This window comes from Bos indicus, chromosome 8, assembly GCF_029378745.1.
Source record: "Bos indicus isolate NIAB-ARS_2022 breed Sahiwal x Tharparkar chromosome 8, NIAB-ARS_B.indTharparkar_mat_pri_1.0, whole genome shotgun sequence".
Lineage (NCBI taxonomy): Eukaryota > Metazoa > Chordata > Mammalia > Artiodactyla > Bovidae > Bos > Bos indicus.
Genome location: NC_091767.1, coordinates 76112284 through 76238131, shown reverse-complemented (window position 1 = coordinate 76238131; position 125848 = coordinate 76112284). Strand labels below are relative to the sequence as shown.

At 40.8% G+C, this 125848-nt stretch overlaps 1 protein-coding gene across 2 annotated transcripts; it reads left to right on the top strand.

Annotated features, from left to right (window-relative positions):
- Nucleotides 1-24404: 24404 nt before the first annotated feature.
- On the top strand, nucleotides 24405-113106 carry RASEF (RAS and EF-hand domain containing). 2 transcript variants are annotated; one of them, XM_070795030.1, is made up of 17 exons: nucleotides 24405-25104; nucleotides 58777-58923; nucleotides 61913-62003; nucleotides 66967-67062; nucleotides 72358-72435; nucleotides 74531-74646; nucleotides 77593-77661; nucleotides 80609-80693; nucleotides 81788-81876; nucleotides 92066-92300; nucleotides 92626-92763; nucleotides 92880-93027; nucleotides 94655-94736; nucleotides 96186-96300; nucleotides 99913-100032; nucleotides 103681-103757; nucleotides 109498-113106. In XM_070795030.1, the coding sequence occupies exons 1-17, from the start codon at nucleotides 24674-24676 to the stop codon at nucleotides 109601-109603; spliced, it is 2223 nt and encodes a 740-aa protein (XP_070651131.1). In that variant the 5' UTR covers nucleotides 24405-24673; the 3' UTR covers nucleotides 109604-113106. The 2 variants fall into 2 exon arrangements, with proteins under 2 accessions (XP_070651131.1, XP_070651132.1); XM_070795031.1 differs by lacking the exon at nucleotides 77593-77661.
- Nucleotides 113107-125848: the final 12742 nt, after the last annotated feature.

Genomic DNA, 125848 nt, shown 5'->3' with positions numbered 1-125848 from the left:
CTTTCTATTTTCTCATTGTTAGTGTATAGGAATGCAAGGGATTTCTGTGTGTTGATTTTATATCCTGCAACTTTACTATATTCATTGATTAGCTCTAGTAATTTTCTGGTGGAGTCTTTAGGGTTTTTATGTAGAGGATCATGTCATCTGCAAACAGTGAGAGTTTTACTTCTTCTTTTCCAATTTGGATTCCTTTTATTTCTTTTTCTGCTCTGATTGCTGTGGCAAAAACTTCCAAAACTATGTTGAATAGTAGTGACGAGAGTGGGCACCCTTGTCTTGTTCTTGACTTTAGGGGAAATGCTTTCAATTTTTCATCATTGAGGATAATGTTTGCTGTGGGTTTGTCATATATAGCTTTTATTATGTTGAGGTATGTTCCTTCTATGTCTGCTTTCTGGAGGGTTTTTATCATAAATGGATGTTGAATTTTGTCAAAGGCTTTCTCTGCATCTATTGAGATAATCATATGGTTTTTATTTTTCAATTTGTTAATGTGGTGTATTACATTGATTTGTGGATATTTAAGAATCCTTGCATCCCTGGGATAAAACCCACTTGGTCATGATGTATGATCTTTTTAATGTGTTGTTGGATTCTGTTTGCTAGAATTTTGTTAAGGATTTTTGCATCTATGTTCATCAGTGATACTGGCCTGTAGTTTTCTTTTTTTGTGGCATCTTTGTCAGGTTTTGGTATTAGGGTGATGGTGGCCTCATAGAATGATTTTTTTGAAGAGCCAATTTAGGATATGAATTCTAAAACAGAACTGTAAGGATTCTGAACTCTGAACTCTACTGCTTTCTTTTACCATCAAACATAAGCAAGAGCTGGGACAGTGGGAAGAGGTAAGAGAAGGCAGAGTGGTCAATGAGGAAATGCACTCCATGACAGAAGCCCACTTACCCATGAGCATTCACCAGAGAAAGATGTGGCATGCAAGGATCTGAGCCATGGCACTATTTGCTTAATTAATTCCCATCTCATGACACTTTGTCCCCAAATTGCAGAGCTTTTAATCCCAAATAACAGAGCTTCAAAATACAATGGGGAAATTTTTGTATCTTTATGCAATATGGTATTGTTAAGAGTATGTTTCCATTGCTGTTGCTGCATAAAAACCATCCTGGAATTCAATAGTGTGAAATAACCATTTCGTTAGAGTCTGTGGTTTTTTAATGTGGAAAGTGCATAGGAAAGATAGCTTGTCTCTCTTCCACCATGTCTATGGCCTCAGCTGGGAAGACTGAAAGGCTGAGGTAACTTAATATTTATTTATTTATTCACCTATTATTTTTGGCCGTAATGGGTCCCAGTTGCTGTGCATGGGCTTTCTCCAGTTGTGTTGAGTGGGGGCCACTCTCTAGTTGTGGTGAACAGGCTTCTCATTGTGCTGGCTTCTCTTGTTACAGAACACAGACTCTAGGGCACATGGGCTTCAGTAGCTGTTGCTACCAAGGCATGTGGGATCCCAGTTCCCAGACCAGGCCCCAAACTCATGTCCCCTGCATTGGCAGGCAGATGCCCAACCACTGAACCACCAGGGAAGTATCAGGCCATGGTGACTTAATGACTGGGTCTAGAATCATCTGGCAGCTCCTTAACTCATGTCTGGCATCTGGACAGGGATGACTTGAACTCTGGACTCAGCTGATAACATCAACTGAAGAACCTATACATGGCCTTTCCTTACGGCTTAGGCTTCCTCACAACATGGGAGACCTCAGGATAGTAAAACTTCTTACATGGTAGCTCAGGGCTCCAGCATGAGTGTCCCATTAAAAAAAAGAAAAGGGCCATCCTATAGGTGAGGCACCTAAAAGAAAGTATCAATAACTTGTCATATATCTAAATTAATGATAGACTTAGAATTTCTGAGCTGAAAAAATCCTTAAACATCCCCTAATCCAAACACTTGCTTAAATAATGAGGATGTTATCAGGACCCAGAGAGATGTCATGACTTTCCCAAGCTCACACAGATGGGCAGTGGCAGAGCTGGGATTGGATCCCAGTCATCTGATTAACAAGTGCTCTCCCCACCATTGAGTACTAGTGCCCAGACAACATTCACTGCAAACAAGTGTCTCTCATGGAAGAGCACTTTGAAAATGCAAAGACACCAGCAGTAGCATCAAAGACTGCAGAAAACAGTGACCACACCACTCCTGAAAACATAGGGGATAGAAGAGCAACTAGGAAATCCACAATATGCTACCTGTCAAATAACGTTGCCTTCTATTTGATTAGCACTTTCACAGAGAAATGTATTTATTCACAGTAATAACTCTTTAAGTGTTAAGCAGTTCTCCCCATTTTTTCCCCAAGGGAAACTGGGGTTCAAAGGAATTAAGTAACATGTCCAAATTTGCCTAATCAGTAAGTGGCCGTGTAGGCTTCCCCATCAAGTCATCTGGTTGCACATCCTATGCTATTTTTCCTAAATAAGAAAACTGTTTTCATCTTTAATGAGCAACATACATAGTTAGGGGTATCCTGGTTTTATGTGTTCTAAGAGAGTTGGGTTGAATGTCATGGAAGAATCATAGAACAGGGACACAAAGTCAGCACTTTTGACTCCAGCATCTGAACTCATCTAGTGAATTTTCCACTTCCCAAGAATGTCCTCTTTTGTTTAGAAGAAGGGAAAAGGAGTAAAAGGCAACCAATGTTATTCCTGCTACCAGCAGTGCACCTTGTTACAAGCTGTTACCCATGGCTCCCAGTCAAGCCAAGCAGAGGCTTCAGAGATGGGTATTTGCTTCCCTGGAGAAGCAAGGCAGGTAGGGTGTGGTGGTTTCTAGAAATAAGAGAAGACGAAGGAGGTGATGTTTGAAGGATTATAAACTGACTCCACAAGGTGATTTTAGAAATGGAAGAAGAAAGGGGAATAATAATATAAATAACAGGAACAATTCAAAGTTAATAATATGGTTGTTATTATTATTGTATCTGTGTAAATGTTTATGTAGAAGTTCTCTATTCTGAAAGCTAAAGCTATTTTTGCCCTTGCAAAAATTTGACAATGATTTCTCAAATAGTTTTTCATTTAGAACAGTCTTTTCTATTTCTTGATTTTGATACTTAAATTATTTAAACAAAGCAGCAGAAATATTTGAGCTTTATTTGAACTCTGATCATGGAAATATAGTTTATATTATCTCTAACACCTTTTTTAAAATAATTCTTCTGATCAGAACATTTTATGAAAATCTAGATAAGGCTAAACTTGTTAGTTGCTCAGAGCTCATGGTACTTAACCAAATAGATGTGTGGAACATAGAAGACAGAGCCTTTTCTCTATTTAGGAAACTGAGACTTGGGGCAATGCACCATGTGATTTGAAGCATATGTGTCTTCTTTATAGCAGCAAATTCTATAGAAATGGCCTTTTCTCTCAGCTAGTTAAATATGAAGCTAGTGTTTCTCCTCATAGAGACGCACCAATTCTTGTCCTGCTAGCTAAGAGAGGAGAAAGTGAGTGTGCCAATTTGTGGAAAGTCCCTACTAAATCATTTTAAATTAAACTCTACAGTTATCTTGATGTGAGTGAATGCCAACAGGTAACCAATGCAGGCATCCATGCATTGGCAAGAAGCTGCCACCAGCTCAAGTATCTGGATCTAGGTTCTATAGGGATAAGCAAAAGAAGATAGGAATTTTCAGATCATCCTTTTTTATCTAGTTTAAGAACATGAATCATGAGTTTATCCATTTCAGTTTATCACTTTATAATGTCAATTATGATATGCTGGGCCAAAAGGAAGCTATAGATGCTAAATGAAAATATGAATGGAGATTTATCCAATCAACGGAGGGGAGGTTGTTTGCCAAGAAGGATATATACAAATGATATATTGTATATAGCCTAGTATGAACCACTACACAAATAAGGAATTAAAATATGGTAGTACTTATTTACTTTTCTAAGTAATTGTTCATTTAAGCAATTTCTGCCTTATTTATAGGAAATCTATTTTCTTTCTCTTTGGTCTGCCTCTTCACTAAATTATACAGGGGCCTTAGAGGTTTACAGTCAAAAAAGGAGGGAGGGTCATAGTGAAGAGAAGAAGCTCATGAGTCCACTACTGTCTTTGCTTCCTGCTGCCATAAGGGGAGATGTTAAAGACTCATCCTTCATGGTTCAGTAGATTTAGGGTCCCCTGTTCCAGTGATGCTTATGGAACTAGATCTCCAGTGAAGCCAACTGGGTTCTTCGAGGGAGAAATGTTCTCAATACCTCAGTTTACTGCAGCATGTCCCAAGACTGGAATCTCAGTTCCCTTACACAGGTACCTCACAGGGTATTGGCTGACTGATTCCAGCTGCTTTTGAAACCTGTCAACTCATGCTTCCTGAACCATCATCGATTTTTTCCCCCAGAGTAGCATTTCCTTCTAAATTCTCAAATCATAATCTCCCTTCCCCATGGTATTGGAAATAATAGACCACTCCTCCAGTGATGCTGCTTCAGTCATTTCAAAGGGCCCTACATTTACCCATAAGAGGAAGAGTCTCACTTAAGCTTGGGCATGGGACTACCTCCACTAAAACATTCATGGAGCTATCAACATGAAGATGTGCTTTCAAAATGCCATCTCATGTTAGTAACATCTTATTATCTGGCATTTTGAGGGAAATAGTTTTTTCCACATTTGAAGATTTTCATAACTTAAGTTTCCAAGATGTATGAGTGAAAATGACAGAGTAAAGACCTTCAAATGTGCCCCTCCATCAAGGCAATGAAAAAAACTGGCAACAATTGTCAGAATCAAACTTTTCCAGAACTGTAACTTGAAGCAACCCTGGACACATTTATACAAAACAAAACAGCTGTATCTCTATAGGAACAGTGAACTTTGTAGTGTTTTTTTAATTTCAGTTCAGTTCAGTTGCTTAGTCGTGTCCAACTCTTTGCGACCCCATGAATCACAGCACGCCAGGCCTCCCTGTCCATCACCAACACCTGGTGTTCACTCAGACTCACGTCCATCGAGTCAGTGATGCCATCCAGCCATCTCATCCTCTGCCGTCCTTTTCTCCTCCTGCCCCCAATCCCTCCCAGCATCAGACTCTTTTCCAATGAGTCAACTCTTCACATAAGGTAGCCAAAGTACTGGAGTCTCAGCTTTAGCATCATTCCTTCCAAAGAAATCCCAGGGCTGATCTCCTTCAGAATGGACTGGTTGGATCTCCTTGCAGTCCAAGGGACTCTCAAGAGTCTTCAACACCACAGTTTAAAAGCATCAGTTCTTCGGTGCTCAGCCTTCTTCACAGTCCAACTCTCACATCCATACATGACCACAGGAAAAACCATAGCCTTGACTAGATGAACCTTTGTTGGCAAAGTAATGTCTCTGCTTTTGAATATGCTATCTAGGTTGGACATAACTTTCCTTCCAAGGAGTAAGCATCTTTTAATATCATGGCTGCAGTCACCATCTGCAGTGATTTTGGAGCCCCCAAAAATAAAGTCTGACACTGTTTCCCCATCTATTTCCCATGAAGTGATGGGACCGGATGCCATGATCTTTGTTTTCTGAATGTTGAGCTTTAAGCCAACTTTTTCACTCTCCACTTTCACTTTCATCAAGAGGCTTTTTAGTTCCTCTTCACTTTCTGCCATAAGGATGGTGTCATCTGCATATCTGAGGTTATTGATATTTCTCCCAGCAATCTTGATTCCAGCTTGTGTTTCTTCCAGTCCAGCGTTTCTCATGATGTACTCTGCATATAAGTTAAATAGGCAGGGTGACAATATACAGCCTTGACGTACTCCTTTTCCTATTTGAAACCAGTCTGTTGTTCCATGTCCAGTTCTGTCGCTTCCTGACCTGCAAACAGGTTTCTCAAGAGGCAGGTCAGGTGGTCTGGTATTCCCATCTCTTTCAGAATTTCCCACAGTTTATTGTGATCCACACAAAGGCTTTGGCATAGTCAATAAAGCAAAAATAGATGTTTTTCTGGAACTCTCTTGCTTTTTCCATGATCCAGCAGATGTTGGCAATTTGTTCTCTGGTTCCTTTGCCTTTTCTAAAACCAGCTTGAACATCAGGAAGTTCACAGTTCACATATTGCTGAAGCCTGGCTTGGAGAATTTTGAGCATTACTTTACTAGCATGTGAGATGAGTGCAATTGTGCGGTAGTTTGAGCATTCTTTGGCATTGCCTTTCTTTGGGATTGGAATGAAAACTGACCTTTTCCAGTCCTGTGGCCACTGCTGAGTTTTCCAAATTTGCTGGCATATTGAGTGCAGCACTTTCACAGCATCATCATCTTTCAGGATTTGGAATAGCTCAACTGGAATTCCATCACCTCCACTAGCTTTTTTCGTAGTGACTTCACATTCCAGGATGTCTGGCTCTAGGTCAGTGATCACACCATCGTGATTATCTGGGACATGAAGATCTTTTTGTACAGTTCTGTGTATTCTTGCCACCTCTTCTTGATATCTTCTGCTTCTGTTAGGTCCATACCATTTCTGTCCTTCATCGAGCCCATCTTTGCATGAAATGTTCCCTTGGTATTCCTAATTTTCTTGAAGAGATCTCTAGTCTTTCCCATTCTGTTGTTTTCCTCTATTTCTTTGCATTGATCGCTGAGGAAGGCTTTCTTATCTCTTCTTGCTATTCTTTGGAACTCTACATTCAGATGCTTATATCTTTCCTTTTCTCCTTTGCTTTTTGCTTCTCTTCTTTTCACAGCTATTTGTAAGCCCTCCCCAGACAGCCATTTTGCTTTTTTGCATTTCTTTTCCATGGGGATGGTCTTGATACCTGTCTCCTATACAATTTCACAAACCTCATTCCATAGTTCATCAGGCACTCTATCAGATCTAGGCCCTTAAATCTATTTCTCACTTCCAATTCCCCACCCCCAGCTTAGTGATCACCCAGAAAATAACAGTCCACATTCCTGATACTAGAAAGAGCAGACAGGAGTTCATTCCCAAAGAATTATTATTTCACCTATCCAGTGATTCCCTGTAAGACCTCAATCAAAAGTTTTGTTTTTATTTGGCCTCATTCAAACTTGGGTACCAAAAGCATCTCCTGAGAGAGCATTTGGTAAATATTTTTACAGTACAGCTGCTTGAGGCAGTGGAGAACAGCTGACACAAATAATACACTAACCAAAAAGCTCAAAAGGAAAGAGATGTACATGTGCAAAGCTATGTTAATACTCAAGAAATACCTGAGAAGGCCCACAATACTCACAGACCTTGAGGCTCTGTGAAAATATGAAGTAAAAACTAAGGCAGAGTTACCTACCTAACTGAATATTGACAGTACGCTTCAACTCACACAGGGAGTCCCCTGGAGAATGTAATGGTTCCAGACGTTTAGGAAACATTCTGTGAAGTCATTGGCTAAGCACTAAACTAACTCAGCAGAGATTTCAGCAGCTGCAAATGATAAAGAAGACAGAATTCAAAAAATTATTTCATAGAAGTACTAAACAATAAATGCCAACAAGAATTATAAATAGCATCAACAACAGACTCTGGAGAGGGGGAGAATCTGAATTTTAAAGTTGCCTTATTATATTATTTTAAATGTCCAGTTGTTAACCAAAATTATTTGACATGTGAAGAAACAAAAAAGTAAAACCCATACAAAGGGAATTAAATCAACTAGTAACAACTGTCCTGGTGGAATCTCAGCCATTGGGTTTCCTAGATAAAGACTTTAAATCAGCTATTTTAAATATACTCAAAGACCATGTCTAAAGAATTAAAGGGAAAGTCTGATGACAATGTGTATATCAATAGAAAATATTCATGTCAATTAGAAAATACCAATAAAAGGAAGTAAAAAGAAACCAAATAGAAACTATGCAATAGATAAGTATAATAACTGAAATGCAAAATTAACAGCATACTTGACCAGGCAGAAGAAAGGATCAATGAACATGAAGATACATTAACTAAGAGTATCTAGTCTGAGGAAAACAGTGAAAAGAGAATGAAGGAAAATGAACAGAGCCTGAGAAACCTGCCGGGAATCTTAAAGCAGATCAACATACACATAATGGGGGTTACAGAAGGAAAGGAACAGAAAGTATATTTGAAGAACTAACGTCCCATAATTTCTAAAATATGATGAAAAACATTAATCTGTACATCCAAGAAACTCAATAAATTCCAGGCAGTATAAACTCAAACAGATCCATATGTGGATAAATCATCATTCAGTTCTTTAAAGACTAGGACAAAGAGAAATGCTTGAAACCAAAAAGACAGAAACTCATCATCTATAAATGATGTTCATTAAGATTAAATGAGCATCAGAGCTGATTTTGCACCAAAAACTCTGAAGGCCAGAAGTTAGTAGGGTGACATATTCAAAGTACTGACACACACAAAACTCAACCAAAAATTCTAAATCCAGTAAGAACTATCCTTTAAAAATGAAGGTAAAATTAGAAATTATTACTTTACAAGAAACAATAAGAGTCCTGTGAGCTAAATGAAAAGACAATAAAGAGTCAGTCAGTTCAGTTGCTCAGTCGTGTCCGACTCTTTGCGACCGCATGAATTGCAGCACGCCAGGCCTCCCTGTCCATCGCCAACTCCTGGAGTTCACTCAGACTCACGTCCATCGAGTCAGCGATGCAATCCAGCCATCTCATCCTCTGTCGTCCCCTTCTCCTCCTGCCCCCAATCCCTCCCAGCATCAGAGTCTTTTCGCATGAGGTGGCCAAAGTACTGGAGTTTCAGTTTTAGCATCAGTCCTTCCAAAGAACACCCAGGGGTGATCGCCTTTAGAATGGACTGGTTGGATCTCCTTGCAGTCCAAGGGACTCTCAAGAGTCTTCTCCAACACCACAGTTCAAAAGCATCAATTCTTCGGTGCTCAGCTTTCTTCCCAGTCCAACTCTCACATCCATTCATGACTACTGGAAAAACCATAGCCTTGACTAGATGGACCTTTGTTGGCAAAGTAATGTCTCTGCTTTTCAATGTGCTATCTAGGAGTAAGGTGAATCAATAGAAACAAACAAAGAGCACTGGTAGTTAAGTAAATATTTACTACTAGGTAAATTTAATGGGGCTTCCATGGTGGCTCAGAAGGCCAATGGGTACATGAAAAGGAGTTCAGCACACTAATCATTAGAGAAATGCAAATCAAAACTACAATGAGATATATCTCACACCTGTCAGAATGGCTATCATCAAAACACCATAAATAACAAAATGTTGGCGAGGATGTGGAGAAAAGGGAACCCTCATACACTGTTGGTGGGAAAGTAAACTGCTGCAGCCACTTTTGAAAACAGTATGGAGGTTCCCCAAAACCTAAAAACAGAGCTATCATATGATCTAGCAATTCCACTCCTGGATATACATCCAGAAAAAATGAAAACACTAATTCAGAAAGATACATGCACTTCAGTGTTCACAGCACTGTCATTTACAATAGCCAAGATACAGAAGCAACATAATTGTTCATCAACTCATGGATGGGTGGTTGAGGCCTTGCAGGATATAAAGGTGCATAGGGTTCTTTAGCCCTTTATAAAATGACATAGCTGTGCATTTAAACTTGGTTTTCTGGAGTTTTTTTGTATCTTCTTGGTAAACTATCATTTCTTATCACAGAGGAATGCCTCCTCTACAAACCTGATGTTTTTATTCGTACAGTGACTGGTAAAAGTGAAAGTGCCTCAGTCGTGTCCGACTCCTTGCGACCCCATGGACTATACAGTCCATGGAATTCTCCAGGCCAGAATGCTGCAGCAGATAGCCTTTCCTTCTCCAGTGGATCTTCCCAACCCAGGGATCACACACAGGTCTCCCGCATTGCAGGCAGATTCTTTACCAGCTGAGCCACAGGGGAAGCCCAAGAATACTGGAGTAGGTAGACTTTCCCTTCTCCAGTGGATCTTCCCCATGAAGTAAAATCTTAATGGGCCCAACATTCTGTTACCTCATGTCTCCTGGGGAAGTTTCCTTTAACTGACTGCCCCTAAATCTGCCAGATTTGTAATTCCCACTAGCCAAGTGGCTGCACTCCCATTCTTCTATAGTTTGTGTCTCTCAAAGAAGACCCAGTGATGTGTCCATCTGTCTGCAGAGTCCAGCAGCTGCCCTTGTCTCTGCTGTCTCTTTGCTCTGGCTGCTTATGCCATTCCTCCACTTTTTTCTCCTAGTTTCCACCTGCCATGGTGATGGGGCCACCACTCTTTCTCTTTGGACACCCAAACTGCCAAGTTGAACTATTCCTGATTTCAGCCACTCTGCTATTCCCTGATATTATCTTTGGGGCCTCGGTCACTTACTTCTTTCTCTAGGAGTTAGGGAAAGCCTTCTATTTCTTGGGCATAGCTTTTAAAAAGTCATTCCATTTGGTTTCTTGAACTTCTAATGATATAGCTCTTTCAATTTTACCATCTCTTGGAGTTTCTAGAAATATCTTCTTTTTGTTTTATTTCAAACCCTTCTCACCTCCAGAGCCCAGAATCGGTATATCCAGAACCAGTGCTCCCTGGCCTTATAACATAGAATGTGAATACTCTGCTCAGGCTGCTATAGCAAAATAGACTCAGTACAAGAAAACAATGAAATGTACTTCTCACAGTTTTAGAACCTGGGAAGTTCAAGATCAGGGTGTCAGCAGTGTTGTGTTCCAGTGAGGGCTCTCTTTCTGGCCTGCAGATTGCTGCCTTTGTGCTGTATTCTTAAAGGGGGTGTGGGAGGATGGGGGTACTGCAATGCTCTGGTGTCTCTTTTTATAAGGGCACCAATCCTATCATGATGGTCCCACATTCATGACCTCATCTAATGTTTACTACCCAAAGATCCCATCTTCAAATACTGTCCCATTGGGAGTTAGGGCTTCAACATAGTAATTTTCAGTTCAGTTCAGTCACTCAGTCATTTCCGATTCTCTGCGACCCCATGGACTGCAGCACACCAGGCTTCCCTGTTCATCACCAACTCCCAGAGCTTGCTCAAACTCATGTCCATCGAGTCAGTGATGCCATCCAACCATCTCATCCTCTGTTGTCCCCTTCTCCTCCTGCCTTCAACCTTTCCTAGCATCAGGGTCTTTTCCAATGAGTCAGCTCTTTGCATCAGGTGGCCAAAGTATGGATGCTTCAGCATCAGTCCTTCTAATGAAAATTTAGGACTGATTTCCTTTAGGATGGACTGGTTGGATCTCCTTGCAGTCCAGGGGACTCTCAACAGTCTTCTCCAACACCAGAGTTCAAAAGCATCAACTCTTCAGTGCTCAGCTTTCTTTATAATCCAACTCTCACATCCATACATGACTACTGTAAAAACCATGGCTTTGATTAGACAGACCTTTGCCAGCAAAGGTCTTTTTAATATGCTGTTTAGGTTGGTCATAACTTTTCTTCCAAGGAGCAAGCATCTTTTAATTTCATGGCTGCAGTCACCACCGACAGTGATTTCGGAGCCCAAGAAAAGTCTGTCACTGTTTCCATTGTTTCCTCATCTATTTGCCATGAAGTGATGGGACCAGATGCCATGATCTTAGTTTTTTGAATGCTGAGTTTTAAGCGAGCTTTTTCACTCTCCTCTTTCACTTTCATCAAGAGGCTCTTTAGTTCTTCTTCACTTTCTGCCATAAGGGTGGTGTCTTCTGCATATCTGAGATTATTGATATTTCTCCAGGCAATCTTGATTCCAACTTGTGCTTCATCCAGCCCAGCATTTTGCATGATGTACTCTGCATATAAATTAAGTAAGCAGCGTGACAATATACAGGCTTGACATACTCCTTTCCCAATTTTGAACCAGTCCATTGTTCCATGTTTGGTTCTAACTGTTGCTTCTTGACCACATACAAGTTTCGCAGGAGGCAGGTAAGGTGGTCGGTTTGTTGTGATCCACACAATCAAAGGCTTTAGCATAGTCAGTGAAGCAGAAATCTGTCTAATAATGTCTAGTAACTAAATAAGAAACATAGAAGAGGTGTCCGTTTGGAATGTGTGCAGTTTGAAGCATCTCGTGCACATTATTAATTACTGTTTGAAGTTTTGCAGCTTCTTTTTAATGGTGCTTCAGTGATTTCATCTTGTGAAAATGGAGATTTTATATCTGTAAATGATACTAGTTTAGAATAGCTAAATATAGACAATCAACTCCCTATAATTAAAAGAAGTCCATGGACTCCCTAGATGCCATGTATTATCACCATTACTACTTTTTAGTTTTCAGTGAAGTAGGAGGGCATGGTGGTAGCTGTGAGTTACTGGAGACAATTTTGCTGTCCTGGAAAGTTAAATGATGTTCTTATACCTATTTGTTGTTACAATTTTTAAAATTTCAAATAAAAGACTGCATTGTTGTTGTCTTCTTTGTGGAACCACAAAGCTGAGTATGCTGAAACAGATGCAATAGTACAATTCCTGTCATTTCATTTAACTGATGTGTTTTAAATATATAATAAATTCAAAATAATTACAATGAGCTATTTGTAGTGAGGGATAGAAAACAATATCCAAGACAAGTCTTTCCCTCAAGGTACTTGTCATCTAATTTGAGAAAAAAGAAAATCACACACACATACAGAAATCTAAATGGCATGCACATCCTTTGAAGGAAAAAAGAGATTGTTAGAGCTTTAGGAGTGGAGGTGGCTTTTTGGGAAAGGGTTTAACCTTGAAGGACTGGTAGGATTTAGGCAGGCAGAAAAAAGGAAAAGAAACTCCAGAAGACAGAAAATTCTTCTACACTGTGAGAGAGAGATATATATATATAAAGTGTGTATTAGAGTTTACATTTGACAAAAGCTTCCCTACACATCAGATTCTTGGCACAGTCCTGCGAAGTGCATCAGGCAAGTATTAATATTCCCACCTACTGAATAGGACATTTTAAACCAGAAAGCAACTTGAGAGCTTACCAAGTTAGTTACTAATGTGGGGATAGGAATGGAAAATTGTAGTCAGCTGCCTGTTATTTAACATGGCCTCCGGGAGTTGGTGATGGACAGGGAGGCCTGGCGTGCTGCGATTCACGGGGTCACAAAGAGTCAGACACGACTGATCGACTGAACTGAACTGAACAAGCTAAAAACGGTTTTTACAACTTTGCTGCTGCTGCTAAGTCACTTCAGTCGTGTCCGATTCTGTGCGACCCCATAGACAGCAGCCCACCAGGCTCCCCCACCCCTGGGATTCTCCAGGCAAGAACACTGGAGTGGGTTGCCATTTCCTTCTCCAATGCATGAAAGTGAAAAGTCTAAGTGAAGTCGCTCATTCACGTCCGACTCTTCGCGACCCCATGGACTGCAGCCTACCAGGCTCCTCCATCCATGGGATTTGCCAGGCAAGAGTACTGGAGTGGGGTGCCATTGCCTTCTCCGTTTTAAAACTTTAAATGGTTATAATTTAAATGGTTGTATAAAAGTATAAAAACCTGTATTATACCTTTGCTATTTTTCCTCTTAGCCTGTGATCAAATACAAATTAAATCTCACAAAGCCTAAACTATTTACAATGTGGCCTTTTAAGAAAGTGTGTTGACCACTGATTTAGGATTTTCATAATCAAATAAAACATTTTTAGGTTATTGTAATGAAATTAAGATATGGAATTATTACGATATACTTAAGTATGTGTCATGCTGTAAATATAGTTTTGTATCTCTCTCTTTCCATCTGAACTTGTACCATGTTCTTATTCATTATTTTTTCAAGAACATTGTTTTGATGCTTGCTATTCCATTATAGAAATTTGATATTATTTATTTCAATATTATTCTATTGTTGAACATAGAGAACATACAGATTGCTTCTGATTTCACTCATGAAAAATATAACAGTAAAAAATACCCTTGCATGTTTATATTTTATTATTTAATTTGTATAAAGCCCTAGAAACAAAATTTCTAGTTCAAAAGTTACAAAATGAACAGCTTAAAGGATCTCAAGTGAATATTACTATGTTGCCCTCAGAAAGGCTATACATTTTATTCTTCTAATAGTGATATATGAAGGTCCTGAGTTTGCCGCACCTTTGGACTCCAGTGCTCTCAAATATTTAGCCAACATTATGTCAAGAGTGTCTTATTTTAATTTGTTTTGCTGATGATTCTTGGCATTAATTTTTTAATACTGTTACTGGCCCTTTGTATTTCTTGATTTGTTTTTATTTTGTGTGTGTATATGTATGGATTTTTTTGGCCCCTTTAACTATTCAAACATACACCTATTTCACAGATTTGCATTTTTCAAAAAATGTTAGGCAAACTAGTATATATAATAGAGTGGACAAACAATAAGGTCCTACTGAATAGCACAGGGAACTAGATTCAATATCCTGTGATAAACTATTTATGGAAAAGAATATGGAAAAGAATAAGTCACTTTGCTATACACTAGAGATTAACACATTGTAAATCAACTGTACTTCAATAAAATATTTTTTTTAATGTTAGGGTATTAATGCTTGTTCTTTAAAATATTTTGTAGGTATTTGTCCAAGTATATCATTTATGAAAAGTTTTTCAGTTAATTCTCTTGGGTTTTCTTCATATATTGAGTATATTTTAAGGTAGAATATATGAGGATATTGGAGAAGGCAATGGCACCCCACTCCAGTACTCCTGCCTAGAAAATCCCGTGGATGGAGGAGCCTAGTAGGCTGCAGTCCATGGGTCGCTAAGAGTTGGACACGACTGAGCAACTTCACTTTCACTTTTCACTTTCATGCATTGGAGAAGGAAATGGCAACCCACTCCAGTGTTCTTGCCTGGAGAATCCCAGGGACGGGGGAGCCTGGTGGGCTGCTGTCTATGGGGTCGCACAGAGTCGGACACGACTGAAGCGACTTAGCATAGCATAGCATATGAGGATATATAAAGTATACATGGTTTTAGATATGTCAAAATGATAAAAACATAAATCTCTTAAACTTGAAAATCTCTAATTAAAGATAATATGTGAGATAATCATTTATCAATTCAAGAGTCACAGACAAAGCTCTTACAGAACTCACATGCTCTAAGGGGGCATTTAAGTTGTGATCCACTGATATTCCAGAACAAAGAAAATGATTGTACTTAGTTTCTGCCTGTGGAACTGTGTGTTTAATTAGATATAGGGTCCAGGAATGGATCTCAATGGGGAAAAAAACTGGGCCATACTGGAGAGACATGAAATCAAACTACTCAGGTATTTTTCACTCATTTACCATAGAGGTATTTACTGCACACACATAGCCCTGTGCTTGCACATTAGTATGCTCACAACACCCTGGTGGGTTTACAAAATTGGTATGCTGCCCCTGCTGTTTACCATGCTCATGCTAGTGTTAGTCACTCAGTCATGTCCCACCCTTTGTGACTCCATGGACTGCAGCCCGCCAGGCTCCTCTGTCCATGGAATTCTCCAGGCAAGAATACTGGAGTGGGTAGCCATTCCCTTCTCCAGGGGATCTTTGTGAACCAGGGATTGAAACCCAGCCTCCTGCACTGTGGGCAGATTCTTTATTCTCTGAGCCACCAGGGAAGCCCTTCTTTCTAGTTATACTTCCATCCATGGTCTCCATCATTTATGCAGCAAGTGGTAGGTGGAGTAAACTTCTGAGTCCTGCAAACTCTTATATGAGAAAAATCAAAGTAAATAGAAAGAAAGATATAATAAATTTACAGTGGTTCTGTGGGTAAAGAATCCGCCTGCAATGCAGAAGATGCAGAAGATATGGGTTCAATTCCTGGGTCGGGAAGATCCCCTGGAGGATAGCATGGCAACTTGCTCCAGTATTCTTGCTTGGAGAATCCCATGGAGAGAGGAGCCTGATGGGCTTTAGTCCATAGGGTCACAAAGAGTTGGACATGACTGAAGTGACTGAGTATGCATGCACACAATTATAGCTCTGAAGCCTCATTTTAATTTAGGCCCAACTTGTTATTTATGTTTAAGCCCTATTACAGATGGAAATTCTCTTTCTCCATTTCTTGTCTTTCATCTGTGAATATCTGGATAAAGATTGCAGTTATGATCCCTTTGATATATACATTCTTGAATTTCACTTATAACTATCTTAGTAACATATAATGAAGAAAAAAGTGAATATGGGGTATGCTGGGGCTAACGATAAGCCACTGTTAGATTTTTACTACTGATTTTGTCTCTGGGATAAAGTAGCTTCCTTGGGTGATGGAGAACTAACAAAAGGGTGATTCAGCTAGAACCACAGTTTCCTTGGGTTACGGACAGTGCTGAGCTTTGAAGCTCCCATCAATTCCCTAATTAGGAAATCATCTTCATTTTAGACAGAGGTTGTGTCTCTCATTACCCAGCAGAAGCTCCAAAGAGCTTCATAAGGATAGAACGTTGCCAACAGGCAGAATTGAAGACACTTTTTTTTTTTCATTGTGGCTTGTCTCCAAAGGCCAAGATCACACTAATTAAAGCACAGAGGAGAGAATAACCCCTGACTCTAGAGCTTATTATGCTGCATTTTCAGTTTCCTTCTGATACTGAGATTTTAGGCAGTGTGTGTTTCCTGGAAACTATGGCAACATCCCCATTTTTGTTGGCTTTCCAGGAACTCTCAAAGTATTTCAGGCCTCCTTGTTATCTTGCATTTATATTGGCTTGGACAGAAAGTTCATTCAGGTTTTTCTGTAAGATGCAATGGAAAAATCCAAACCAACTTTCTGGCCAACCCAATATTTTACTCCCATCCTGTTGATTCAAATGTTCATTCAAAACAAGTACACTGTATTGTTTATTGCACCCAAGCCAGTACTTCAGTAGTTTAATTTACAGAGCGGTGACTGAGTAGATAAATGTATGTCAGGCACTCAGGAACATCAGTGCCTCATTGTTTTACTACAACTCTTGGAGCCATGATACCTCTTGAGCAGAGCCTGGCTAATTTTAGCAGGATTTACTCAATGATGAGAGAAAAGAATGTTTTGTTCTAAAAGTGATAGTGATGGGAACTTCCAGTGGCCATTAAATAATGTGAGAGAAAAGTGTTACAGCAGTATAAAACCTGTCCTTTCATTGCATTTCTCACATTAGCGAATTTGTTTTCCTAGAAGCACCAGTCTTGTGCTCATGAAAACCCTCAGCAGAAATCTGTCTGCACTCTCTGGGGGCAATAATGAGGTTTTTATGTTGACATCTAGGTTAGGCCCAGAAATGAATAAGAACAGTTATACGAAAACAGAATCATGTCTATTCATTCACTAATAGACTATCGGGAATGAGAGGCAGATTCAGTTCAGTTCAGTTCAGTTGCTCAGTTGTGTCCGACTCTTTGCAACCCCATGAACCGCAGCACGCCAGGCTTCCCTGTCCATCACCAACTCCCGGAGTTTACCCACATTCATGTCCATTGAGTCGGTCATGCCATCCAACCATTTCATCCTGTCGTCCCCTTCTCCTCCTGCCTTCAATCTTTCACAGTATCAGGGTCTTTTCAAATGAGTCAGCTCTTCACATCAGCTGGCCAAAGTATTAGAGTTTCAGCTTCAACATCAGTCCTACCAATGAACACCCAGGACTGATCTCCTTTAGGATGGACTGGGTGGATCTCCTTGCAGTCCAAGGGACTCTCAAGAGTCTTCTCCAACACCACAGTTCAAAAGGATTAATTCTTCGGCGCTCAGCTTTCTTTATAGTCCAACTCTCACATCCATACATGACTACTGGAAAAACCATAGCCTTGACTAGATGGACCTTTGTTGGCAAAGTAATGTCTCTGCTTTTTAATATGCTATCTAGGTTGGTCATAACTTTCCTTCCAAGGAGTAAGCGTCTTTTAATTTCATGGCTGCAGTCACCAAATGCAGTGATTTTGGAGCCCAGAAAAATAAAGTTTGACACTGTTTCCACTGTTTCCCCATCTATTTGCCATGAAGTGATGGGACCGGATGCCATGATCTTAGTTTTCTGAATGTTGAGCTTTAAGCCAACTTTTTCACTCTCCTCTTTCACTTTCATCAACAGGCTCTTTAGTTCTTCTTCACTTTCTGCCATAAGGGTGGTGTCATAGAAAATGAAAAATCTTTATTTCTAGAAAAAAAAAAACCAGAAGGAATATCTTTGCAACTCTGGGTAGACAGAGACTTCCTAGGCGGGTCACAAAAATATAAACCATAAAATAAAACATTAAGTTGGATTTAATCAAAACTAAAACCATGGGCTCTTCAAAAGACACCATTAAGAAAAGGAAAAGGCAAAGCATAGCATGGGAGAAAATTTCAAAGTATATAGATGACAGAAGACCTGTTTCTAGAATATATGAGGAATGCTTACAACTTATTAGGATGGCAGCTCAATAAAAAATGGGCACATAATTTGAACAGACATTCCCTTCAAGAAGATACAAGAATAGGCTAAGCATATGAAAAGTGTACATCAGCAGCCATCAGGGAAATGTAAATTAAGATCACAGTGGGATATGAGTACACACTTATTCTTTACACTTTGAGCAAATTTGAGTAAATCACTGTGATGTAAACTTGCTGACACAGTCTTCTTTGTAAACTTTTCAAAATTTCCTTATGACTTCCTTAGGAATAAGAAGCCTTGAGTAAATACTCATGTGAAAACTCAGAAGTTCTTGCAGGGCTGTGTTTGTTTAGGAGAGTTCCTAAACCTACTAATTGGTCCCTCAGTGGTATGCCATTACTTGGATATCCAGTTCCATCTTAATAGGCTTATCAGATCTTTCTGGGGCAGAGTAACTTCAGAGTTAAGTCAAGCTCTGAGGAAGGGTCTTGTACCTGCAAGGAGAGTCCTTGCAGGTCGATTACAACAGGCTTCCAACAAAAGCCTCTCCCATTTACTGGATGAAAAAGATAAGGGGTAGTGCTCATTCCCTGTTATAGGAAGTTGGGTCTATTTAGGATGTAGTGGCAAAGGATAATTTCTCATTACTCATTATGCTTGTCATTGTCTATCACAAGATTTCCCAAAGTATGTTCCCAAGAGCACTAATTCTGTGGATAGCCCACAGAAATTGAAAAAAAAAAAAACAAAACCCAAACCTAAAAGCTTCCATAGTCAAATACATTTAGGAAATATTAAACAAGTATAAACGGCATTCTTTATCTTAGAAGGGATATGGTAGGACTCTTTTCCAAATGTATTTGTATTTTAGAAACATATTTCATCACAATAGTATCTTTCACTCTTTTGAGAAACATGCTCTAACAAGATTATCTCTGATTTTTAAAATCCTTGAGCAGCCACAAAGCAAGCTGATCTTTCTAAAAAGTCGTGCTGATAGCTATAAGCAAGCTCTCCTTACCTACCAATTCACTGGCTCTCAAAGGCTGCTCTGTTATCTCCAGTTCCTCATTAGCTGTTTCTGGACACTAAAACTGAAAAGAAATGCCTCCTATTTCTTTCTGCTCCTCTCTTTCCCCTAATTCTTCAAAAAAAAAAAAAATTAGAGACAGATTATATAACCTTTGCCTTCCCCTGAGTATATTGCTAGAAATATTCAAAAGCATTCCTAAGTACTTTGTGAGGTACTTTAAACACTTGAAAATACAAAAGGCAACTCAATAGGGCTCCTTTAGTAATCTTTTTATAAGCTTAAGATGAGAATGATTTCTCAACAAACAGACTATAAAGTCCAGAAATAAACTCCAATATGTACAGGAATTTAGTATATGCTAAAGGTGGTATTTAAATCCATGAATAACAGTGTAGAAATAAACTAGGTAGAAAGTCAGAAAACAATAAAGTTGAACCTTCAGTTCACATCGGACACAAAATAAATTCCAGATGAACCCATTTTAATATGAAAAATAAAACTGTGAAAAAGACTAAAAAAGTAAGCATTTCTGTGGCCTGAGCTGACGTAATATATGCTCAGCAGTGTCCTTATAAGTGACAGGTCACAATGAAATTGTAGAAACTCTGGTAGGAAAAGCAGGGTCCAACCCTTCCCCTCAGGCTGAGATATGGTTTGATTTGGCAGAAGAGAAAAAAACTAAACGATGTTTGATATTTTCACTTTGTCATGACAATGAGAAGCTATTAAGTTAATCATATGATCAAGTGTGGCATATCTAGGGGACAGTAGGAGCCCTGATGGAGATTAAAAGGAAAGATGTTTGGATATGTAAGGGGCCAGACTGTAGTGGATTTGGGATGCCCAGATGAAGAGACTACCTTGGATTCTCTTTTTATTGGGAGAACCCCTCTAGGGGTTGATGAGCTAGGGTGCAGGCTTTCTCAACCTCAGGACTACTGATATTTTCGACCAGATTATTTTTTTGTTAACGGTGGCTGACCCTGTACATCCTAGGATGTTTAGCAGCATCCCTGGCCCCTACCTACTAGATACTAGCAGGATCTCCCACTTTTTGAAGTGTGACAACCAAAAATATCTCCAAATATTGCCAAATGTTTCCTGGAGAACAAAATGATCACTAATTCAGAACCACTGAGCTCCAGAATGACAGAATAACTGGCATTTTAGAAGGACTGTCCAGCTGTGTTTGTATTGGGTTGGCCAAAAAGGTCATTTGGATTTTTCCATAATATCTAACAAAAACCTGAACAAACTTTTTGGTCAACCCAATAGAATGAAGAGAGAGACCAGCAGGACAGGAGCCTGAGAGAATGTATCAGAGGCTGGGCATGGTATATTGTTACAGTAAGGGCCCCAAATAAAGTATATCTTCCTGTACCCATGACCTTGTATAATTTCCTCCTCTACTGACTTAGGGCTTGGCCATGTGACTAGTTTTGATCGATGGAATATCAACAAACATGATACAAGCTGAGGCTTGAAAAGCGTTTGTGCATTGGGACTTAACCCTCTTGAGACACTGCCACCATGTGACAAAGCTGGTGCCAGCCTCCTGAAGACGTATGCCCAGCTAACAGCCAGCACCAACTTCAGACATATGAATGACGCACTCTAAGACCATGCAGCCATGATAAACCTACCATGACTACATGATTCTAGGCAGGCCAGCAGAAAAACCACCTACACTGGAGCCCTGCTCAAGTTGAGGGCAATGAAATTATGAACAAATAAAATGGCTGATATTTTAAATCACTAGGTGTTTGCTGTGCTGTTATGTAGTGAGAGATAATTGTTACAGTAGGTCTGGAATAGATTTGAATCAGTGGAAATGAGACGACGTACACAGACATTTGTAATAATCCATGTTTCTTAATGACTTTTCAACGAAGGGGTTAACTGGAAAGACAGAGCAGGACAAACAATACAGGAATTCAGAATTGAGTGCAAAGATCAGAGTGAGTTAAGGAAGGAAGTTGCATGAGCAGTCTTTAAAAAAGACTTCTGCCTAAGCAGTAAAAAATATCATTAACTTATTTATTTTGAAAAATACAGATATTTATTAATTGTTAACAAAATAATGATAATATTTCAAACATTCAACTTAGGTATATTTATAAAGCTTTAAAGGCATTACCAAGCTAGCCATTTCTTAATAGGGAAAAAAAAATATCAACCTTTAGAATAAGCAAGAAAGCACATAAACTCAAAATCAGTAACAATCTATATTGAACTAATAATAAAACTCATTTCAGTGTACTACCACCTACTTGTATAGAACTATATTCACTTAGTAATTAGATTGCTAAGGCCAGGGCTTCTAATGGAATGCCTCTCAGGTGGCACTAGTGCTTAAGAATCTGCCTGCCAATGCAGGAGACTTAAGAGATGCAGGTTCTATCCCTGGGTCAGAAAGATCCCCTGGAGGAGGGCATGGCCACCCACTCCAGTATTCTTGCCTGGAGAATCCCATGGACAGAGGAGCCTGGCAGGCTTAGCACTTAGCACTTAGCTTTCTGTTTAAGAACATCTGCTTAAGGAAGTGTGTCTGTCAAATCTTCTATTTGTATTATATTGAAAACAATCAACGTGATAAGAATAAAGAGAATCCAGAATGAAAAGAAGAGAAATTAAAAGGAAGAGGAACCAGAGATCAAATTGCCAACATCCACTGGATCATCGAGAAAGCAAGAGAATCCAGAAAAACATCTACTTCTGCTTTACTGACCAAGCCAAAGCCTTTGACTGTGTGGATCACAACAAACTGTGGAAAATTCTTCAAAGGATAGGAATACCAGACCACCTGACCTGACTCCTGAGAAATCTGTATGCAGGTCAAGAAGCAACAGTTAGAACTGGACATGGAACAACACTGGTTCCAAATCAGGAAAGGAGTACATCAAGGCTGTATATTGTCACCCTGCTTATTTAACTTACATGCAGAGTACATCATGAGAAATGCTGGGTTGGATGAAGCACAAGCTGAAATCAAGACGCCTGGAGAAATATCAATGACCTCAGATATGCAGATGACACCACCCTTATGGCAGAAAGTGAAGAACTAAAGAGCCTCTTGATGAAAGTGAAAGAGGAGAGTGAGAAAGTTGGCTTAAAGCTCAACATTCAGAAAACGAAGATCATGGCATCCGGTCCCATCACTTCACGGCAAATAGATGGGGAAACAGTGGAAATAGTGACAGACTTGATTTTTCTGGGCTCCAAAATCACTGCTTTTGGTGACTGCAGCCATGAAATTAAAAGACGCTTACTCCTTGGAAGAAAAGTTATGACCAACCTAGACAGCATATTAAAAAGCAGAGACATTACTTTGCCAAAAAAGGTCTGTCTAGTCAAAGCTATGGTGTTTCCAGTAGCTCTCACATCCATATATGGATGTGAGAGTTGGACTGTGAAGAAAGCTGAGCACTGAAGAATTGATGCTTTTGAACTGTGGTGTTGGAGAAGAATCTTGAGAGTCCCTTGGACTGCAAGGAAATCCAACCAGTCCATCCTAAAGGACACCAGTCCTAAATATTCATTGGAAGGACTGATGTTGAAGCTGAAACTCCAATATTTTGGCCACCTGATTCGAAGAACTGACTCATTGAAAAAGGCCCTGATGCTGGGAAAGATTGAAGGCAGGAGGAGAAGGGGACGACAGAGGATGAGATGGCTATGGCATCACTGATTCAATGGACACGAGTTTGAGTAAACTCCAGGAATTAGTGATGGACAGGGAAGCCTGGCATCCTGCAGTCCATGGGGTCACAAAGAGTTGGACATGACTGAGTGACTGAACTGAACTGAGAATGAAAAGAAATGAAATACAGAGTCATAACTAAAAGAAGTGAAAATAAATAAAAGAACGTCTTAAGAGTGGAGGGACTTTATATGAATAAAGTAAAAATTATCCAAATGCATTTTCACAGGCTGTGAAAATCATCAAAGTACACATACACATAAGTCATATGACAAAGTGAGGGTCTCTCAGAAATAAGACAAGATTTTTTTTAAAGGATAAAAATAGATGAATTTTAAAGATCTGATAACCGGGAAGCATGCATGCATGCATGCTAAGTCGCTTCAGTCGTGTCGACTCTGTGCGACCCCATAGACGGTAGCCCACCAGGCTCCTCTGTCCCTGGGATTCTCTAGCCAAGAATACTGAAGTGGGTTGCCATTTCCTTCTCCACAACCAGGAAGCAGCCAATATCAAAGACACAATGGCACTGTTGAAATAAATGTTTAAGATCAAAGGATAAAATACAACTGCCTAATTTCCATAAGATTTGTTTAAAGAAAAAAAAAGCTATCAATACCTCAGTCCTTGTTTAAATATTGCTGCCTGAAAGATTTTGATTAATTTTCTCTCAGGCTGAGGAGACAAGGACTGAGAAAAATTACTTGGATTTGAGGATCTGGAAGATCTACGTGATTCCTAATGTGCATTAACTAGTTGGACCTCGACGTTGGACCGACATGCATTAAAGAAAGGCCATGGGACTTTCCTGGTGGCCCCGTGGTTGAGAATCTGCCTGCCAAGGCAGGGAACACGGGTTCCATGCCTGGTCCAGGAAGATCCCACATGCCCAGGGCAACTAAGCCCCCATCCTAGAGCCCGTTCTCCGAAGAAGAGAAGCCAGGGCAATGAGAAACCCCCATCTCCTGGCAAGTATAGAAAGCCAGCACACAGCAACGAAGACCCAATGCAGTCAAAAATAAATGTTTTTTAAAAAGAAAGCCCGTAATATCAGAAAACGGGGTCTTCTGGTAAATCTCACACTTTGGTTTGGGATATACAGATGTTTACCGATTTTCCAGAATCAGAAAATAATACGACACACATAATGTTAACTAATTTGCAACCCTACCCCTAACCTTCCTTTCCTCTTTCTATCCAGTAGTTAGCTCCTCATACCAGCGCTCGATTTACCCGAGCAAACACTGTTTACACCAAGGGCCTGGCAACGCTACTGCCTCCCCACAGTTCCAACCGGGTCCCCCAACTCCAGAAGCCCCAAACCCAGGCGCCAGAGCCCTACACGCGAAAGCGTGGGAACTGGAGCCAGTCGCTCCTCCTCCTGGCGGGGCGGAGCCGGGCGCCTCCGGGCCAGTGCGTGCGGCCGCGCAGGGCTGTCAGTCGCGGCAGGCGCTGCTGAGCGGGCCGAGGGTGGCCAGAGGCGCGTTCGCAGGGCTCTGGGACTGCCAGAGCCGGCACAGGTCGGCGCGCGAAGCCGCGTCGGAGCGCACAGTACCGACCCACTCAGGCGCTTCGCCCCGCCCCGACGTCCGCGCCAGTGGCCTAACCTGCCCGACTCGCCGAACTTGCCTCAGCTCCCAGCGGCAGCAGGTGGCCCCGGACTCCCCGCCGTCGCCGCAGTCGTGGTGGGCCACGCGCCCCGGAGCCCTCGCGAGCGGGATGGAGGCGGACGGGGACCTGGAGGAGCTAGCCCGGCTACGCTCCGTCTTCGCCGCCTGCGACGCGAACCGCTCCGGGCGCCTGGAGCGTGAGGAGTTCCGCGCGTTGTGCGCGGAGTTGCGCGTGCGGCCGGCCGACGCCGAGGCCGTGTTCCAGCGGCTTGACGCCGACCGCGACGGCGCCATCACCTTCCAGGAGTTCGCGCGCGGCTTTCGCGGGGCCCGCCGCGGGGGTCCGCGCCGGGGCTGGGGGCCGCGAGAGCCCGCGCCCGCCGCGGCCCAGGTGGGGTCCGACTCCGGGTCTGGCGAGGAGGACGAGGGCGACGAGGACGCGGCAGCGGCTCTGGCCGCTCCCTGGGACCCGGCGAGCTCCGGCCAGGCTTGGCAGGACTTCCAGGCGAGACTCGGGGACGAGGTCAAGTTCATCCCCAGGTACGAGTGTGGTTTGGAGGGCGGGAGGTGGTGGTGTTGTTTCCTATCCTTCCCGGGACCCTGCCATCTCTCCCCCTTACCTTCGGAGTGTGCAGACCCCGTGGATCCTGTCTCTCCCTTGTCTCCATTTATTGATTCACTTGAACTTTTCCCAGATGAGACCCTTTAAGGAACGAGAATCCTCTCAGCTGCAAAGGGCACTTTGTTAGTTACACAGGCCAGAGTGAAACCCGCAGCGCCCGGAGATTCTTCCAGGACACTGGTTTAGGAGTGCTCCCCAAACCTCGGCGACTTGATTATATCGTCTCCTACTCCTGGCCTCCAGGCTGCACTCGCAGCGGCAGCCCCGAGCGGTGACCCGGGCCGCTAGCCAATTTGGCATTCTCTATAGTAGTTTTTGGTATTTTCTCCTACTACGTAGAAAACAAAACCTTGCTGTGCATTTATTTTGCGGCATACAAATATTCATCACTGCTACGTGCTGAGCATTTTACAAGGTTGTTTAATATTCAGAGCAACTTTGGGGGTGGACTTTCTTATCTTTGACTGATGGAGCAATTTCGACCTAAAGACGTTAAGGGACTTGTCCAGTTGCTGAAAGAGCAGTATTTGATCCCAGATGTTGTGAACTGAAAAACTCTCACTTTTTATACCACAGAATAAAATGATAAAAATCACACAATAAACTACTCTTGTGGCTCTGACAGAAATAGCATAGGATCAAGTTACTTTTCAGGCAAAAGGGGGATGCCTGCAGGTTCAGGACTTGGTGGGAAAGATACTCAGGTTTTATTGAGATTAATTTGCATCTGTCTCTGCTTCTAGTCATTGTATGTCTTGAGCCATTCGCACATCTTCCTCGGGCGCCACGAACATCTTAATGCTATGTTTTTCTGCTCTCTGGAATTGTATGGGTCTCTGGCTGTCGTTGTTGGGAAGATCTGAAAGGCATCATTTGGTTGGCAGTTCACATATCTGAGACAGAAGACTGAAAAAAGGAAATAGCTCTGGAAGGCAGCAGTGACCTGGCTCACCCATTCACAGCTTACACCTACAGGGCTAGGAGTTCTCACTTCCTCCACCGCCCAGCTTCTCCCTCCAGTTTGAAAAGTTCAGGGAGTACTGGGCATGGAAAGTGACTCACTGCAGTATAAGAGGAATTGTGTAGAGAAAGTGGGTGTGATACCCATCTTTCCTATTATGTACAAATGAGTGAAAATGCAGTGTCTCCATCAGGGAAGTTAAAAAAAAAAAAAACACTTTGAAAAAAAAAAAAAAAATATATATATATATACACTTTGAATCAGCTTCCATCTGTAAGTTGGTTTGGGTCCAGCTAGGTAAAAAAGGTAACAATATTAAGAATAAGAAAAGGTACACCCGCACCATATTTTATACACACACGCACACACAAAACTACTTTTCAGAGTTGTCAAGTCTCAGCAGCAGATATTTGACTCAGCCTCTAATTGATCAAAATAATCTTGTTAAGATCAGCGTGCAACCTGGCCTTAATATTATTGATGGCATTATTCTTATCACTGTGCCTTTCCAATTCTTGAGAACCTATTAAATTTAATGGCACCAGTGTCACCTGATAGACTTGTCTCCTAAGCCCCACCCTTGCCTTCTGAGAGATTAACAAATACAATATTTGCCTTCCTGTACTTGTTGAAGAACTAAACTGAGTCGCTTCATCTGATTGTTTCTATGGCAGCCATTAGCTGTTTGGGTAAATTGGGTTCCTTCTATTCCACTTCCTCATATAGCTGTTCACCTTCTCTTTCTCCCATTCAAACTTGATAAAAATCTGTTGTTATTGACAATGCCGTTGTCATTATTTTAATTCTGCAAACATTATTGAGTGCCTCCTTTGTGCCAACCACTGTCCTAGGTACTGTCCTAGGTCCCTGGAGACAAAGAGCAGGAGACCGTGGTTCATGCCCTCAAGAAGTTCATAGTGTGAGTAAAATATTTCTCAAAAATTTCCTTAGAGGGCATGTAAAAGCAGAAAAATTATTTGCAGTTAACTCCACGTATTGTGGGCTTCCCTGGTGGCTCAGTGGTTAAGAATCTGTCCACAGTGTAGGAGTTACACAAGACTGGGGTTGGATCCCTGGGTTGGGAATATCCCCTGGAGGAGGGCATGGCAACCATTCAAATATTATTGCCTAGAGAATCCCATGGACAGAGGAGCCTGGCGGGCTACAGTCCAAAGCGTTACAAAGAGTCAGACATGACTGAAGCGACTTAGCATGCCATGAATTGTGGGCATAGCCCAACAGACTGCCAGCAAGCAGGAACTTTCTTTGAAGTTTTGAATTTTTATCTCAAAAAAATAAGTCATGTATTTGTTCATTTTACTGTATAATATCTTGCGAGTTGGTTTAACATAATATTATTTTAATATTTATATTAAATTTTATATTTAAAATATATTTTAATATATATTATATATTAAATATATTTATATTTGATATATATATTAAATATATATATATTTTATATATTTTTTATATTTTATATTTTATATATTATATATTATATATATTATTATATTTATATATATAATATATTATATATATTTTAAATATAAAATAAATATAAATATATATATTTATATTTAATATAATTTATTTAATATATATATGTATGTTTAATATATATAAATATATAAATATATAATATATATATAATAAATATAAATATAAAATTTAATATAAATTTATATATAAACATATATATTTATTATATATATATAATATATATATTTAATAATATATATAATATATATTTATATATATATTTATATTAAATTTTATATTTAAAATATAAAACATTATATTTTCTTCCAGAGAAAAAACTGTCTCTCTGGGAAGGTGTGCCATTTCACCTGGTGCCTTAATTTCTCACCTGGTGCCTTAATTTCCCACCTGGCACTCCACCTTCCTGCGGATAGCACCCTGTCCCATGCCTGTCTTTGGGGACTATTCATGTACAATTTGAGGAGAACAGATATCAGATATAGGAATGTTTGGTTCCTATAGAGGCAAAACTGGTGGTGGTGATTTCCATTTCAAAGATCATTCAAGCTCTTAGACGAAAATGTTAAGCAAATTTGGGTTAAACTCCTCAGTCATTGATAATTGTGTTATTAGAGAAAAATAATTTGTACTGTGAAAGAATAAAAATAGTCTCTGAGATATGTGTTAATACCCTCATAAGTTGGTTTTCCCTTAGAAAACTGAGGGAGTCTTTGCCTTCAAGCCTGGGGAGGGAAGCATCCCAAGTAGCCGCGTGACCTGCTCACCTGAGGTGGACATGTGTAAATGGTCCAGAGGGTCAGAATGGGCCATTGCCACTTCTTGGTAAGCTGGAACAAGGTCAGCCGGCAGGTGAAACCAGAATGGGCAAGGCAGTATAGTTATGTAAGAGAATTCCAGAAGGAAGGTTGCATCAGGCCAAGAAAAATTCATGAAGTGGGGAGAGAATGTCTGGGGAGAAACAGAGACCAGACTTGTAACCACCTAGTGGAGCCCATTTCTGGGGCCCCAGGCATTACCTTGGTGAAAGGAAGGTTTTTACACAGTGGGTACTCAGTAAATATTTGTTCAGTGTTCTTTGATTCCTTGCTTCATATCCTGAGAATGCAGTTAGTTCGTGCTGTATGCATTCTCTTCATTTCTTTTGTTGGTTCCCTCCCTTTGTTTGCAAGTTCCCGATGAGAGCTCATGTGTCCTGAGATTAGCAAGGAGAGAAGGATACAAGGTGTGTATGTATGTATGCATGCATTGACCATTTGACCGAGGAGGGGGCATGGCAGGAATTCATCTCTCTTGTCTAGTCAGAGCCAGAACTTTTCAGAGTGTTCTCAGTCCCATCTGTAGAAATTCTGAGTTTTATTTATGGACTGATTAACTTTAATAATTTAGAACCCCACATTCTCATAAACAGAAGCACAAGGGTCCAGCCGGCACCAAAACCATAATGGACTTGTGAACGGGCATGAGTTTTGCCACGGTATTTAGAGCAGACCCAGAGTGGGTGCCTCTGGTGTAATAAGGGTTCGCACAGCTGATGACCTGCCAGACAGGGTTAGGGTAGGATTTGTTCAGGCACCAAAATTAGACCCACTTGGTCAGTTGTTTCACATGGTCTGTGCCCTTTCTGTGTGCAGTGTTGAAGAAGTCTTTTGTTGAATGGCTTAGAAACAAGAAATTTAATTGAGAAGAACCAGAACTACCCACATGTGAACTGTCATGTGGATCATCAAAACAGTTTGCTTCAGCATGTCTGTATAACTATGAGGATGACAGCTAAAATGGAGTGGAAATACAACGGCTGACACCAATCCCACTTAACTTGTAGGACGAAGCTACAGTAGGCAGAGGCATAGTTTCCTTTACATTTCCCTTTCTTGGGGTCCACTTTGGGCTCCAATCATCTTCATTTGTAACAGTGCAGTTGCTTCCTAAGCCCACTTCACCACTTCAAGATGTGGTGCTTGGAAAGATGGAAAAGGGAGAGGAGAGAGGGATGCACAGAGAGAGGTAAACACAGGGAGAGGGCTGGAGACCCAGCATGAGGAAGGCAGGGTGAGAGGAGGCAGAAGACCAGCAGGCAGATGGAGAGACACTGATGATTGATTAGGTAGTGCCTCAGTTTCCCCTCTCTGCCCACTCAGTGTGGTTCTGGCCCTGAGCCAGCTTGAGGTGCCAGAGTTAAATTAGCTCTTCTCTGCTTGAGCACAGCTCTTAAAAGTATCTTCCATATGTGAGCATCTGGTGCTTTGGATGGTGTTTGTAGTGTTTAAAGATAAACATATTTGTCACTCATGTGACCAGTCATGTCCGGTGTTCATCCAGAAATAAAGATTTGCTCTAACCTTGAGGTACCAGAGTGGGTTGGACCTCAGTCCTGGAAGACGTTCAGAGATGTGTTTGACTGTGTGTGATACTTACCTTTGGCACTAACTTTGGGGCCTATCAGTGCTAGCCACAAGCTTTCCAGAGATTTTCTGACTTTTCTTAATTCAGACCTGGGAGTTTGTGTGCGTGTGTGTGTGTATAGTGTTGTTGCTGTTTAGACACTAAGTCATATCTGATTCTTTTGAGACCCCATGGTCTGTAGCCCTGCCAGGCTCCTCTGTCCATGGGGTTTCCCAGATGAGAATACTGGGGTGAGTTTTCATTTCCTTCTCCAGGGATCTTCCCAACTCAGGGATCAAACTGGCATCTCCTGCATTGACAGGCAGATTCTTTGCCTCTGAGCCACCTGGGAAGCCCACGTGTGTGTATGTGTGTGTGTGTATAATACATACATTTTATATATTTTTATGTGTCTGTATATCTCTATATAGATTATATATGTCTTTATTTCTAACTGTTGCTTGTCTGTTGCTTTTTGTTTTTTCTTTTCACAATTATCTGTGTCATTACCCTACTGCTGAGTGGGAGAAACCTGTCTGTTAAGACTACAGCCCTTTCTTGAACCTTCCAAACCTTCCTCCTGGGCCCGGCAGGCATCTCTGTGTGGCTTACCTTTTATGAGCTCTGCTTGCTGGTGGTGGCCCCTTCTGGTTCTGATATTGGAATTTCATCTCAGGGTAGTTTCTTTTTGGCCTCTTGGCCCCAGAAAGGTATTCTGGCCTTCCCAGCCTTAGAGGACTCCCGGCTTTGGCCATATGGACAGGGGGCTGCTCTGAACCTCAGATCTCACGGACTGTTCAAAGCACTGCTGTCAGGTTTGGAGGAGAGATTGTTTGCTCTGCCCTTATGGTGTAGGTACCAAGTAAAATGCCTAAGACAGGATGCCATTGGAAGGCTGCTCTCCAAGAACTACAGACTCTTCTCTAGCCTGTCTTTTAGCCTGAATTTTTCATTTACTCCTCTCCTAAATCATTGTTGAAATTCAGTCGTGCTACTCCTATCACTTTGAGCATGTAAAACCTGTTTCTGGATTTCTTCCCAGGTTATATGATTTGATTTTATTTGTAAAACAGAAGTAGCCAAATTTGGCTAATCTTCCTGGAATGGAAGCGTAGAGGCTGATGGCAGAGCCTTTAGAAGATGGTGAGGTTAGGGTGCCAAGGTGATTCAGATGTCTGCATTTTTCTCCTAAGAGAATATACAGAAAATACTTTCTTGCTTCCCATATAGCTTGTTAAAGCTTAGTTGTACCTGACTGCAGTCTATTGTTGGAGGGAAGAAATGGGAAGAGACGATTTATCATGGGTATTCGGGCTGCTCTTATCTAACTGTTAGTCTCGTATCAGGTTATAAAATGGAAAGTAAACACTGTTTCCCAGAGGAAAGTTGTAATGACGGAATGATATGTATGACTTCTTTGATATTAGTTCCTCAAAAAAAAACAGTTTCATTGGTTCAACTGGTAAATATGTGGGGTCTTCCAAATTATAATTGCTTCTGTCAGAGTAATTATAAAAAGAGAAAGGTGAATTTTAACTCTTGAGGCCTTCATCTATATGCCTTATAAAAGCAAGACATATAGATGCAGTAGCTCAGGCATGTTTCTTTTCATTCTTTCTCTAGTTCCCCCAGTATTCATGTGCCTGCCAGTGTCCCAGGCACTAGAGAGACTCCCTTACAGACCTGACCCTGACCTTCAAGGAGCTTATCACCTTTTTGAATACCTAGGAGTTTCTGACACCCAAAGGAGCTGAGATGCAGTATAATATATGCAGAAAAATGCCTCTGGGCACATCTCCAAAATGTAGAAATTTCATGGCAAGATAGTTCCTCAAATTGGGGGCCCTTTGGGTCTTTACATGTGTGCTTGGGAATCTTAGAAGACTAAACAGTTTTGTTTTCATTTTATGTTATCATTATCTGATAATATAAAACAAATTAATTTGAGCAGATTTGGGATCACCTAGATGACTGTGCCGTGACAGATTTGACTGACTGAGAACCTGCCTGTGTGGTGTTTAAGGTTGTGTGGCTTCCACAGCACGCTGTTCTTGTCATGGGCTGGTGAGGAAGGCACAGCTGTGGGCCTAGTGTAGAGACATGTCCATGTAAATTGAAAGTGACCAGCAACACAGAGTGTTGGGTTGTCTGCGTTCTCAGTTGAAAAGTGATTGGGGAACAGGGTTTTGATCCTGTGAGTGTGGCTGGAGAGTGCAGCACACAGGCTTCCAAGGACCATGGTGCTCTTGGCTTTGGGGCTGTAGTTTCAGTAGCGGAGTGTCCCTTGTCAGATTAAATAAATGTTTCTCATTCTCACTCTCTTGATTCTCCAAACATGTGTTGGTCACATAAATGCTTGGGAGCTGTAAGTATAAGGAGTTTATATCTGGTTTATGTTTGTTCATAGTTAAGTAACATGATATAAATAATGTTTATGTCACCTTTTCTTTAGTAAGGACTACATGTTTATCAAGTGGGAGAAATACTGTTTCAAAAGGACTTGAAATCCTTAAGAACTATATAAGATGGAAAACATTAGCTTCCCTGGTTTTCATTGCATATCAATCTTGTCTGTCATTTAAATTGAAGATATAATATGAACCAGCAACCCCACTGCTGGGCATACACACTGAGGAAACCAGAATTGAAAGAGACATGTGTACCCCAGTGTTCATTGCAGCACTGTTTACACTAGCCAGGACATGGAAGCAACCTAGATGTCCATCAGCAGATGAATGGATAAGAAAGCTGTGGTACCTATACACAACGGAATATTACTCAGCCATTAGAAAGAATGCATTTGAATCAGTTCTAATGAGGTGGATGAAACTGGAACCTATTATACAGAGTGAAGTAAGCCAGAAAGAAAAACACCAATACAGTATACTAACACATATATATGGAATTTAGAAAGATGGCAACAATGACACTATATGCGAGACAGCAAAAGAGACACAGATGTATAGAACAGACTTTTGGACTCTGTGGGAGAAGGTGAGGGTGGGATGATTTGAGAGAATAGCACTGAAACATGTATATTATCATATGTGAAACAGATCGCCAGGTCAGGTTCGATGCATGAGACAGGGTGCTCAGGGCTGGTGCACTGGGATGACCCTGAGGGATGGGATGGGGAGGGAGTTGGGAGGGGGGTTCAGGATGGGGAACACATGTACACCCATGGCTGATTCATGTCAATGTACGGCAAAAACCACTACAGTGTTGTAAAGTAATTAGCCTCCAATTAAAATTAATTAATTAATTTAAAAAATAATAAATTGAAGGCATAATATCAATATTGTGGAAGAAGTTCAACTTAAATTGCTCTCAGTCTTAAGGACCATTTTTGTTATTTGCCCAAAGAAGAAACTCTTCTTGCCTTTTTCCTATGTCATTCATTCACCGTTTCATTTAAAATACTTTTGTAATCTATGTGTGCCTGGGACTGCACTAGAAACTGGGTGCTTTAAAATTATATCCAGTCAAAAAATCAAAGTTTCTTGGCCATTTGCTCTCTCTCCAGAGGTGATGGCACCAGGGAAGATAATGAAGAGGGAAAATCACAAAGTCTGGGTCCAGCTGTCAGTGGGAGTCAGGAAACAAGCAGATGAACTAAATTCAGGGAGTTTATTCTTCTCTTTAGTAGAGCAGTTATCTTGCATGTTAGTGTTACAGTTCCAACAAGAGACACTCTAGGCTCTGATCAGATTATCCCCTCAGTCCCCCTGTGGACTGTGACTAATGTAATGGACTGGGAGCTCACAGACACCGAGGCCTCCGGGATTAGGCAGCTAACGTTGACCCGGTGGAATGGAGTTGGGGCCCAGTACCCACCTCTGCATCATCTACTAGTATAGACACATGTGCTGCCATGCAGGAGGTAGGCCTGGTGTTGTCACTGATGCCAACTTAGAAAGGATGGTAAGATATCCAGATTTTATGTAGGAATTTCCAGTTTTGTGTTCTCTGTGAAGGACAGAGCACAAAAGTGGGAAAGATACTTTTCCCAGTTTGCAGCCCCTGTTTCCTGCCTGAGAACGTGCAGTGATAAGTTCAAGTGTCAGATGTGATCTTTGCTTTGAAGGTCGTGTTGATGTGAACATGTGGTTCCATGGCACTGTAGCTTAGAACCTTAACCATGCTGCTTCTGCCCCGTCCAAGTTTGTGGGATAGTATTTTGACCCAAAGGTAGTCTGTCTTGACTCTCTTTTTTGCTCTTGCATGTTCTTGTACTTTCCCAAGTTACCAAGTTCAAGCCCATCAGATGTTACTGTACAGTATTTTCTATCTCCCGGTTATTCTGCTCTGGTAAGTGCGTCCCTGTGGGAGGAGGGCTGAGCTCTGAAAGCACCGAGATGTCCAAAACACCTTTTACCCTGATGTCTTTCCTTCTCGTCATTTGAAACTGAACGTATTTGTCATGGATTTAAGACATGGAAAAAAAATCAATTGGCATGGAATAAAAATAAGGGAATTTAGTGATAAGAGGTTATATTTTCTGGTAACATAATGGTATATCCTTTCATTATTGGAATATTTTGTCCTGCAGTCAAAAAAGATTTTTGTGAGGATGAAAAGATGCTCATCACTAATCATCAGAGAAATGCAGATCAAAACTGCAATAGATCATGTTGATGTTTGGTATAAACCAACACAGTGCTGTAAAGCAATTACCCATCAATTAAAAATAAATAAGTTTTTTTTAATTGCAATGGAAATTGCCACTTATTGGCTGTTATCAAAAAAACAATTATAAGTACTACTGAGAATATAGAGAAATCGCAACCCTTGTATATTGTTGGTGGGAATGTAAATTGGTGCAGCCACTATGGAAAATGGTATGAAGGTTACTCAGAAAAGTACAAATGGAACTTCCATATGATCCAGCAATCTCATTTCTGTGTGTATATCCAAAAAAATTGAAATCAGGATCTTGAAGAGATATCCGCACTCCTGTGATCATTGCAGCATTAGTAACAATAGCCAGCAGGTGCAAACAGCTCACATGCCCATTGACAGATGAATGAATAAAGAAAATGTGCTATATACTTCAATGGAATATTACTCAGCTATACAAAAAGAAGGAATTTCTGCAGTATGTGACAACCCAGATGGACCTGAGCACATTATGCTGAGTGAAGTAAGCCAGTCACAGAAGGACAAATAATGTACAGTTCCACTTATATGAAGTGTCTAAAGTAGACAACTTTTAGAAAGTCGAATGGTGATTGCCAGGGGCCCAGGGATTAGGAAATGAAGAGCTGCTCTTCAGTGGGTTATGGAACTTCAGTCGTTCAACGTGGAAAAGGCTCTGCGTGAAAATAGGCATGTAGGCAACAACACTGTACACCTCAAAGTTTGTGAAGGACGTAGATTTATGTTATATGCTTCTTAACCACAAGAAAAGCAAACATGTAGAGTGTAAAACTTCTTTTTTTTACAGAGGTAAAAGATCTGGATAGCTACAAAGGCTCTATGTCTCATATCTACTTGGATCAGTCCCGAATATAGGCTCCCTCAAGGGTTGTCCCTTAAATGTACTCACACCTGTCATGTTTAGGTAACCGAGCAGAAATATTTGTGATAATGACACATTCTGGGTGCTCCTTCCCACCACACATACTGAAAACAACCACTCTCTTCAGTTTTAGTTTTGGGGGACATTTTATGGGAATGTTCAGCCATGATACCCCCTCGTGAGCATTACAATTATGGAGCATGCTCAAGTGGCCACTTTGTTACAATGGTACCTCTGACCTAGAGTGTTTTGTTTTGTTTTGTTTTGTTTTAATGTCTGGTTCGAAAACAAACAAGCACAAATCAGTTCTTTATTCTGAATCCAGATGCAGTGGTGGAAGTCTCACCTGCTGTAAGCCTCCTGTGACTGCCTGGTCCCCACATGGAGGAGTGGTGGGAGGTTGTGGCAGGTGCTGGCCTGTTGCCCATCTTCTTGGGCATGATGGCTGCAGTTTTATCTCCAGGTGCGACCTCATAATTCTTGCTCCTGTAGAACAGAGTAACAGTCTGCCCTGGCTGAGGTGGAAGAATTCTTGAGGAGTCAACCAACATTTGCTTAGAAAATCCATGTTTTTATGATGCAGCAATCCCACTGCTGGGTATACACACCAAGGAAACCAAAATTGAAAGAGACACATGTACCCCAGTGTTCGTCTCAGTACTGTTTACAATAGCTAGGACATGGAAGCAACCTACTGTCCATCAGCAGACAAATAGATAAGAAAGCTGTGGTACATATACACAATGGAATATTACTCAGATATTAAAAAGAATGCATTTGAATCAGTTCTAATGAAGTAGATGAAACTGGATCCTATTATACAGAGTGAAGTAAGTCAGAAAGAAAAACACCAATACAGTATATTAATGCATATATATGGAATTTAGAAAGATGGTAACAACGACCCTATATGCGAGACAGCAAAAGAGACCCAGGTATAAAGAACAGAGTTTTGGACTCTGTGAGGGAAGGGGAGGGTGGGATGATTTGATAGAATTGCATTGAAACATGTATGTTATCATATGTGAAATAGATGACCAGTCCAAATTCGATGCATGAAACAGGGCACTCAAAGCCGGTGCACTGGGATGGCCCAGAAGGATAGGATGGGGAAGGAGGTGGGAGAGGGGTTCAGGATGGGGAACACATGTACATCTGAGGCTGATTCATGTCAATGTATGGCAAAAATCACCACAATATTGTAAAGTAATTAGCCTCCAATTAAAATAAATAAATTAATTTTAAAAAAAACTACAGATTCCTGGATATCCTCTCAGACTTGACAATATAAATATCTAAAGACAAAAAAAAAAAAAGAAAATCTATGTTTTAAGACATTTGTATGCCATGTTTGTAATGGACTCGCCATAAACTAGTGTTCATGTTTATGATCCAAATATGTTTTCTTTTCCTCCTTGACAATCTGTTGGCATGGCATGTAATTCAGTCTGGCAGATATAGTTAGGTTGGGGATGTTAATGAATGAAGTATGGTCACACGTTTCTGCTCTAACACAGTATCTGTATTTCAGAAGAACCTGATGTTCTGCAAGCACACAAAGGATGTATGAGGGAGAAAACAGGGATGGGGCCAATCTCTCTGTATCTATACAGATTTGCATCCATAAAACTAAAAAAAAAATAATAGCAAAATTTTTAAAAAGTCACATTAGATGCCTAATAGAAACATGCAACAGTCCAGAATATCAGTACAGAAAAACTGTTACTGTTATAAACAATGAAAGTATAGCATTTTGCAGCCTATTTTTTAAGGTGAAGGTAGCTTCGTGGATGGAGGTATATGAGTTGTGGTTGCTGAGTTATGGGGACAAGACAAAATGCACAAAGACAAAGCATGTGGATAGTTTGTGCCAAGAAGAGCCCAGGGAGTGGGCATTGTGTCTAGCACCATGTCCACTTGCAGCCAGCTGCCTTCAGCTGCAGTAATGGGCTTGCATTGGGTGGCTGTTACCTGGGCGCAGAGCATTGACATGCTGGGAAATGCAACTTCCAGTTCTGCATCAGATCAGATCAGATCAGTCGCTCAGTCGTGTCCGACTCTTTGCGACCCCATGAATTGCAGCATGCCAGGCCTCCCTGTCCATCACCAGCTCCCGGAGTTCACTGAGACTCACGTCCATCGAGTCAGTGATGCCATCCCGCCATCTCATCCTCTGTCGTCCCCTTCTCCTCCTGCCCCCAATCCCTCCCAGCATCAGAGTCTTTTCCAATGAGTCAACTCTTCGCATGAGGTGGCCAAAGTACTGGAGTTTCAGCTTTAGCATCATTCCTTCCAAAGAAATCCCAGGGCTGATCTCCTTCAGAATGGACTGGTTGGATCTCCTTGCAGTCCAAGGGACTCTCAAGAGTCTTCTCCAACACCACAGTTCAAAAGCATCAATTCTTCCGTGCTCAGCCTTCTTCACAGTCCAACTCTCACATCCATACATGACCACAGGAAAAACCATAGCCTTGACTAGACGGACCTTTGTTGGCAAAGTAACGTCTCTGCTTTTTAATATGCTATCTAGGTTGGTCATAACTTTCCTTCCAAGGAGTAAGCGTCTTTTAATCATTCACCTACTAATGTAGGGGAAAGCTAATTGATGCTCTAGGAACACGCACTGTGTCTGAGCAGTCCTAGTCATGAATACAAATTCATGGGAGACTAAAGCAAGGCACCAAGCCGAAAATGAGGGTTAGATTGATTCTGTGTGCATGAGTCCAGAGGTTTTACATTGGTCTAAAAGGATACAACTGAGCAACTGAACTGAACTAAAAAGGATAATGCATTGCCTGTCTGCTGAAAGATTACAGTGAATAAGCTGTCTTCAGGCGAATAGAAATCCGTCCACAAAAGTCCACAGATCTGTTAGATAGGCTGTTACAATCCTAATGAACCCTGATGAGAATTATTATAATATTATGTTGTAGGTGAGCATTTGGACCATTAAAAAGTGACCTATTCTGTTGAGTAATATTTAAAATTAAGGTTCTTATTCCACAACTGAATAATAATTCAGTTCTTATTGAATCCAATGTTGATTCAACTGTTTTAAGCAGTGCTAACATATATTCACTGCAAAGCTGGTGCATTTGTTTATGTGATTAACCCCAGTGAAAGTACAGTGATATAAGCCACTGTGTTAGTAGGCTTCACCAAAGGAATAGAGCCAATAAGATGTAGTGGCTAGGAAACAGTATGGGGAGTGTGGAAGGAGCAAGAGGGGCAGGGTTGGATTTATTTTGAGGAATTGGCTCATACCATTGTGGAGGCTGGCAGGTCTATAATCTGCAAGGTAGACCAGAAGACTGGAGACCTAGAGAAGATGTGATACAACAGTTTGAGCCCCAAGGCAGTGGGCTGGCAGAATCACCTCATCCTTGGGGGTACTCAGTCTTCATTTAAAGGTCTTCAACTCTTTAGATGAAGCCTGCCCACATTCTGGAGGGTAATCTGCTGTACTCAGAGTCTTAACAGATTGAAATGTTAGTCTCATGTACAAAACACCTTCATGAAGCAATTATCCTTCAATTAAAAATCAATTTAATTTAAAAAGGACCTTCATAGCAACATCCAGACATGTATAACCAGGTATTTAAGCACTGCAGCCTAGCCAAGTTGCCACATAAAATTAACCATCACAGCTGCTAAAAAAAACTTCTCCAGATACTCTGTTTATGGGATTCCCTGTTTTATGGGAATCACCTCTGGAGAGATCAGAGAGCATTTTTTATTGCTTCCAACTTATAAAATGTGCACTAGAAAATTTTAAAATATTTGTTTATTTCTGAAAAAAAATCCCACATACATTATATTCCCCTTGTACTGTTTCCAAATGCCTAAACACTTCCAATTTTCTGGAGCAGCTTTAAAATTTATTAACATTCTTCTATCTGCCAAGGAAAGGCTTTGCCTCCTTGTGTTCATGGCTCCGAGATGACCCCCTGGGAGAAGAGGGCTTATTCACCCTGGTGTCTACCCCTCCATGCTCACCCTCCAATCTCACTCATTAAAATGTCCGTAACCACACTGAGCCCCTCATGGAAGACACATCTTGAATTTAAGCAGCCTCAGTCATCTAGCAAGTCACACCAGCACTTACCATTGCTACACTTCCTCAGGCAAATGAACTGCCTGCTCCCCTCCTTTATTCCCTCCCCTCCTCCCTCCCTTCTGCACAAGCTGTGGGAAAAGCACTGTACTCAGAAGTCCAAAGATGATGTTTGAATGAGAAACAGTACAAAACTCCATAGGGTAGGAACAGTTCTTACTTTACTGTCCCCAGCTACCAGTTCTTGACTCTGAGTTGGTAGCTTAATAACAGGGGTGCAAGCCAAGAGGCATAGGGAAGCCCAGAATGTTCCACCGGATCTAGGTCCTAAAATTCAGCCATAAGAAAGCGATGAGCTCCATGCTCAGATGCCCAGGACCAGGCATTCCGCTCCCAGGAGCTCGGCAGACACTGGTTTTTAAATCACGTCTTTTCTGTGCAGCTTGAGGCCTCAGACCAGGGGCACTGGCCACCCCTGGGAGCTTCTCTAGCAATGCAGACACTAGGCCCCACCACAGACTTACTGAAGCATCTGTGCTTTAACAAGGTCCCTGGGTGATTTGTATGTCTTAAACTCTGATAAAGAAATGAGAAGTTAGTGTGTGGGATGTGGTCGAGAATTCCTGTTAAAAAGGTAAAGGGGCTTCCCTGGTGATCCAGTGATTAAGAATCCACTTTCAATACAGGGGACATCAGTTTGATACCTTGTCTGGGAGGATCCCAGATGCCATGGGGCAACTAAGCCCATGTGCCACAACTACTGAGCCTGTGCTTTAGTGTCCGTTAGATGCAACTCCTGAAACCTGTGTGCCCTAGAGCCTGTGCTCCACAACAACAGAAGCCACTACAATGAGAAACCCATGCGTCACAACTAGAGAGTGGCACCCGCTCTCTGCAACTTGAGGAAGCCTGCGTGCAGCAGTGAAAACCCAGCACGACCCCAGAAAAGTAAAAATGATGAAAAACAACAACAACAACATAGAAAAGCCCCAGAAAGAGAATGTGGAACTGAGGTAGAAAAGATAAACATCACCTGCTTCAAAATTTTTGCCTTGGGTTGCCTCTGAACTTGAAATCTGAATTGTGACATGTTGGTGATTGAATTCCCCATGAAGGTAAGAAATTTATACTTCCATCAAGTCTGTTGTGTATTATTTTGGCAATGTGTTCTTCAGAGACAAATAAACCTACAGAAAAGTGCATGGAGCTTGGTGTACAGCTTGCTGACTCCACATTGACAGCATCCAGATCAAGAAACAGCATATTGTAACAACAGCGTGCATCAGTTTTATGTATACATACATCCCCTCCCTCCAGAAAATAACAAACCGTTGTAGTGCAATTATACTCCAATTAAAAATTAATAATAATGTTTAAAAAGAACTTAAAAAAGAAACAGCATGTTACCTAGAAGCCTCTGTGCTCCCTTCCAATCACTACAGTCCCTCCCTGACCTCCAGGCCTGATCTCCTATGTCTTTTTCCTTTTACATGGTCTGGCTTCTCACACTCAACGTTGTGCTTGTAGCTCTGTCATTCCCACTGCTGTAGAGTATTCATTGTGTGAAGATACAACTTATTTATCCACTTCACAGTGCGTGGCCATTTGAGTCATTTCTACTTTGTGGCTATTACATATCGTGCTGCAGTGGGCCATCTGGCACACATCTTTTGGTCAGCACATGGGCTCACACAATGCCTTGCTTTCTGTTTTCCTTTTTTAAAAAGATTTATTTTTTAATTTTTGGCTGTGGTGAGTCTTCGCTACGGCATGCGGGCCTTCTCTAGTAGCAGAGAGTGGGGTCTACTCCGCAGTTGTGGTGCGGTGGCTTCTCTTGTGGAGCACAGGCTCTAGGGCACGTGGGCTCTGTAGTTGCGGCTCCTGGGCTCTAGAGCAACAGGCTGAGTAGCTGTGGTGCATGAGTTGAGTTGCTCCGTGGCAAGTGGGATCTTCCCAGACCAGGGATCAAGCCGGTGTCCCTTGAGGATTCTTCACCACTGGATCACCAGGGAAACCCCACCCAATGCCTTGCTTTCAATAACTGTTTACAAAATAACTTCAGCTTTCCTTGCTAACTCAGGGTCATCGTTATGGAGTCAAGTTTCATCCTGGACTTTGGTGTAGCGTGTCCCCAGCGTTTGTGGGGATGGCAGTCCAGCTTGGCTCTTTGAGTTCCTGTGTGCATTTTCTGTGCACTTACTATTGTCAGTCCCTCCTTCCTTCCGTCCTTCCTGGGCACCTTAGTATGCTGAAGATGCAGTAAAGCAAAATGATCAGATATACTAGAATTGTGTTTTAAAACCCCCTTTTGAATGCAGGTTATTCCTGTGCCAAGGCGAAGTGGCTCATAGGCTGCTGTTCACAGTTTCTTGATTTTCAGTCTTCTTTTGAATTCTTTATGGTGCCAGGTACCTGAGTTTCAGATAGCTGGAATGCTGCCCTTGTTTAAAATTATTATTATTTGTAGTGTTGTTCCTCTTCCATTTTTATTTATATTTTAACTCCTTGCCCCCTTGTATTCATTCTGAAAGTTCCCCAAGGTAGACACTGCAATTCTAAATTGTCTTTGTAGAAGTTATACCATCTAGAAAAGTAAGCACAAAACGTGCATTTATATTATTATGAATACATGTGAGAGCTGAGATGAATCCACAGGAGTCTGAAAAGATGTGAGCTTGCACCTGGATCTTGGGCCCCTAGCCCGAAGGTTTGTTATTCAAATTATTTTTAATGTGTTTTTTTTTTTTTTTTTTTTTTTTTTGAGTGTTGGGGAAATGCTACAAAAACTATACATGGAGGTAAACAGATACTACTGCTGTGTGGGTTCCTCTTGGCCACTTGTGGATTATCGCAATAACCTTTTTACAGCTCCTACTGTATTTAGTGATACTAAATACAGTATCACTTGTATTTAAAGCAGTCATTCAGCATTTATTTCCATTTTGTTTTGTAGCTATTAGGCTATTTGTACTGCTGAGAAGGGATGTTGCCCACCTTGTTGAGAGAGGGTAGCTCATACCTCAGGAACAAGACCTGGAAAACAGGGAAGGATAAAAGTTTGGTGTGAAAAATGTAAACTGAAATAAATGTAAATGCACAGCTGACTGAAATTGCTTTTTCATGATCTAATGAACCAGTGAATTAAGATGATGACTCAGTTAAGACTGGTTTTTCTTTGCATGGCTCTCCTGAGTGGTTGAGGTTAGATTCCATCAGGAGATAGGATTTGAGAATCTGCTGATCATTTGCTCTTTTCATGGGTTGTGGCTCTGGGAGCACAAAAGTAGACTCTTTTCAGCACAACCGATCCTGGTATAGTGTAAGAAAGTCACACTTCAACAGGATTTTTGGCTACCATTTTTTTAAATCACATTTCAGAAAATCACCCTATAGTTCTTCAGAAAACCAAATGAAAAGTAATTAAACTTTCCTGCAGTTTGCTAGGGAAGGAATGAAGGGCAAAGTTCCTCCTCTTATCTCAGGAAACTTCCACCTTGTGGAGAATACACCCCAGGCATTGTTGAATGAGACCAAGAATCTCTCAAAGGGTTTTAACTGTTGGAATGTTGAAATTGAAGATGTCAGCATTTTATGTTAAGGTTTTTTAATGTGGACAATTTTTAGAGTCTGTTGAATTTGTTGCATTACTTCTGTTTTATGTTTTGGATTTTTGGCTGCGAGGCATGTGAGATCTTAGCTCCCCAACCAGGGATTGAACCTCTACCCCCTGCATTGAAAGAGGGAGTCTTAACCACTGGACCACCAGGGAAGTCCCAACAACATTTTATTTTAAAGGGGAAGTGTGTTCAAGAAGATTTGTAAGAAAATCTCTACAACTAATTTTGTTTCAGTTTAATATTTCTTGGTCCACCTCTGCACAGAGAGACTGAAAGACCATTATTGGTTTATCTTGCAAGGTAGGTAGGTAAAGGCAATGATTCTAAAAGTTGATTAAAAATTCTTCTGTGTTATTTTTATACAATAACTAAAAAAAATACTTAATGTTTACAAATAGTTTTAAGATAGTTCAAAGATGCCATGTTAGTAGAAAAGAAATTCTCATTTAATTACATGATTTTCAGAGCAGATTCTTACAACCTGTGAGAAAAACTTTAAAGAAGTCCAGAGCAAGTCGTGTGTAATCTCCAACAGATCTTCTTGCCAGTATGATGTATACTCAAGCTTAAGGTCGAGATTTAACCGTTGAAGAAAATGTGACTATAGCTTATGCACCTAACAGTTCTATAATATCAATAATAATTTAGAGTGAAATGCTAGTCATTCAGTAGTTAGTAGTAGGTATTCAATGTATGTTAAAGTACGAATTCAAGAAATAAATTTACTGCTGAGGTAACAGATAGAATACACTTATATCCCAGAATATGGTAATTTTAGGAGAGAAAATGAGTTCTTTCTTGGAACTCATGATTCTGGAGTATGTTAAGAAGTTTGGGAGATTTTAGAAAGACAAGCCAATCCTTATCTTCTATAGAAACGTGATGAGTTATCTATGTAATACAATATTTTAAGTCCATGTTGATCTTCATTAAATCATGTGATTTAATTCATGTTTTGGAAATTCACATATATATGTAATAGTATTTATAAACTTAAATATAAATATTACTTTGTTTAAGATGCATCCTAGTTTAATTTCTTGAAATGTATTTGGAATTCACAGCATTGTTGTAGCCCACTCAGGTTGGAGTTCTGATTTCAGCATCCTCAACCCACAGAAACGCAAGTCCAAGGTGGAGGGAAATGAAGGGGCCTCTGTGTATCAGAAATACTAGAAATCCTCCCAGGACAGTTTCTCCAGTTGACCATTTCTGACTCTCTTCAGCTTTCTTAGTAAATGTTACATAGCAAATATTGGACACTTCCCCTGCTGGAAACCACGTGAAAAGAAAAAGGTGAAAATCAAATCAAGGCAAAAGGCGGCCAGCAGGTTGAAGAGGAGTGTAGATTTTGAAATCTCTTGCCTGTAGATTTCAGATGCAGTCTGGTGTGTTTTCTAGAATCTCTCCTTTCTCACTGTGTTCAGAAGGGGATTGACCTGTTTCAGCTTGGCAATCAAATTCACCATAGTGTGTCTCCTTCCTGATCCTGTGCCCTGAAGTCCCCTCCGATCCCTCCTCACCACTTGTCTTCTTTGCCCTCCGTAAGACAGAGTCCTTCACCTGCCTCAGATCCAAACAAAGCTCTACCTTCTTCATTTCACCTCCCACTGTGTCCTCCTTCCCCAGGTTCCAGCCTCATTCACTCATTCATGCAGGATCTGTTGCTGGTCAGATCTCTGAGTGCTTCAAGAGATACGGAAAGATATAAGACATCCACAAAAAACTCAGTACATAGAGTTTCAGATAAAATGTGGCGGGGGAAGAATTTTCTTGTGGTTGAATCAGTCAGGGCATGCTTCATGGAAGCGGTGACTTTTGGGAGAGCCTTGACTGATAAGCAGGGTTTGGTTTCTAGGTAGGAAATGCAAAAAGTTTGGGTTTTGATCATAGAGTAATATTAAAAGATAAAGCTGTTTCCCAACTCTTTTCAGTCTCAAAAATTGAAAAAAAAATGTTAAGGGATGGGATAATGTGAAATCAACTAAGATAATACATTTGTTGCCTTTGTTGAAAATTTATGTATTGTGTGTTGGGCATGGTGCAAAATACTTGGGAGTGTGAGCACCTAAGAGTGTTTAGAAAATGGGAAAGTTGAAGTAGATGAGATAGGCAAGTAGAGTGGCCATAGAATGAGTTTCCAAACCAGAATTTTCCTATGAATAAAATGAGAAGGACTAATATACTTAAAATTATCTAATATTATCTAAATATTATATTATTGTCTGACAAATTATTTTTATTATATATGTTGTCCTTTAAAAGATTTCTGTATAAAAAGTTTTTTAATAAATAAAAAATAGTTATTTCTAAACATAAAAATTTTAGGTGTATTAGCACAAAGAAAATCTTTTGTTAATTCCATGAATATTTTAAAATTACATAAGCAGAATAGTTAGTTTTGGAAAACAGGTAAGTGTTTTAATCAGTTACTTTTTCATGTGTACCTCTAATACTTTTCTGAAGAATATAAATATTTTTCAATGTGACCTTATCATGCTTTTTCCCCCATAAAATTGCTTATAATCTTTTTTAGAGTTATATATTATGATTATTAAACTTGAAATTGTTGGAATCAGCAATTGACTCTTCTCTGTAGGTCATAATATTTTAATTAAGAAAATTATTCTCTGTACAAGGACTGAAGAGCACTTTAAGAGCAAATTATGTGATAAGCTTAGAGCAAATTCTACAAAATGGAAGATATTCTCAATTCTATTTTTCTTTTGATATTGACATGTATAAATATTGACTTTTGTAAATATTTCAGCCCTTGATTGTCACAAATTCTATGTTTTTGCCTCCCTTCAAAGTACTTTCTTTGACAAATATCTTGACAAGTTTCTTAGCTTTTATGAGATAAGACTTATCAAGTAAGTTGTCTCCATTGAAAACCCTTGAATGTTTTCCCATACGTAGATGCTTCAAAATTATAGGCCTTTTCAAATTCATTTTATTTTGATACAAGGTGTAAATTTAAAAGATGTTGATGTTGATGCTTCTTCAGATTGATTTGTGTCATCTGGTTCATATGGAAAATAAATGTTGACAGACTTTTTTATAAGCTTTTTTTTTTCTATTTTATTTATTTAGTTTTGGTTGTGCTGGGTCTTTGTTATTGCACAGGCTTTTCTCTCGTTGAGGCAAGCGAGGGCTCCCCTCTAGCTGCGTTGTGTAGACGTCTCATTGTGCTGGCTTCTCTTGTAGAGCACAGGCTCTAGGGTGCTCAGGCTTCAGTAGTTGCACTGTGCAGGCTCAGTACTTATGGCCCACGGGCTTAGTTGTCCTGTGGCATGTGGGATCTTCCCAAATCAGGGATGAAAAAAAAAACAAAAAAACAAAAACAAACAAACAAAAAAACCAAATCAGGGATGAAACCTGCATCTCTTCCATTGGCAAGTGGATTCTTTACCACTGCGCCATCAGGGAAGCCCCTATAAGCTTATTTTTAAGCTTGCTGCTGCTGCTGCTACTGCTAAGTCGCTTCAGTCATCTCCAACTGTGTGACCCCATAGATGGCAGCCCACCAGGCTCCCCTGTCCCTGGGATTCTCCAGGCAAGAATACTGGAGTGGGTTGCCATTTCCTTCTCCATTTTTTTTAAGCTTATAGAATCTTAAAGATGCTTATAAGAATCTTTTCAGATTTGCAGAAAAATTGTGTAGACAGTACAGAGAGTTTGTATATAACCTGTAGCCACGTTCCCCCATTGTTAACATCTTACATTGGTGTAGTACATTTGTTAAAGTCATTGAAATGATATTGACACATCATTAGCAAATAAAGTCCATACTTTATTCAGATTTCCTCAGTTTTTCCCTGGTGTCCTTTTTTAGTTCCATCATTCCATCCAGCTGCTAAGTCCCTTCAGTCGTGTCCGACTCTGTGTGACCCCATGGACTGCAGCCTACCAAGCTTCTCCATCCATGGGATTCTCCAGGCAAGAACACTGGAGTGGGTTGCCATTTCCTTCTCCAATGCATGAAAGTGGAAAGTGAAAGTGAAGTCACTTAGTCATGTCTGACTCTTAGCAACCCCATGGACTTCAGCCTACCAGGCTCCTCCCCATCCATGGGATTTTCCGGGCAACAGTACTGGAGTGGGGTGCCATTGCCTTCTCCCATTCCATCCAGGGCACCACATTATACTTAGTTGTCATAGTTAAATATTTCAAGCGAATTATACATTTATCACCATCTTTATTAAAGACAGGAAATTTGGTGCATTAGGCATGCACTTTTGTTTTGTGAAGACATTGCTTCTAAAAGGATTTATTTCCAAATATAAAAAGCATTACTGATACAATTAAGCCATACTAAAAATGGTTAAATCACAATAGCAAGGACGCTCTAGTTACTGTCTGTTGCTCTGTAGCAGGACTCTCCACCCTCTGTTTTCTCTACCCATTTCACATACACTGTGCCTGTAATTTCCTAATTTCCTGTCAGTTTGGCTGAAAGGCTGCCCTGCAGCACTGTGCATCTGCAGGTAGCAGCACAACGGGCAGGTTCTTCCAGTGGCCTGCAGGGTAACCCTCTCCATCATTCTCATCAGCATTGAGACCAGTAGGAGTGATCTGTCTCCAGCTTCTCTTGCCTATGCTTAATTTGTTTTATCAGTGAGTATTCCTGTTTCCCCACTCCTGAAAGGAAAATCGTAGTTATCTTGTGTCTGGAGAGAGTCAGGAGAGGAGAGATGAGTTATCACTGATTGTCTTCTGATTTAGCTGCACATTAGTGAGAATGTTTCCAACTGCATGGATGTCTCACTACCAGCTGAACGGCAAAGGTGTAAAGTGCACATCCACCAACTCATCTTGGCTTATTTTAACACAGCTGTTAATAACTTTAATGTACGGTATAATAACAGTTACTGCTAATGTAACTTTTTGATTACCGAAAAGGCGAAATGATAAATACTAAAGTGGACTGAATACAGGACAACAGGCTTAAACTGAAATTGTTCCTGGCAAACTTGAGAAGTGATAGATGTCATCTGAAGGGAAAATTTAGCATAGAAACTGACATAACACTCTTTAGTTTTTTCCCAATCCCTCTCTTTCTTGCCAAAATAGACATTTTCAGTGAAAAATAACTATAATACACCTAATTGCACTAACATTACTAGATTATGCCTACATTTTACTTGACTTGAGGTAAATTGATAGAAGAGAAATATTGGGAGAATGGATGTGCATTATAAGTTAAGAATTCTGAAATTAAAAGGTGCATATTCCCACATATGCCTGTTTAAGTGTTAGTCACTCAGTCGTGCCTGACTTTTTGCTATCCCATGGACTGCAGCCCACCAGGCTCCTCTGTCCATGAGATTTTTCCAGGCAAAGATACTGGAGTGGGTCGCCATTTCCTTCTCCAGGGGATCTTCCCAACCCGGGAATCCAACCCGGGTCTCCTGCACTGCAGGCAGATTCTTTACCAACTCAGCTACAAAGGAAGCCCTGTTTACTGTCTGCATATATAAGCACATTGATAATGTGATGTCCATAAATGAAAAAATGTGGTATGGACCGAGGATCAAGATGTGAGCAAAGGCTTATTTTCTTGGGCATTGCCCCATCCCCATTCCTGTGCTCAGGGCCTTATGCTAATAGACTATAAAAGGAATCAAAGTAAGGCCCATTTGGCCCTTTGCCTGTTAGTATAAATAAAGTTTTATCAGCACACAACCAAGCTCATTCATTGATTGTTGTTTATGGCTGCTTTCATGCTACAATAGCAGAGTTAAGTAGTAACAGCAAAGATGGTAATATTTTATATCTGTACTGACCCCTGGACTATATACGCTTTGCAAACTGACCTCAAGTGTGACCCAACTCTCATTTGTCAGTTTCCTTTGCACTGGTCCCAGAAGACAACATTTCTGTCCAAGGGGCTTCCACACCACACAACTTTCTTCCTTTCAGCCTTTTTCCAAAACACAATGTATTGATAGAAGCAGACAGGAAATTACCACCTACTTCTGTCTAACTCATTTGAGTAGAAGAGTCAAAAAGTATAACAGATTATAACAATGGCTAACGTTTACCAATTACCTACAGCGTGCCTTGTGCTGTTGAGTGTACTTCAGTACAGTTAATCCTCATTTTCGTGGTAGATTCCAGTACTATACCCACATTGTACCTGAGGACACTGGAGCTCAAGAGATTAAGTGTTTTGCCCTGGGTCAAGCCAGGACGTGCTGAGGAAGCATTTGAATTTAGCCAGGCTGTCAGGCATACCCCATGCGCTATTCCTTCCTGACTTCAGAAGCCCTCAGCTGTTAGATGTGGGCCATCTCTAAACCTTCAGCACAGTGCCTCTTGCTGGCTCTGTCTTCCTCCCTCCATTGGCAAACTCCCATTGAAACTAAATTTCAGTGATTTTACATAGAAAGCAATTTTCAATTTGAAATATTTCTAGACTTTTAATACATCTCGTTAACAGGCTGTTCTTCCAGAAGTTTCCATTTTAAGCCTTTATGAGGAATTGTTACCCAAATAAGTACTTTTGTGTGCATGCTCAATCGCTTCAGTCGTGTCCAACTCTGTGTGAACCCCATGGACTGTAGCCTGCAAGGTTCCTCTGTCCATGGGATTCTCCAGGTAAGAATACTGGAGTGGGTTGCCGTGCCCTCCTCCAGGGACCTTTCACTGCCTGTAAGTACTTAGGCAAGTAAGATATTTTGAGGGTGGCATGAACCCAGGAGGAATTTTACCTACAGGAGGTGTATTCGGGCTGGGGGAACTGAGGGATTCAACAGTGGTTGAATACCTGGACCAGGTCATCCTCTGACTCTGCAGCATCAAAACAACTGGAGAAAGCCCAGGCCACTGCTGGATGTCTTTCCCAGTCTCGGGGGAGCAGCACCAGGTGGAATAGACCATTGTTTGTTTTCTCTAGAAGGGAGAGCCAGTCACAGTTCTGTAACTGAGTTAATGAAGATCCAAACCTATTGTGAGAATAGAGACTCGAATCACTTCCAGTTACAGGCAGCTGGCGCTAGGCTGTTAGCAGGCAGAGGCATATCCTGTCTGGAAAGCAAGCCTTAAATTAATGCCGGGAACTAATGCTGCCCTGTTCTAGCAGCACTGCTGGAGTTTGGCTGCTGGAATTTATTTTCCACTTAGTTGGGCTTATTCTGAAAGTATGTGTACTATGTAATGAAAATACATTTTGAAATCATTCATTTTCATTTAACTTGTATGTCCCCTCAATTGACATATGACAGTCTGGTTTGTTCAAGGCAACTGAAAACATCTGCTGGTGTTACCTGAATAGGAATATATTTATTATTCTTACTCCCAGAGAAAAATAACTATCAGATTTTTAAAAAGTCTATATTTTAGAGCAGTTTTAAGTTCACAGCAAAATTAAGAGGAAGATACAGAGATCTCCCATATACTGCACTGCTCCCACACGTACACAGCCTCCCTCATTAGCAACAACTCCCACCAGATTGGTACAGTTGTTGTAGTTGATGAACCTATATTTATACATCATCACCCAGTTCCTTATTTTAGATTAGGGTTCAATCTCGCTGTTGTACATTCTGTGTCTTTGGACAAGTGTACAATGATGTGTACCCTTCTTTATGGTATTATACAAAGTATCTTCAATGCCTTAAAAATCCTCTGTGCTTCACCTATTCATCTACCTCCCTGCTTTCCAACCACTGACAACCACTGATACTTTTACTGCCTCGAAATGTTCCCTTTTTGACAACATCATGTAGTTGAACTTTGGCCACCAGATGCAAAGAGCTGACTCATTGGAAAAGACCCTGATGCTGGGAAAGATTAAGGGTAGGAGGAGAAGGGGGCGACCAAGGGTGAGATGGTTGGATGGCATCACTGACTCAATGGACATGAGTTTGAGCAAGCTCCAGGAGATGGTGAAGGACAGGGAAGCTTGGCATGCTACAGTCTATTGGTTCACAAAGAGTTGGACACAACTTAGCAACTGAACAACAACAATAATTTAGTAATATATATTTAAAGTTCCTCCCTATCTTTTCATGGCTTAATAGCTTATTTATTTTTAATGCTGAAAAATATTCCGTTGTCTGGCTGCTGAATAATATTCCATTGTCTGGACATACCACAGTTTATTCATTCACCTACTAAGGGACATCCTGGTCACTTCCAAATTTTGACAGTTATGAATAAGTCTGCTGTAAGAATAAATCTGTGTGGACTTATGTTTTCATCTCCTTTGGATAAAAACCAAGGAAATCGATTGCTGGATCATATGGTAAAAGAGTATTTAGTTTTATTACAATTTGCAAAATTGTCTTCAAAATGGCTATACCATTTTGCATGCCCAGTAGCAGCAAACCAGAATTCCTGTTGCTCCACATCCTCAGTAACATTTAGTGCTATCAGTGATCTGGATTTTGGCCATTGTAATATGTATATAGTTATAGTTCATTGTTATCTTTTGTATTTCCCTGATGACATATGATGTAGAGTATCTTTTTCATATTCATTAGCCATCTGTATATCTTCTTTGATAACGTATCAATTAAGGTCTTTGACCAATTTTATAATCAGGTCGTTTTTCTTGTTACTGAGTTTAAGAGTTCTTTTTATATATTGGATAACTTTATCAAATGTTTCTTTTACAAATATATTCTCCCAGCTTTTGACTTATCCTCTCATTCTCTTGACATTGTCTTTTGCAGAGCAGTTTATTTTAATGAAGGCTAGGTTATTGATTACATCTTTCTTGGATCATGCCTTTGGTGTTAATCTAAAATGGCATCGCTATATGCAAGCCTATTTTGATTTTCTCCTAGGCTTCTCTTCTAAGAGTATGATAACTTTGCATTTTACATTCAGATCTGTGATCCACTTTAAGCTAGTTTTTATGAAGATTATAAAATCTGTATTTAGGTTCATGATTTTTCATGTGGCTGTCCAGTTGTGCCAGCATGATTTGTTGAAACTATCTTTGCTTCATTGTGTTGTCCTTGCTCCTTTGTCAAAGTTCAGCTGACTGTACTTACGTGAGTCTACTTCTGGGCTGTCTCTTCTGTTCCATTGATGTGTTTGTCTATACAATCAGATTTTCAGTTCAGTTCAGTCGCTCAGTCATGTCCGACTCTTTGCGACCCCATGAACTGCAACATGCCAGGCCTCCCTGTCCATCACCAACTCCCAGAGTCCACCCAAACCCATGTCCATTGAGTCGATGATGCCATCCAACCATCTCATCGTCTGTCATCCCCTTCTCCTCCTGCCCTCAGTCTTTCCCAGCATCGGTGTCTTTTTCCAATGAGTCCGCTCTTTGCATCAGGTGGCCAAAGTATTGGAGTTTCAGCTTCAACATCAGTCCTTCCAATGAACACCCAGGACTGATCTCCCTTAGGATGGACTGGTTGGATCTCCTTGCAGTCCAAGGTACTCTCAAGAGTCTTCTCCAACAACACAGTTCAAAAGCATCAATTCTTTGGCACTCAGCTTTATTTATAGTCCAACTCTCACATCCGTACATGACCACTGGAAAAACCTTTGTTGGCAAAGTAATGTCTCTGCTTTTGAATATGCTGTCTAGGTTGGTCATAACTTTCCTTCCAAGGAGTAACCATCTTTTAATTTCATGGCTGCAGTCACCATCTGCAGTGATTTTGGAGCCCAGAAAAATAAAGTCAGCCACTGTTTCCCCACCTATCTGCCATGAAGTGATGGGACCAGATGCCATGATCTTAGTTTTATGAATGTTGAGCTTTAAGCCAACTTTTTCACTCTCCTCTTTCACTTTCATCAAGAGGCTCTTTAGTTCTTCACTTCTGCCATTTAGTTGTCTATAATTTTACATGTTCTATAATAAAGGAAAATAGAAGCTCATGAAAATTCCTGAAGCCCCACATTGCTGGATTAAATTACAGTAGACTGAGGTTTACCTTTGTATCTGTAAACTTGTTTCACAATCCTTTGCTTAATTCTCTGCTTCAGCCAGAACTCTGTGAAGATGGGAATAGTTAAGATGTATACTTGATCGTGTCATCTCTTCCTTCAAACCTTCCAGTGTCTTACCACCCTCTCAAAATAACTGCTCCCTTGCATGTCTTATCTTTACCATGCTTTCAGTCTCTGTACAGTCCCTTGCTCCTGTTAATACCTCTCCCAATCTAATGCTGCTGGCCCCTCCCCTACTCCAAGCTCCCCAGCCTCTTCCATTTACAGGAACTTCTTCTGGCCCCTCCCTTGCTTCTCCCTCAGCCTATGGTTATTGGTTCCTGGGAGAAGTTACCTATACCCCACTTCTGCCTCATTCACATCTAGTCATGTTTCAGGTCATCATCTCCCAAGGCTTGGTCTCGTTCACCTGCTCTGGGCTGTCAGAGCATCTTATACTTAATCTTCATTGTGAGCCCCATAAGGGAAGGTACTCAGTCTGTTTCTTCGCATTTTATTTCCAGGATCTAACATAGTGCCCTTTGGATTGTGTGGGTATTTCATTTCCCATGCCCAGATGTTAGGGTCATAGCATCAGTCTTCCAGCCATCCCTAATGTAGAATGATTACAGGGCAGGCCTGATGTGCTGCAGTTCATGGGGTTGCAAAGAGTCGAACACGACTGAGCGACTGAACTGAACTGAATGTAGAATGATGTAGACATTGGCATTGAATACTCTTTGCTTTTGTCTACAGAAAGTCATTTAAAGTTTTAAATATATATAACTTATAGTTTAAATAAGTAGTTTAGCTCTGTATTTCAATGCTTAAAACAGCAAGATGTGGAATCTAAGGGCCAACTTTTCCTACCAACCTTACTGGTTCACCATGTTCTTTAGCCTAGAGTGGTGTTGCCTGTACTTGACTATTTCCCAAGGTTGTCCTGAGACTAAAGGGGTCCAGGCATTCTGAATACTGGCCTTACTACATTGTGTGTTAGTTGCTCAGTCTTGTCCAACTCTGTGGGACCCCATGGACTGTATGTAGCCCACCAGGCTCCTCTGTCCATGGGATTCTCCAGGCAAGAATACTGGACTGGGTTGCCGTGCCCTTCTCCAGGGGATCTTCCCAAGCCAGGAATCAAACCCAGGTGTCCTGCATTGCAAGCAGATTCTCCACCATCTGAGGCCCTACTACATTACCAATATATAAACATAGACAAATATGTGCTATGTTAATATGTAATATTAAATATGTAAAACGTTAATCCTGTGGAAGTGTGTGACCTTTAAATTTTTTTACCCATTTTAATGATAACCAATTTTTTTCTCCTAAATTCAGACAATTTCCCTCTCAGCTTTAATGGAAATATTTACAATTTACAATGTCTGTTTTCCAGGGATAATTTTACATTTTTAAGTTGTGACTTTTTCATCAGCAGTTTGCCTCTAGCACTATCTTTCATACAAAGTCTTGTAATTTATCGAATAAGAAGATGAAAAGGCTCGGATTTTAGACATCTAAAACCAGTTGGTAATCCAGGGCGTGTTTTTCTCACTTCATTTGATCTCTTTCCTTAACATATAAATTAGGTAATTTTTAGTGAGTAACTCTCTCTGAACAGAAGAAAAAAACCTTTTTTCATCTTGGCTAATTAACACATACAGTGCAACCCTGAATTTTTACCCAGTATTTGTCCAGTACACCTGTAAACAGGTCTGCACGGCGTTTGTGAATCCAAGCCCAGTTGTCTTATATGAGACCCTGGATTTAATGAATTCAAAATGTTCAGAGCCTTGTCACTACTGGGCACCCTTCTTAGCACCCAGAGGTACCACCCTGGGTCAGGGCCAGGAGAAAACAAGAGCTATGTATACACTGTCATGCGGTCTGCTTGTCTAACCTTTGACGTCAGGAGTGAGGACGCTGGGGACTCCTGTCCTCTTGGCAGCAGAACAAAAGACTGTCTTGGCACCAAGTAATGGTGCCCAGCCTGCTGAACTGAAGAATCCGTAGATGTTTAGCTGCCTGTACAGGGTCTTACATAAAGGGACCACGTATCATCTTTTGTTCAGATAAAGTATTTTTTGTTTTTGTTCTGTTTTTTGCATCAGGTATGAAAATCTCCAACTGCACTTCATTCCAGTCTCTTGGCATAATCCCAGTGGTTCTCTAGTTTCACAGATACGGACTAGATGAAGCAAGCGGGCAAAAGGAGCGGGAGTTGGAAGTGTGCCCCCTGTGTACAGTAGTGCTTTCCCCAGATAGCTTTAGGTAAATAAGAATTGGTAAGGTTATCTCATCTTAGTCTTAGTCATGCCTTCATTCTTTAAAGGAGTCCCTTTGTAATATAGATGGTCCTTATAGTGGTAATACCTATCCTCCTCTAAAATAATTTTCAAAACATCTTGGTACATCAATACTTTTTATTGGAAGTATGCCCTTCAGACCCTTGAACAGCACATTAGTGCTTACTCTAGGCCTAGAGATAGTTCTTCCCTGAGAGCTAGACTCTGGAGCCAGGTGGGGTGAATTGGAATCCTGGCTCTGAGACCAGGATGGTACTCACCTCCTTTCCTCTGTGGTGAATAGCATACCAGTGGTAACGTCTTCATAGTGTTGTCATGAACGTTAAGTGACTAGTACATGTAAATGCTGAGATCACCCCAGGACTGCATATACAAGGAGCTTAATAAATGTCTGCTTCACTATATAAATGCTTCAGAATAGTCTTTTATTCCTTTGGAAGAGAGTAGATGGTGGCAGTAAAGATTTACCTTCGTCATAGAAGTTTTATTGTTTAGTTAATATGAAGCTATTAAGGAAGGAAGGAAGAAGGTAATTTAATCTGGAAGATGATGATTAAAAAAACAAAATAGGAAAGTGTAATGCCAACTTTTTAAGTCCAAGTTGACTTTTACAAAGAACTTCCAAGTCTTAAGCTCTACAAAATACTAACTTCTTTCTCTCATGTTGGGAAGATTGATGTAGTCAGGCAGTGTCTTTCAGTGAGGTGATCCAAACACATTTCATCACATATTTGGCCATGCTAGAGATTTTCACTTCAGCTGCGAGGGTGAGGAAAGGAGGAGAGAGACAAAGGAGGAGACAGATAGTGGTGGGGATGGGGAGGAGAGAGGGCAGGGGTGTGAAAGTGCAAACAAAATAGATACAAGAAAGAGATAATGAGAATGAATATCAGCTAGCTTCGAGCTAGCATCTTACAAAGGATTTTAGCAACCAAGCACAGAAGTGGCAAACACATCATTTCTGTTCCCATTCCATGGGCCACAACTAGTCACATGGCTCCCACCTACCTGCCTAAGGTGCTGAAGAATCAGTTCTCCCCTATAAAAAGAAGCAGGGTCATTGTTACCATCTTTCTAAATTCCATATATATGTATTAATATACTGTATTGGTGTTATTCTTTCTGACTTACTTCACTCTGTATAATAGGCTCCAGTTTCATCCACCTCATTAGAACTGAAATAGATTGCCAGTCCAGGTTCTATGCATGAGACAGGGTGCTCAGGGCTGGTGCACTGGGATGACCCTGAGGGATGGGATGGGGAGGGAGGTGGGAGGGGGGTTCAGGATGGGGAACACATGTACACCCATGGCTGATTCATGTCAATGTATGGCAAAAACCACTACAGTATTGTAAAGTAATTCGCTTCCAATTAAAATTAATTAATTAAAACAAAACAAACAAACAAAAAAAAGAAGCAGGGTAGATCTCAGCTAGTCCCTGATACAACAGTTAACCATGTAACATATTTCCTGCTAATGGCAGACATTCCTACAATTAACCTATTTGTACGCTTCACTGTAAACTATTCCTGACATTCTGGATAATACCAGGACCAGCAAAGGACCCAAGAGAATGTACATACATTATGCTTCTTTCTTATTTTAGAAATTTTCAGAAATTCAGGGAATCTTATGAGACATCTACTTCTGAACATTTTATTGCTGTGCAGTTATCCAAGAGATAAGGACTCTTGGTGACTATTTTTTTTATTTTATTTTTAATTGGAGAATAATTACAATATTGTGATGGTTTCTACCATACATCAACATGAATCAGCCATAGGTATACAAATGTCCCCTCCCTTTTGAACATCCTTCCCCATCCCACCCCTCTAGGTTGTCACAGAGCACCATCTTAATGGCCATCCTTCACAGGCAGGTTCCTATTAACAAGAAAGTTTTAATGCTTTGTATACCACTGGTAGTCAGTAAAGAAGTTAGTGATCCATTAAAGTACGGGACAATCTAAAAGTAGACTTTTTTTTTTTGCTGCCCTTTAATATAAGGCTCACTACTGTGGGCAGTGTTTGTACTCAGCTCTGATAGGAATGAGTACCTCATATCACCAAATAAATTGACATATTCCTGCAGATTTATTAATAATACTTCACATGAGCCATTCTTTTGAATCATAATTGGCCTCTACACACATCAAGCAGTTTATTTTTAAGAGCAAACCCTGGGAGAGTTTATAGCTACATGGACACACCTCAGGGCCATGCTTAACTAAGCTTCGGGTTAATATATACCTTACACTTTGCAGTGTTTCATAGTTATTGGAACGAGTTTGAATCCCATTTCTTCTGCCAAGTTTCAGATGTTTGACACCACTAGGAAGCTATATAATGTAATGGTTGGCCATGTGATCTGTAGTATCAAATTGAGTTTGAATCCCAACTCCACCATTCAATCAGTATATGACCTTGGAAACTTTCACTGTTTGCTATGGTTGCCTAGGTATTTCTGATAGCAAATATTTCTGACTGGGTGGCCTAAACAAGAGAGATTTATTTTCTCACAATTCTGAAGGCTAGAAGTTTAAGATCAAGGTATTGGAGGGTTGGAGGTGAGAGCCTCTCCCCTTGGCTTGTCACTGGCCATCTAACCATGTCTTCACATGGTCTTCCCTTGGTATTACTCAGCATGTGAGCTCCCATACTTGGGTCAAGGACACCACTAGCCTCACTGACTCAGTCCTTTGTCCCCTAGCAGGTCAGCTGCCAAGTCTTGCCAGTTTTTCTTTTGAAATGACCCCAAAATATTTGGCTTTTACAAACAATAACAGGTATGAGGATTGTCACATAATAATAAATGAAATAATTTTTAACTGACTATAAAATGATAGGTATATGTACTTTTATGATCATAAAGTCTGAAATACATCTTATAGGGGTTGGTAGAACATGTTATAAGTAATTAACTGGTTGCCTAATTTTTTTCTATAAATCTATGTGTGAAAGAAAGGAAATAGCCAGCAGTGACAAAAAATATCCTTCCCTATCAGACCTGCCCTGTGAAGAAGGCCTCCATCTTCTAATATTAAATCACCACTTTGTACACATTATACACCTTTTATAATCATATTGTACAACCTAAATATATACAATTTTTATTTGTCAATCATAATAAAGCTGGGAAAAAATGAAGTTGCTGTTCATTGTTAAAAAATAATAATAATATGTAGAATAATGTATTAGCATCTCTGACTTCTCTTTTCCCTCCATTCTGGTCATTTTGTTTTTACATTTTTCTTCCTTGGTTCTTATATATCTCTTTCCGAGACATATTCTGAAATTTGAATTTTTGTATTTGGTTTTATTTAATTTTTAATTTAATTTTTTTTTGGACAGAAAAGAGCAAGTCAGTACCTTGTATCAAAACATCAACCTCGTGGAGCCAAGACTCATTCAACCATATGAACATGTTATAAAGAACTTTATCCGTGAGATCAAACTTCAGAGCACAGAAATGGAAAACCTCGCCATTGCAGTGAAGAGGTATTAAAGTCTTTCCTCTCTCCATGGCAGAAGGGGTCCTTTAAGTGGCTCTCTGACTGAGTGGCACAAAGATGAAACATATTATGTTATAATATGGGGGGACTGCCCAAACCTGAGGAATCTGGAGCCTTCTGAACTAAGCCAGCATGAGGGAAGCTGAGTCTGGCAGTACTTTGTAGCATCAGCCAGCAGTCCATCAGCATGTCCCCGTGATCCTATCGTATAAACCTTTCAAGGGCTGTGATCCATACAGAACTGTTCAAAGAGTTTCATTATCTTATATCCAGCCACTTGAAACCTACAGGAAACTTTTCATCCAGAGAGAGGCAGGCAGAGCCTGTCTCTCATTTGAAGCCTGACCTTGTCACTTACAGGAGAGTGACTCTGGGTGGGTTACTTACTCTCCCTGAGTCTCAGGTTCTGCATCTGCAAAGTGAGGCTATAAATTTTCACATCCTCAGGGTGTGGAGACTTCATGGGTGAGTCATGGGTGATGCCCTTGGCACTGGCCTTACCACATGGCGAGTGCTCAGCAGTGCTCCTTTCCCTCTCTCTAGCCCTCCTCACCAGCTTAAACTGAAAGTCTGAAAACCTCTAGCCCCTGACTCTCATCAGACAGTTTATGAAAGCCACAGCTGGCTCACACAGACTTTGTTAATGGTTTTAACAGCAATGCAGTGCCAAAGAAAAATTTATATTTGCAATATAATTTATATGTTACAGTCCAAACATCAGCGAAAACACACTCACTCCCTGTATATACATGTACCCACACAGATACATGGGACACACATAGATATACACACATTCACACAGGTGGCCTGTAAGGATAGTCCTGTGTAAACCCATCAGGAAGAAAGAATGGCATTCTGTCCCCTCTGTTCTCCTTCCCAGCCAGGCTGCTCTCCGCTGTAGAGGGAGTGGAACTCTTGGGGCGTCTCTCCCCTCTACTTCTGTGCGTGGGATCTGGTCTAAGCACAAGGCCTCTTAAAGGCCGCTTCTCTGAGCTGACAGAAACCTCACTGAGGTGTTTAGGTGACTCCTGTAAACATTCTCTTACCTTCTTGACTAAGGACCATCTGTCCTCATGTGTTTTGGGTTGGGGGAGGGCCTCAGTCTTTTCACTCCACCCTTGCGTCTGAAGAAGGGATTCCCAGTGTCCTAGTAGGAGTCCTGGACTAAGGTTAAAGTGGGCATTCCCAACATGCTGGACACATTACTGGGAGTTGAGTCTTTCTGCCATGGGGTCGAAAAGAGTTGGACACAACTGAGCGACTAAACTGACTGACTGACCAAGTCTTATGGGGCAAACAGTGTGTCTTTATAGACTACCCTGATTTAACCCTCCAAAAAAAAAAAAAATGAAAGAAAAAAAGAGTTGTTCAGAAGTGAAGAAGGCAAAGAGGACACATTCAGGAGCAGTCCTGAGTGCCCAGATGTCTGGCACTGGGTGGCTGAGGAAAATGAACATATAAAGGGAGAAACAAATGTGTGGCTTAGCTATGTACAGTCCCAGAGCTGACCAATAAAACCTGAAAGTCTCTGTGGAGATACATGGTGCCTGCATTTGAAATAGCAAGTGTTTGTAAACAGACTAAAACTAGATGACAGTCCAGAGTTGGTTAACATAACCTCAGCGGGCTGTAAGGTGAGGAGGAAGTTAACGGGAGCAGAAAACAGTTATAAGTCACCCAGAATTTTACTTTGGGGTCTTCCCTCCACCCATCAATGCTTGTTTGGAACCTTATGTAGAAATTAAACTAACGAGTAAATTGTATGAGAGAGAGTAAATGAATTAGAAGCAGGTAGGATGGTGTGGTGGAGAAGGCAATGGCAAGCCACTCCAGTACTCTTGCCTAGAAAATCCCATGGGTGGAGGAGCCTGGTAAGCTGCAGTCCATGGGGTCGCTACGAGTCAGACGCGACTGAGCGACTTCACTTTCACTTTTCACTTTCATGCAACGGAGAAGGAAATGGCAACCCACTCCAGTGTTCTTGCCTGGAGAATCCCAGGGACGGCAGAGACGGGTGGGCTGCCGTCTATGGGGTCGCACAGAGTCAGACACGACTGAAGTGACTTAGCAGCAGCAGCAGCAGGATGGTGTGGTGGAAGCCATTAGACTGGAAGACGAAGGCCTTCTACTGAATCCTGTTTCTCCTTTTATCAACACCATATCATTGGGGCAAGTAAATTGACTCTAAGTCTCATGGTGGCTGCTTTCAAGTCACAATCTAGTTGAGTAGGCAAGACATATGCATGTGAAAATTTAGATAATTGGACATCGAGCTGAGATTGAACAAAAAATTTTTAGGGCTTAATCTGAAGCCTCAATTATTGTAAAGTGACAGATGTCTTCTTACTAGACAATTATTAAATAAAACTATCTGAACATCATCTCAAAGAAATTGTCCTGTTTCTAACTTTTGGCAATTCAGTATGCTCTGCCCCCATAGAAATATGATTTATTGATTATATTCATAAAAGAAACAGGAATTTTCTAAAGGGCAACAATATCTACATTGCAAAACTTTAGGAAACTGACTAGAAATAATTTTTGAGATCTTTTTTCCTGTTTAACTGTAGCATATAGCATTGTGTGTTTCATGTAATAAAATTTCAGAATTGTGTCTATCCATGGAGGGTTTTTTTTTTTTAATCCAGTGTTGTACCTCAGCAGCAAAAAAGATTTTCAGTGTTGTAGCTCAGCAGCAAAAAAACTTTTCAGAATTTACTGCGAGCTCTCAGTAATCTGGTATCTTTCTCTGTTCTTTGCTACAGTATAGTTTAATACCACTTAATCTATTCTGTTCCATTTATTTAATATCTAGTTTCAATGTCCCTTTACACCCAGCTGGTCAAATTGCCAATCTCACTTTATTATGTGGAAGGAATCTGTAAAATAGCTTGAAATAGCTGAGGTCAGAATTTTCTCTTCATGCTACAAGGCCAAGAGTATAATGAAAAGGTGTGTACCCTCTTGAATTTCAGAGCCCAGGACAAGGCAGCCATGCAGTTGAGTGAACTGGAAGAGGAAATGGATCAGAGGATTCAGGCTGCAGAACACAAGACACGGAAAGATGTGAGTTTGTGAGACTGGCCTGTTTATGCGATGAATCCTTGGACTACCTTTTGTGTACAGGGCACGGGGCATTCTCTGGGTTATGGCACATCCAGGTTGCCACAGGCACTCTCAACAAGGGCTTTGTTGGTGGTGGTTTTGAGGGGGATAGATTAGGGAAAAAGAGAGAGACAATAAGAAGTCAAATAAAGGGGCTAAGCTGCTTCAGACTTGGAGGTCAGGAGCCTCCTTGAAGAGGGGACAGGAGAGCTGAGGCCTAAAGGAGAAGGCTGAACCCGTCTTCATACGGGAGGTTGGCTTCACCCTTAATACCACTGTCTCTCAGCCCATGGCCACTACTGCTTTAAATCTAGATTGCAAGGACTTCCCTGGGGTCCAGTGACTAAGGCTACAAGCTTCTAATACAGAGGGCCCAGGTTCGATCCCTGGTCAGGGAACTAGATCCCACATGCCGCAACTAAGATCCGGGGCAGTCAAATAAATAAATAATATAAATTAAATAAATCTAGATTACAATGAAGTTAAAACACTGTCACGGTGGGATATGCTTTTACTTACCAATACAGGAACTCTCATAGTTGGAAGTTAGGTGTTAACCTTTAGTGACTTTCATAGGAGAAATAATTGTCTTTCTTCCTTATAAAATATATTTGAGTGATTAATGTTTACTGCAAACAGAAAAGAGACATATTTCTTTGAGTAGCTAATGTTAGGTTGAACGTTCTCTTTTTTCTGTTCATTTTTCCCCATTAACTCTGAGAAGGAGAAAATTGAGTGAGAAGGGCCTGGGTATTGGCCTCTGATAGACCTGCAATAGAGGAGACCTGGGTTCGATTCCTAAGCTGGGAAGATCCCCTGGAGGAATGCATGGCAGCCCACTCCAGTATTCTTGCCTGGAGAATCCCATGGACAGAGGAGCCTGGCAGGCTACAGTCCAGGGGTCACAAGAGTCAGACAGGACTTAGCAACTTAACTGCAGGCCTAAGTTTGCCTCCTGGCTCTGCCCCATCTCAGTTAAGTGGCACTGGAAAAATTACCTAGCCTCTGAGCCTTTGTTGTTTCAACTTTAGATAGGATAAGCCACCAACCTGCTTTAAGGAGGGTGGAGCCTGATGGTCTATATGCATGCCTAGCCTAGTGCTGAGGTGTGGTAGGGGCACCATGGCTGTTACCATTCTCCTCTTTCCCATTGCTCTGTATACCTTATGATCTTTCAGATTCTTCACCTTGCTTTGCTTTACCACATATATGCCTTCAGGTCTCTTTGTTCTCCTATCTCTTAATAACACATTTAATAACTGTTTGGATATCATGTAAATGGCTCAGAGTCCATGATCCAGGGTTAATGTAATGGTTATCTCATTCTTTTGTTAGCCCTTTATCTTTCTAGTCTAAAAACAATAACATCCTAATTTTTCTGCCTTTCCCCTCTCCAGCCATTTAATCTGTATTCATTCATTCATCACACATATCAAGCACATGTTTTGTTCTGCAATAAATCTCTGCCTCATCCAGCTAAGCATTTCCCATATTGGTTGTTGGTAATGGATACCCAGGCTTCCCAAGTGGCACAGTGGTAAAGAATCCTCCTGCCAGTGCAGGAGACAGAGCGATGCTGGTTTGATCCCTGGGTGGGAAAGCTCCCCTGGAGTAGGAAATGGCAACCTGCTCCAGTATTCCTGTCTGGAAAATTCTATGGACAGAGGAGCTTGGTGGGCTATAGTCCATAGGGTCGCAAACAGTCAGACATGACTAAGCACAGACTAGCACACAGTGGATACCTGACCACAGACCACCTGTTATAACTTCATGTTTTGTTCATTATAACATCTTCCTCTCTTTCCTTGGCTCTGGTACAGGGGTGGTGCATACGTGGCATCCACAGCAGCGTTGCTGTGTTCCACAGAAATGGCATACACAGCCAGTGAGTCACTGCACAGACACAGTCTCTGAAAACCTCAGCACACACTGCCAACAGAGCTCCTTTGACCGTGGGATGACACCTGTTTGTTAGTCTGTCCCAGTCTCCTAGTCTGTCTGGAATAACACATCTAGGCTGATTGAAGACTTTCCATAACTTACCTCTACTAAGCATGTCTCGCCTGGCTCTCCACGGCTCATTGCTCTGCTTTCACTACAGCTGTTTTCTTGGCCTTGATGACTCCTTTCCACTTTCCTAAATTTTGCAAAGCTCAGAGAAAGTCTTCCCTTCTCCCCAGTGCCCTGCCATAGTCCTCCAGCCACATTCACCTCCTCCTGACCTTGACTCCTCTTGCACAGGTAGTGTTTATCCCATTATGTCAATTAGGGTTTTTTAAAAAAATATGCTTTAACAGCTTTATGGAAGTGTAATGGGCAGGCAATAAACTGTATATACTCAAGGAGTAGAATATGATGAGATTTATGTATATACTGAGGAACCACCATCACAGTCAAGGTAATGGTTACATTCACATACTGCTGGTTTCCATGCCCCTGTGTCATGCCTCCCTCTCGGCCCCTCCTTGTCAGAACCATTTGGTGTCTTCTCCAGTGAAGCATCTGTCAGAGTCTTTTGTTCATTTTTAAAACTCCGTTTGGTTGTCTTCTTTTTTCTTTTTTTATTTTCGCCATGCACAGGGCAAAATGTGTGGGTTCTTAAATCCCCAACCAGGGATCAAATCTGTGCCCCTCGCAGTGGAAGCATGAAGTGCCAACCACTGGGAACCAGGGAAGTCCCTGGTTGTTTTCTTATTATTGAGTTTTAGGAGTTGTTTATATATTCTTATCTGTAAATATTTCCTCCCAGACTGTGACTTATCTTTGCATTCTCCTAACAGTGTCTCTAAAAATGTAGACATTTTTTGGTTTTTTTTTTTAGTCCAGTTTGTCAGCTTTTTCTTTCATGTATCCTGCTTTTGATATTTAAGAAATCTTTGCCTACCCCAAGGTTGCAATGATTTTTCTCCCATGTTTCTTCTATGAGTTTTATTGTTTTAGGTTTCACATTTAGGATCCATTTCGCAAGGTATGGATCAAAGTTCATATTTTTTTGCATGTGCATATCTAATTGTTTCAGCCCATTTGTTGAAAATACTATCTGTTCTCAGTTGAACTGCCTTTGCACTTTGTCCAAAATCATTTTTATCTGTGTTTGGTTTATTTCTGGGCTTTCCATTCTGTTCCATGGGGTCGCAAAGAATTGGACACGACTCGGCGACTGAACAGCAATGGCAACAATGCTGGTATTGCATTGTCTTGATGACTGTTGCTTCATAAATAAGTCTTGAAATCAAATAAAATTAATTCTTCAGGTTTGTTCTTTTTCAAAGTTTCTATTTTAGGTCTTCAATTTCCATAGAATCAGGTTGTTGTTTGTTGTTTAGTCACTAAGTTGTGTCCAACTCTTTGCGACCCCACGGACCATAGCCTTCCAGGCTCCTCTGTCAATGGAATTCTCCAAGCAAGAATACTGGAGCAGGTTGACATTTCCTTCTCTAAGACTCAGGTTGTCAGTTTCTTAAAAAAAAAAAAAAAAAAAAAACTCTGCTGGGGTTCGGCTGGACTTCATTGCATCTATAGATCAATTGGAGGAGAATTGGCATCTTAATAACAATGAATGATCCACAAACTTGATATATTCTTTGTTTATTTAGGTCTTATTACACTCAGTTTTACATTATAAACTTAAAACTTTATTTGAATACAGAACACAGGATATAAAATTCCACAATATGTTAAGAGAAAAAGAAAATTAAGAGCTATTTAGGCTCATGAGAGCTACAGTCCCTGACCTCCAGGGGTGCCCTTTTGCCATTCTCTGCACCAGGAGCAATACATAAGAGAAGTACTAGCCTGTGAGCAGCACTTTGCATGGAAATTTGCAGTTGGTGTGATTTGTATTTAGATAAGGTATAGTAGTAGTGTTAGTCACTCAGCTGTATCCAGCTCTTTGTGACCCCCATGGACTGTAGCCCACCAGGCTCATCTATCCATGGGATTCTCCAGGCAAGAATACTGGAGTGGGTAGCCATGCCCTCCTCCAGAGGATCTTCCCAACCCAGGGATCAAACCCGGGTCTCCTGCATTGCATGTGGATTATTTACCATCTGAGCCACCAGGGAAGCCCAGGGAGACTCTTGGAAAAACAGTGAACACACCAGGTCTTCCTGAGTCCTGATAACATGATGGGACTCGGGCAAGTGATGGGGCCCTTGGCTGAGCCAGAGCTTTTCATTAAACATAGCAGTATTTAATTAGCTACTTAATCAATGTGCTACAGCCCTATATCACAATCAAGTAGTGGCCTTAGAGGTGTCACCCCAGGTAATGTGTGTATATAGGTTGTAGGATTCCGCAGTTCCTTCACTCTTGTAGGTTTCCATTCTGGAAGTGCTGGGCATCTTAAGTTTGGTTACTTCCCTTATGCCTTCTCACCATCTCTGTGTAGAAGATTTGGGATCAGCCTTCAGTTCAGTTCAGTTCAGTTGCTCAGTCATGTCTGACTCTTTGCGACCCCATGGACTGCAGCACACCAGGCCTCCCTGTCCATCACCAACTCCCTGAGTTTATTCAAACTCATGTCCATTGAGTCAGTGATGCCATCCAACCATCTCATCCTCTGTTGTCCCCTTCTCCTCCAGCCTTCAATCTTTCCCAGCATCAGGGTCTTTTCCAATGAGTCTGCTCTTTGCATCAGGTAGCCACCATATTGGCGTTTCAGCTTCAACATCAGTCCTTCCAATGAACATTCAGGACTGATTTCCTTTAGGATGGACTGGTTGGATCTCCTTGCTGTCCAAGGGACTCTCAAGAGTCTTCTCCAACACCACAGTTCAAAAGCATCAATTCTTTGGCGCTCAGCTTTCTTTATAGTCCAACTCTCTTGGTTAGACACAAAATGTTTCTCACCTCTAGTATTTTGAAGAGCCTATTTAAATCAACAAGTTGGTTTTGTTGTGTGTGTTTTTTTTTTTTTTTCCAGGAAAAACGCAAAGCTGAGGAAGCCCTCAGTGACCTCAGGCGTCAGTATGAAACAGAAGTGGGAGACCTGCAGGTGACGATAAAGAAACTCAAGAAGGTAGATATAGGGCAGCTCGACTGAGGGATAACTTCATTATCTCCGTGTGTCTAAATTTTTAGCAACTAAAAACATAGGGAATCATATTGAAGCTGTGGATGGATCAGATATCAGAATCAAATTGGACTCCTTGGCAAGAATTTTTTTAAAGGCCTCAATTTCTTTTTCTAAGGGCAGCATATCTTTTGCATAGATCTAATGGATATTTCTGATCCCTTGAACAGTTGTCCATCAAACCTCAGTTTTCTTTCCATGTCTTTACCAAGTGCCCTCGAGTCCCATGTGTCTGGTGGACTGTCTTCTCATGACAGCAGCAACAGTCTTTCCTGGTCATGTAGTCCTTCACCCAGCTTACTACAGGTTACATGTATTCACTGGATATTTATTAAATGAAATGAATATTTCTCTTCTCTGTAGCAAGTTCCAGATCTAGAGGACCCCTGATCAGAGCACAGGGTGGGAGAGAATCTGTTGAAGTGAAAGCAAAGGTGTGATTGGTTTTGGCCTTTGTTCTATTTGTTTTCTAAAGATTAGGGTCCATTTTACTGTGTGGTTTGCTGGTAGGTGTTTAACAACAGGCTCTGGAGGAGTTCCCCTGTGGTCCAGTGGTTAGGACTCTGAGCTTCCCTTGCAGGGGTCGTGGGTTAAATCCCTGATGGGGGTAAGATCCCACATGCCACACCTGGCACAGCCTAAAAAAAAAAAGCAGGTTCTGGAAAGGGGAGGAAAGAAGGAGGATTTCTGATATTTGCCAATTTCCATAGTATAAATATTTCCACCATTACCAATTTCAAGCTGCCAAGTTGACATCACTGAATGCAGTTTGGGAAGAGATGCTTAAAATAAATAGGCTCTCACCTGCTGATATACATTGTCTCCAGCACAGTATTGGATTCACTTCCTGCATGTGGATTGTCTCTATAACTAATAGAAATATCTTAGCTAAAATAAAAATAGGTACTTAAAAAATAATTGTCCCTGCAAGTGGCACTGTGAATGTGGGCACATCACTTTGCTTCTCTGATCGGTCATACGATAACCTTTAATGCTCCTTTCAGTGCTCATACTGAATGAGATTAAGTGACAACTGTATTTTGTGGGTTATTGTAATTTAAACCTCTGACATATTAAGATTTCTCCCCAGCATTCTTCTTGGAAAAGTATTATCAATGTCAACCTTGTATGTGATTTCCAGAGGTCATTAGACCATAATACAATGCTTGTATTACAGAATTTGAATGGACCAATCCTTTGCTTTATGCTAGAGTCATAGATTCTCCTAGTCCCTGTCCTTACTTATTTCCATGTCATCCCAAATCATTATACTAAGATTATGTTTGCAAGAGGAGACACAGAGGGACTTCACTGGTGGTCCAGTGGTTAAGAATCTGTCTGCCATTGCAGGGGACACACGTTCAGTCCCTGGTCAGGGAACTAAGATCCCACATGCCATGGGGCAACTAAGCATGCAGGCTGCAGCTGCTGAGCCCAAGCACTCTGGAGCCTACCCACCACAACAAAGATCCCACATGCACAGCTAAGACCTGACGCAGCCAAAAATAAATAAATAAATATTTTAATAAAAAAAGAGGAGACACAAGAATTTCTTGCCCTCATACAACATAATGATGAAGACCAAAAAGGCACTGAACAGTAAGAGTCAGGAGTGATGAGACCTGAGTCTTTATCGAGGCTGTGCCAATTCCTTCCTGTAACACCTGGGACAATTGGCTTCATGATTCTGATGGTTAGCTTCTCATCTGTAAAATGGGATTAATAATAAACTGTCCTGTCTAACCACAATAACTGACATTTTATTGACTGTGTAGCTTATTAACCCTCTTCTTCATTATTTAAGAAAATCGAATTCTCAAACTTTGTCTGAGGAAAGTATAAGTTTCCCACTTTTACAGCTGAGGACATTGAGTTCCAGGTTTAATAGCTTGTTCAAAGCCTAACCGCAACTGCCAGTGGAGAAGTAGCCCAGACGCCTGCATCTACCACCAGTGAGCAGGGCACTGGGCAGGGAGATGTGGGCTGTATCATCAGTGCTTAAAGTAAGGACTAGGCCTGAATGCCTGAGGGCAATCTGAGGAAGCTAACGTGAGGTAAGCAACCCGAACTGTGGGATCACCAGAGAGAGAAAAAAAAAAAGAACTTTCCCGCAAAAGCTCTAATGTTCACCTGGCCCATTCACAAAAAAATGGATTGAACGAATACCAAAGGAGAGCTAGGTGGCTGCACACAAGCCCCTTCACTCCATCCTCCCAGAGGCAGGCATGTGACAGCCAGAGCCAGAAGGCAAGGGGCTGCTACAGTCTCGGCCCCAGAGACAGCATCTTCCACCAAACTGTGAGCATGCTTCCAGTTGCTAACCATGTCTTCATGGGATCCTGGATGGTTGACATCTGCCAGGAGGGTTGCAGCCTGAGATCAGCTCCCCAGAGGAGACACATGGCACAGCTGAGATGGTGCTCTCATAAAGCACCCTGAGTGGCTGGGACCAGGGAGGTGATTAAGATGCATGGTCCCCCAGGACAGTGTGCTCACCAAGCACCTGGTCACCTGAATTGCTCAGAGCTGGGAAGGGTGCAAAATGCACACCAATCCATGTCTATGCCCTTGCAGAGTACACAAGAACCTGACAGACTTAGACCTGGGAAATGTATGAAATGTAGGGCCCACTTCAGACAGTGCCCTTGCAGACCACCCTGGAGCCTGAGCAGTATAGACCCGGGAAGCACATGCTGCCTTGAGCTGTGGCAGACCCAGGCAGAACACTCTCTGACATAAATCACAGCAGGGTCCTCTAGTCCATACACTGCAAGCAGTCCCCACACACACACCAGCAATATTTGTTTGCAGTGTCCCTCCCTCCCCACAACACAACTGAACAAGTGAGCCTAAATAAGTGACCCCTTTTACCCCCTTGTGTCAGGGCAGAAATTGGACACTGAAGAGACTTGCAAACAGAGGAAGGCAAAATAAACAAACAAGAGGGAACTGCTCCAGAAGTGACAGGTGCAACAGATTAAACCCTGTAGTTAACATTGACTATGCATTGGAGGGGGCCTATAGACCTTGAGAACAAATAAAGGCTGGAACAAGGAACTATCTTAAACTGAACTGACCCCACACTGCCCATAATAGATTAAGGGAACAATTCCATTCACCATTGCAATGAAAAGAATAAAATACTTAGGAATATATCTACCTAAAGAAACAAAAGACCTATATATATAAAACTATAAAACACTGGTGAAATCAAAGAGGACACAAATAGATGGAGAACATACCATGTTCATGGATTGAAAGAATCAATATAGTGAAAATGAGTATATTACCCAAAGCAATCTATATATTCAATGCAATCCCTATCAAGCTACCAATGGTATTTTTCACAGAACTAGAACAAATAATTTCACAATTTGTATTTAAACACAAAAAACCTTGAATAGCAAAAGCAATCTTAAAAAGAAGAATGGCACTGGAGGAATCAACCTGCCTGACTTCAAAGTTACTACAAAGCTACAGTCATCAAGATAGTATGGTACTGGCACAAAGACAGAAATACAGATCAATGGAACAAAATAGAAAGCCCAGAGATAAATCCACAAACCTATGGACACCTTTGTTTTTGACAAAAGAGGCAAGAATATACAATGGAGAAAAGACAATCTCTTTAACAAGTGGTGCTGGGAAAACTGGTTAACCACTTGTAAAAGAGTGAAACTAGAACACTTCCTAATACCATACACAAAAATAAACTAAAAATGGATTAAAGATCTAAATGTAAGACCAGAAACTATAAAACTCCTAGAGGAAAACAGGCAGAACACTCTCTGACATAAATCACAGCAGGATCCTCTAGGACCCACCTCCCAGAGTATTGGAAATAAAAGCAAAAATAAACAAATGGGACCTAATTAAACTTAAAAGCTTTTGCACAACAAAGGAAACTATAAGCAAGGTGAAAAGACAGCCTTCAGAATGGGAGAAAATAATAGCAAATGAAACAACTGACAGAGAATTAATCTCAAAAATATACAAGCAGCTCATGCAGCTCAATACAAGAAAAATAAACAACCCAATCAAAAAAATGGGCCAAAGAACTAAACAGACATTTCTCCAAAGAAGACATACAGATGGCTAACAAACACATGAAAAGATGCTCAACATCACTCATTATCATAGAAATGCAAATCAAAACCACAATGAGGTACCATCTCACGCTAATCAGAATGGCTGCTATCAAAAAGTCTACAAGCAATAAATGCTGGAGAGGGTGTGGAGAAAAGGGAACCCTGTTACACTGTTGGTGGGAATGCAAACTAGTACAGCCACTATGGAGAACAGTGTGGAGATTCCTTAAAAAATGAAATAGAACTGCCATATGACCCAGCAATCCCACTGCTGGGCATACACACCAAAGATACCAGAGTTGAAAGAGACACGTGTACCCCAATGTTCATCGCAGCACTGTTTACAATAGCTAGGACATGGAAGCAACCTAGATGTCCATCGGCAGATAAATGGATAAAACAGTTGTGGTACATATACACAATGAAATATTACTCAGCTATTAAAAAAACGCGTTTGAGTCATTTCTAATGAGGTGGATGAAACTGGAGCCTCTTATACAGAGTAAAGTAAGTCAGAAAGAAAAACACCAATACAGTATATTATCGCATATATATGGAATTTAGAAAGATGGTAACGATGACCTTATATGCGAGACAGCAAAAAAAGAGACATAGATATAAAGAACAGAGTTTTAGACTCTAGGAGAAGGCGAGTGTGTGATGATTTGAGAAAATAGCATTGAAACACGTATATTACCATATGTGAAATAGATGACCAGTCCAAGTTCGATGCATGAAACAGGGCACTCAAAGCCGGTGCACTGGGACAACCCAGAGGGATGGGATGGGGAGGGAGGTGGGAGGGGGGTTTGTAACAAGGGGACACATGTACACCCATGGCTGATTCATGTCAATGTATGGCAAAAACTACCACAATATTATAAAGTAATTAGCCTCCAATTAAAATAAATAAATTTTTTAAAAGTACGACTTGGAAAAAATAAATAAACCTGCATTTCAAAGATTTTAATTATTTAAAGCAAAATTTCAAATTCTTATGGATTACATCTAATTTAATGATTTATGTGGTTGTATAATGTTCAAAATTGAAGACGTTTAGAATTCCCAGATCTGAATGTGAATATATTCCTAAACTTAGTGGAACCAACTAAAAGTGAATTTGTAAATGTTCAACTTTTACTTGCTCTTTCAGCTAGAAGAACAATCAAAACACATAAGTCAGAAACAAGATGTGGCTGCATTAAAGAAACAAATTTATGATTTATCAATGGTAAGAATTACCTTTTCATTCTCAGTAATGTATTTCCTGTTAGACTACTGTTTCTTAAATAAAATCATGCTATGATTTCAGTGTTCCAGGAATAAAAACTTAAAGAGAAATTAATACTACAGTTAGAGAGTCTTTGAAATACCTCTGACTAAAGGTGTTACATTTTTGGCAGACTTTTCCCTCAGTCTGTTACCTAATACCTATTGTAAATGCTTTTATTTTTCACTCAGAGCAATGATTATGTGACCTTTAAACATTTATTAGTTAACCCCTGCATTCATATAACATCAACTCAGATCTGTTTCCCTAGCTTTGTAAGATGAGGTCTTATTGCCCTATCCTTCCTCTTGCTGTCCCTTTCCATCTTCTGCTGACAATATCTCTAGTATTTCTGTTCCCAGAACTGATAATATCTATATCTGTTTCATCATCATTATTTTCTTTAGTTTCTAGGTTGACTCAAACACTGAAAGCCAATAATGAATATTTCCTTTATTATGAATCTAAATATTCTCCCCTGCAGAGCCAAGAAGTGAGCATGAATGAGCTAGAATTGCATTTATTTCTCTCCACTTATTATCCCTGTGTCACTCAAAAAGAGAAGGTCCCCCAGCTTTGTGGTTAGGATCCATTTATGCACTACCAGTTCCAGATTTTGCTACCTCTTAGTTGGTTTTATGCTTGAATCATGACTTTAAAGAGTTGCTTACTTCTCTTGGATTCTCTTGGTGGGGTTTTTGGTTACTTATAAAAAGAAACTCTGCCATCTTCATATCCCTGATACCTTGCAACTTCTATCTATTCTTTGCAGTACATGGAATTTGTTTTTTCATCTCCTGAAAATATTGGAGAAGTTTTGGAGTCCAGGAGATTTCAATTCTTATTGGATTGATTGCTTTTTAAATTTGCTACTCAAATGTCACCTTGGAATTTCTGACCATTTCAGGTAGCCAATGTATGATTCCTGTGCAGCTAGGAAAATAGATCTGTTTACTTCAGGGCCTCTCTTCTGAAAGACAGTCTGCTTGGAGCTCTCTATGTGAAGCTGGCTGTCAAACGTGGAACCCCAGGTACCATATGCATGAGGCATGGATATGTACAAAGAGAAGGCGTAGCTTTCCTTTGGGGAATCATTCAGTTATTTTTAAATAACTTGTTGCCTTTGGAATCAGCTCTGGCTTTCTGCTCTTCTTTCCTAGAGTAAGAGCAGGTATGGGCTTGAGAGGCAGCATGACTTAATACACAATTTTAATCTCTGTTTTCAGCCCTCTTTCTCACTCTCTGGGCTTCTGCCTGACCAGTTGTCTCTGCTCTGCTCTACAGCAGAACCTTCAACACCCATCATCTGGACCTCATTTTCCCCTTCTTTCTTCCCTTTGTCAGCGCATTGCCATCCAGTTTCCTTTTTCCAGCAATGTTTTTAGATCACTTGGCTGTTGACTGGCCCCTCTTCCATTCTTTTATTCGTTTATTTCCTTTGGTATTTCATGTTAATAGGGTCTCAAAAGGGAAATAAGACTAGTTCATGTGCCCAGTCTACCATATTTAACCAGAAACTTCCAGTGATTTTTTTTTTGTTCTTTCTCTTTTGTTTTTAAGAAAAATATAGAAATTTCCTAACCACACAGGCTTATTTTTAAGTATAAAAGTTAATAATATTAGGTAATAGGATGTATTATGAAAAGTAGCCCATCTACCTGGTAATAGATACTGTCAATTCCACACACTATCAGTAATTCCACAGCTCTCATTAAGTAAAGCAGATGTTTAAATGTTTGGTCTCCATTGTTTTACCAATTACATGTTAAAGAATCATCATGATAAACTCTTACTGTTGTAGTTTGGCACCAAATGGCCAAGTATTTAAAAAAGAAGAACAACAACAACAACAACTTTGAGGATTTAATTTTGACATTTTAAAACTTTATTAAAATTTAAAATTACCTTGAATTGATAATTAGTTCTTTGAACACCAAGGTTTGAAGACAGTGGAGGGGTGAGAGTGACATGTGGGAAAGTTAAACTGTACTTGACTTCATGTCTCCCTGTGGAAGAAACTCTGAGTCTAATGACCTGCACTGTTCCTTTCCTCTAGGAAAATCAGAAAGTTAAGAAAGATCTTTTAGAAGCACAGACAAACATAGCCTTTCTTCAGAGTGAATTAGATTCTTTGAAAAGTGATTATGCTGATCAGAGTCTGAATTCTGAAAGGTATGAAACTTCACATTTTACTTTGTAGTTTGAATGGAATGTTTATTTAGGTAACATCCATGTGAATGAAGCTTAGCTATGTAGTAATAAGGAGTTATTTATTAAGTTTGCTAATATTTTCTTTGCTTTCTAAAGATTTTATGTTTAGTGTCAGATCTAGTGATTCTTATGTTTTTAATTTTTTAAAAAACAAACTGATTCATTAGTTTAATTATTGACTGCTCAGAACAGTGGAGGGCTTAGAAATGCTTGAATTAAATGGGAGCAGAAGAATATACCTAAAGTATCAAGAGGCAGTGCTAACTGAGGTGCTTTGAAGGTAGAAACTCCAGCCCTGCAACATAGGCAAGTCATTTTATTTTTACTATGCTTTAGTTTTGCAATATGGTGTTAATAATATAGGATCTAACACACACATAATAATATAGGATCTAGTACACACAAAGGCATGTAATTATACATAGGGAAGATACACATAGATATTTATATAGGAGTATTGTAAATATGAAAATGCATCTATATGCATGACTATATGCATGTATCCCCTAGTACATGTACACTTGAGAAAAATACCTTGTGTTTTGTTTGTTGTTTCACCAACCTTATTCAGAATTAAGATCCTGTAATGGAAAGCTTCCCCAGGTGGCTCAGTGGTAAAAAAAATCCACCCGCCAATGCAGGAGATCTGAGTTCGGTCCCTGAGTCAGGAAGATCCCCCGAAGTAAGAAATGGCAACCCACTTCAGTATTCTTGCCTGGGAAATTCCATAGATAAGAGGAGCCTGGTGAGCTACAGTCTATGAGGATGCAAGGATCAGACATGACTGAGCATGCCCACGCACAGTGAAAAGCAGTCATACATTTATTAAGTGTTTACTATATACACCCTGAGCTAGATAAGGAGTTATGAGTGTGGAGTACATTTTAAAAAAAGAAAAGATGTGGCCTCTGCTCTTGAGAACTTCAAATTTAGTTGGGAAACTTAAAACCTAAAAGGTTACGGAGTTAAACAGTATAAGAACTCAACAATGTCAGAAACAATACCACCAGCAGTGTCACACGTTGCGTTTATTGCCGTGAGATGGTAGACAAAGTGTTCTTTTAGTTCAGAAAGGTGGAGACTTTATTAAAGAAGAGACACTTGAGTTAGCTTGTCAACAAGTAACACAGGTCCCACTGACAACTGCCTGACACTGTCTTTAGTACTTCATTAGCATTAACTCAGTCACAGTTTCCTATGCAATAGGACCTTTCCTTATCCTCATTTTACAGATGGAAAAAGAATCTCAGAGACATTCCATGTGTGGCAAAACCCAAAGCAGAGGCAAGGACATAAGGAGGGACATGACTAGTTTGGGCAACAGTGGTCAGGCCAGTGGACAGAAAAAGATATTTTGAATGGAAAGGCAAAAGTTTAAAAAATTTTAAAAGTTTTAAAACTAGTTTAAGGCTGTAATGTAAGGTCCCAGAATTTTTGGCTAAGGAACTTAAATTCCTAGAGACAATTGGGACACTTATAGCTTTATCAAGAGTGCAAATGGGCAAGTTAGTTATTAGGGACAAAATTTGACAGCCTGGGGGTCTGGGGAAGATAGTGATGGGGGTTGTCTGCTTAGAAATGGGGCTGGGGTGGGATAGGGGCTGGAGGGAAGTGGCTGATGTTCTGAATGGACATTTTAAGGAGAAGGCCAGGACTGCTTCATAATAAAGCAACAGAGGACTTGCTGAGCATGAGTTTATAGTGAACAGAGAAAGCCTAGTTCTGTGGATCCCTCTGTGGCTTAGGGTGGGGAGGGGAGGGCCAGCAGGACTGGGAGCACAGAGATGAGAAAGGAGTATTAATATAGCTGGGATTGGGCCAGCAGGACTGGGAGCACAGAGATGAGAAAGGAGTATTAATATAGCTGGGATTGGGCCAGCAGGACTGGGAGCACAGAGATGAGAAAGGAGTATTAATATAGCTGGGATTGGGGTTGCGTACGGAGAAGGCGATGGCACCCCACTCCAGTACTCTTGCCTGGAAAATCCTGTGGACGGAGGAGCCCAGTAGGCTGTAGTCCATGGGGTCGCTCAGAGTCGGACAGGACTGAGCTACTTCACTTTCACTTTTCACCTTCATGCATTGGAGAAGGAAATGGCAACCCACTCCAGTGTTCTTGCCTGGAGAATCCCAGGGACAGGGGAACCTGATGGGCTGCCATCTATGGGGTCGCACAGAGTTGGACACTATTGAAGCGACTTAGCAGCAGCAGCAGCAGGGGTTGTGTAAGGCTTGATGGTACCGCACTCCAGTACTCTTACCTGGAAAATCCCATGGATGGAGGAACCTCGTGGGCTACAGTCCATGGGGTCACGAAGAGTTGGACACGACTAAGAGACTTCACTTTCACTTTTCACTTTCATGCACTGGAGAAGGAAATGGCAACCCACTCCAGTGTTTGCCTGGAGAATCCCAGGGATAGAGGAGCCTGGTAGGCTGCCATCTCTGGGGTCGCACAGAGTTGAACACGACTGAAGCAACTTAGCAGCAATAGCAGTAAGGCTTGGAATGAGCAGAGAAGAGTCAGAGGTGAGAGAGTGAGTTGGGTTGAATGGGTAATGTGAGCGCCTGTGGAGAACAGGCTTAGTAGAAGACCAGGGTTTCAGTCCCGGTAAGGAACAGAGCCAGAGCAGTGGGCTGGGGTGGAGGAGCTGTGGATGCTGCAAAGGGGAATGGAGGAAGCAGAGCCTTGCAGGAGGAAGCAGAGGTGTGGGTATGCTTGTGGCTCACAGGGGAGAAGAGGCTGCTAGTGGGCTGAGGGAATCTGAGCAGGAGCATGGAGAGATAGAAACCATGGTCAAGGACACAGGACTTTGGAAGAGGTGGAAAGGAGTCTGGGAGAGTAGGTACAGGTAAGGCAGGACTGAACACCTAATGCTCATTCAAACATAAAATGTAATTTTACAGGGATCTGGAAATAATCCGAGAATACACAGAAGATCGAAATAGTCTTGAGAGGCAAATTGAAATACTCCAGTAAGTTCTCATATTTCTCATCACACTTAGATTTAACTTACATTTTGTTAGTAAAACATGTGCCACATATAACACGAGTTGCCATATATCAGAGGCTGGGTTCGGAGAGCCACACATGTTCCTTCTTGATATGGTGACTTTAGCACATCAGTTTAGCTTTCTGATGCTGCTCATCCTACATAAACTCCTCCAATCCAGGAACAAGATTAGAATTCTCTAGAAGTCCTCTTAAATCAGGTTGGTATGTCCAGCGCATCTTTATAATAGATTTATTATACTGGAAAGAACAACAGCCCTGACCTCATCAGCTTTCTGTGCAGCTTGGCACACTGAGAGGCCTCAGGCATCCCTCATAGTGCTTGTCACATCAACCAGTCTTACACGATCATTCTCGCTCAGTCTGTTGTGCCTGGTTAGCAGTATGCTTTTCTTCTTTTTTTTAAATCTCTTGGAAATATTGCACCTGCTCTGTCAACTCTGCAACTAAGCTGCAGAATCCATTCTCTGAGGACCTCACTGACAAAACCTCCCTCTTCCCTGACGCCCTTTCTCTCTTTTCTCCCAGGCAATATTTTCTTCTGGTTTTACTTCCCTCAGGTAATGTCAGGTCAGGCTTGATGATTTTTTTCACCATTACAAATGCTTATTAAGCCTCACCTGTGGCACTGATAGAGTTGATATGTTATAAAAATCCTGTTAATTCATTTATTCAGCAGGTTTTCATTTAGCACCTTTTATGGTTCAGGTATACCAGGAGCTGACACTCAGAGAGGCACTCAGCCTCTCTCCTTATGGGCTAGTCTAGGGGAAGAAGATGGAACCTGATCAGTACTTCTAAATATAACGTGCCAAAGGAGAGAGGGGGGCCAAGGGGAGCCATGCATCTTATAAGGGCATTCTCCTATCCAGGAAGGTCCAGAAAGTGTTTCTGGAGGAAGAAACAATTGAATTGAGTTCTGAAGGATGAATAAACCTGAAGCAGGGAAAGAGTAGCTGGTCTCTAAGGCAGAGACTATTTGATTTTAGAGGTTGCTGAGGCTCTGGCTGTTTAAATGGCTTCTGTAAGATATATGGAAAGTAAGTGCCTGAGTTGGGGTTTGAATCCTGAGTCAATATTGGAGCTTTTTTTAAATTAATTTATTTTTTAATTGAAGGATAATTGCTTTACAGAATTTTGTTGTTTTCTGTCTAACCTCAACATAAATCAGCCATAAGGTACACATATGTCCCTTTCCTCTTGAACCTCCCTCCCACCTCCCTCCCTATCCCTCCCCTCTAGGTTGCTACAGAACCCTGTTTGAGTTCCCTGAGACATATAGCAAATTCCCATTGGCTATCTGTTTTACATATGGTAATGTAAGTTTCCATGTTACTCTCTCCATACATCTCACCCTCTCCTGCCCTCCCCCCATGTCCATAAGTCTGTTCTCTATGTCTTTCTCCATTGCTGCCCTGTAGATAAATTATCCAGTACCATCTTTCTAGATTCGACATATATGCGTTAGTATATGATATTAACTTTCTGACTTACTTCACACTGTATAATAGGCTCTAGGTTTATCCACCTCATTAGAACTGTTCAAATGTGTTCTTTTTTATGGCTGAGAAATATTCCATTGTGTATATGTACCAAAATTTCTTTATCCATTCATCTGCTGATGGACATCTAGGTTGCTTCCATGTTCTAGCTATTGTAAATAGTGCTACACTGAACAATGGGATACATGTGTCTTTTTCAGTTTTGGTTTCCTCAGGGTATATGCCTAGGAGTGGGCTTGCTGGGTCTTATGGTGGTTTTATTCCTAGTTTTTTAAAGAAATCACCAAACTGTCTTTCATAGTGGCTTTATCAATTTACATTCCCACCAACAGTGCAAGAGGGTTCCCTTTTTTCCACACCCTCTTCAGCATTTGTTGTTTGTAGACTTTTTGATGATGGCCATTCTGACCAGTGTGAGGTGATATCTCATTGTAGTTTTGATTTGCATTTCCCCTAAAATGAGCAGTATTGAGCATCTTTTCACGTGTTTGTTAGCCATCTGTATGTCTTCTTTGGAGAAATGTCTGTTTAGATCTTTTTCCCACTTTTTGATTGGGTTGTTTGTTTTTCTGGTATTGAGTTGTATGAGCTGCTTATATATTTTGGAAATTAATCCTTTGTCAGTTGTTTCCTTTGGGAGAAAATGAGCATTTTCTCTGAGGGTTGTCTTTTCACCTTATTTATAGTTTCCTTTGTTGTGCAAAAGCTTTTAAGTTTAATTAGGTCCCGCTTACTTACTTTTGTTTTATTTCCATTATTCTAGGAAGTGGGTCATAGAGGATCTTGCTTTGATTTATGTCATCAAGTGCTCTACCTATGTTTTCCTCTAAGAGTTTTATAGTTTCTGGTCTTACATTTAGGTCTTTAATCCATTTCAAGTTTCTCTTTGTGTATGGTGTAAGGAGGTGTTCTAATTTCATTTTTTTGCATATAGCTGTAACATTGGAGCTTTTAACTGGTTTACTTGTGGCCTGGCAGTATAGCACCAGGCCACAAGTAGGAGGAACCAGGAGAAAGAAGTGTGACAGAACACACCAGATGTATCCCCCAGCATGGAGGGGAGAGAGAGTAAGTGGGGCAAGCTGGCTTCAGGCCTTTAGGGCACAGAAAGGCCTGCACCAAACCTGTCTTAACAGTGGAGCTCCCTGAAGGAGAAGCAGTTTCCACAGCATGACTGACTCACTCCTAAAATGCCTGGAGACCTTTGAAGAGAGTTAACACATTGTTAAATTGCACTTCTAGTAATGAATTAACATCTCAGTTTAGAAGATTTGAAGGGAAGTGGTAGAAAGTTACAAGAGGTAATAGGTCCATGTTCTGAACATCACAGCCTGAAAAGAAAGTGGTGACATTGATCCCACTAATACTTTTCTTATCTGCTTCTTTATTGTATGTATTTACTCTGCAGAACAGCTAACAGGAAACTGCATGACAGTAACGACGGCCTAAGGAGTGCCCTTGAAAACAGCTGCAGCAAGCTCAGCAGAGCCTTGGTAGGCCACAGAATTTTACAACGCAATTTCTTCTTTCTTGTGGTAGAGTATTTTGATCAAAAAATCGTGTCTTAGAACTTATAAGAAAGAGAAAACAATTTCCTATAATAAAAGGAGGCAACATTTTCCCAAATTAAAAAATATGCCACTCCTCTGAATAATGTGTAGATGTTTGCCAACTCTTTGTTCAATGTTCCAGAAAACCAGAGAAAGATATAAAAGATGTGGCCTGGATCCTGGAAAAGTTTGTAGTATGGTAAGGACTTAAGGGGGCTTCCCAGGCAGGAGACAAAAGAGACATGGGTTCCATCACTGGGTCAGGAAGATTCCGTGGAGGAGGAAATGGCAACCCACTCCAGTATTCTTGCCTAGAGAATCCCATAGACAGAGAAGCCTGGTGGGCTACAGTCCATGGGGCTGCAAAGAGTTGGACACGACTGAAGCAACTTTGCACGCACGCAAGGAATTAAGATGTGCACAGATACCACTAATATAAAAAGTAAGATGTCTCATGGAGGTACAAATAACTATTTCCCTGTAGAGAGAAGAGGGAGAGTGCTTCTGGCCAAGGAGTTTATTTAGACTCTTTGGTTGTTCTTTGTGGTTATGAGATCACCAGAGTGGAAACCTTGGGCTTTTAAACCCTCCTACAGAAACAGACTAAGGCCCATTTAGAATTTTGAGGACCTTTTCCCAACCAGAAAGCCAGAAAGCCTCTTCCCTGACTTTTGGAGGTCAGCTTCAAGGTTGGGGTTCCAGTGCCACAGCTTTGGGTGTGGATGAGTCAGTCACTAAGTCAAATGATGATTTGAGAAGAGACTAATCCAAAGCTGGTACTGCAAGGTCCTGGCAAATCTGGGAGCCAGGATGCCCCTTGAGGGCTTATATGGCATGGTTTGGACTTCAGATGAAGAGAGAGAGTCCTTTGGGCATTTGTTGCACTTTTTCCCTTGATATCTGTGCTTACATTTTCTCATATAGGATACCAAACTCTCAACTACATTAGTAAATTAGTGTACTACAGGTTTTTAAAATGTATAGAAAATGTTTAAATGGAATGACAAAATATTACTTCTGTATTTTATGTATTACAGCGCATAAATAATATCTCACCAGGGAATACAGTTTCTAGAAGCAGTCCTAAATTTAATCTTCATTCTCCTCAACCTCTGGGCTATGACAGGTATGTTAACACCTTTTTAACTTTTTGTTTGAATTCTGGATCAAAGTTAAAAGGAAAGTACATTTCCTTAGAGGTAAATTAAAAGCATACATTTGGGGCACTAATTTTTATTTTCTACTCTCTGTGAATTTCTGAAACATGAAACACATAAAGATTAAAGTGTTTTAGAATGTTTCAGAGAGGCCAAAGTGATTTCTTTAAGATGTTATCATGACTTGGTTTTATGTATGCTCACCCTTACTTCATCCCTATTATGTCTTATTTCTTAGAAGTGCCCTTTGTAAGAGGTGTTTCAGGAAAGCCAGTGGAACTACGATATGGGATGTTGTGGTGTATGATGTTAAGATTCTTGGAACAATCTGTAAATGTTTAGCGGCTCAGTATATATTATGCAAGCTATGTTCAAGGAAAGGGAAACTTTCAAAACAAATAGAAATGTAGAGAGTAGATGTTTATGAGTTAATGTACAAAAGGAGTCACAGAGGCTTTCCAGAAGTGAGAATTTAGCTCTGTTTTTAATCAAATGAAGTGAAATATTGGCCCTGCTATTACTTGAGATCTAGCAATGAAAACTAAAAGGTTATATTTGTGTATACATGTGTGTACATATATAATAAATATCCTACATACAAATGAGTTCCATTCCAAGAGCACATTCACAAGTCTAGTTTGTTCATAAGTCTAACAAAGTTTGCCTAGGTACCCAACTAATACAACCTGCTCTATAATACTGTATTGTAATAGGTTTATAATATTTTCACATAAATAATACATAAAAAGTAAACTCAAAAAATAAAGCGAACATTTTTAATCTTACAGTCCAGTACCTTGGAAAGTACAGTAGTAAGTACAGCAGCTGGCATACAGGGGCTGGCTGTGAGTGAACAGGTAAGAAGAGTTACTGAATGGAGATAGGAGAGGAGGTGGGAGATGGTAGAGCTGAAGGATTGTCAGCAATAGGAGATGGAGGGCAATTTCACTCATGCCTTACGTTGATGAATGCATGTTCACATCTTTGAAAGTTCACAACTTGAAGGTTCCTATGTAGGAGATTTACCACACGTGTCCAGTGTTGCTACTTAGAAGGCTCATTTTGTAGTGTATCAAGTTTGATGGTAGAAGTGAGTGCATAAACTGTAGATCTCTGGCCCTCCACTTCTGATGCCACTTTCATATTTTATGTTCCTTCCCTTTTCATTTGAGAACTTTTGGGCTAAAGAATAATGCACCTAATATCTTGGCAACAGCAAAATGGCCAGATAGCTTTTCCAGAAGGTCTATTTTCAAAGGTTATTGGTGATCACTTTTAATAAAATTTTATCCAAATATCAGAATTTTTTCACTGATTTGTGAAGTAAAACAATTTAATGGTATCTCTAGGCATCTGGCTTTTCTGTTTTTGAGAAGTAGATACTACTTTTTAAAATATATGGGTGTGATGCTATTTTTCTTTACTGACGCTTAAGGTCAGTTCTAAGCAAATAAGGGAAAAGCTAGATTACTGAAAATTATTTCAGAAATTTCACCATGATTCATTTTTGAAAATAGTGGGCACCATGAATAAGGCTGGTAGTACTAAACAAAGAGCTCCTTAGCAATATGACTAAGGGACAAAGTCATCATATCCCATTGCCTCCAAGTGACAGGAATATAGCACTTCTGTGCTCATAACCTGGAACAGTCACTAGAGGGCCACCATGATCCAGACTGATGTTCCTTTAGGGGGGAGTTACAGCTTGATATAGGAAGTTAATATTTTATTTTCTTTTTGATGCTAATGTAAAACTTATTAGTCATCAGATCACAAGAGAAAAGAAAAGAAGAAGAAAGGGAAAAAATACCTACAAAACAAGACCAAATTAATGTTTAAATGACAATAAGATTGTTTTTGTTTGTTTGTTTAGTTAGTCCCAGCTCTTTTGCAACCCCATGCTCTGTAGCCTGCCAGGCTCCATCATCCATGGGATTTCTGAGGCAAGAATACTGGAATGGCATGCCATTTCCTTCTCCAGGGGATCTTTCTGACTCAGGAATCGAACCCGTGTCTCCTGCTTGGCAGGAGGATTCTTCACATTGATAATTACTTTATTGACCAGAGACATATTTATATGTCTTTTGTTACCCAAACATTACTGACAAGAGACATTTCGACGTTCACTTACATAACAAATCCCCAGCCATAGACATTAGTTTCTGCTAAAATCACCCCATCAACAATGTAAATGGACTAAATACTTCAACCAAAAGACATAGAGTTACTGGATATAAAAACAAGACCCATATATGTGTAGCCTACAAGAGACTCCCTTCAGATCTAGAGACACACACAGATTGAATGTGAAGGGATGGGAAAAGGATTTCCATACATATGAAAATCCAAAGAAAGCTGGAATAGCAATACTTATATGAGACAAAATAGACTTTAAAATAAAGACTGTTATAAGATGAAACAGAGAAGGCAATGGCACCCCACTCCAGTACTCTTGCCTGGAAAATCCAAGGACGGAGGAGCCTGGTGGGCTGCAGTCCATGGGGTCGCTAAGAGTTGGACACGACTGAGCGACTTCACTTTCACTTTCCACTTTCATGCATTGGAGAAGGAAATGGCAACCTACTCCAGTGTTCTTGCCTGGAGAATCCCAGGGATGGGGGAGCCTGGTGGGCTGCCGTCTATGGGGTCACACAGAGTCGGACACGACTGAAGTGACTTAGCATAGCATAAGATGAAAAAGGATACTACTAATGATCAAGGAATGAATCCCTTGGATTCAGTTCATTCAAGGGATGAATTCTTGGATTCAAGAAGATATAACAATTGTAAGTATATCTAAACCCAACATCAGTTCAGTTCAGTTCAGTCGCTCAGTCGTGTCCGACTCTTTGCAACCCCATGAATCGCAGCACGCCAGGCCTCCCTGTCCATCACCAATTCCCGGAGTTCACCCAGACTCATGTCCATCGAGTCAGTGATGCCATCCAGCCATCTCATCCTCTGTCGTCCCCTTCTCCTCCTGCCCCCAATCCCTCCCAGCATCAGAGTCTTTTCCAATGAGTCAATTCTTCGCATGAGGTGGCCAACGTACTGGAGTTTCAGCTTTACCATCCTTCCTTCCAAAGAAATCCCAGGTCTGATCTCCTTCAGAATGGACTGGTTGGATCTCCTTGCAGTCCAAGGGACTCTCAAGAGTCTTCTCCATCACCACAGTTCAAAAGCATCAATTCTTCAGCGCTCAACCTTCTTCACACTCCAACTCTCACATCTGTACATGACCACTGGAAAAACCATAGCCTTGACTAGATGGACCTTTGTTGGCAAAGTAACGTCTCTGCTTTTCAATATGCTATCTAGGTTGGTCATAACTTTCCTTCTAAGGAGTAAGCATCTTTTAGTTTCATGGCTGCAGTCACCATCTGCAGTGATTTTGGAGCCCAAAAAAATAAAGTCTGACACTGTTTCCACTGTTTCCCCATCTATTTCCCATGAAGTGATGGGACTGGATGCCATGATTTTCGTTTTCTGAATGTTGAGCTTTAAGCCAACTTTTTCACTCTCCACTTTCACTTTCATCAAGAGGCTTTTTAGTTCCTCTTCACTTTCTGCCATAACCCAACATAGAAGCACCTAAGTATATAAGCAAATATTAATGGACAAAAAAGGAAAAATCAACAGTAACCCAATAGTAGTGGGGGAGACTTTAACTCGAATCAATGAACAGATCATTCAGATAGAAAATCAATAGGGAAACATAGGCCTTAAATGACACATTAGACCAGATGGACTTAATTGATATAGAGAGAACATTCCATCCAAAATTAGCAGAATACACATTCTTTCAAGTGTACATGGCACATTTGCCAGGATAGACTACCTGATGGGCCACAAAAACAAGCCTCAGTAAATTTAAGAAAACTGAAATCATATCAAACATCTTTCTAACCACAACACAATGAGATGAAATCAACTACAAGAAAAAACTGTAAAGAAACACAAACACATGGGAGACTAAGCAATATGCTATGAAAGAACCAGTGGATCACTGAGAAAGTCAAAGAGGACATTAAAAAATACCAAGAGGTCAATGAAAACTAAAAAATAATGATCCAAACCTATGGGACACAGCTAAAGCAGTTCTACGAGGAAAGTTTATACAATATAAGCTTACCTCAGGAAACAAAAATCACAAATAAACAACCTACCCTTACACCTAAAGCAATGAGAAAGAACAGACAAAACCCAAAGTTAGTAGAAGGAAAGAAATCATAAAGATCAGAAATAAATAAAATAGAAACTAAAAGATATAGAAAAGATCAATGATACTAAAAGCTGATTCTTTGAAAAGATAAAATTGATAAACCTTTAGCCAGATTCATCAAAAAAAAAAAGAGAGAGGGTCCAAATCAATAAAGTCAGAAATGAAAAAAGAAAAGTTACAGCCAACACCACAGAAATACAAAGGATTATAAGAGACTACTACAAACAACTATATGCCAATAATGTGAACAACCTAAAAGAAATGGACAAATTCTTAGAAAGGTACAGTCTCCCAAGAATGAACTAGGGAGAAATAGAAAATATGAACAGAACAATTACCAGTAATGAAATTGAATTAGTCATCTTAAAACTCCCAACAAACAAAAGTCCAGGACCAGATAGCTTCAGAGGTGAATTCTGCCAAACATTTAGAGAAGAGTTAGCAATTATCTTTCTAAAATTAGTCCAAAAAATTGCAGAGGAGGGAATACTTCCAAACTGATCCTCTGAGACCCCCATCACCCTGATACCAAGACCAGACAAAGGTATCACTAAAAAAGAAAATTATAGGCCAATATCACTGATACATGTAGATGCAAAAAAATCTTCAACAAAATATTAGCAAACCAAATCCAACAATACATCATGATCATACATGATTATACATCATGATCAAGTAGAATTTGTCCTAGGGATGCAAGGATTTTTCTGTTTCAATGTGATATACCACATTAACAAGTTGAAGAATGAAAACGATATGATCATCTCAATAGATGAAGAAAAAGCCTTTGACAAAATTCAGCATCCATTTATGATTTGAAAAACTTTCCAAAAAGTGGGCATAGAGGAAACATACCTCAAAATAATAAAGGCCATATATGATGGACCCACAGCTAATACTATACTCAACATGAAAAACTGAAAGCATTCCTCTAAAATCGGGAACAAAGCAAGGATGCCCACTCTTGCCACTTTTATTCAGCATGATTTTGGGAGTCCTATCCATAACACTCAGAGAATAGAAAGAAACAAACGGAATTCAAATTGAAAAGGAAGAAGTGAAATTCACTGTTTGCAGATGACATGAAACTATACATAGAAAATCCTGAAGATGCTACCGGAAAACTGTTAGGTTCATCAATGAATTTGGTAAAGTTCCAGGATACAAAATTAATTTGTATATTAATTTAATTAATGTAATTTTTATATTGCAAATTTATAATATAATAATATATACAAATTTGTATATTTGTCATTTATATATTAATTTTATATCAATTTAACAGAAACCTGTTGCATTTTTATACACTAACACCAAACTATCAGAAATTGAGATATTTTCATTACCATCTCATCAAAAAGAATAAGAATACCTAGAAATAAACCTACATAAGGAAGTAAAAGACTTGTCTAGGAAAACTATAATACAGGGATCCCCAACCCCAGTCTCTAGCCTGTTAGGAACCAGGCTGCACAAAAGGAGGTGAGTGGCAGGGGAGCAAGTGAAGCTTCATCTGTATTTATAGCCACTCCCCATCGCTCACATTACTGCCTGAGCTCTGCCTCCTGTCAGGTCAGCAGCGGCATTAGATTCTCATAGGAGTGTGAACCCTAACCCTAAAGTCAAGGCAAAAATATCCTGAGGTTGCCACAAAATAGAAATAAAGTGCACAATAAATGTAATGTGCTTGAATCATCCTTAAACCATATCTCCCACCCTGGTCCATGGGAAAATTGCCTTCCAATGAAACCAGTCCCTGGTACCAAAAGACTGGGGACTACTGCTATAAGACACCAATGAAGGAAATTGAGGATGACACAAATAGGTGGAAACATATACTGTGTTCCTGGATTAGAAGAATTAATTTTGTTAAAATGACCAGTGCAATCTACAGTCAATGCAATCCCTAACAGTGTAATCCTTAACAAAATACCAAAGGCACTTTTCACAGAACTAGAAAAAAAAATTTTTTAATTTGTGTGGAAACACAGGGCACCCTGAATAGCCAACATCATCTTGAAAACAAATATCAGAGCTGGAGGAATCATACTCACAGACTTCAGACTATGCTACAAAGCTACAGTCATCAAAACAGACACATATATAGATCAGTGGAATAAGATAGAGAATCCAAAAATAAATCCGTGCACTTACTGTCAATAAATATATTACAAGGAGGCAAGAATATCCAATGAAGAAAACACAGTATCTTCAGTAGCTGTCCTGGGAAAACCAGATAGCTTTTATGTAAAAGAATGAAATTAGAACATTCTCTAACACTATATACAAAAATAAACTCAAAATGGATTAAAGACCTACGTGTAAGATCAGGTACCATAAAACTCATAGAGGAAAATGTAAGCAGAACACTCTGATATAAATCATAGAATAGTTTTTGTATCTGTCTCCTAAAACAAAGGAAATAAAAGCAAAAACAAACAAATGGGACCTAATTAAACTTACAAGCTATTACACAGCAAAGAAAACTATCAGAAAATCAAAGACAACCCACTCAATGCCAGAAAATATTTGGAAATGATATAATCGATAAGGAGTTAATATCTAATATACATAAACAACTCATACAACTTAATCAAAAAAGCAAACAACTGAATTAAAAAATTGGCAGAAGAACTGAATAGACATTTTTCTAAAGAGGATGCCAGTGGCCAATAGGCATATGAGAAGATGCTCAACATCACTAATTATCAGGTAAATTCAAATCAAAACCACAATAAGATATTACCTCACACCTGTCAGAATGGGTATCATCAAAAAGAACACAAATAATAAATGATATGACCCAGCAATTCCACGTCTGGGTATGTATCTGAAAAAAAAAAAAAAATTCTAAAAGATACATACAGCCCAGTGTTCATAGTAGCATTACAATAGCCACAATATGTAAGCAACCTAAGTGTCCATCAGCAGATGAATGGATTAAAAGGGTGTAGTGTGTATATCAGAGAAGGCAATGGCACCCCACTCCAGTATTCTTGCCTGGAATATCCCATGGACGGAGGAGCCTGGTAGGCTGCAGTCCATGGGGTCGCTAAGAGTTGGACATGACTGAGTGACTTCACTTTCACTTTTCTCTTTCATGCATTGGAAAAGGAAATGGCAACCCACTCCAGTGTTCTTGCCTGGAGAATCCCAGGGACGGGGGAGCCTGGTAGGCTGCCGTCTCTGGGGTCGTACAGAGTCGGACACGACTGAAGTGACTTAGCAGTAGCAGTAGTGTGTATATATACAGTGAAATACAACTCATCCATTTAAAAAAAGGATTGAAATTTTTTGCCATTTGCAGCAACGTGGATAGACTTGGAGGACGTTATGCTAAGTGAAATAAATCAGACAGAGAAAGACAAATACTGTATGATTTCTCTTATATGTGGAATCTAAAAAAAATGCAACAAACTAGTGAATATAACTGGAGAAGGCACTGTCGACCCACTCCAGTACTCTTGCCTGGAAAATCCCGTGGAGGAGCCTGGTAGGCTGCAGTCCATGGGGTCGCTAAGAGTCGGACACGACTAAGCAACTTCCTTTCACTTTCCACTTTCATGCATTGGAGAAGGAAACGGCAGCCCACTCCAGTGTTCTTGCCTGGAGAATCCCAGGGACAGGGGAGCCTGGTGGGCTGCCGTCTATGGGGTCGCACAGAGTCGGACACGACTGACGTGACTTCTGACGTGACTTGGCAGCAGCAGCAGTGAATATAACAAAAAAGTAGGCTTACAGATATCGAGAACCAACCAATAGCTACTAGAGGGGAGAGGAGGAAGGAGCAATATAGGGATAAGGTAGTAAAAGGTACAAACTATTAGACATAAAAAAAGCTATAAGGATATATTATACAACAGGGAATATAACCAATATATTATAATAACTATAAATGGAGTATATAACCTTGAGAAATTGTGAATCACTATATTCTGTGCCTATAATTTATATAATAGTGTACATCAACTATACTTCAATTAAAATTTTTTAATCAAAAGCATCTTGTAAATTTAATTTTATTTATTGCTTTTGCATCCTTATTGGATTTTAATTTGTATATTTGTTTTAGTTTTGTGTTTTTTCTAAGAACTCTAAAATATATAATAACTTGTGTTATATTTTTTTATATTTAATTGTAGTGAAAATATTCTTCAGGCAGAAAGACTAGTTTACTTTTGAAAGGGTATGTATATAAGTTGAGTTTGAGAAAGTCTGCTGCTGCTGCTGCTGCTAAGTCGCTTCAGTCGTGTCCAACTCTGTGCGACCCCATAGACAGCAGCCCACCAGGCTCCCCCATCCCTGGGATTCTCAAGGCAAGAACACTGGAGTGGGTTGCCATTTCCTTCTCCAGTGCATGAAAGTGAAAAGTGAAAGTGAAGTCGCTCACTCGTGACTGACTCGTAGCAACCCATGGACTGTAGCCTACCAGGCTCCTCTGTCCATGGGATTTTCCAGGCAAGAGTACTGGAGTGGGGTGCCACTGCCTTCTCCGGAGAAAGTCTGATCTATACCTATATTTTTAATTTAGATTCTGTATGAAGGTGTCTTTTCAATCAGGATTTTTTTCTCTGTCATTCCTAATCAGAAATACAAATAGGTTAAAAAAAATGTTCTGACTAATCATAACATGGAGCTGATTTTTATATATATTTTATATCTTTCATTATATTATAATGAAATGGTTTCTTTAGGTTCCTTACAGCTTGACCTAAAATCAGTGTCAGAAGGAGAGTTTCATAAAAGATGAGACAAATTAAAAAAATGTACACACATTTAGCTAAGCAGATTGAGATATTGTGTGAAATTCCTGTCCCAGGAGAAAGACTTTATAATTGAGCAACATATTTACAGAAAGTTAGGTGATTAAATTACCTTTTTAGTTAATTTTAAACATTTGCTAATGATACCAAAATATTTTTGACTTCTCAGGTTTATATGGCATATATTTCTGTAAAGATTACCCTTTCTTGTCTAAGAATATTCATTTGAGAATATTTCTCATATCTGGAGATCTATGTTTCCTTCCCATTTCCTCTTTCTGATGATATCATATCAAATGGCTAGTATGGTTCCCAATGTGTAGTAGGGACTAAATAAGTTGTTTTCTTTCAATATAAACTTAGATACTTATGGGAATCAAATGGAAAAGCAAAATAAACTGAGAAAATATACATTTATAAAATATTGGCATTTCCCAAGTGGAAAGACCCATCGAAGTCAGGATTTCTAGTTTTTCTCTGGGGCACCTTCTTAGGAAACGCCCTCCCCGCCCCCGCCCCCCCCCCATCACGTCAACACTTCGTGGCAGAAACCTCGTCTCATATGCCAAACCAGTCCAGGTCATACACGTCTAACTGCCTGTCAGTTTTCACTATGTCGATTAGAGATGTGACTCCCGGAAAAGTTTATCACTTGGCCCTTAGGGTCAACTCTTCCAAGTATTTGAGGAGAGAAGAAACAATTACAACTTCAGCCAAGTGCACTGAATCATTTCTCAGACCGTTGGGTTTTAAGTCTCAAGTCACAATAGAGATATTATCCAGAAATGAACACACTGTTCAGAATATGGTCCGATCATATTAGAATAAAAATGTTCCCATGTTCTGTATACGTTTTTGTTAACACAACTTGAGATTGCATTTACATTCTGGACATTCTGATTCTTTTTGTATAAGGAAGGTGATTTTTTTTAAATGACTTCCTTAATTAAATGTTTGACTTGACTTAAATGTCTTTATCTTAATCGATTGTTGCATAGAATGAACTGTTTCTTTGAGTTTTTTATTTCCCCTGATGCTTAATCCTGGACTACATTACAGCTCTTGGTAAGAACAAAAATATTGGTCTTGATTGCATTGCTCTCTGATTCCATTGCTGTGTCATCTTGAGAATCACTAGCCCTCAGGTATAGCAGTCCTCTCCTTTATTACCAGATCATCCCGCTCTTCCTACATGGATGAGGACTGTGACTCGCTGGCCCTCTGTGATCCCATGCAGAGGATGAACTGTGATGTTGACAGCCTGCCTGAGAGCTGCTTCGATAGTGGCTTGTCTACCCTTCGGGATTCCAATGAATATGACTCGGAGGTGGAGTACAAGCACCAGAGGGGATTCCAGAGGTCGCACGGCATGCAAGAGAGCTTTGGGGGTGATGCTTCGGACACGGACGTAAGCCCTGAAGTCACTGCTTCAAGTCCTAGGCCTGCTCTCCTTTCTTCCACAGAAATACATATCCCACCCTGTTTGAGCTTTATCTGTCACAGGCATTGTTTTAAAGGTTATACATGTGAAACATAGTTGGGAGAACATTTTTCTCTACCAAGTTAGGGAAAAAGGAAAATAGATTTCCTTTTGTGGCCACTCTGTTCCCTAACAGCACTGACTGTTGATTCAGCAGCATATTTTTCTTCTTTTTATTTCACAATGTACATGTGTAATGAAAGACTTTCTTTGTTTTTTAATGACCGACTTTAAAAAAAAAAAAAAAATACAGGTTCCTGATATAAGGGATGAAGAGACATATGGCTCAGAAGGTGTGGCTTCCATCCTGGACTGGAAGCCCCCGGGATCTGCTAGTGAAGGCAGTATCATTAGTTCCTCAAGAAAGCCCATCTCTGCACTTTCACCACAGGTATGTGGTTTCAGAGACACTTCTCTTCATGAACACTCTTCATTTTCATGTCATATAACTTACTAAGAAGAAAGCGGGCACTGCCTTTGTCATCCACTGTGGCTTCCTTCCCCTAGACAGACATGGTGGATGAAAGCCATAAATCTTCCAGCTCACAGAAGGCTTACAAGATTGTGCTGGCCGGGGACGCTGCAGTGGGGAAGTCGAGTTTCCTCATGAGACTTTGCAAGAATGAATTTCGAGGAAACACAAGTGCTACCCTGGGTACGGTTCTTTTTCAGAGGATAACGGGAAAATGACCTTCTTTAGGTTGATTCTATTTTCTTTAGGTATTATATTCACAGACCCATAGGTCTCTCTCTTTTCCCTCTGTATAATACATATGTACATGTGTATGTCAATGCTCACGTGTCCTTCGCTATAGAATAATCCTCTGCTTTGGCCAAGGCCTAAATTTCGGAAAGGAAGACTAACAAGGGACTGAGGTATCTGCTAACAAGGGACTAAGGTATCTGCTTACCCAGTGAGATCAACCAAACCGAGTTTAATGCCAGAGATGACGGATTCATTTATTCAGCAAGCATTTCTGGAGTCCTACTGTGAGCCACGTACTGTTACAGGCACTGTATCCGATTCTTTGAGACTCCATGAACTGCAGCTGCCAGGCTCCTCTATTCATGGGGACTCTCCAGGAAAGAGAATCCTGGAGTGGGTTGCCATGCCCTCCTCCAAGGGATCTTCCCAACCCAGGTCTCCTGCATTGCAGCCAGATTCGTCACCGACTGAGCCACCAGTGAAGCCCTACAGGCACCACAGATACACAGTAAACAAAGTTAGCTAGATCCCAGCCCACAAAGAGGGAAATGGATGAGAAACACATTTTAAAAAACAAGGTTTGGGAGAAGTGCCTTTTGGCACAGGATGCCCAGGGAAAGCCTTTCTGATCAGGAGTCACTTGATGTTGATAAAGTGATCTTACCGATGGCCAGTTTGTCATCATGGTCAGAATTATAGACAAGTGTATGTTCCCTCCCCTCCCTCACAATGGAACACATGAATAATACCTCTCAGAACAAGGAAAAGTAGTTTCCTCATTTCCACATTTGCATAATAATCAGTAAAAGAAGATATGCAAATTATCATATATTATTATTCTTTATCTGGGCTTCCCTGGTGGCTCAGACGGTAAAGCGTCTGTCTGCAATGCAGGAGATCCAGGTTTGATCCTTGGGTTGGGAAGATCCCCTGGAGAAGGAAATGGCAGCCCACTCCAGTATTCTTGCCTGGAAAATCCCATGGACGGTGGAGCCTGGTAGGCTACCGTCCATGGGGTCGCAAAGAACTCTTATTTTGATAACCAGAAACCCTAAAACAGATTGGTTACCCTCTTCACAATGGATGTCTTTGTAAATTTATGGTACTGTTATAACCCTTCAAGATAACAAAGCTGAAAGTTCACTTCAAGTCATAAAAAGCCTAAAATATTTGGTTCAGTTGCTAGAGCACCTGGCATATATACACACCATATACATGTACTTATATACATATGCATACACACATGGATATACCTGCATATATACATAGGCATATTTGTGTGCATGCACACACATAAAACTGAGTCCATCTAATTACGTGAACACAGAACATAGATTTTCCTTTTGTCCACAGATTAAATCCTTCCCCAAGCCAGCCGATCTCCAAGCCAGATTACAAGTGTGATCTGGCTTATAATTACTATGTGAAGGTCACTCTCATTGATGGCCAGGTTCTTTCCTCTGTCTCGCTGAACTTCACCTTATTGGCTTTGTCTCATCTAAAGAGGGCTTGAAAAGTAAAATCCAAGGGAATTATTTACATCGTGTTCTCCATGTTCTCTTATATTCTTTTTCAGGAGTTGATTTTCAAATGAAAATGCTGATCGTAGATGGAGAACGGACAGTACTGCAGCTGTGGGATACAGCGGGCCAGGAGAGGCAAGTGCTTTCCCAGTGCTTTGAATTCTGCTGGGGTTTGCATGGACAGGCCTTGTAGGACGTTTGGTATCTTTTGTGCTCATGATAATATAGTTCTGATATAGTGTTAGAATTTTAAGAATGCTCACTTTTTTCCACATCCTTTCCTTCTTCACTCTTCCGTCATCAGTCATGTGAGTCCTTCTAAGCTCCCTTTGAACTGGTGACCCATTGGGAAAAGAGAGTGCCCTTTCCTAGTGAGAGAATGTTGGTGAGGCAGCACTCCTGAAAGTGGCAACACTGTGAGCAGCTGGGGAGCTGGGGCTCCAGAGAAGATGGAGAAGAAGACCTGTTAGCTCTTCTGTTCAAGGGCAGAGAGACAAACTAAACAGCAGAGCTGCATATGGCGACAGACAGTTCCCTCCCTTTCTGTCATTGCTGATGGACAGAAGTGTGAAGCATAGGTCTTAATCTTATCTAACTCTTTGGGAACAGACTGAATCTGGTTGTGCAGCAAAAATTTTGGGGGTACCTGCCAGCCTCTGTAATGGGGCGCCACTTAGGGTATTCAGATTCAACAGTGAATAGACACACACAAATACCTGCTCACACAGAGCTCATATTTTCCAGCAGCATTTTAAAAATGTGTGGTTGACAGGCCCCTATTTAAGATCTTGCAGAATATTATACTTGGTTGAGTTAGGACATATAGATTGAGGTGTGCTCTTCCCCTGGGAAGCCCCCCACACCCCATGTGTGTACCTGTGGTGTTCCACGTGGTTGGGTCTTCTTCCAACCACCCACAGTATTCCCTCCCCACCACCCAAAAAATAATTTTGCTTGGATGTGCCTCTTCTTCCATATTTCTCTGTGTCCCACACCTGGGTTCCAGTAGCTTGTTGCTGAGGCCGACAGTTTTAGAAGTTATGCTCTCAACCTTGTCCTGACTATGCCCTGGGCTTTGTAGACTTCCTTGAGATTGTTTGGTGGAAAAAATGATTGACTTTTTTAAATCACTAGCGCAGATTCTTCTGTTACCTTTCACTAGGTCATTCTAGTCCTCTGGGATGACTCTTTCACAGAAATACGTTGCCATTAGATTCTTCTCAATTGGGCTTGGTTTTTCTTTTTAATATTTTTATTTATTTATTTGCTGCATCGGGTTTTAGTTGTGTCATGCAGGATCTTCCATTGCAGCACACAGACACTCTAGTTGTGGCACAAGGGGTTAGCAGTTTTGCTTAGGCTTAGTTACGCTGAGGCATGTGGGATCTTAGTTCCCTGACTAGGGACCGAACCTGCGCCCCCTACATTGCAAAGCAGATTCTTAACCACTGGACCACCAGGGAAGTCCCAAGGCTTGCTTTAAAGATGAAGGGGGTGGGGGAAGTGAGCATAAAAGAGATGAAGAATGAGGCAACACCAAACTGACTGACTGATTAGAACTGTTACCTTCATGCTTTTTTCCAGATTCAGAAGCATTGCCAAGTCTTACTTCAGAAGAGCAGATGGTGTTTTGCTGCTGTATGATGTTACGTGTGAGAAAAGCTTTCTTAATGTACGAGAATGGGTAGATATGATTGAGGTAAGAAATCAAAACAGACAACAAAAAAATTACATGGGAGAGTTATAGGCTGGATCTCAGGAAATGCTGTTTCTCCTTTGTAAAAATGAACTCAGAAACCATTGATCTAGGATCTCAGAAAGAACCTAGATCCACTGATCTAGGCTCTCAGAAAGAACCTGTGGGAGGCAGGGTTCCTAATGGTACTTGGCAGCACTGGTCTCCTCCTCAGTAGCGGGCCAGTTCCCACAGAACCAAGGACACTAACAAAGTGAGCTTCTGAGTGGTGGTGGGAGAGGGGGAAGTCCTGGGTTTTAATATGATCAGAACCCGATTGGCAGCAAGTAAAAATCCAGACAACCCAAGGAAAATCAGTTCTCACAAACAAGAGGGTGATGGAGCTGGGTGTGTAGTGTGACTGGAGGTGTAATAGGGGCTTCCACGTGTGCTAGATGTATAGGTGAAAGCACACCAACACGTGTGCTAGAAGTATAGGTGAAATACCATCACCACCTGGCACCACCCGGTCCAAATTCCATAGGAACTGTGTTCTCTGTCTTCTTCTGATAGAGATTTGGGTCTTTACATACCCAAAGTACTACTAACATACTAATTGGTATTTTAAACATGTGTGCTTACTATCTATGCTTTCTTTTGCTCAAATGAGATGGTGTCTTTCATCTGAGGAGCTTTCATATCCTTTGTTTCATGGTCAATAATTTTTTAGAGTAGGAAACTATTTTGACCACAGTTAATGTGCTGCCAACATTATTAATCACCGTAAAACTACAGTTCAAGCCATGATTCAGCATAGTCTCTTGGGGGAAGAGAAAAAAACCTAGTGGCTAATATAATTTTTCAAGTATGTCTATGATCTATCATTTTTAACAGGCATTAAGTGCAGTGGTGGCTGAACAGAGAACTGATTGCTGTCTGAATTGCTGATTGCTGCTGCTCAAGTCAGCCTCTAGATTCTTTAGTTGGGCCTGTTTCATACCCTGTAAAATACCAAAATGTTCTCTTTCTAACTAAAGATGTAAGAAATGACTGACTGAAAAATGGCAATAAGACTCAATGATAAATATGCATTTTGCTCAACTGAAAAATCATGACTGAAAATTATATATACATCAAAAGCATGTTGACATTTATGTAGTATTTTTATTTCACAAAATTTTCTCCATGTTATATTCACCTCTGTAACATATCTGAGAAAGGAAGTAAATGTAATGTTGCTCTCACTTTTTATGAGAAACATGAGTCATAGAAAGTACATGACACTGGCTTTTAGTCATTTAGAGGTTGGAGTGGAAGGGAGAATTAGACCTCCTGATTCAACACAGGTTGTTCTTTTGATGAAGCTCCAGAATGAGCAGCAGGTTAAGAGAAACTCCTGCAATATCAAGAAAGGATCTCCAAGGTAGGTAGTACCTAGAGGAGAGGCATCTACTCAAGGGAACAGAGGAAGCTCTGGGGAGACCAACGAGAGAAGAATGGATAATCCCAACTAACTCACACACAGATATTTAGGATCTATAGCAAATCTGTTTATTGTTGAAACTTTTGGACTTGATCTCCCTTTTAAGACTTTGGATTATACTCAAGACAAGGAGGCACAAAAGGCAGGGTCAGCCATAGGGTTGGAAAAAGCCCTGTGTGACGTTACGGCCTATACCAGGTGCCCTACTGCCATAATTTGCTAGATAAGTAAGCACGTACTTGTGGCAAGTGATTCATTTAGCTATTGGTGTTATCTTTCATAGGGTCGGAAAAGGGAGAAAACTGTATTCAAGATGAAATATTGAATTTGTTACTGGAGAAAAAATGAGACGTCACTTGGCATTTGCTTTTGACTTATCTCAGTGAGTCTTCACCATGGCTCACCTTGTCTCATTTGGGGAAATTCTGTTGGGACAGTTTATATGGCCACTATAATATGGGTCAAAACTAACAGTGAGATAGTTCAGATGCATGAAAGGATTGGGAAGCAGTGGAGTGTCAGTGCTGAATGGACCCTCTGAATTAATAATTAATATATTTCACTTGAAAACCACTGGGTTATAAAATCTTAAAATTACGGCCATATACCTGTCATGAATAATTTGTTGATTGGATATGTGGGTAAAAGTTGAATGGAGACACTTGAGACATGAGATCTCTTTTCGACTTTTACACATTCAAAAATATTTTGGGCATCCCAGTTTTGTGCAGGTATTGGCAGTATATCCATTTAAAAAAACAAACAAAAACAAAAGGCCCTACCCTTTGGAGCTTGTATTCTAGTTAGGGAGATGTAAAAGGCAACCAACATAGGTAAATAAAATGAATGACAGGAAGTGCTAGATGTAGAAACAAAACGAGGCCAGGATAAACGGCCTATGGGGAGGCAGCGTGCTGCAGGTAGTGCAGTCAGGCCGGTCGGACCAGGAGGTCATACTTGAGTCAAGACTTGAATGTGCCATTACTTACCCATGTGGCTTTGAGGAGTCTTGGCTGACTTAAGTGAATATTTGATTAATGGCTTCCATATGATCCTGAGCAGTTCCCCACAGAATGCAATTACTCAACACATTAATGGGTGGGGTCTAGTCTGGGGGAGGGCTTTTCATTTCCTTCTCCCCTTGGCTTTTACTTCATTCTGATGCATTCCGTTGGAGGAGAATGGTGAAGTATAATTTTAGTTTCAAGGCTCATTTTTGATGCTGTATCAGGTGTGGCACCAAAGTGGGTGAGCACCCGGCTGTGTTTAGGCACCGCAAAGGGTCATTTCCCCACGTGTCAGTCACCACTGCTGCTTCGCTTGTTTAGGAGCCAAAAGGCTGTTTTTCTAGTCACGTAGTCTTCTATTCTCATCATAGCCTGCTGAGGGGGGCTTACTGACCCCTTCATTTCACAGACAGGGAAATGGAGTCAGAAACAGGAAGAGATTTGCTGGATTTCACTCAGTCACAGCCGGTGAGCAGCCAGGTGGTGGGAGAGGTGGAGTCTCAAACTCACTTCTGCCTCTCACATCTTCCAGTCAGTCAGCCAGCTCCTCTGTGAAGGCTGCGACAGTGTGCACATGCTAATTGGGGAGCATTATCCTGAGAAACTGGTACTTTGAATGATTGCTCATCGACTCCTCACAAGAAATATGTTGATCTTTAGGGCCTTTGTATTTTGCTTCTGTTGTGAGCCAGATAGCGGTGAGTGTGGAACTTTCAGACTCCTTTTTTGTCCCCTCATAGCTGAGGGAATATTTGTGTGTTTTGTACCTGGGATAATGAAGCCGGCTTGTTATCACCTCTGTTTGGAGTGAAAATTATAGCAAATTATGTGAGCACTACAGCTAAATGTAACTCTAGGTCATGCATCTTGAGTTTGTATCGATTTCTGTAGTGGCAAGGATGATGGAGTCATTTGGACCTTGGCCCTCACCCTTACAACATCTTATTTAACCTCTCTGAATTTCAGTGTTCTGGTCTGGAAATGGGGAAAAGTTTGTGTCCTTTTAGAGATACTTTGAAGTTTAAAGATATTGTCTGTACACCATGTGGTATACAAGGGGCATTCAGAAACGGCAGCTGTTGTCATCATCCTCATAACTTGTCCAGTGTTTCATGTATGCACCATTTTTTCTTTTCTTCATGGTAGGATGCAGCCCATGAGAGCATTCCTATCATGTTGGTAGGAAACAAGGCTGATCTTCGTGACACTGCTGAAGCAGAGGGACAAAAATGTGTCCCAGGGTACTTTGGAGAAAAACTGGCCATGGTAAGAGTAAGAGTGGGTCCAAACTAGAAGGGGTCTTTCACTTTTCTCTATGTGTGCTACCTCCACTCTGTGTGATGGGTTTTCTGTCCTTACACAGACAGAATTCCCAGTGCCCCCTATCCACCCCATGAATGTAAATAATTAACAACAAGAATTAAATCCCTTGTGGGGGTAAAACAATCATGTGATCATTTTCCCCACTGAGTATCAGTGACAAAGAGGAGGCAAAATTCTCCTGTCTTCTTCCTCACTCTTCCCCAGTTCCTGGAACCCTCCTCTAGTCCTGGGATCCAGGTAAAGGAATAAGAATGGGTGTCCTGTTTTGAAAAGTTGACTTTGGTTCCAGAGGGTCACTGTGCCAAGGAGCAGCGGATGATGCAGGGTGTTAACTGGGTGACAGGGTGAAGAGAATTGGTAGACATGTTCTTTTTTCTAAGATTTGTACTCAGTTGGAATAGTATAAAATTATTCTTGGTTACGCACTTGTATAAGGAATGGGCCTCATTTTTGTTCAGATTACTATTGTGGGCAGTGCTTATTCTCTCATCATTGTCATTATGTCAGAATCTTCGTGACCTTCTTATGATTTGTTTTACCCAAACAAGGAATCAGATGGCCCTTGGGTCAAATAAGTTCTTACCGTAACAGTCTCATTTGACATAGCTACATTGTTGTCTATCATCATCAATGAAAAGACTGCTCTATAACACAAACAAGTGAACTTTAAAAAGAAGTTTCAATTTCCCTATTTTAAGTTGGAATTGTTTCTTATTTTAAATGTTATAACTGTGAGCCAAATATGATAAACATTAAAACTAGGCAATGAAATACAGACAAGATCCATTCAACACATATTTAATTGTATTTACCATGTGAAAAGTACTTTATTGTGAGCTGAGCAAAGGGTAGAGAACAAAAGAGACCATCCTTGCCCTCACATAGTTTACTGTCTAGGGGAGACAGACATTAAACCTATGTAATCCACTTGTCCCCCCTAGAGAGCCATCATTCCTGGCCGCATGCCAACTTTATTCCTTCTCCAAAATTTCTTATTGGTTCCCCAAGGTTTGCTTACTTATTATGCATCTCATGTCCACCACCCTCCTGCATCCTCTAAGGCCATCTCTATTTCACCCGGTAACATCCTGACTATGAAATTCAGCAGCAGAACTATCCATTTCTACTAGAAATAAGATTCATTTGGGGAATTATTCTAGCATTGCTGTGGATTGAGGGGGTCATGAGTAAAAGCTTCACAGTAATCTTTCCCCATTGTTTGGTTGTTCCTTTCTCCCTGCTCCAGAGTATCCATCATATCCTCTCCCAGTCCCACACAGGAACCAGGTAAACCATACCTAGCCCCACCCCACACACAGTCCTCCTTTCCTAAAGGAGTTGTTTCCAGCTTGTTAGACAAAGACACACTTCATCAATTACAATTGTGGCAAGTGCCGTGCTGGAAAAATACATGTCAAGAGGTTTTATAATAGGAATTCCTAGTGCTGACTTCTTCATCCTTCTCAACTTCAAGGAAGGATTACTGAAAAATTGAAAAGGCAGGTAAAAGTCAGCCTGGTGAAGTGGGTTACTAAGGATATAGGATAACCTAGGTAGTGGTAACAACAGGTGCAAAGGTCCTGAAAGTGAAAGTCGCTCAGTTGTGTCTGACTCTTTGCGACCCCATGGACTGTACTGCTGCTGCTGCTGTTGCTAAGTCGCTTCAGTCGTGTCCGACTCTGTGTGACCCCACAGATGGCAGCCCACCAGGCTCCCCCGTCCCTGGGATTCTCCAGGCAAGAACACTGGAGTGGGTTGCCATTTCCTTCTCCAATGTAGGAAAGTGAAAAGTGAAAGTGAAGTTGCTCAGTCGTGTCTGACTCTTAGCGACCCCATGGACTGCAGCCCACCAGGCTCCTCCGTCCATGGGATTTTCCAGGCAAGAGTACTGGAGTGGGGTGCTGTTGCCTTCTCCGATGGACTGTACAGTCCATGGTATTCTCCAGGCCAGAATACTGGAGTGGATAGCCTTCCCTTCTCCAGGGGATCTTCCCAACCCAGGTATCAAACCCAGGTGTCCCACATTGCAGTCAGATTCTTTACCCACTGAGCCACAAGGGAAGCCCAGAAAGGTCCTGAGGTGGGAGAAAATTTGGAGCATTGGAGAAATAGAGGGATGGCCAGGGTAACTTGAGCGTTGTGAGGGAGAGTGGCCACTAGTAGAACTGAGAGGTTGGCTGGGGCCCCATACAAGCATACCTAGGCCTTGTCAGCCAGGTAAGCGTTTCAATATTGCTTGTGAGGGATGGGAAACATCAGAAGGTCTGAAGCAGAAGAGTGATAACAATCAGTGACTGTATGTATAACCACTGGGAGGTTAAATAATAGAGGACTAGAAAATGTCCATTGGTTTTAGCAACACAAAGGCTGCTGAATCTCATTCGAAAAGGATGATATGGTGAAGAGGGGTGTGTTAGCTGCTGGCCTAAAGGAGACATACTTCTGATGGACATTTAATTCCTGTGTGGTTACCTTAAGCTATCATTTTTATCTGTCTCAAATTATTTGATAGAGAACATTTGGTGGCATGTGTGACTTTTGGATATAAGAATGTTAAACTATGAAATTTTGTATAGTGGGATGGGTTTTGGAGGGGGTGCAAAATAAAAATTCTCTGGGTGGAATATTATTCAGCCATTAAAAAGAATGAAATAATACCATTTGCAGCAACATGGATGGACCTAGAGAGCATCATACAGAATGAAGTAAGTCAGACGGAGGAGAAAAATTATAAGATATCCCTTATATATGGAATCTAAAAAGAAATTATACAAATGAACTTACTTAAAAAACAAAAACAGATTCACAAACTTTGAGAAGGAACTTATGGTTGCCAGGGGGAAGGTTGGGGGAAAGGGATAGTTAGGGAGTTTGGGATGGACGTGTACACACTGCTATATTTAAAATGGATAACCAGCAAGAACCTACTGTATAGCACATGAAACTCTGCTCAGTGTTATGTGGCAGCCTGGATGAGACAGGGATTTGAGGGAGAGTGGATACATGTATATGTATGCCTGAGTCCCTTTGCTATTCACTTGAAACTATCACAACATTATTTGTTAACTGGATGCTGCTGCTGCTGCTAAGTCACTTCAGTCGTGTCCGACCCTGTGTGACCCCATAGTCAGCAGCCCACCAGGCTCCCCTGTCCCTGGGATTCTCCAGGCAAGAACACTGGAGTGGCTTGCCATTTCCTTCTCCAATGCAGGAAAATGAAAAGTGAAAGTGAAGTCGCTCAGTCGTGTCCGACCCTCAGCGACCCCATGGACTGCAGCCTTCCAGGCTCCTCTGTCCATGGGATTTTCCAGGCAAGAGTACTGGACTGGGGTGCCACTGGATATACCCTAATAAAAAATAAAAAGTTGTTTTTTTTAATTCTTTGACTAGGAAATGTTACTGGAATAACTAGGCTCAAATGTGTTTTTTTTTTAAAGTCTTGAAACTTTGAATCCAATTACTTAACTATTATTTTTAGCATACTCAACAGGGGAATATTTTTATTTTATTGATATTAAAAGTGAACATTCCAGGAAACCTAATCAAAACCTTCATTTAATTGTATATACATATATATATGTTTTTTTACAGACCTATGGGGCATTATTTTGTGAAACAAGCGCCAAAGATGGTTCAAATATAGTGGAAGCTGTTCTCCATCTTGCTCGGTAAAGTTTTGCCTTATATTTGAAAAACTGAATGTAGGATTGAATTTTCACTTAGCTGCTGTATGTGTCAAATATATTGACTATAAAGTGAATCTATATTGGGGAACACTGTCTTGTCTTTCAGTAGTGGTTGGAGAAACAGTTTTTGAAAAAACTGGTAATGCTGCTTGTTCCCTGTGAACATTGGGAAAATACCTCTACTGCCAAACAAAAGCAGGTGCATCTGAGGTGTCGTTGACATTTCTGCAAAATGTCACCACAAAGCTAACAGCTGACGTGTATGAATCATTTCCAGGAACCAGATTTTAAACACAAGAGACCATTATGAATATAACTATGTATTATGACATTTTCCAAGGTAAAGGAAAAAAATTTCACAAAGCAAATTGTATATCATGCCAGTTGGAAGCACTTTGTTTACATTATTATCCAGGTAATTTTTAAGCTTAGACAATGGTGTTAATAATAAATAACATTTTGGGATGTGGATTAGAATGAAAACTGCAGCATTGAGGAACTTGGATTTAACTGTATTTCAATCTTTGCAGTATTCTTAGGAAATAACAGTGTTTTCTGTTAGACTTATTTCTTCTGCTAGTTTTCTGCCACAAGTGAAAAGATGATTCTTTACTGATCCAACAGTTTAAATATAAAAAAAAAGAAAGAAAAAGTATAAAAACGTGTGTTATCAAAATCCAGCCAATGAATTTTAATTGCTGACAAAGCAAAACCACTTTAGGCATGTAGTTCTGTGTCTGACCATTTGTGAGATTCTGGTTTTTATAAGAATCTTAACTTTAGTAGAATAAAGGGCTCAGCACTACCTTCACCTCAGGTAGGAGGTGCTATATTGCTGCCCCAGCTGAACAGGAAAGGAAGCTCCAGCTAAGGCGCTCTGCGTGGCTGAGGGCTTCTGCCCAGCACGCTGGAGGAGTGTAGTGTCAGGAGGCTCAAAGTCCAATCTTAAATCTTCCCCGAACACCTGTGGAGTCGTGACTAAGTCCGGCATTTCTAATCTGTAAAATGAGGGAAGGGGCTAAAGAAAATGATCCGTAAGGCTTTCTAGTCCTGACAGCCTGTGAGTCCATAGATAAGTGTGTTGAGTCAGCCTAGCAGCCCCCCTGTTTACAATGTAGCTTTACTTAAAACAGCTATGTGCAGAAGCATTTTGATAACAAGGTCACTTCTTGTGAATCACTCATCAGAGAGCTCTTTAAATTGTTGTTGAGACCTCTAGGTTACTTATGTTAACAATATGTTAAATAGGAAAATTATAAATAAAGCAAATCTGGAGAGCCTTTAATTTGCTTTATACCATGTCATCTGATTGTTTGTCAGAGTACCAAGTCTTAAATGAAAATGGTTTCGTTTCCACCAGTAAGATAACTTTAAAAAGTTTTACAGCCTTCAAAACGTTGTGTATAATGCAAAACATTAAATTCTTGACTTGATCTCATAAGATAGTTCCCATAATTCCATTTCATACCATGTCATGTCTTAAAACCTGATCTAGAAAAGTTTATGGATTTTCACTGTCTGAAACAGTGTTTGTTTTTAAAGGGAGGCCATAAGTGTTTGGTTAACAACCTGAATTCCTTTGCCTTTTCTTGAAAAACATCTCAATTCCAAGAAAAGTCGTTCCTAGAAATTCAGTTTCCCTGTAGGGCTGACAGGACGTTCATTCCAACTACTGTCCATCAGTAAGTTAGTCTGCCGCCACTAGAGCCACAGGCTTTAAACATTTTGCAATAGATTCAAGTACAACAAGCATCAAATTGGTCAGTGGCCTGAAATTTGAGAAAAACATAAAAAGCTCAGGCTGAAAAATCAGTTCAGCACCATTGCTGAACTCACTGGGTGTAAATCTGTCCATAAGACTGATTCATTTAAAATGCAGTTAAGCATATGGCAGTTTGGGGTGAGGTAATTTAGTTTTCCCAACCTTAAACCTGGTTTAGATGTTTGGAATTGTATTTTCCTGAGTCCCTTAAAGTGGGAGTGCCTGCATTTTGAGTAGATTTAAGGAAACGGAAGGCCAAGTGAAAAATACAGCCTGTTTTTCTCCCTTAATATTTGCTTTCAAGGTTCAGTAATGTCTGCATTATTATGAGTGCTCAGCATGAAGGCCTTGTAGGGATATCAGGGTATGTAAGATAGGCTGTTCAATTTAAAATTAGAGGAAAAAAAGAAAACTATGACCAGGCAGCCATATGATGCATAGCTGATAGGGGCCTGTTGGACCTCCCAGGAGAGAGAGATGTATGTTGTCTTGTGAAGATGCTGTGTTTACTGTGCCCACTGTACAGATAAGAAAACTGAGGTTTAGAATGCTTTATCAGCTTGCTCAAAGTGACACAGCTGCTAAGTGGCAAAATTAGGACTTTGCACTACTCTGAATCTCTGATTTGCCTTTTAAATGCTGGCAATTTCAGGATTCTATTCTTGCTCTTACTTTCTCTGCCTAATGTCTTCCATCCCCATGGTTCCTAAAACTGTGTCTAGAAGGTGACTTCCAATTTCTATACTTTTAACTCCCATTTTTTTTAACTCCCATCTTTTTTAAAATTCCATGTTCCCACCCACCAACAAATGGAAATTCCATAGATCTGAGTGACCCAACATAGCTAAATCCTAATGTGTTTTCTATAAAATTGTTCTTCACTCTATACTCCCCTTTTCAGGAAACTATTAACATTATAATAAAAAAAATAGTAACCTAGAGTCAGTCTTGACTTCTTCCTTTTTCTTCATCATCTGCCTCTAGTGGGTTCTGAGGCCCTAATGATTCGGTGACCTCTCTGCACTTTTTATTCAATCTGTCCATATTCTTTCTCTAATCAGGGTGATCTTTGTAAATAAAAATCCAATTAATACTTTCCTGCCTGCACCCCACATTGGTGTCCGACCTACAGCAAAGAACCCTGTCTCTTTTAGCAAGTGGCTAACAGTCCCCCAGAGCCAGATCTCACCTGCCTTTCTGTTTGCATCTCTTCTTGCTTCCCAAATGAAGGATATCTCTAGACACAGCAAGGTTGCCTCCAGTCATGGCCAGGTTCTTTTATTCCTCTTTGTCTCTATGCAAGCTGTGACCTCCCTTCCTCTTTAAATGAATCCCTATCCTGCCAGTAGGTCGGCTCCACTGTGCTTGTGTGTTAGCAGCTTTCAGGACCTGGTAACGATTTATTTAGATTATCTGGCTCTCAGAGCTCACTAGTTGAGGATCCCAGAGCCTGGCATAAGTCGGACACTTGTTGAATGACCCGGTAGTCAAGATTTTGCATTTGGAAGCTGTATTAGTTTTCCGTTGTCACTGTAACAAATTCCTACTAACCTAGTGGTTTAAGCAATACAAATATAGTTCAGGAGGTCATAAATCTGAACCAGGTCTTATAGGGTGTTATGGGTTGAACTGTATATCCTCCTCCTTTTCCTGAGTCTTTGTTTCCTCATCTGTGAAGACAGTGATGCTCACCTGTCACGTGACAGTGTGTGTGTTGTGTGTAATAAGGACTACATGAAAACGTGTACCATAGCATTTATTAACTGGTCTTCAGCAAGAACTAGTTTCCCTTTTCTTTCCTACTCAGGTGCAGCGGTTTTCCAAGTTTAGCACATCAGCTCCTTTGGCCACATCAGTGGCCAAAGTACTGGAGTTTCAGCTTTAGCATCATTCCTTCAGAGAAATCCCAGGGCTGATCTCCTTCAGAATGGACTAGGTAGATCTCTTTGCAGTTCAAGGGACTCTCAAGAGTCTTCTCCAACACCACAGTTCAAAAGCATCAATTCTTCAGTGCTCAGCTTTCTTCACAGTCCAATTCTCACATCCATACATGACCACTGGAAAAACCATAGCCTTGACTAGACGGACCTTGGTTGGCAAAGTAATGTCTCTGCTTTTGAATATGCTATCTAGGTTGGTCATAACTTTCCTTCCAAGGAATAAGCGTCTTTTAATTTCATGGCTGCAGTCACCATCTGCAGTGATTTTGGAGCCCCAAAAAATAAAGTCTGACACTCTTTCCACTGTTTCCCCATCTATTTCCCCTGTTTCCCCATCTATTTCCCATGAAGTGATGGGACCAGATGCCATGATCTTCATTTTCTGAATGTTGAGTTTTAAGCCAACTTTTTCACTCTCCTCTTTCACTTTCATCAAGAGGCTTTTTAGTTCCTCTTCACTTTCTGCCATAAGGGTGGTGTCATCTGCATATCTGAGGTTATTGATATTTCTCCTGGCAATCTTGATTCCAGCTTGTGCTTCATCCAGCCCAGCGTTTCTCATGATGTACTCTGCATATTAGTTAAATAAGCAGGGTAACAATATACAGCCTTGATGTACTCCTTTTCCTATTTGGAACCAGTCTGTTGTTCCATGTCCAGTTCTAACTGTCACTTCCTGACCTGCATATAGGTTTCTCAAGAGGCAGGTCAGGTGGTCTGGTATTCCCATCTCTTTCAGAATGTTCCACAGTTGATTGTGATCCACACAGTCAAAGGCTTTGGCATAGTCAACAAAGCAGAAATAGATGTTTTTCTGGAACTCTCTTGCTTTTTCCATGATCCAGCGGATGTTGGCAATTTGGTCTCTGGTTCCTCTGCCTTTTCTAAAATCAGCTTGAACATCTGGAAATTCACAGTTCACATATTGCTGAAGCCTGGCTTGGAAAATTTTAAGCATTACTTTACTAGCATGTGAGATGAGTGCAATTGTGCAGTAGTTTGAGCATTCTTTGGCATTGCCTTTCTTTGGGATTGGAATGAAAACTGACCTTTTCCAGTCCTGTGGCCACTGCTGAGTTTTCCAAATTTGCTGGCATATTGAGTGCAGCACTTTCACAGCATCATCTTTCAGGATTTGGAATAGCTCAACTGGAATTCCATCACCTACACTAGCTTTGTTCATAGTGATGCTTTCTAAGGCCCACTTGACTTCACATTCCAGGATGTCTGGCTCTAGCTGAGTGATCACACCATCGTGATTATCTGGGTTGTGAAGATCTTTTTTGTACAGTTCTTCTGTGTATTCTTGCCACCTCTTCTTAATATCTTCTGCTTCTGTTGGGTCCATACCATTTCTGTCCTTTATTGAGCCCATCTTTGCATGAAATGTTCCTCTGTTAATTCTAAAAGTGCCTCTGTTAATTCTAAAAGAAATTTAGGAAGAGACAAAAAGATTTTTTGGATTTTAACCATCTGCTGTTATCTCCATGATCAAGTATTATTACAAAATGGTTATAAAGCCATCATTGCTTTTGTTAATGTTAAGCATTAGCTGGGGGTGGAAGCTAGGTTCCAGAGTCCTAAGGAATGAGCTGTGCGTGTGGCAGACTATACACCAGGCATGACCACAGGAGAGCAACAGTAGCCTGTGTGCATGTGTGTATGCACCTGGGTATGTGTTTCTGTGTACATGCATGAGTGTGTAGCCTACTGTTCAGAATGCAGATGGCTGGAGCTCACCTGCATGGTTGCAATCCAAGTTCTGCCACTTCTTCAGCTATGTGACCTAAGGGAAATTTCTTAACGTTGTTTGCCTTCATTTTCTCACATATAAAATGGGACACAGTAAAATCCTACCTGTGAGGATTAAATGTCAATACCTACAAAGCATTTAGCACCCTGTCTGGATGGCACACAGCAAGTGCTTAGCAGTGCAGTTTTATTTCTACAGAGTTGTTTATGGTTCTATTTTATACCTCAGTAATCTTCTCTGTCTGTATGTCTCTCTTTCTGTCTCCAGGGAAGTGAAAAAAAGAACTGATGAGGATGACAGCAAATCCATTACCAATCTGAGTGGCACTAGTTCCAAAAAGTCAACCCAGATGAAGAACTGCTGCAATGGTTAACTCCAAAACATCCTCAGCCCACGAAGCCATCATTCCCAGAGTACTGAATGTGTATGACTTATTTGCTTCTTACGTGAAGTGGTACATCCTACAGACACTTGCGTGGAGAGTTACAGTGCGAGGAATCTGAACTGTGTTCTTGGGTCCCTCCAGAACCTCAGCTCTTTTTTGCTGTTTCGATGAGTGATTTGGGCCCCCTGGTTAAATATGCCTGCCTTATCTTTAGAAAGTATTTTTATGCTCAGATCAAAGCTGTAAAAGAAATCACTGATATAATTCACTGATATATCAGAATTCACTGATATAATTAGATTCATGTGGTAGATGACATTTACTTCCAATATTCAGTACTGTTGGGTTGGCCACAAAGTTCGTTCAGGTTTTTCTCCATTTTACAGGAAACCCCAAACAAACTTTTTGGTCAACCCAATAGAAAACTAGTAAAAGGGGGTTACCTTCCTACCTTTGCTGTAAACTAGCCTTCTGGTCTTGAACCTGTCACCAACCCACATTAGATCCATTTCCTCATCTGTAAACAAGCAGCTTGGCCTTTGAGGCCTCGGCTCTCTCAGCTCTGAAGCTCTTTAAGGACTGAGAAGGAGAGTGTGATGGCCCACAGTTTTATAAGGACTCTGGTTGTTCATCTTTTTAAATATTTAAGTATCAATTTTTCTCACTTCTTGTACAAGAACAGAATTTAATTGAGGGAAAAATGGTAATGTTTTATGCTCCCGTGGAGATAGAAAAATCTATTTCTTATATATAAAGAAAACATTTGGGGGACAAAAATAGTTTGTATATTAAAGAGGGTGTTTTATAATCTCAGAATACTTATAAAGACCATGGTTTGAATTCACTGCTAAAAATTCTAACGAAAAATATAAAGCCACATACTACTGAAAATACAATGCCCAGGAAAGTTGTCCCACTTCACTTAAAAAACAAAAACAAAAAAAACAGCAAGAGACTGCAGGTGCTGGTGAAAGGGAGTAACTGAGAGTGACTACTATGGATCGGAGAAGGCAATGGCACCCCACTCCAGTACTCTTGCCTGGAAAATCCCATGGATGGAGGAGCCTGAAAGGCTGCAGTCCATGGGGTCGCTGAGGGTCGGACACGACTGAGCAACTTGCCTTTCACTTTTCACTTTCATGCATTGGAGAAGGAAATGGCAAGCCACTCCAGTGTTCTTGCCTGGAGAATCCCAGGGACGGGGGACCCTGGTGGGCTGCCGTCTATGGGGTCACACAGAGTCGGACACGACTGAAATGACTTAGTAGTAGCAGTACTAATGGGTATATAGTTTCTTTGGGGATGATGAGAATGTTCTGGAATTATATTGTACTAATGTTGCACAACTTTGTGAATATACTAAAATCCACTAAATTATATACTAAATTATATACTTTAATGGTGAATCTTATGGTATGTGAGCTATATATGTGTATATATATAGTTTTTAAAATATACTAGTTTAATTTATCATTTTGCCAGATGAAAATATGCAAATTCAAACCTCCCCATGGCTTAAGAGCATAATGTCTTTTCTATAACAGATACCCTAACACCTTGGCTGCCAGCATTCACATCTTAAATAATGAACAGTGAAAGAAATGTTATGTGTAGTTTTGAAAAATCATCTCTTTTGAAGAGGAATTGTGGTTAGGGTACAGGTGAGTCAGTCCTTCGTCTGAGGTGACTCGGGACTCACCCTCACCAACAGCCTCAGGGGTCTTGCTCTCCTAAGAAGCTGTGCTGCCTCCCAGACTTCCGCACTGAAATGTCTCCAAGAGCCAAAGGAGTCAATATCTGACCCTAGGGTGGGTCAGCCAGGCGTGGTCTTTGGTTTCAATTTTCAGTGGCCAGAACCAACTAAGTTATTCCCAACCAGAAAGACTTGAACTTAACGTGATTCATAGGTCCAGGCCCCAAGTAGCCTGCTGAAAAAAATAATAGCTCTTATTTATTGTACTATGTAAGCTAAAAACATCCCTCTTATGGAATTAAAACAACTCTACTTACAGTTTTTATGATCAGACCTTAAATTCTCCAAGGTTTTTTTTTTTTTTAATGAAAATTGGGTAGTATGTTAACACAGCTTATAAATAGCCACAACATCCATTTAGCTTTTCAAAGTGTGCCTTCTCTCTGCTGGTGAGATCTAGTTTGGTTTTGTTCTTTTTCACTGGGAAGTTGGTTCTGTCTTCAACAACTCTACCATGGATTCCTGTTTCCTGTTTTTTGGTCCCAGAGAGGGGAAAAAATTTACATTTTTTACTAAAAAGAAATACCTTGCTGGTGGGGAACTGTCAAACTGATTCAGGGAGGGATGGTTATTTTTGTGCCATGGTGCGATGAAAGTTTTACCACTGCTGTTTGCCTCGGCATCTGTGGAGCCCAGGTTAGAACAGACCTAACAGACCTGTGTGTTGATATATGGTATTCAAGTTTAGGAGTTTGGTGCAGTTGCACAAAATTGTGTTAGTATACATGTTATTGTGTTGTCTTTATTTATTTTCCCCCAGTGTCTATATTGTCTTACAATATGTATATAATAGTATATACCTTTGATACAGAAGTATTATCTTGGTCTTTGCTTCTGGACTATATGGGCAGTAACCCAAACCGATTAGATTACATAGGTGCCTATGATAAATGAAGCACACATCTTTAACTATCTTAATGTGGATAAATATTTTTGCAACAAAATTCAAATTAGACTTACAACTTTCAAATTAGACTTACAGCTCTGGTTAGCAATCCTATTTAAAGAAAAGCTACTGCTAGCTCTTTCACTGCCCTGCTAGGAAACTAAGTTTATTATTTTATGAAGCTGTTCCCAAATTTAGAGTTTATTTTTGGTAATAACAAAAACAGCTAGTGTTTTTAACTTGAACTTAATTTGCTACTCTATTCATCTTGTCTCAATTACTCCTTGTAGAGATTTTAAAATCACAATCACACTACACTCTTTTTTATGTATCCTGACACACTGGATGTTATTTTAGTTTCGACATGAACACTGGCCATAGAGACATTTTTCCCTGTTAACTTTTAGCCTCATGCATTTTTATAATTTATTTTTTCCACTTGCTGCTTTATATAACATATGTGACATCTGATTATTGAATACTAAATGTGATTTTCATAAGGCCCAAACCACACAACCCTCTTGCTGAAGATAAAATTGAGCTTAAAGATAAAGATTTATTTTCATATTTGTACAGTGATTAGCTTCAGAGTCATGGTTTTTGTGGGCTTTTATTGTATGTATGTGTAAGAAATTTCATACATATATATTAAGAAGACCTCTAAGTAATGAAATAATTATTTTATGATTTTGATTTACATGGTTTACATTTTCATAATATTGGCTGTATTTCATTTAACTGTTTCTCTTCAAACCATTAATAATTATCCCATAATGTGTAATTTATGGTAGTACAAATGTCTAAAGAATACATTATATTTTCTGCATCATAAATTCAGTTTAAAAAAAAACACTTGCTTTGGTCTTCTGGTATTTCCTCCAGCTTTGCTGCAGGCATTGCTGAAGTAATTTTAGTTCTAGGATGTGCCTACATGAAACTGCGCCTCTAAAACCCTGGCCCAGGCAGCTAGCTGGGGAAGAAAAGGGTGGTGTGTGGTACTGTGGCACATCTCGTCCTCTCGACCAGCGGGGCTACCGGTTGACCAGCTTTGGGGTGTGATATATAGGAGTAGTGAGGCTTTAGTAGAAAACTGGCAGGACAAACTTTGGCCATTCTCATGACCTTGGGCTAGGCCCCTTCTCTGACACCCCTCTATACGCCCCCCGCAACACACCCTGCCTAGCTAACTCCTGCTTCTCCTTCTGCTTTAGCTTAAACGTCACTTCCTTCAGGAAGTTTCCCTGCTCATCCTGGTTTGGATGCGGCTACCTGCTCACTTGTTTAGTACTCTTTCTAACTGGTCAGCATCCTTACTGACCCCATATTTGTTTAACTAGACATATTCTTTGAGCTTTATCCCTGTTGTTTGCTGCTGCCTCCCCTCTGCTATACACAGTGCTTGAATGGGTGATCAAAGAAAACTGTTTAAATAAGGCAGGCTTTGCAGAGTTTCTGCAGACACACATACCCAGAGACATACACACACAACAGAATAACAGGCAGTATATTGTAGTGGCCACAGGTCTGAGCTCTGTAGCCAGCCTGCTTGGGTTTGAACCTTGCCTCATGAACCTTCTAGTCAGTAACTGTGAATAAGGAGCTTATTTAACCTTTGTGTACCCCAGCTTCTTCATTGGTAAGACAGAGATGATAACAGTACCTTAAGTGTATGTAAGGAAAGTGCTGAGAACAGTACCTGGCACCTTGATCAGTTTAGTTCAGTCACTCAGTCATGTCCAACTCTTTGCAACCCCATGGACTGCAGCACCTCAGGCTTCCCTGTCCTTCACAGTCTCCCAGAGCTTGCTAAAACTCATGTCCATTGAGTCAGTGATGTCGTCCAACCATCTCATTCTCTGTCGTCCCCTTCTCCTCCTGCCTTCAATCTTTACCAGCATCAGGGTCTTTTCCAGTGAGTTGGCTCTTCGCATCAGATGGCCAAAGTATTGGAGCTTCAGCTTCAGCATCAATCCTTCCAATGAATATTCAGGGTTGGTTTCCTTTAGAATTGACTGGTTTGACCTCCTTGCAGTCCAAAGAACTCTCAGGAGTCTTCTCCAACACCACAGTTCAAAAGCATCAATTCTTAGGCGCTCAGCCTTTTTTATGGTCCAACTCTCACATCCATACATGACTACTGGAAAAACTATAGCTTTAACTAGATGGACCTCTGTTGGCAAAGTGATGTCTCTGTTTTTTAATATGCTATCTAGGTTTGTCATAGCTTTTCTTCCAAAGAGCAAGCATCTTTTAATTTCATGGCTGCAGTGATTTTGGAGCCCAAGAAAATTAAGTCTGTCACTGTTTCCATTGTTTCCCCATCTGTTGCCATGAAGTGATGGGACCAGATGCCATGATCTTAGTTTTTTGAATGTTGAGTTTTAAGCCAGCTTTTTCACTCACCTCTTTCACATCAGGAGGCTCTTTCGTTCCTCTTAGCTTTCTGCCATAAAGGTGGTGTAGATTAATTTTTGTGCTTTTGATTACCGTGTATCTCAGCATGTTCCTCTTAGGGTTTAACCTGCCTGGGACTCTCTGTGCTTGGAGAGAGCAACATGGACTTGGTTGACTATTTCGTTTCCCATATTAGGATTTTCAGCTATTATTTCTTCAAATATTTTCCCAGGTCCTTTTTTCTCCTTCTGGACCCTCTATAATGCTAATGTTGGTGAGTTTAATGTTGTCCCAGAGGGGTCTTACACAGTCTTCATTTTATTTCATTCTTTTTTTCTATGATCTCCTCTGTAGCAGTGATTTCCACCATTTTGTCCTCCAGGTCATTTATCCATTCTTCTGCCTCAGTTATTCTGCTATTGATTACTTCTAGTATAATCATCTCATCTCTCCTTGTTCTTTAGTTCTTCTAGGTCTTTGGTAGACATTTCTTGCATCTTCTCCATTCTGTTTCCAAGATCCTGGATCAACTTCACTATCATCATTCTGAATTCTTTTTCTGGAAGCTTGCCTATCTCCACTTCATTTAGTTGTTTTTCTTGTCACTTCATCTGGGACATAACCTTCTGCTTTTTCATCCTGATTAACTTTCTTTAATGTGGTTTTGGTTCTGTCTGCCCTTTAGTGGATGAGGCTAAGAAGCTTGTGTAAGCTTCCTGATGGGGGAGGGACTGGAGGTGAGTACTGGGTCTTGCTCTAGTAGGCAGGGACATGCTCAGTAAAGCTTTAACCCAATTATCTGCTGATGGGTTGGGTTGCACTCTCTCCTTGTTAGTTGTTTAGCCTGAGGTGACCCAGCCCTAGCATATGTGGGCTCTATGATAGGGTTATTGATGACCTCATGCCAAGGGGCACCTTCCAGGACTGCTGCTACCAGTGCCCCTGTCCCCAAGGTGAGCCACTGCTGACCCACACCTCCACAGGAGACCCTCCAACTCTAGCAGGCAGGTCTGGTTCAGTCTCCTGTGGGGTCACTGCTTCTTTCCCCGGGGTCTTGGTGTGGACAAGATTTTGTTTGTACCCTCCAAGACTGGAGTCTCTGTGTTACCCAGTCCTGTGGAAGTCCTATAATCAAATCCCACTGGCCCTCAAGGTTAGACTCCCTAGGGATTCCCAGTCTCTCTGCCAGATTCCCAAGCTGGGAAGCCTGACACGGGGCTCAGAACCTTCACAACAGTGGGAGAACTTCTTTGCTATTATTGCTGTCCAGTTTGTGGGTTGCCCACCCGCCAGGTATGGGATTTGATTTTATTTGGTTGCACCCCTCCATCATCTTATTGCCGCTTCTTTGTCTTTAGACGTGGTGTTTTTTTTTGTTTGTTTTGGTTTTTTTGGTGGATTCCAGTGTCTTCCTTTTGATAGTTGTTCAACAGCTAGTTGCAATTTTGGTTGCTCTCACAGAAGATGAGTGTATGTCTTTCTACTCCATCATCTTGAACCAGAACCATAAAAGAGAAGTAAATCTTTTGAGAGAAAAATGAGGGCCTGAAAACTAGAATGGAATCCTTGTAAATGCAGACCCTCCATTTATTAAGGGGTGACTGGATGAAGCAGTTAAAAGGAAGAAGAGCTCCAACTGGGATTTCAAATCTACATGACAATAAAAATGATGGTGGGTACTGGGGTTATTTAGGTGGAAACCAGCCTTTATGTTTATATACTATGATGCCTCTTGACAAGGATTTCCAGCGTATATATCCAAAAGTCCACAGGATAGGAATGAATCACCAACAAAGCATATTTTGCAAGCCTTAAAATAATATCTTTTCTTTCCAGATCTAGACGGTAAGACGTTTTCATAGCTGAAAATAGGAAATAGGCACAAATCCTTGCTTCAACTTGAAAATATGGAGTAAGATAAATTTTCAAGTGCAAAACTTAAGAATAACTATCCAGTTCTAATTTTTCGTCTGCATTTGTTTATCAGGTTTATTTGAGAATTTATATTTCTTAAATTTCCAGAGAGTGGGAATTTAGTTCTAAGGACCTTTGACTTGTGACCTCTCAGGCTGACAGTTCAGGAACCACATTTCATGGCCTTTGGCATACATTTTTATAGAGTCCTTCACTGTCTTTAGGATTTTGACTTTCTGAAAATTTTTTAATTTCAGTTTACTGGTACATCTTCCCATTGCTGTAAAGCAAGGTAGAACTCAAGAGCTGGATAAACATCTCTTCAAAGGGAGTTTTATGAGTTCCAGTGTAATTTTAGGAGTAAAATTAATGCTCTTTAATTCATCACAAAGCTGTTCTTGATCAGTCATTTCAGAAACAGATATATTTACTCTTAGATGAAATCCAAAAATTTCTTAACACGACCTCTCAGGCCCTCTGTGATCTCACTCCTAGTTGTTCTCTCACTAATCAGTTGTTTTTATTGAGCCTGTGTCATGGGTGCAATTCTAGACCCAGGGGAAGCAGAGTAAGACAGATCTTAAGCAGACTATATTCTGGTAGGGGTTGACAACAAACTTAATAAACAAAGAAGATCCACATTCTGCCTCCTCCCCACCTTTCTCCACCCCAAAGCCCCCAATCAGGCACAGGAAAGCTTTGTTCCTGTCAAGCCTTGTTCTCTCTCCTCCAGCCCTTTACTCAGCTCCACTTTCTGCATGGAACACCACTCTGTCTGTTCTCGGCATCAGCCTGCCCAACTCCTCTCTGTCCTGTACATCTCAATTCAGAGACTCCCAGCAGCTATGCCCAACCCTGGGATCTGAGCTAGGGCCTCTCCCCCTGTGATTTCTATCCCAATACCCATCACAGCGCCTGGTCAGACTGCATGTGATAAGCAGGTTACCTGTGTACCTGACATGCTGGATGACTTCTGTTTCCTGCAGCCCTTTAGAATTTACTGAGTAGGGGTAAAGATTTTCCCACCCTCAGTGCACACTTCAGCAGCCTCATGACTTCATATTCCTCTGGATCAAGGTCTCAAGGGTTTTTTATGTCATAGACTCCTCTGAAGCTCAGGATCCCCTTGGAATAATGTTTTTAAATGAATAAAATAAAATAGATAAGATTATTAAGGAAGCCAATGATATTGAAAGATTATTCCCAAACTATTTAAAATGTTGTGGGGAATCCCCTGGCGGTCCAGTGGTTAGAACTCTGTTCTAGGGCCTGGGTTCAATCCCTGGTCAGGGAACTAAAATCCTACAAGCCTCATGACATGGCCAAAAAAAAACAAATGAAAAGAATGAAACAAGTTCAAAGAAATAAATTTTTTTTAAATAAAAATGTTGTGATATTTTACATTATCAAAGTGAAAGTCTCTCAGTTGTGCCCAACTCTTTGTGACCCCATAGACTATACAGTAGATGGAATTCTCCAGGCCAGAATACTGGAGTAGGCCTTTCCCTTCTCTAGGGGATCTTCCCAACCTAGGGATTGACTCCAGGTCTTCCACATTGCAGGCAGATTCTTTACCAGCTGAGCCGCCACAGAAGCCCAAGAATACTGGAGCGGGTAGCCCATCCCTTCCAACAGATCTTCCCAACCCAGGAATCGAAACAGGGTCTCTTGCGTTGCAGGCAGATTCTTTACTAACTGAGCTATCAGGTATTGATGCTGCTTTACTGGCACATTAAATTACAAGAACTGATGGCGCATGTATTAACAACCATTATTTTGACATCATGATGAAGGTAAATTGTATTCTGAGACATCTGCAAAGAACCTAATATAAATTATAAATATCTGTGATTTCTATTGGTGACACAGTCACAGATACCAATAATCCTCCTGGGGTTTGGTGCTAGCATTTTATACTAAATGAAATGCTAAATTCCAGTTAGTTTAGTAAGTAAATAAACATTATTTTTTCCCATTCAGTGTAGAAATACAGATTTTTTTACCCATTGACCCAGTAGGTTCATGGCCCCAAGTAAAAACCCCTGCCCTGGGTGAGAAGTTGCAACCATAGACTATTTAGAAGAGAATTCTCACATAGAAATCAAAACTCAAAGCTGGACAGAGCAGTATCAATCCTCTCCCTGATCCAGTTCAGGTCTGCTTCAGCCTGGAAGCTTGCTGTGGGAAGGGGGCCTTGGTCCCCCTGCTCTGTCCTGCACCCCTGACTACCACTTATTGCTGATATACTCCCCTCCAGGCTCCAAGCAGAGGAGCATGATACCAACATTATAAATGCCATTTATATGTGAGCAGGCCAGATCTCACAGAAGAAAAAGAATGTATATAGCCAATTGTTCTTGACCATCCAGTGTGCTGAAGTTTAAGGATAAAATGTTGTCCTTGCAGGAATGTGTTGTAGTCTACCTCTTGCTTTTATAGCTGCAGCTCTGTGGAGGAAGGAGAGAGTGAGATGAATTGAGAAAGCAGCAATGATACATATATATATATATATATATATATGTATATATATATATATACTACCATGTATAAAATAGATAACTAGTGGGAAGCTACTATATAACACAGGAGCCCAGCCTGGTGCTCTGTGACAACCTAGAGGGGTGAGATGGGATGGGAGGGAGGCTCACGAGGGAGGGGATATACATATAATTATGACTGATTCACGTTGTTGTATGGCAAAAACCAACACAATATTGTAAAGCAGTTACCCTCTAATTAAAAAATTAAATATTACAAATAGAGTACAACTAAAAAAGAACTGCAGCTCTGAAGCAAATCTGATTTAATCTATCTTATAGTCATGAACATGGGCTGAGGAAGTTAAGAAAGGTATAAAGATTGGGGATAACTGAGTTGAGAAGCAGAAATATTGAATGTTTTCCAGGGTATGATGGCAATCATTTTTCTCTTCTAAAACTCCACTGAAACTAGAGTCAAATGCATTTTTCTTTTAAAGAATCAGAGCCAGAAAGGCAGAACAGGGACAAAATTATGAAGCTGGAAAGTAGATGGAAAACTTGGAACTGAGTTAACCTAAGAAGGCTGAATCTTAAGCTAGTAGTGTGGGGAAACTGAGCAATCTAGGTTTACACTGCAGATTTCCCAACAGACTCAGGAACTGGCAGAAGCAGGTACCTCTGGAACTAGGGGTTGGGGTATAAGGGAAGGTGGGGTGAAAGCAATTTGAGAAGCAGTTTTATCCTTAAGTATAAGTTTTATCCCTAAGTATATCCTCTCATGCTATGCCATTACTACTCTGAGCTAAGTATGGATATCTATTTTCTGCAGTAAAACAAGGATGCTAGATTGGGGGCTATACAAGGCATGGTTGAGTGTGCTGGTACTATTCAAAAAGCAGGAGAGTTAAATGACATGTCATCTGAGTGCTCAGCACTAAAAGCTAATACTACCCACTCAGCTTTCAGGACATTGATGCCTTTATCTTTCAGAGACTGAAAGACTTTCCCCTGGAATACTGACCAGATAAGAGGAAAGACCTTTACAAGAAATGACCCTGCCCCCATCACCCTACTGTAAAGTTCAAAATTGGTAAATAGCTCCCATCACTTGAGCTTTCAATTAGGATGTTAGCTCCTCTGAACAATCGAAGGACCACTGGATTTTTATGGAAAGGTTCTAACATGGAAAATGGAGACCAAATAAAACAGGGAAATATCAAGTTGGGGAAATAGAGCTTACGCAGAGGAAAAAAAATCTTTCATTAATGTATCTTGAGAGACAGACAAAACTGCTGTAGCCATGAAACAAGAACAAGATAGTATCAATAAGGAACATTCATAGAGCAAAAAATAAGATCTTAGAAATGAAAAACATGACAGTGGAATTTTTTTAAAAGTAAACAATATAGAGTTTTGAAGACAGATTTGAGGAGTCTTCCAGAAATAAAAGCACAAGGAAAGAGAAACCAGGAGAGAAGGAAGGAAGTATAATAGCCAAAAATAGCTGTTCCAGAAGGAAACAACAGGGAAAGCAGGATAACATAATCAATCAGTAGTCATGTACGGATGTGAGAGTTGGACCATAAAGAAGGCTGAGCACCAAAGAACTGATGCTTTCGAACTGTGGTGCTGAAGAGGACTCTTGAGAGTCCCGTGGACTGCAAGGTGATCAAACCAGTCAATCCTAAAGGAAATAAACCCTGAATATTCATTGGAAGGACTGATGCTGGAGTTGATGCTAAGAGCCAACTCCTTGGGAAAGACCCTGCTTCTGGGAAGGAATAAGAGCAAGAAGAGAAGGGGGCAACAAGAGGATGAGATGGTTGGATGGCACCATCGATTCAATGGACATGAGTTTGAGAAAACTCTGGGAGACTGTGAAGGACAGGAAAGCCTGGTGTGCTGCAGTCCAGGGGGTCTCCTGGTTTCTCTTTCTTTGAACCTTTCTTTATGGAAGACTCCTCAAATCTATCTACAAAACTCTATATTGTTTACTTTTTTAAAAATTTCTGCTGTCATGTCTTTCAATTCTAAGAGTCAGACATGACTGAGGGACTGAACGACAGTATAATCAAATGTCAAAGGCAAATGGTAGAATCTCTCCTCTCTGCCCCTGTTGGTTATTGGTTCCATATTTCTGGGCTTCCCAGATAGTGCAGTGGTAAAGAACCTGTCTGCCAATGCAGGAGATACAGGAGACACAGTTTCAATCCCTGGGTCAGGAAGATCCTATGGAGGAGAGCATGGCAATCCACTCCAGGATCCTTGCCTGGAGAACCCCATGGACAGAGAAGCCTGGCAGGCTACAGTCCATGGGATCACAAAGAGTTGGACTTGACTGAAGCAACTTAGCATGCACACACACACCTGGGAGGCTGCTGTAGCTCTCTTGCCTGTATCCCACTCCCACTGCCTATCAGCTGCATGGAGTGAATGGCACCTGGAGTGAAGATCAGGGACATGGAAAGTAGTCCACAGAAGCAGGACATGGGAAGGGGCTGGACCCTTCCCTTAAGGGTAGGCAGGAAGAGAAACAGAAAGAAAGATCGTGTAGATGGGGGTCTGAGTACCTGGGATAGAAACTGACATGTTCCTGAAGAGGGCATGATAAGACAAAAGGATGGTTTGCTATCTAAAACCAGCGAAAGAACCTTGGTTCAAAAGAACCTTGAGCCAGGAAGCCACCTCAAGGTCCTCCTTTTGGAAGAAGAAGGCAAGTAAATCTCAGCTTCAGTGTTTGCCCACAGTGTAATAAAGAGCAGTGAGTTTAGCACTGAAGCTTCTGGGAGAGTACCACAAACACAAGGTTTTCTAAACAGATCCTTGTGGTTGAGTTAACTGCCAGCAGCCTATACTCAGCCCTACTGCTGTGTCTCATTTCTACACCACCTACTCCTGGGATCCTTCTCCACTTTCCTCCTTCCCACCAGCCTTGCCTCCCTGCATATTCATGTATATATTTATATATGTATATTATATGGTGCTAAACTCAAGTCAGCTGTGGGCCCTGCCAGGATTTGCCTGGTGCTTTCCTCTCAGAGGGTGCCTCCTGTCCTTTCCCCAAAGATTCATCATATAACCTTGCTAGCTCCAGCCCTTCACTCCTGTCATCATTCCCCATTTCTTGATTATGTCTTACTGCATTGCAGAAAGCACCAGATGATTCACCTTGACTGTCAAAAGAAAACTTTTAAGGCTTTGGAAAGTGTCTGGTTCCATTAAACAGACATGGAAAGTGGCCAGGAATCTAGAATTTAATGCCACACATGAATCTTCAAAAATCAGATAAAATGCTCAGAACAGAAGAGGGTCTATGGCCCCTTTACTTCTCTCTGACGATGCCCAATAATTGGATACTTCAGAGAAATATCTGTTTATCATTAATGTAATTACATGAAATTCTCTGAAACCCTTAGATTGAATGGAGTTCCTCCTACATACTGTTATAGGAAGCCTCTTGAATAACTTGCCATACTGAGATATTCCTAGAGCTCTTTCCTGCTTCCTGTGCAGTCAGCCTGCATCCCACCCCCACATCCAGCACCACCACCCAATGCATGAATGGATCTCTTTTTAGGGGCTGAACCCTGGTCTCTAGCATTGCAGGCAGATTCTTTACCACTTCAGCCACCAGGGAAGCCTATATATATATTATTTGGGGCTGCACTGGGTCTTCTTTGCTGCATACAGTATTTTTCCAGCTGTGAGTGGGGGCTACCCTCTAGTTGCAGTGTGCAGGCTTCTTGTTGCAGTGGCTTCTCCTGTTGCAGAGCACAGGCTCTATGATGTGCAGGCTTCAGTAGTTGCAGCACTTAGGCTCAGTAGCTGTGGTGCACTGGCTTAATTGCTCTGCAGTATGTGGGAATCTTTCCTGACCAGAGATTGAACCAGTGTTCCCTGCATTGCAAGGCAGATTCTTAACCACTGGACCACCAAGGAAGCGCCAGAATGGACCTCTTAATGGTGGCCATCATACTCATATTCCCTTGACCTCCTGAGGAGGCATAAGTGGACCCTGTCCTAGCTTCTCCTGTTAACTAGGTTGGAGCAGGAACTGGTCTCCCTGGAAGGAAGACTGGAACCACAGACCATTAAGAAGTTCATGGCAGAACAGCATAGCTCAAGGCTGTACTTGTTCTACTCAATTTAAGGTTAAGTATAAGTAAAAGATTTGGATCACCCCTTTCCCTCTGGAAGGAAACTTCTGGCTAAAGTGGCCAGAGAATCATTTCAGACAATGATGATAAACATGAATAAAGGGCAGCAAAATCACAACACAAGGAAAACATTACAAAATCCCTGGGCATGTGTTTTTGCAATTTTCAGGCCAAATGTGTGACCCTTGGAGAGGACTCAGACTTTAAGGTCAATTTCACAAGAATGGAATGTGGAAAAAATCATCAGAGTCAGAATCTGACATTTGACAAGTTACTTAATATTTCTGAGCCCATTTCTTCATCTGAGAAACAGAGAATAACAGTATATTCAAACCCAAAACATCATTCACTGTTAATGTGCTGGTAATTCCCAAAGCCACTTCTCTGCACTAGCCATTCCTCTGGGCTCTAGTTGTACAGTCAATAGCCAGGGGAAGCTCTGTCTTGCTCCAAAGACAGTGCAAACTAAGCCAAATTTTCCAAACATCCTCCACACCACCAAATTGTTTTCTAATGTCAGGGAATGGATGCCACTATACATCTACTCAGACCATACACCAAGTCAGTCACTGGGTTCTAATTTTGATATCAAGTTGCCCCCCTTTCCTCTATTTTTTACTGTCTCTGCTTATAGTTCAGTTTCTCACCCTTTCTTTCCTGAACAACTACAGTATCCCCGGGGCTTAGAATAGTGGCTGGCACATGCATAGCAATACCTTGATAGTACTTGATGCAAAGTCTGGACTGAGGGAGCACAGCAATTTATACATGAGTGTGATGAGTGCTATGGTATGTCTTGTCCTGCCACAGAAGGAAGTACTCAGCTGATGAGGATGACTGTTCAGTTCAGTTCAGTCACTCAGTCATGTTCGACTCTTTGCGACCCCATGAATCACATCACACCAGGCCCCCCTGTCCATCACTATCTCCCGGAGTTCACTCAAACTCACATCCATCGAGTCAGTGATACCATCCAGCCGTCTCATCCTCTGTCGACCCCTTCTCCTCCTGCCCCCAATCCCTCCCAGCATCAGAGTCTTTTCCAATGAGTCAACTCTTCGCATGAGGTGGCCAAAGTACTGGAGTTTCAGCTTTAGCATCATTCCTTCCAAAGAAATCCCAGGGCTGATCTCCTTCAGAATGGACTGGGTGGATCTCCTTGCAGTCCAAGGGACTCTCAAGAGTCTTCTCCAACACTACAGTTCAAAAGCATCAATTCTTCGGTGCTCAGCCTTCTTCACAGTCCAACTCTCACATCCATACATGACCACTGGAAAAACCATAGCCTTGACTAGATGGACCTTTGTTGGCAAAGTAATGTCTCTGCTTTTCAATATGCTATCTAGGTTGGTCGTAACTTTCCTTCCAAGGAGTAAGCGTCTTCTAATTTCATGGCTACAGTCACCATCTGCAGTGATTTCAGAGCCCAAAAAATAAAGTAGGGTGGCATAAAGGGGTCACAATAAAAACGACCTTGAGAGGCACCTTGCGCTTAACAATTAAAATATCTGAGTACTTACCATGTGCCAGGAATTGTGTCAGACATAACAGTCACCAAGACACATGCCTTGACCAAGGTCATTATCTTATGGGGTAGAAAGTCTCATACGCACAAACCGTCTAATCAAAATATACTTGGATGTCCAATGTTTATCTCAAAACTGTTTATCCCTGTCCCACCACCCCCACCACCCAATCATACATACTAAACCTGCTCCAATCACTGTATTTGCCACATTAGTTAATGGCATCTGTCTTTTGCCAGTTGTTCAGGCCAAAGATAATGGTGTCATCCCTGACTTACGTTTCTAACAATCAGCTTCCAGTACATCAGTAAATCCTATTGTCCCTGCCTTCAAAATGAAACCAGAATCAGAAACAAAATGAAACCCCTTCTTGCTTCCTCTGCTACGATGATTGCAGCAGTAGTTTCATAACTAATCACCCTGCTTCTTCCTGAGACCATACAGTCTATTCTCAACACAGAAGCCCTATGTGCTCAGGGAGGGTACTGGCTACAGATGATGGGTGGACAGATAGAGGAATATAAAACCATGAGGCCAGATAAGGTCACCAAAGGAAAGAGTGTAAATGGACAGATCTGAGGACTGGACTCTGGGACATTTTGACATTAAGAAATTGGAAGGGAAAAGAAGAACCAGGAAGCAGAGGAGACTGAGAAGCAGTAACCAGGGAGGAAGAAGGAAATCCAGAAGAGTGTGGCATACTGGAGGTCAAGAGCGGGGAATATAGCAAGGACAAAGTTGGTCAACTGCATGAAAAGTTGCAAATCGGCCAAGTAAGATGAGGATGCAGAGTTGACCACTAGATTTAACAACACAGAGATCACTCGCAGCTTTGAGAACAGACTCACACATGATGGAGGTGACGGCATGACTGGAGTGGATTCAAAAGAGAATGAAAGGAGGGCAGTTGGTGATAGCAAGTGTAATTAATTCCTTCAAGGAGGTTTGTTCCACAGAGGTGCAGAAAAACAAGGATATAGCTATAAGAGAAAATGCAACCCAGGGCGGTTGCGAGGGGTTTTTTAAAAGGGGGAGCAACCCCCCTAGGTGGCTCAGATGGTAAAGAATCTGCCTGCAGTGTGGGAGACCTGGGTTTGATCCCTGGATTGGGAAGATCCCCAGG

What these genes read in the sequence shown, in the direction of transcription:
- RASEF (XM_070795030.1), top strand. Translation starts at nt 24,674, where the DNA reads ATGGAGGCGGACGGGGACCTGGAGGAGCTAGCCCGGCTACGCTCCGTC. An exon ending in CTCGCCATTGCAGTGAAGAG is followed by an intron (nt 58,924 to 61,912) that starts GTATTAAAGTCT and finishes CTTGAATTTCAG; the next exon opens with AGCCCAGGACAAGGCAGCCA. An exon ending in AAACACAAGTGCTACCCTGG is followed by an intron (nt 93,028 to 94,654) that starts GTACGGTTCTTT and finishes ATTCTTTTTCAG; the next exon opens with GAGTTGATTTTCAAATGAAA.